This window comes from Mercenaria mercenaria, chromosome 4, assembly GCF_021730395.1.
Source record: "Mercenaria mercenaria strain notata chromosome 4, MADL_Memer_1, whole genome shotgun sequence".
NCBI classification, from domain to species: domain Eukaryota; kingdom Metazoa; phylum Mollusca; class Bivalvia; order Venerida; family Veneridae; genus Mercenaria; species Mercenaria mercenaria.
This window is the reverse complement of record NC_069364.1, coordinates 26,953,146-27,066,255: the sequence shown is the minus strand read 5'-3', so window position 1 is coordinate 27,066,255 and position 113,110 is coordinate 26,953,146. Positions and strand designations below refer to the sequence as shown.

Genomic DNA, 113,110 nt, shown 5'->3' with positions numbered 1-113,110 from the left:
CAGATGTTGGTGTTTTAAATGGCTTTGAAATGTAAACTTGTCTTGTAGAATCTCATTTTTTTCGGGGAGTACAATGAACCCTTAGTCACAGTTTTTATAGAATAATACAGGTTAGTATTTAGTGTGCTTGTCAACATAAATTGCTACGATTATTTCTGAATGGTTTTAAAAGCATTAGTTATATTTGAGATTTCAAAAAAAATCTTAGGGAGGACCCCGATTTCCATAACCGTACCTTGTACAATTACTTCAAGTTTGGAGACTAGTTTGGTGTACTTGTCAACCTAACTTGCTTAGAGGTTTTTGTCTGCAATGGTTTTAAAATGCAATATTTTGCCTTGTAGAAGTTCCCTTATTCTAACTGTTGACCCCTGAACTGCTACCACTACTACAATTACTTAAACTCGTCAGTAAGAATTACCCATATTGTATTGTCTGGAATGTCTTTTAAAAGCACCATTTGCCTTGAGCATTTCCTAAACTTCTTTAAGAGACCCCCCCCCCCCCCAATCCCAAACCGTACCTGTACTCCAATTTGCGAGGCTAGAATAGTGAAGGATACCTTATTCCTATGTCTACTGCAATTTTTCAGGCTAGTAGAGGGCACGTGCAACAAAATATACTCAGATCTTATGTGTCTGATATGGGTTAAAAACCATAATTTGTCTTGCAGAAAGTTCTTCGTGTAGAGCCGAATCTCAGTCCCTCTGTGTACCCTCATTTTACATGTGTATAAGGATAGAGTATAAGGGTTCTTTTAATATTTAATTGATATTTGGGAAGCTTTGGGAAGTGTTCGACTGTCCGCCCTAGGCTTGAGAGGTCACATGTTCGATCCCGGTCAAGGTTAAAATATTTGAAATTTGTATGCTTGTCAAGTTGATTGATACCGACTGTTTGTCTGAAATGGCTTTAAAATGCACAACTTGTAAATGTTCAGAGTTTCTCATGATGATCTACAAACTTTCTGCAAGATTGTTTAGACTGAAATGGTTTTCAAATAAACATGTTCTCTGGTAGAATTTCAAAATATCTGGGAAAGGACCTACCTAAGGCAATTGCGTACCAGTCCCTTTCAGTGTTTTTTCATTGCGTTTAATTCTTAATGGTAATAATCTAGGGTGTTACTTTTTACTATGTGTATGATGTATTTGATCACACTTTCATGTACATTGCTGAATATAAGGACAACATACGCAACACAAAATACGAGTCAAACAAAAACACAAGTGAGAACAGGGGAACCAAATTGGAACGGTCAGTAACCTAATAAAGGAAACTTGGGATGGGGTGCGGGGTGGGTTAAATTCGTTCAGCGCATGGCAAGCTAGAATGTACCCTATTTTCAACAACTTAGACTACACAGTGTCAGAAAAATAACTCCACACTGAGAAATGCTCTAACATTATAGACAAAATATCAGATGATTTAAAGAGGGTCAATCTAAGGTATAATTACACCAAAGTAGAGAACAACTTTTCAGAAGACAGGGCGCCAAGTGCACGTCTAAGTACGCTGCACAGCAATATTCTACTCCGTCCGTCAGTTTTTGTAGGATTTAGGAGAAAAACATCAATGATTCTTACATTTTAATAGTCATCGCATCATCAAATACCAAAGAAGTATTAAATTCACAGAATGGCAACTGGCTGTAATCTCGCGTGAGCTCGTGTCAGAGCGTGATTCGGCGTTATTTTACTAAAAACAAACATCGGCGAGCATGGAGTTACAACTTGTACCTTTAAAACTACATTTAAAATATATGTTAGCTTCTAAAACAAAATTAGTTTAATGTGAAATGGTCTTAAGACACGAAGTACACGTTTTTTTTGCCATCATACGGTGATAATTATTTTACCGATGAATAATTGCTTTCGCATACAAAATGGCGCGTGGAGAAAGCGCCACTTCCGGTAAACGAGATCTCGTTTTTTTGTAACGGGAGGTTGGCGAGATTTGCTCTATATGCCTTCCAAGTTGCCAATCTATTTATTTTTATAGCTATTTGCAAATACATAGAAAAGCGTAGCGACTGAAGAGGAGTAAATGACAAACATGCACTGTACTTATCAATGTATGCGTTGTATCCTCTTTTGATAGTCTTTTACACATTTTACAAACTGTATTTCGTCTTTTCATGCAGTCAAACACGGACTATATTATATCGGGTTATGTGTAAAGTTTGGATCCAGAAAAATGTAGAGAGCTCTATTCAATTTTCATCAATTATTGATTTGAAATAAATAATTTGTCCTACATGATCTGTAAATTAGCGACAACTGATAATGTTTCGTTTATATCCTTCCTTTTTTTTCGAGGCGATGTGAAGTTTTGCGTTGTCAGATTTTATAGAAGCTCCTTCCCTTGATAATTTCAGCTTTATACAGAGGAACTATAAATCATCAAAATTGTATTTAATATACAAAATTTTATGTATTCATGTCCAGGTTCATTTTCTTGAAATTTTATTCTATATTTTTCGGTAGTCTTTATGTCAATAAAATATCTAAACTGGCAAAGGTAAGTACTACAACATAGGGATTTTTCTTTTATGCCGTTCTCACAATTCTGTCCCGCTGGCAGGGTACGTATACTGAAGTTATTTTCTTTTCTCATTCTATGATTATGCTTAAACTATCATTCATCATTTACTTTCACTCTCCAATTGTCTGCTTTCTTAGTTTTTGCTCAATAGTTTCTAGTTGTTGTATTTTTTGCAACACATACATTAATGCTACAGCAACAAATGTGTTGCGATATTCACCTGTGCAATAATCAGAATAACAACACACATGCTTAATTGTGATAGGAAGTGTTTTATGATTGTCAAAAGACAAGTTCCAACAAAAGCTAGCAACAGCTTCTTTGTTCTTCGGTAGCATTCTACAATTTATATTTAAAAAGGTACAACAACATTGTAGCAATTTAAAAGTTTCTCTTATAAGATACTATGCTGACAAGAAAACACATAATCTTAAAACTGTGAAACATACGAATATGGGTGGTTGTCTTGTTTTGCACGCAATATGTTTAAACATTTTTCTTCTCTACCTCTTGTTTTCCTTTTGGTATGTTCCCGAAAGACAGTTTCAATTTTCTGTCTTTTGGTATTCTTCCTGCTTGTTTCTGTACACAGCGCAAGTTTGACACTGGTGTTTTGTTCATCACTAAGCTTTGTTATAATTTCTGTGCGAAAAGTGTCTCCACAAATATGTTCTTGTTGGTTGTTAAATTTATTATCTGCAACAAGCTTTACAGCTATTATCTCGGGTAAATTTCCGCCTTCCTTTTCATCACTGCAAGGTTCCTCTTTCTTTGAATTATCTTAGACACCACCTGCCAATAATTTGATGGTAGTGCTATACAGAAATAAAGGTACATAAAACATACATTATTGCTTTTAGATAACGTTAAGCGGTTATTTAAGTACATCCCACACTTACGCAAATACTTTGAAATCAGATTATTACACAGAATACATTTACTATAACTGATTTAAGCAATTCGATTGTCACAAAAATAAGTTAAACATGTATATAATTGAAACTTTTGTATATAAAAGATGGGCATGCCTATATTTATGCATTCGAGCGTTTGTATCAATGTAAAGAACTTACCATCTACCTTTTTAAGTCGCTGTCACAGTGTTAATATTTTATTTTCCAAAACTCTGTGATGTATATTAAGGATGCTGAAAAATACTGTTAACCCTTAGCTTGCTGGCGGCAAGTGATTCTGCCTTTGCGACCAGTGCAGACCAAGATCAGCCTGCACATCCGTGCAGTCTGATCATGGTCTGCACTGTTCGCTATTCAGTCAGTAAATTTTTAGTAAACACCCCTTCAAATGATAAATGGTACTGCCCAAATTGGAAGATGGACCAGTCCATTATAGAAATTTAGCATGGTAAGGGTTAAATTTGGAGAGATATTGCAATCTTACCAGAGAACAATATAAGTTATTAAGTGAATATAACATAAACACTGATAAGAATACTACTTTCCATTTATAATTGCCAATTAAATACCTTGTGGATAAAGATCTTCAATGTATTTCTCTCCACATAAACAGGAGTTGTTAATTCCAAAACGAATTAAGTGGTCATAATTCATTTGTGCTTTGAGTTATTAATTTATCAACATACATGTAATGTGTTACTTCTAAAATGGTTGAAATGCACTGGTAACCGTTTGGCATATTTTTACCTTACGTAATGTATCAAAACGTATACTGCCAGAAGGAACTGATTTAACTTACTTTAATGCACATATAATGTTCTGACATACAACAATACTGGTTCTAAGCACTTATTGCACACAGGTTCTCTTTGTTAACATAAGTACCATACCTGATATAATCCCACAGATAAGGGCAAATAAAAGAACTCTTAAAATGTCATTACTAAAGTGATTTTCAGAAAATCATGGACTTAAACCGTTCTGGCTTTAACTCATCGAAATGGCTGTATTACATATCGTTTTCAGTTCCCTTTAAAATTTTCACGTCGATCAAATTGTGATATTCAATAACCATTGCAAAATTCAGGATGTCAACGTTTGAAACTATATCATTCCTTATTCTAAAATATTCTAGATTTATGGAAGGTCTTACCTCCCATAAAATATTGTTTGTATGTTTGTATTTCGAGTAACATTATAAAAATATCATATGGCAGCTTGTGTGACATTGATATTGTCAACCCGAGGGCAGAATGTCACCCTAGGCGAAAGCCGAGTGGTGACATTCTGTTTCGAGGTTGACAATATCAATGTCACACAAGCTGCCATATGATGTTTTATTAAACCGAACAAAATACATATCAGCGCGAACAAAATTATGAATATATCTTAGTTAAAAAAATGTTTTAATTCATTTAATTCAACAACATCCAATATCACGTGTACACATTGAATAGTGACATCACTACTATATGTGTACAAGGGAGGCAATCATTTCATGATTTTGCTATAACAATTGAAGCAATTATTTGCCCTTATATGACTTTCAACATATCAGCGCGGTCACATGACCTGACAGTCACTTTCGCTTGGTCACGTGTCAAAAAAAAAAGTTTAAATTGTTTTTAACAGTCAAAATATCTCTTTCTCGGGTAATGGAATTTTATCATTGTAGACAAAAGTGAGGTATGGTAATTAATGTTTTGGTTTTGGAAGAAAAATCCCCCCAAAAAGACTGTTGCATTTGAAGATTTGTTACACGTAATAATAAATCTTGACTCTCTAAAACATTTTACTATTACATGCAAAAGGTTTTCACTTAGTAGTTTGTAGTCATTCAGCGTCTATTTTTTATTACATTGACTTCTCAACAACTCTTCCAAATCCACACCTGTTTTCTCTTATCTCAGCCTGCAAAGTTCTGCAAGATGTTAATGAAAAATGGATACTTTCCAGCTACGATTAGACGAATCACTGAGCGGTTACCTTGATTTAACAGCTTTTTCCTTCAACTTTTCAAAAGAAAAAGCATGCAATGTAGCAAACCAAAACAAAGGGAAAACAATCAGCTATAACGTGGTACTTTAATATGATTTTAAGCATCAAAGTTCTGTTAACATAACGAAATATGTATAACACCTATGTTATTTTCAAATAGATTCAACACACTCATCAGTACTTCAAATGAGCCAACATTTTGTTTGCAGCGTTGTATTCCCTTAAACTACACATCTTCCCTTTTATTCCTTTTATTGCCAGAAAGAAAAGTTACACAGAACTTGTAGGTGTCTGATTTTTTCCTTACTGGATAAAATGAATTATACGCGTATTTCAAGAATGTGTTAATGAAAAAAAAAGAAAAAAAAAAAAAGACTAATTTCCCTTATTCAAACGACTTGCCAGGGAAAATGCTAATTTTCTCGCTTCCATTTTCGATAAAGAATTTTTCACTAGTTGCATTTTAAAACATTATATTATGAGGACATGTGACGAAGTTTGTAAAGCCCTTTCCTTTTATTAAACAATATTTACGTCAAGTTTGGGATGCAGTTTCTCAGACAAGTAATTTGTATTCCCATTGGAACAAATTGTGCACCCATTGTCGGAGATTTGTTTTATACTGCAATGTAGGGGATTTTATGTTGAGTCTTTCTCCAGATACACAAGCCGTCATAATTACTGCATTGTATACGCTGTCTGGATGATATTCTTAATATGGATAATCCTTTTTTCGCTCAGTCGGCGAATTTTATTTATCCACGGGAGCTCCATTTGACTAACATTTCAGATACTGCTGCTTCATTTCTAGATTTAAATCTCCCTATTTGCGACAATTCTAAACATACCAAAATTTATGACATGAGGGATGATTTTAATTTTAGTATTGTAAATTTGCCCCATTTGGATGAGGATTTACCGCAGGCAGCATCTTATCTTATTATAAATATTTTTCAATAAATTCAGTTTGCAAGAGCGAGTAGTCATGTTGAGGATTTCTCTGAACGTATTCAATATATTTCAAATAATCGTCTTCAACAGCGATACCGTTCTTATAAATTACGTACATATTTTGCTAAATTTTAGTATCGTAATACAGATTTGGTTTTAAAGTGTAATTGTTTACAGACACTTCTTCGAGAAGGTATATCAAAACCCGATATTTATAAAGGATGTGGTTTACAATCGTCGTAGTAATATTTTATCATGGCAATTACCAGTCGTTTTAGTAAGTTATTTAAGGTTTTATTAGGACATGTTGTGACGCAACTGTTTTGAGACATACCTCATGTTTGAAGTTTAGCCTATTTACGATTGGACGCTACGCTTTCATATTTGACTATGTGAAGGGTTCAACTATAGGTAGTTCTTCAATCGAACAGGGACTGAGAAATATCGAGTTTTGTCTTCTGGCCTGTTTTATAGGGCTTGTAAGAATGTTTTCGATATTGCTCTGTCTTCTGCAAAGGCATTGAGTACTCGCATTTTAGGTTATTAAGGACTGCTTTTATGTAAATATACAAGACCATTTTGTGTTTTACATAACAGACTTTATATTGTTATTGCGTATGTAAGAGTTTGACCTGGTTGGGATATTCTTTATGCACACTGTCCTGTGAATTTGGAATATGGGTGGGTAAGGGTGAGGTTCGATATACCATAAACCGGTTTAAACTCCCAAGTGGTTATTTTGCCACCGACCGTCCCAAGGCGGTTTCCCACTGTATTACTTAGTTTAATACTAGTGTGAGTGTATGTCTGTTAGTTTTGTGCACGTCCGCGTGCTGGGTGAACGTTTGGGGAGACTGCATTTTAGGGAAGTGGCTTTCTCTTGTTATATTTATCTTAAATGTTTGATTTACTTAAGACCTGTGACATGCTTTTATAAAACACCATTAAAAACAAACTGACAGTGCTTAGCAATTTTCTTCGTTAATAAAAACATTAAGCCATTTAAAGCACCAAATTTTGAATTTCTGTTCTGTTAAAAAGACAAAAAATGTATTTTATGATCTGTATTCTTTGGCATCTCCTTTCACCTAAGACTGAACTTCGTTGTTTCTGCCAACAAATCAGACTACTTCATTCTACAATGCCATGTATCAATAGCTCGACAGTGGGAACATTATAAACACTAATTTACAAATAGTAAGCCTCTTGACTAAGACAGCAAATCAATTTCCGACATATTTGCTTGTAGAAAATTACCAATACAATTCTGATTACAACAAAGTAATATCATTGAATCAATATATTACAATTATACGGATTCATGAAATCAAATCTAATCTGATGGTCGAGAAATACCGTGATTTAATCTATAGCATGGCTGTTCTTTCAAGAAAGGTGTTATGATAGACACATATCAAAGGTTTACTCATTATCCTGCAGATTTGTAAAATAAAGGTTTTGTGTTTGAACTTTTATATAAATGTTTTGACATCTGGTAGCTGAACGTATAATAAATGTGTATAAGTGAAAAACAAATATATCAAAAATGCTCCAAAATGCCTATTCACTTCTTAATGTGTTGATTAAAACACAACAACGAAGTGTGACCTGAAGAAATTGCTCACTCTTTCTTCCACCCCTTCATCTCCATCCCAACCTTGAATCCATTAGTAAAACTATCAGGTATACATTTAAATTACAGGATTATTATAATATATAGAAAGATAGAGGACAATATGTGTGTGCGCGCCCGTCCGTATGTCTGTCCGCCCGTCCAATTTTTGTTGTCGCATATATATGCTTGCCTAAGTGAAATGGATTCCTAGTCTTCGAGTGTGACCCTTGCCCACCCCCCTCAGCCAAGTGTTACATTGACCTTTCAGATAGAGATCTAAAGCTTGCTTGCGATCAACCATGAAGTATTTTCCAAATGTACAACAACGTTGATGGAGGGCCTTTCGGACGAATGCACGCGCGCATATTGCCTTATATCGATATGTTATGAAAAAGCCTGTTGTTTAACAGTTACACATCGTTACAATTCGTGTCACTGATGAAATCACTAATGAGCTGAAGGTTGAGTGTTGGTTTTGGGTCTGGTTGGGGATGGGAGACGTTTAAGAATGAGCGATTTCATTAAGTAACATCTGGTTGGGACTGACTATTCATAACTATTACTATCTTTGGTCTACAATCTAATTAAAACTTGTCATTCCGTAAATCGAAAAGATGACGTTTGGCGGGACGGCGTCCGGCTGGGCGACATTCGGCGGGGTAACGTTTGTCGAGGCGCCATATTCGACAAAGCAACGTTCGGCAGGATGCTGTAACGACGTTTTCGTTCTGTCGCTGCGACATGACGAAATAACGAATTGCATAAATCAATCACAGTGACCATACAGTTCAGTCTAGCTCATGTTTGAAATCGTAGTAGTTACTGAATTTAATCATTAATTATCTTATGATACTCACACTACCTAATTCTGTTCAATGCGCATGCCTATTACATAAAGATTAAGACAAAACGAAAAAAACAAAACAAAGAAAAACACCGGAAAACAAGTTTGATACCAAAATTGTGTTCATATAATTGAAGTACTGCACCCGTGATTGTATCGAATTGTTTATGTAAAATAAAGCAAATCGATTTTCGAAAAGATTAGACATAAGAGACAGCCATTAATGCAAAGGTAAGTTTAAACAAGCTTTTTGATTGATATTTAAATGGTGTAATATATTTTTAGGTTTTTTATTTTTCCATTTCTCATGCAGACGATATCGCTATAGACTGCCATTTTGATTGTTCTGTCATATTATTTCACACAATGGATGTTGTTTCTACATTATCGGGGCACTTGTATTATTGACCTGACGCCGAACAAAGATTAGCCGTCGGATAAAAATATGCTATTTTAGAAGGTTAAAATTTACTTATTACGTATTTACAAAAATATCACCATACAGCCGGGGAGCCAGGCTAATGTCCCATTTTTTAGTATTTCTGCGGTGGTCCAGTATTTATGTTTTTTTTTGTCTTCCATTTATCTACAATTGGAATATATTCTTTCGCATTCCCAATGACTATATTCCTAATGATAATCGAACACTGGAAAACCAAGGTTATGTAAAATTAGAACTTATATCATAAGCTTAAGGTTTACCTGTTTACCTGACGGATATCTAAATTAGCTAACTTGTATAAAATTGAATTTCTTGTAAGAGGATTTAATCTTTTGTGTTATCTCAGGGAACCTTAATTTATAGAAGATTATAAAGGTGAGTTAGAGTATTGGAGTTTTATCATATATACTAACAGTGATCTAATATTATTTTATAGAAATTCAAAAATGATCTCATGCATGAATAGAGTATTCAGTCAGACATTCAAGTGCACTTATGCATGCATATAAAATTGTTTTGAAGTAGTGCCAGTGTTTAAGATATAGGGAGATATATAAAGAAACTTGTGTCATACATTTACGTGACTCGCTTAAAATAGTTATTTGGGCTCAAACAGTCAAACATATATCATCGCCTTGGCTACGGGGGCACTTGAATTACATTAATGAGAATTCCTATAGTTTTTTTCCTTTCATAGAAAATTTTTAAATTCACATATATGATAGGAAAATTTGTTCTGGAAAGAATGAACAAATAAAAAAATAGGTCACCAGGCTTGTTTTTGTGAAAAGTTGTTTTGAACACACCCACTGTTGCTGAAACTGCTAGCGATTTCTCAACATTTTCATAATTTTCTGGGCTTTTTTTGTAAATACCAACCAAAATATACATCAAGACAGCACAATAAGTTTTTTTCTTTTTACAGATTTTATTATTTACTTATTTGATTTCATAGTCATATTTGTAATACTCTATCCTTACAATAATGGGTACAAATGAAAAAAAAATATTGTTTCATATTTACTTTTGTGAACTTTTTTCAGTGAAAAATGCCAATAGTGAAGAATATAATTTTAAATTTTGAAAAAACTCTTTCATAGAATTTTTTCTTGTTTTTCTTATGTATAGATAATTGTATTTTGAGAATAAAAATGGCTAAAAATGTATGGGTCACCAGGCTAATTTTTATGTTAAGACCGCTAGCATAAACACCTGTTCGGAGGGAAAATGGCGCGAAACCGGCCAAACTGATTACATTTATGTCTGCTAGAAGTTAAGAAAAGTTAAAAAATTCTTAATTCTTTCCATAATTGAATACTAAATAATCTGAAAGGTGATAATGTCTTATCAGTACTAAGTCAATTATCTTACATTATATGAACAACACTGTCTTTGTACTAAAATGCGATGTGAAAACACAACCACAAAAATAGCAAGATACCTGTCAGGCATGATACTTGTCAATACAACATAAACAAGTATCAACATTTGATTACTGATAAAACTTATCAAAAATGTTATTTCATTCAAGATTCGTCATATTTAAGACTGTCTGTAACATGTTTCAACAAATTTTGACTTCAGTTCAGTTTTTCATAGAATGTGTCGGCTGCGCAGAAATATGCGCATAAAAAACTATCGGAATTCCCTTTAACTCAGATGTGGTTTAATACGAAAGCCAGATATCAACTCTCTGACTTTAGCGAATTTGATCTTGTGGTCATGTTTTTGACGAATTGGAGTAATCTGATCAATAGTTGTAAAAAGTCACACAATGACTATTTGCGTTAATGGGTCTTTTTTTTCCCCCTTAAATTCGACCAGCGGTTAAAAGGAGGGGATGTCGATTTCTTTTTAATTTTTACCTCTGGAGGCCCCTGTGTGCAACCGAGCGGAAATAAGAAGAGGACAAAAGAAACATCCAAATTCTTTAGCTTCTACCGCACTGTTACAAGGATATATCGTTTGGAGTACGCATACGGACGAACGGACGCCGAATGGCGAGTGATCACGATAGCTGAGCTGAAACAATGTACATTGAATTTTCCACAATTGTAGGCATTGAAAGAAATCTATTCAGCTCTTAGTAAATTAGTAAAATACCAGGTATTTTGAGAGGGACGACTTTTTACATGACGGGTTGACATATATCAAATATCAGATAGAAGAAAGGTTTAATTGAAAAGGCTGCTATAATCATTGTTAATGCAGTACTCCAAATTAAGCTAACCCATTTGTATAATTAAAATTAGTTTAATAGAGTTCTTTACAACAAAAACAATAATACTAATATAAGTGACGATAATAATGGTAAAGAAAACAACTAACTGTAGAAATATAAACTACATGTTTGATTAAATATTTCAGTACTGGATCTCAAACTGCCGTAGAATTATTTTTCTTTTTATTTGAACACTTTCGGAAGTGACAATAATTATTAGTTAGGTAACACAAATACGAATATTTCTGTCATCAATCAACCAAATATGTGTCAGATTTTAATTAAAAGCATGTTTGTACACCACCACCTCTGAACAGGTTAACCGGGCAACTGTTATAAAAAGCAGAATACACACGTTTAGGCAAAATATTAGTTATTTCGCGTAGTGTCAGTGTAAGAACAACGAACGAAGAGGAGAAAGGGTCAGAATAGGTTAATATTGAGATTTATGTATATCTGTAAGGCCACGGATAACGATGTGAACTGAGATATTCCCCAGATTCGAGGTGTATCCCCGACTGGTATAATTTCATACTAAATCCCCCGCTTCAAAGGTTTTACAACCCCTACCTCCCCTCCCTCCAACCCGGACAAAAACACACACACACACACACACACACACATTTCCTGTCTGTATTTATTTTGTAGAAATAGTCTTGTCGGATAACACTAGCATTATTTAAACAAATAATTGACATTTTCTTTACATTACAATCTCCTCTACCAAAGATGTTCAATGAAACGATATTTAATTTGTGGTAATTTTGAGGAGGCATCTCGTTAAATTTTTATCTTCGATTTGTTTACATGTGGTTTTTGTAATTTTTAATAGGATTATACGATAATTACTTTTATTTCACAGTTATGTAACATTAAATTGATGGTTTTGTTTTGGTTTTAGAAATAACACGAGTCAATTTACAAACGAAAGGGATTTTGAACATAGCGGCCATATCATATCTAAAGTATTTCCGGATACATTCTTAGGGAAAATATTCATATCAAAATGTTACACATTTCATTGTTTTTCAGATCTGATAAGCAATGCCATCGAAGAAGGTAAAGAAGTTTGCCAGCGAGCCAGCTGGTAACAAACATGTCAGCGAAATAGGGGGTATTGGGGAAAAATTCGGCAAACAGTTAGAAGAAGAAGATTATGAATATGTAAGTATTTCCTTTGCTGGTAATCGTAGCATTGTTTCATCTAAGTGTATGCCAATCAGGATCAACATCCCTACTAATTTTTGGGATCTTAGCCATAATCATTGCAGGGTTATTACGCTTTTTTTATATTAGAGGTTACAGTTGCTTTGACCTATGATTTTTAAAGCGTTTTGTCTTTATAAGTCTATGTAAAACTTGAATCCTCCATCCAGGGCCTCATTTAAAACCTGGAATAATTTGAACAAACTAGGTAGAGGACATCTAAGCAATGCTACATACCACATATCAAAGACCTAGGCCTTGTTTCAAAATACAATGTAGCGATGTTTTCATATGGCGTACCTTGAACCTTCATTGAAGTTCTAGTATGCATTTCCATGAAAAGCGCAAATACCCCTATCCTTTCCCCAAAAACCACATTATTTTCATAACGTCTTAAAACATGGATTAGCCCGCCCGCTTAGCATAGTAGGTAAGAGCGTTGGTCAACGGATCGCGGGGTCGCGAGTTCGATCCTCGGGCGGGGCGTGTGTTCTCCATGACTATTTGATAAACGACATCGTGTCTGAAATCATTAGTCCTTCACCTCTGATTCATGTGGGGAAGTTGGCAGTTACTTGCGGAGAACAGGTTTGTACTGGTACATAATCCAGGAATACTGGTTAGGTTAACTGCTCGCCGTTACATGACTGAAATACTGTTGAAAAACGGCGTTAAACCCAAAACAAACAAAACAAACAAATGGTCATTGAATTGTCCAAAGACAGGGAAACAATAGCTAAACAAATTATAATCCAGAGAGGGGATTTGAGATAATTCAGACTGCATGAGGCAACATCAGTTCATCAGGAACCTGGAATTTGTGGTTAATACATGCATAAGAATGAATGCGTAACCAAACCTCATTGCCATTTATCAATAAAACTATATGCTAAATATCCATATTGTTCGAAAGCGAAAGAGACAGAGAAGAGCTAGCCTTTATATCTATGCCCCTCAAATAGGCATAAATTATAAACAATCGTCGTTTGAAATGACAGTTATATCCGAATAACAAAGCAAATCAGAGAAACATATGTATACAGAAAAACTAAATGCGATGGCAAGTAAAAGAAAATGGCCAAAAAAGGTGGGAAGTTGATATAGGACCGTAATTTGTGGTACTTAGACATATTTACATAAAAGGACGCTAAAAACATGCAGAAAATGTCAAACTTCTGATGAAAAGGACAAATTTTGTTAAAAGTCAAGACATTTATTTGTAAGAAATGGAACCTAAAATGTAACAATTTTGTAATTATCTGTAAAGAAATTGTGGCTGGAGAAAAGGCTTATCACCACAACACTTGCATATTCATTTTGTGAAATGTAAAGCAAAAACCCACTTACCAGCCACAATACCTTCAGCACATGTACTTTAGATTTAGGTATGATGAAGCGCTGGTTCACTGCATTGCAGCCAGAATATTTACAAGAACATTAACATTATACATCAATTTTATATGTACCATATATGTTAAACCAAACTTGAATATAAATGTATTCGTTTGCTAACGATTTTGACAAACAAACAGATACACAGAAACAGTTCGTCTATAAAAACATTGAACTGCATATATTTTCCTTCAGTGTATTTGAGTGATGCAATATTCGTTTTCAGGCTAAAGATCTCCTTATAGAATTCATGCGTTTGGGAGAAACAGAGCATAGATTCAAAAGATTTCTGGGGAAACTTCTTCCTCGAGCCAATACAAAACACATTCAAGATTGTTATGAGTCAGTGGCAGGTTGGTGCGACAATTATCCGAAAGAGAAATACCTACTGCTGTACCCAAAGCATGAGTCTGAGGAATAGTAGGTACTTTTTGAAATTAATCAGAGAATTAATTAAGCGTAGTTGAAAGTTTGGTTTGTAAAGATTTTCCGTCTGTCACGTATTTATCATCATCTGATATCCCTCTTAAACCATGAGTTTAAACATTAATTCTCCAGATATACTGGAAGTTAAGACAAAATGTTTCTCAAAATATAATTCTTTCCTACTGTTTAGACTGCTAATCGTGTTGATAAAGAGGGTAGGGACGACAAGTATAAACTGGTATTTCTTTTTAAATTATTTCAGACACAAGAGAGCACCTGTTTCTCTTGCATCGGATGGATGGCTTCCTAATATGCAAGACTTCCACACCTCTGTGACACATTAGCTCTATCAACAGTAGCCTTGTCTTGCCAGAGGATCTGTAAATATTGTTTAAACAAATACATGACAATACATTAATTATCTCAAAATTTTGCAAAATATTGTTTTTCTTGTCATCAGTGTGTGATTTATCTTCATAGTACTCTAACGCTGGATGATATCCTTAGATGCATTTGAGTTTTCGCAGGAACCTAGAAATATATGTCAATTATAGAAACACTTGTTTCGTTTTGCTGTCATAACGTTCCTTTAAATTTTATTGATTAGTCAGTTTTACTGACCTAGGTTTGTGACATCATGTAAATAAATTCATTTATTTTTACTGTGTTCCATAATATCCTTAATACTGATAAACAGTTATTTTTAAAAAGATTGTCCTTGATTTTTCAAGAATGTTCTTTTTATTCATAGTTTTACTTGAAAGTTCTGGAACATTCCCTGATTCTTTATATTGAGAAATGTGTGTTATAATATTAGAACATAGAAAATAGAATTTATAGATATTGATGATACTTTCATGTATTTCTTAATAACAAAATATTTGAAGGGTATTTGAAGGATTTACTAAAATTTGTGGATTTAGAAAGTTATCTTTGAAGAGAGGAATTATAATCACTTTTGGATATACTAAAGTTACTTTTGAACTGTGTGAAACATTGTGGAATTTATTCTGATTTGATTTAAATTTGACGTAAACAGACTTTGGACAATGTTTACTTAAAAGATTGGATTTTACGGCTCTGTGACATTTTTGAAGGTATTTCTACTTTTTCTTAAATTCATAAATGACAGTTTGTTATTGTTAATAGTTGCTGGTTGGTCTTTTTGTTACTTTTATTTACTGTAAGAAGAAATTGTTACCCTCTGACGTTACACTATACTTAGGCATTTTACGCAAAAACATTTTGAAAATGTATGTCTGTAGTAGATGTAGCTTTTTCTGCAAAATTAATTCACATCCTATAATTAGTCTGTTGATATAATGCAAGATCCCGTTTCTATGATAGCTATGGTGATATATACCTCACTTTTATAGCATCCGATTTAAACTCTAAAGAATTATACAGAAAGACGTGTAATTTTAAAACAATGTTAATATGCTTATTCATAAAGTATACAATTCTACATAGAATGGTATGTTATGGACACAATGAAACGATGCATTGAAATAAGTGAGGTTACTAAGTAAAAAGTAATCGTATGTCCTTCTCTCGTTATGGTGAGCTATTGTGGTCAGTGATTGTCCGTCGTCCGTCCACATTTTCATTTGAACAATTCTTAACTACCAAGCTGATTTCAATGAAACTTCGGAAGGATGTTCCTTGGATAGTGTTCTTTAAAAATTGTTAAAAGATTTGAATTCTTGTCAGAACTCTTATTGTCATGGTAACCGGAAAGAAAAATTTTCAAATTATTTTTGTCTAAACCCACAGATCCTGGAGCTTTGATATCTTGTATGTAAAATCATCTAGGGTTCCTCTACCAAGGTTGCTAAAATTATTTATGAGGGTCATATATGACCCCGCCCTAGGGGACAGATGGTTTATATAGAATAACATAACCTTCAAAATGTTCTTGTTCAAGACCACAGGCCCCAGGGCTCTGATATTTGGTATGCAGCATCATCGAGTAGTCCTCTACTAGGCTTATTAAAATTATTCTTCTAGGATCTATAAAGGCTCGCCCACTGGGTCACATAGTTTATATAGACGTATTAAGAGAAAACTTTGAAAAACGATTTTGTACAAACAAAACCACACGGCATAGGGCTTTGATATTTGGTAAATAGCATTGTATAGTAGTCCTTTGCCGAATTTGTTCCAATCATCTTCCTTGGGTAAACAATGGCTTCACCCAAAAGGCACACGGTTTACACAGACTTGCATAGGAAACATTTCAAAAATCTTTCAAAAATCTTATCTCAAACTGCAAGTTCCTCTACCAAGTTTGTTAACCGTAGCCCATGGGGTCAAAATAACAATGTCTCAGGTTGTCAAAAGACGAATAAGAAGAAAAAATTGTCTAATACTGTAGTAAATATTTGATGTTCATCATGGGCAACGATCAGAATTCACTTCGAATTAAATGGCCATGACCTTCTGACCTGCTGTCCTGTTTTTGAACTTAAGTAATGGAGTTTATGTTAATATAATATGCATCTTCACAGTTCTTGAAATACAATTTGACTAAAGATAATAGTCTTCATTCATGTCTCAGAGTTCTTTTTAGTATGGACGTTTCGTCCCTGCTCTGCAACAAGCATAATTTCAACATCATTGAAAAAAACGGTTGCATATAATTGTGAACTTTCACCATTTCTATGACGCAGTTATTACTGGAATAGTACAGAATTTCGGATATTCCATTAGTATTGTCTACTGGTATCTATAAAATTACTATTATGTCCCTGGGGTTTAAAGTAACCAACATCCATGAACCGGCTCAGTCGAACCGTGTCTGCAACATTTTTATTTGTGTCGTGTTGTGGTACCTGTGGAGTTTTCATTTGCTGGCGTCTTTTTATGTTATTTATGTGTTGTGTGGATATATATCATATATACTTAAAACATTATCTTTTTAAATACATGAATAATCATCATAAAAGAAAATGCTTAATGCAGTGTTTGTTTTTCACTTCACAGGTTATATTACTATATGGACACTAACGTTTAAAAAATGCAATCATTAAATCGCTTAATACAGTAATAATTTGAGAAACAAAGGATTTTCATTCATACACATGTATCTATCGCCATCTATTTTGTACAAAACACAATCTTATACCTTAAGGTTATGATGACCTGTACAGATATAATCACCAATTTGTAACGCATTTATCTCTGTTCTAAAGATACAATATATATTCTTTATTATAGTCTCATCTGTGTACAAACAATACATGCACATAAAATAATCAGAACATTAAAAACAACAGTACACAGTCATTCAAAACATTAGAATTATAAGAGACTTTGTTATATAACATTTACATATACATATAATTACGATAACGATAAAACCAAGATGTTGTTGCTAATCACTTCTAAAAAAAAAAAAAAAAATAGTAATAAAAGTATGACCTTAAATTGCAATGCAGCACAATACAACTTCCGATAAGACAGCACACTCGACTTCTCTCCGTGCTTGACTCTGAACTGAACCATAGCCATTGAAAGGGATAATGTCTATCCTGGTGTAGACTTTGACCTTTGACATTAAATAACTATTATAAGTCTCACCTTCAAAGTAATTTATAATAACATATATAATAGATTCTATTAATAACATTAACCAATACAATCCAAGTAAAAAGGAACATACCTCTATCAAAATTCATACAGAATTATGGAAATGAAAACTTAGATAGTAAATAACTACCTAAGTTCCAATTCAAAATCTATACTTGATAGTAACCTAGAAACCTGCCTTTAAAAAAAAAAAAAAAAAAAAAAAAAATATATATATATATATATAAATATAGTTATGAGATAGTTAACAACAACTTAATTACTTAATTTTCCGAAGCTTTGGTAAATGTCAATGTCAAAGATGATTATCTTTCTTTTCAAAATATCACTACTTCTAAATACATATGTTATTATGTATTGTAAGAATGAGAATCAACATAATTAGAACGTATTCAAAACTGATATTTGACAAAAATGTAATTATTTACCGGGGATTTCATGTTAAATAATACAAACTTACAATATAACCTGCTCGAGAATACCGATCACCTGTCTGTGGACTATAGTTCTTAATATGTCAAGAAAAGTTTATTGTAACAGCCTAAAACAATGTGACACAACTAGTTCTCCGTATTTTTCTTTTATCATTAAAATACAGCCGATTTACTGACATATTATTTAAATTATTTTTATGTTTACGAACAAGGCTTATGTAATGCTAGTAATAAAATGCTGGTGGCATGAAATCTCTAAAATGCCGCTACAATTAAAAGTAGTAGGTTGGATACTTATTTCATATTGTAATTAATAGCACACTTATCTGACATTGCTTCAAAAGATATTTAGTAATTTTACGCATGCAAAGACTAGTATAAATGCTATTTCATATTATTTAAAGGAATGCCCTTTTTAGAAAATTTCGTAATAATATGTTAATCTGTAGGCGGGTAGACTATCAAAACGTAAACAATACGCCTGTCATTTCCCATCTCTATTCATTCTGAATGATTTGAAAGTGGCTGTTATAATCTACCAAAAGACACCTTAGTTTGAACGCGTATTATATAGCAAGAATGTCCCTTTGCAGAATTCCCCAGTATAAAATACATATTCTCATATTCATTTGATTTGTGCAAACTAATATCGCATTGGATACAAGAAAGATGTCATACAAAGAATTACATTAATAAAGTTATGTCAATAATAAAAGTTGCAACACTTAAATATATCTATCATGCTACTGATTAAGTGATCCAGTGGTAACGCTGTCTTACTTTGAAACCAGAAGTTGTGCTCTTCAAACAAAAATAGCAAAACTTGCAATTAGAGTACCATATAAGGGTGTTTACACATGTCACGGTAAAGAAGGGAAGCTTCTGTATTGAATTCCTTCTTTATCTTTTACTATCCTTCCACTAAAAATACTACCAGTCTTCGGAAGGAGCCGCCCATATGGACTACAAGTGGCGACTGTAAATAAACTTACATGCAAACACGTTCCTTTGTTTGAGAGATAATAGCTCTTTTAAAATATTTCAATAACTTGATCAAATTATAGGCTGGCTGTCGTAACTTACGTGTAGCTGATACTGAGGATAGTGTTTTTACCAGTTGCCATAGAGTACTCTTCTGGTTAGTCTGCTTTTGTTTACATATTTTGTACTGCTGCATATTTGTTGTTTCTTTTTTGTTGTTTAGGAGAAGCGATGCGGGTAATGGTAATTATATTAAGTGTGAATACTTACATATTTAACTATAGATATCATTATGAGTAGAACAAGAAATCGAAAATACTTTTTACATTCAAAATTATTTGCAGAAGATTTATTATACTGCGTAATCAAACACCACTCATTTTATTCGATTTGGGAGAGAAAGGCAAATTATTAGGGATGGGAACGAATACTGAAATCAGTATTCGAATATTTGGTTTGCCATATTCGAATATATTCGAATATTCGGCATATTTTAATGGAATTATTAAATTTTTATTAAGTGATTGGCATGTACACAATACATTCCGCTGTTTAAAACGTGAATCATCGTACGTAATAAGGCCTAAAATGTTTGTTTCGGGTAACTCGACCCTGCCTAGTTAGATCCGCCGATCCTAGTGTTTTATTTCACGACTCTGTAAGTATAATCATGAACATATTTAACTAATTCAAATTTTTAGAAGCACGTGCCGCGCTGTTGTATTACCGCCGTCATTTTGAAAATTTTCAATCGGCGCGTAAAAAGCCGACAAACTTAACGAAGGCAGACTTAACCTCCTTCAACATGATCATATATTATTTCTTGATTTTATTATAAACTACTTCAAAATTTATTTCAAATACGGACGATTGCCCGGGCGCTGTGGATGAAAACCGTTTCAGTGGACGGTATGAAATGTTGAACAAAATTTTGCAAAAAGATCGCCAATATCTACAAGTCTGGTATTGTTTTTGAATTTTTTTTTCTAAAATTTATTAATAAAACAGGCGCCGAAAGAACAAAAGATAAAAGGGTATCACATTTACACCTGGTGCAAACTGTTAATCCGTAACGATGACCCCTCGCTGTCAATTATACATTGCAATTTTCTTGTTAATTGGCCCATTTTTGACATGTATCACATTTACATCTGTTGCAAACTGTTAATCCGTAACGGTAGCCCCTGCCAATTATGCATATCATTTTTCTTGTTAATTGGACATCTTTTGATATACGATAAACAAACACGACAGAACAAACGGTTTTATTCTTAAAAAATAGCACGCTTATATTGCTCCAAATAAATTATACTTAATATACACTAATTTACGAATATTCGAATTTGATTTTCATATTCGAATATTCGGCCGATTTTCGAATATTCGAATATTTGAATATTCGTTCTCATCCCTACAAATTATTGTAACGTTTTATAGAGCAACGCTTTAAATAAAGTCGACATCACCTGTTAAACGGTTTTTCATCCGAAAAGTCATACGTTTATAATTAAGAATCCTGGTCTATTTATCACTTACATTAAATTTTGACTTTCAAGGATATTAATTTGTTTCACCATCGGTGGAGTCAGAGACCTCCACGGACCACGGTCGAGTGTCAAAAGTCACCGATTCCAAAGCTTTTGTTTGTCGTCTGTGTAGGTTGGAAACCACGTTTTGGATGTAGGACTCTTTTATAGGAGGACGCTTTTCATCTGGTTTAATGCTAATTATTTACGCAGATTCACGCCAGTCTATGTCCGGAGGGATTTCTTGGGTCTTCAACACTGCATTATATCCAATTTACCGCCTCCGAATCTGAATCCTTATAGGTTAGGAATATGTGTCCATATAAGATTCTTCAGTGTACACTAATATGTCCCAAATGTCTTGATACTAAAGATGCACAGAGGAAAAATAGCTTCTTTATTCTTTATTATTGCATACTTATTGAGTCTATTGTAACCCGAAACTGATAGAATCGTTTTATGAATTGTGCATATTGTAGGATACAAACACATAGAAATCCAATAAAATACTTTTCGGCTATAGTTATTTACAAAAGTTTGCGTACCCAGTGTAATTCCATCCTTGTAAATTAGGTATGATCGAAGTGCATTCTGCATGCGGGTGATTAAATACAGATTAAATACATTTATATTTGTTTCTTTGTTCCACGCACTGATGAAAATGATTCGGTGTTGGCCACGGCTTAGATATAAAAATGCAAACAGTTAATTTTTCATTTCAAGCATTTTTCAGAATATGGAGTTTCCAATTTATTCGGCTATATGGTTTCCTCTAAAAATAAAGCAAATCATACATATAACTTGACACACTGAAGCTCATATGTGTTTTCCAAACGAGGTTAAACTATAGTACTATAATATGCTGTATAAGAAACAAAGCATGAACAAACAGTTTACATTATTTCATCATTCAATATACTCGACGTACAGAATTAAAAAAGAAAAAAAACAAACAAACAAAAAAACAAACTTTTGTTGCTCTTTCTGTTGTAAAACTACAATTAGGTCAGTATTTGACGTCTATTATGCCAGGAAATATTGCAATGATAGTAAAGCGGATCATTTTCCATTCTTCGCAAACGGCACCTCTATGCCTGCGCTGCTGTTGTTTGTTCCGGCGGCGCCGGCGTTGTTGTCGTCAGCCTACGGCATACTCGTCTCGTTGCGAAAATGATAGCAAAAATGCATCACAATGCGTAACAAATAAGTCAGTAAAGTCGTAACATGATATTTCTTTATAAATTACTCATTATATTGTAAGGTTCAGATTTAATGTATACAATACACTAAACGTGTCTACGTGAATTAACAGGATACTTCTAAATTCATATGATATCTTAATTAAAGTCAATGCTTTTATGGAGAAAAAATTAAAGAAATGATGTTCATTAACTATAGGAAGTACAAAATGTATATCTTATTTAAATGTTTTTGATATTCGATATAAGTCAAATATGTATACCATGTAGTAGGACTGGATTAGGATTTAAAGACAAATCGAGGGGAAAAGAGTTGAATAAAACAACAGCTCGCTGGATCTTCCATTAAGATAGCATACTCACACACAGACACACAAAATATGGAGCTTATAGCAGACAGTAAATGCAATAAACTATGAAAGAAAATGAAAATAAACCATACCCCCAATTTATAGACTTATACAATTATGACTTTGATCTGTAGGATGCCATATTGTCGGCAAGTTAATTTTCATAAGGTACATGTAACTGACTTTTTGTGTAAAATATCTGATTAAACTTCTGGATCATTTTCACATCATAATCCGCAAGGCCACCCTGTCTAAAATTAACAAATTTGTTCTAAATTTTTTCAAATTAAATAATGAAATAACTATCGTGAATAAAGCCACAGAGTTGAAATTGTTTAAAGGATTTTTTTTCTCTATACATTTCCGAGCAAATAATAACATTTATTCAATTAACTCGAACCAGTAACTTTATTGATCTGTCAAAATTCAAAAATGCCTGACATTCTATATGATAACTCTTTTAATTACTGAAACGAACAATTCTTTTCATGTTTTAATTTTCAAGAAATAATAATACGAACATGATTGTATATTAATATATATTTTTTCCAAAATTATAACAGGTTTTATAACTTTCTTCTTTTTTTGACAAAAATGTTTCTAATAATTCCTCAGTACTTACTATACTATAATTCCTTATGTAAAGCACCAACTTGAAATTAATCCGACAAACCTTTCAGCATCTTTATGTAAATTATTGTTTTACTAAAATTACCAAACATTAAATATTAGAGATCACACTAAAACAAACAAAACAGTTTATTCTGCAAATTCGGATGAAATAGTCACACAACTTGTTTTATGATGCTTTGTAACTTATTCCTTTCAAAGTGTCTCCCTGATTAATAAATTTCACATATTTTACACCTAGTCCTGTGCTTTGTAGCGCTAATATTTACCTTTATGCATAAAACCTCAATGATAATATTTTACCCGCCCTCCACAGTCAGTCAACTACACTACACGTTTTCCTTTTTTATCATTAAACTGCTTAAAACACAACCTTATGGTATTAGAAACAGATACCACTGCTATAAATAAGACGTTAAACTATAGATACATGGAATTTGAAAAAACCTAATAATTTGCTCATACAAATAAGGCACTTTTCATAGTTTTCGAAAAAGATCAAAAAGAGTAACTTGTATTTATGTGTGTCTATGTTTAACATATTTTTAGGATATATTAAGAGCTAAATTAATATGCAAATAAAACAGGCAAGAAAGGATGGCATATCGTCAACCTAAGAAATGCTACAACACCGAGGCATGAAGCGAGGGCTTTTATAGTATTGCATATAAACCGGTGTTATTTGTTTTATTATATCAAAAATTACGTCCCAAGACATTTACAAAACAGAAAGATTAACAGTAAGAACCGTCAATAGTAATCTATTTTTAGTGTCCTCACTTTCCTCTCATATTAAAGTATTCGGGATAAGAAAACTGTGAGCTTTCTTAAATTTTCAGAGAGAAATGAGAAAGACATTATAACAATGAGAAATCAACACATGCACTGACATGGTTCTTTTTTATGTTTTTTTTTCTTTTCTTTCTTTCAAAAAATATGTCCAAAGCTTGAACGTAGGCTTGATACCTGCTTTTTAATTTTGTCTTTTGGCAGTTCCTGTGATATGCAGGCTCCATAACCTCAGATCCCCTTTCAAAATTCCAGTTTGTTTAGTTCTACTCATTGTTTTCTCGTTTAGGGCAAACCCATTATTTTAACTGGGAACCATACGCCGCTTTTCATGGAATTACACACTAGTGTAGCATTGAAGGTTCCATGTGCACCGCCGTATGAACACATCTGCGGATGTCTCTAAATTGTTTTTGTACTTTTAGCATGTGTAAATGATGAGTTCTGCTCAACCCGGGGCTAGAGGGCGTGGACGGTAGCATGCATTTCCACTACCGTCCATGAACAGGCTCAATCAAACCGAGCCTGCAACATTTTCGTTTTTGTTGTGTTGAGCGACCTGTGGAGTTTCCACTTTTTCTATTTTATTATCACAGCAGCGTTGTTTGTGCCGTGTGGCGGCCGTAAAAAGTCTCCCCGTACATTCAATCAGGGATGTTATATTTCGATCTTCTCAGATCGTTCAGCACGACTTTTATGTCGTGTTACTGGTACTGTTTAGTTTCTCAGCATGAACATTTCGGCCTGGGTGAATCCAATACTCCCGCTTTCATAGCTTTGAGTATTGTTTAATCACCCCTTGGATATGGTGCCTGCTTTTTAATTTTGTCTTTTGGCAGTTTCTGTGATATGCAGGCTCTATAACCTCAGATCCCCTTTCTAAATTCCAGTTTGTTTAGTTCTGCTCATTGTTTTCTCGTTGAGGGCAAACCCTTTATTTTAACTGGGGGCCATACGCCGCTTTTCATGGAATTACACAGTGTAGCATTAAAGGTTCCATGTGCACCGCCGTATGAACACATCTGCGGATGTCTCTAAATTGTTTTTTTTTTTGTACTTTTAGCATGTGTAAATGTTGAGTTCTGCTCAACCCGGGGCTAGAGGGCGTGGACGGTAGCATGCATTTCCACTACCGTCCATGAACAGGCTCAATCAAACCGATGCCTGCAAAATTTTCGTTTTTGTTGTGTTGAGCGACCTGTGGAGTTTCCACTTTTTCTATTTTGATAGCTACTTTACACCTACGCTACGCTCATGAAAATCAGTCCCTCATGACTTCATCATGAATGTCCAGCAAACAACTGACCCAGTGGCTTATCCTAATCGGAGAACATAGAAGGCATTCAAATGTATTTCCCCTTATTTTATAGTATTAGATGTAAGAAACTGTGATTTTATTTTATAAAGACAGTGTAACTTTTATCCAATAACACAACCTTCCTTTGGCCTTTCCGATTAATCCAATACTCTAAAGGAAGAAGTTTTAGAGTCAAATGTGTAACTGCCTCAGTAAAAGATAAATTTCCTATATTCGTTGAATTCATAATTTTAGGAGCTATCTACGGAATCTTTTTTGTGCCATCGACTTTTCGACTAGACAAATACGCAAAAATTTGAAATTAAGCATCTAATTTCAACTTTTCATGCTATAAATTTACCGCGAAAAGTCGAAATCTTGAAATTTTTGACCCGACAATTGTCGTGCAAACGTCAACTTTTCGACCTAAACTCAAGCGCGAAAAATAGAAATAAAGAGAGCTAATTTCAACTTGCTACACAGTGAAAAAAGGCCCGCTTTGAAATTTTGAAATCAGTTTGAAAACTTTTGAAGCGAGCGGAAGCTGATTTTCAAAAAAAAATGAAGAGGGAAATCCGTTGACCAATAATCAATTTGGTGTGGCCCAATATATAATCTAAAGACTAATTGCAGAATAGAGAACTTTTACCGCATGTAACTCAGTATCTTTAAAGGTGTCTAACTCTGCCCCCTTCGGTTTCAGAGGTATATTCACTTTCAACATCAAGAAATGGCTTATCAAATGAAAAAACAAACAAAAACAACTTTTGTACAATAGATGAAAAACAAGTCTTAAAACAAGTAAACACTTACTAGAAAAAAAAAAAGAAAATTTTAAGGGAAAACAAATTCGGTTCTATTGGGGCTTGAACCTTTGCCCCCTGGAAAATTTAAGTCAAAGTAGGTTTATTGCAGGTATTGAATACTCTTCAAACTACCTTTTGCCTACAGTCTGATTAATACTATTATGTCACAACGAAAGGAGAAAAGACAACATTTGGCGGGGCGACGTTCGACGGGGCAACGTTTGTCGAGGGGACATTCGGCGAGGCGACGTTCGGAGGGGCGCCATAGTGACATTTGGCAGGGCGACAAATGACGAGGCGAAGTTCGGCGGGGCACCAAACGAAATGGCATAACTCAACTACCAGATTCCAGTTCAGTCAAGGTCATGCTTAAAATCGTAATAGTTATCAGTTTAGTTTATCACTAATTATCTTATATTATCAAATGCTCACACATTTTAATTCAGTTCAATGCACATATCTATTTTTCAAAGGTTATCAAAACGAAACTGTAAAAACCACACAGGAAAAGAACAGACCTAAATTAAGTACAAATATTTGAAGTATGATAGAAGAGATGTGCACTCGTGAATGTACTGATTTGTTCATGTTATAACAAATATCGATTTCGAAAGGTTAAGATATCAGGGACAGAGACATTATTGCATAGCTAGGTTTCTAACAAGCTTTCCAATATTTTAAAAAGTACAATGTAGTAATAATTTATTTTCCATTTTTCATGCAGACGATATCGCTGTAGACTGGCTCCTGTACCTTTGATTTTTCTGGCATATTTTCATAAATATTGGAAGTTGTTTCTTCATTACCTGGGAACAGTTATTATTGTCCTGGCTCCGAACAAAGTTTAGCCGTCAGGTATATGCTATTTTAGAAGATTGAAATTTACGTATGAAATAATTGCAGATTTTACCAAAAAAAGTCACCATGTAGCCGTGGAGACAGGCTAATATCGCTTGTTTTGGGAGTGTCTCTGCGGTGGTCCAATCTTTATTTTTTACTTTGTCTTCCCTTTATCTACAACTGGATGATATTCTTCCGCATTCCCAATGACTATGTTCCTCATGATAATCGAACACTGGAAAACAAAGGTTATAAAAAATTAGAACTTAGATAAAAAGCTCAAGGTTTATCTGATTACTTGACGGATATCAAAATTAACAAACATTTATAAAATTGAACTTTTTGTATGAGGAATTAAGCTTTCCTGTAATATCAGCGAACCTCAATCTGTAGAATAATTATAAAGGTGAGTTGACATGTTGGCGTTTTATCACATTGTATTGACAGTGAACTGACATTCAAAATGATCCTAAGTGTGAATAGAGCGTTCAATTTCATAAATTTTTGCACTACAGTAATATTTCGTCGGTCGAACTAGGTTCAAAGCCTCAAAGGATTCTTTTAAAATGGGAAATGAAACACTGATGAGACAATGACGTTAGATGCAATATCTGATAGTTTGTAAGAATAACTCCACATGAGAGAATTGATTTCGAATATCTGTATTTTATGAAAATGTGATATATATTACCTTTCCGCTTGGCGACAATTTTCCACATATCCACACTGCGCAGTAAATTTATCAAGATTGTATGTCAATATGATTTCTAAACTCTGAAAGAAGGTATCTGATATATATTCATTTATATCATTTAAATGTTTTAATTCTGAAAGATATTTCATTCTTGTTGCAAAGACACTTCATTACTTAACATATTAATAGTACTCGTGTTCCTTCAGAAAATTGTTCAATGACAGCATTAATTAACAAGTTTAATATTCATACAAACGATTTGCAACCTACACAATTGCATAGACGATGTAAAAGTCATATATTGGCTCTCTGTAAAAAGTAGGTAAATTCCGATGTTCTATATAATCTAAAAAACGACAATGCACATAAAAAATCTTACATATCAATTATTATTACCTACGTTATTAAGCACCCAAACAAAATGTGTTAGAATACAGAATTTAGCAACAAGCCTGTCAAGGATATTAAGAGAAATTATTTAGTTCAACTTTACCCTCTTTCAATGAGTGTCCATTATTTAATATAGATAACATTTATAGAAAAACGTTTTTTTGTAGAAAAACTTAAGAACTTTCAAAGGTATTTTGTTGAATATTCACACATGATAAAAAGAGACGTTGAGAGGTTATGAAGAGTACAAGAACCATATCGCTATCGTAATTGATTTTTGAATTATCTCCCTTTGTCAAATTTTATTGTTTTGAGCATAACTGTAAAATGGTGACGGAAGGAACCTTAACTTAACTTTACATGTAAAGAGTATTCGCAACAAGATTATATTAAAGACAATTTTCTTGACGTGCAGATAAAACTTGAAGGATTACATAATATGTTTCGGAAAGATTTTTCATCACATTCAGGTTGTATCCTTGTTTATTGTGATTCAAGAATTGCAGCCAAAATGATTATATGACCTTGAAACTGTTTTACCAGAATCTCTGTTTATCAAAATAAAAGATCATAATAAAAACTTATTATTGCAACAGTCTATAGGCCACCACATTCCACTATCGACTTCTGGCATAGATGTGATGTTTTTGTTAACCAGGCCTTAGAAATATCAAATGATATTATTTTAGTTGGCGATATAAATGAAGACCAGTTATATGTAACAAATCGTAAATTCAGAGACGTAATTTTTTCCTAATAAAATGACAAATGTAATTAATAATCCAATTCGAATAACACACAGGACAAACACGTAATTGATAATATTGGATTAACAAATACATGTACTGTAATACAGCTGGATTCTGAAGCCGATTTTGACAAATCAAATAACTCGTTAAACGCCATTGATTGGTCTGCTCTTAACTCTGACTCTCTAGACGTAGCCACATCTTTTTTCGAAGAGACATTGTTAGATCTAGCTAAAACATGCCTTCCTACTAAAGTTGTAAAGATCCGCCCCAAGGACAGGCCTACGTACAAATCACTTATTCGTACTACATCTTGGAAACGTGATCATTTAAAGCGAATTGCTATCCAGTCAGATTGTCATTGTTACAAGAAAATAAGAAGTCGTGTTAATAATGTAAAAAAACACCTACGCGAACACTTTTTTTTGCATACCAGACGTGGATTTCCGGTATTTTTACTGGTGCTTGAAAAATCCATCTTACAACCCCGGGATGTAAGATGATCCCCGTGCTGTAAATGACGTAATGCGAACTACGTATATGTAGGAGATTTATGTAGTAATTCTTATTTTATTTCAAAGAACGGAATAAGAATCCAATACCTTGACAGTTCATTTTTGTTCCTGATAGTATATTTCTCGATTCAAAACACGTTCTTTTATCAAAACATTTATATTGTTACACTGCAACTGATAAAACTAAACCGGAGTTAATTAAACATTGTTATTTGTCTTTGAAACATCATGACGTCTTTCCTGTTTACGGACGTTGGTTTTCCGCGCTTGTTTAAATACGCTGCTATTAGAAATAGTTCTAAAAAGAAAGCCGTTCGATTGATTTCATTTTTTTCTTTTGAAATCGGTATACAAGAAAATGATTCTGTCACTGGTTATAGGAGCATATGGGAATATCCGGCTCTAAGGTAACTGTTTAGGTGGTGACTCACAAGGAGCCTTTTTACCGCCTAAAGAGTTACCCTCGAGGCCGGAAATTCCCATCTGCACCTAAAACCAGTGAAAGAATCTTATAATATAAATTTTCCATGAATGATTTAAGTTCAACAAATCCTAAACAATATTGGAAAACAGTAAAAATGCTAGCCAAGGAAACAAATCCCGACCCTTTAAACGAAAATTATGACACTTCTATTTCTGACAAAGACAAACCTACACATTTGAACGATTACTTCGTGTCAGTATCAACTCTTCACGATTCCAATTATGTTCTACCTGAGTTTGCTTCAAAGTCTAATGCAACTCTTCTCAACTTAACTATTTCTGAGCTACATGTAATTGACGTTTTAGATAACTGAGTTGTCAACAAAGCATGTGGACCAGATGGTATTAGTCATAAAATGCAAAAGGGATGTTCGAAAACAATAGCTTAGCCACTTTGTACTTTATTCAATAGATCGCTCATCTTAAATAGATACCCAGCTTCATGGAATATTGCTAATGTAATGCCGCTTTTAAGAAATGGGGAAAGTCGTTACCATCTAAATATAGACCAGTTTAACTGATCAGTTACGTAGGTAAAATAATGAAACGAGTGATTTTTAAATATTTGTACAACGGTCTAAACTCCAATAATCTGATATATAAAAATTAGTCAGGATTTCTTCCTGGACACTCAACTGTGTACTAACCTGTAGACATATATAACCACATCTGTACAACTCTTGACGAGAAAAAAAGCAGCTTGTATGGTTTTCTGTGATATATCGAAAGCTTTCGACCGAGTTTGGCATAAAGGCTTCATATTTAAACTAGAGAAGTATGGTATTTCAGGATACTTGGTCGACTGGATAACAGATTATCTGGAAAAAAGATCTCAGAAAGTATTTGTAGAACAATCGTTTTTAAATAGTAGGTCATTAACTGCAGGCGTACCTCAAGGATCGTCCTTGGGTCCTCTTTTTTATATCATGTATACGTAAATGATATTGCTTATTCTGCTATAAGTACCTCTAGACTATTCGCTGACGATAGCTCACTTGCTATATCTTCACCAAACTTAGTTAATTTAGAAACTATTTTAAAGTTTTAGAAAAAAATTCCAGTTGGGCGGAATATTGGCTAGTAAAATTCAATCCTTCTGAAACTGAAGTCATGTTGTTCTTCTTTAGAGATGTAGCCTAACCTTCTTTAACCTTTGAAAATACCCCTTTAAGCTTCGTTGATGATCACAAACATCTGGGCCTTACATTTAGTCATGATTCCTCATGGTTAACCCATAAAAACAATATCACTTTTAATTCCTCAGCTCGATGAGAATGTTAAAATTTAAAGTTAAAATATCTACTCTTAACAACATCTATATATCGTATTAAAGAGCTCTGCTTGAGTATTCGTCAGTTATGGGACAGCTCTACTCAATATGAAAAGGACACTATAGAAAAACTTCAATATGAAGCAGCTCGCTTTGTTACTGGTTGGACTCGTTCCGTTTCCGTTCAAAATTTACTTACTGAAATTGGCTGGGTTTCTCTTGCAGATTGTAGAATTATGTATATAAAGGAAACAACAGACTACTTCCGGATTACCTTACAGCCATTTTTCCACAAACAGTTCATAATTCTTACAACTATGAACTTAAAAATAACACTAACTTTGTAACACTGGCTGGACGTCTCGAAATTTACTAAAAATCAGTTATACCCGATTCAGTAAAACTATGGAATAACCTTGACCTTCCGACATGCAAAAATAAACCGAAAAGTAAATTTAAATCTCCAATTGTTCCGTCTTTTTATCTAATAGGAAAACGATTCTATAATGTAATTCAAACACGTAGTAGAAACCGATGTAACAACTTAAACAATGATATATTTTATAACCATTTACGAGACTATCCTGATTGCTCTTGTAGACATGGTATTGAAGATGTGGAACATTTCTTTTTTAAATATGGCCATTATGCCAATGATCGTCGATTGTTATTTATTAATACTCGAAGATTCCATTTCACTTAGTACCCACAAATTACTTCATTGAACTAACTGATGAGGAGAATAAATTTTTGTTTTTAGAGGTACAAACTTATATAAAAAAATACACATCGTTTCTCTAGCATCGATTTGAAAACTCTGGGTTTGACTGGGTGAGGGGATGCAGCAGCAGGTACGATGGGGTTGCACTGATTCGTTTTAAGCTTGACTGTGTATGTTTGTTTGTTGTTTTTTTTTGTTTTTTTTGTTTTTTTGTTGTTTTTTTTTCAATTTTTTTTCCTTGTCTTCTATTTAAATAGTTTTTTATCTTAACTATTCTACTATATATGTACATTCATATCTGACAATTATATTTTGTTCAGCATTTTTTTCTATTCTAATCCAATCAAAAATCCGCCATTTAGGTTAATCTAACATTTATTTGACAGTCAGGGACAGACCAATTTTTAATGTTGGTAAAACTTGTGGTACAACCCTTTTGTTTTATCACACCTTGCAACGTTGCCAAATGTATCTTATTGTACTGTAGTATTATATGTCTTGATGTAATGATGGTTTGCTGTTGTAGATATATTTACACATGTATATGTATATTATTGTCTACATTTACCATCATGTCTTGTGTGATAATTGCAAGAAAATATTGTTTAACTAATTTGTTGAAACCAACCCGGTAGCAATTGCACAAGGTCAGCAAATTAATGAAAGAAAGACATCTGAGGTTCGATTTGAAACTGTGACATATTTCCAAACTCTCCAGTGCGCCATGAAAAGTACAAATTTGATTTTAAAGTGTTTGTTAAACTTGTATTCCGTAGCTGACAAATGCACTTTCAAAATCATTAAAGGATTCCTCGTCATCACTTTTGTCTTATATTTTGACGTGTTGTTACCAATGAAGGAAAACAAAAAAAAAAGAATATAAATATTCAACATAGATACATCAAAAATATACTTTACTTTTGGAATTATTGTATGGTCGCAAATGACATATTGGTAGATGGACTGAGTGACAGACAGATAGACAGACGAACAGGGCTCAAGACGACAAGGGAAGCCGATTCAATACGGGGTTTGCCTGTATCGGCGGACGGCAATCGATGGATATAATTCAGGTGTTCCCTATACCGTTTCTGGAGGCTATCAGTGGCGATAGACATTGCTTATTTCAAACATTCATGCATCTCATTAACTGCATAGAACAACAAATAACGCTAAGTAAACAAATTTTGAAACATTTGAAAAAGAAATTAAATACCAAATTCCTCCTGTCGGACAATTCAACCCTCGTGCCAGGTGGCCTTGCAATGATGAAAATGTTTATCCTTAATCTAATTATTTTTGCAAAACAATTGCTGAAATATCTATTAAAAATTCATATTTTCCGTAGTTTTACCTTTTTTCGTGACTCTCATATGACCTACTTTATATGTTGCTGAACAATATCAAAAAAGGTGAAATCACTCGCTATAAACACCATAAGAGGGCGAAAATGAATATATAGATAGTGGTATAATTGAAGCACAGAGAGTGGGGTGGGCATGCGTACAGGTCTGATTTGGTTACGTTTCGGCGTGCGTTGAAAAGAAAGTCATTTATATTTCAAGAGAATAATTTTCCCTTTGGTACCCACTATATTATTAAAACTCATCAAATGAGTGATTTACTACCAGGAAACGGTGTACAATGTTTTAAAATTGGCTATTTTACATAGAAAAAAATGGGTTGGGTAGTTTTTAGCAATGATTCCTGCCTTACAACAGAGAAGTCAAGAAAAGCATTTAGAAAAAGTAGATTGTTTGACCAAAAGTGTGGCCGTGGGAAGGGGGCGAGGGGAGGGGGCACGCAAGCCAGACTCGGCATACTTAGGGCCTGCGACTCAAAGAAAGTACTTTTAGTTCTAAGAGCATGAAAATCCATACAATTCGATACCAAAATTTTAGTTATAACTTTTTAAATTAGTGATAAACATGCAAAAACGTGTATTGTTTGGCCAAATGGCCATTTTCCTGCATGAAATGGTGGGGTGGTTGTAATTATGTGAGCACTGTAACCTAAAGCATGGACGGATCTTAATAAAAGAGGTATTATTATGACGGCAATATTGATCCTTAATCTAATAATTTTTGCAACACACTTGCCGAAATATGTAGTAAAAATTCATTTTTTTTGTATTTTAGCTATTTCCGCGACCCTCACATGACTTGCATCTAAACTAGCTTCATTTTTATTCCATATTTATGCATCTACCTACCATATGTTGATAAACAACATCAAAACATATAAAAGCATTCGTTTTTAACGGCCCAAGAGGGCGAAAATGAATATATAAATAGTACAAATGAAGCCCAGAGAGGGGGTGGGCATGCTTGCAGGTCCGCTTTGGTAAAGTTTTGGCATGGGTTGAAAAGAAAGTATTTTATATTTCAAGAGAATAAACTTCCCTACAATTTGGTACCCACTGTAATAAAGTATTTTATATTTCAAGAGAATAAACTTCCCTACAATTTGGTACCCACTGTAATATAAACGTATCAAATGATTGACTTACGGCCAGAAAACGGTGCACAATGTTTGAAAATGGCTATTTAATATAGGGAAAATGGTGGGTTGGGTAGGTTTTTAAGCACTGTGAAGGTATTTATTGACTTATTCAATAAGGTGTGTCTCCAAACGTTCGCTATATAGTAGCAAATGTAGCTGGGTCTAAGTGAAAAGAAATGATTCCTAACCAACAACAGAGAAGCCAAGAAATGCATTTACAAAAAGCAGATGATTGACCAAAGTTGGGAGATTGGAATGCCTTAATTCTAAGAGCATGGAATTCCCAACAATTCGATACAAAATTTTTAAAATGTGAGATTGACATGCAAGAAACATGTATTTTTTGCCAAATTGCCATTTTCCCTGATGAAATGGTGGGGTGGTTTCAAATTATCTGGGCAATGTAACCTAAAGCATGAACGGATTTTAATAAATGAGGTATGGTTATAACGACAATTCAAGTGGCCTTGCAATAATGACAATATTGATCATTAATGTAATATTTTTGCAACATAATTGCTAAAATATCTAGTTTGTTTATTTCATTTTTTTTTACCTATTTTCGCGACCCTCAAATGACTTGTAACTAAACTAACATTAATATTTGCTAAACAACATCCAAAAAGGTGGAAGTATTCGCTGTTAACACCTATAGAGGCTTAAATAAATCTATTAGTAGTATAAATGATGCCGTGAGAGGGGGTTGGGCATGCGTGCTGGTCTGCTGTGGTAAAGTTTTGGAGTGCGTCGAAAAGAAAATCATTTATGGTTGAAGAGAATAAATTTCCCTACAATTTAGTACCCTAAATATTATTTAAAGTAATCAAGTAAGTGACTTACGGCCAAAAAACAGTGTACAACTGTTTGAAAAATCGCTATTTCACATTGGGAAAAAGGTGCGTTTGGTAGGTGTTTTGGCAATGTGAAGCTATTTATGGACCGATTTAAATGAAATATGTCTCCAAACGTTATGTATAATGTAACAAATGCAACTGGGTCTAAGATAAATGAAATGAGTCCTACACAACAACAGAGAAGCCAAGAAAATGCATTTAGAAAAAGTAGAATGATGGACCAAAAGGGAGGGCTGGGGATTGGGGTGGGGGCTGGCATGGGTTGGAATTCTCGCCAGCCAGACTCGGCATAGTTTGGGTCTGCTACTCAAAGAAAATAACTTAATTTCTAAGAGCATGACATTCCCTACAATAGCAAAATTGTGATTATAACTTTTAAAATGTGTGATTAACTTTCAAAAAGAACTGTACTTTTTGCCTATTGGCTATTTTCCGGGATGAAATGGTTGGTTAGGTTTAATCCTCTCGGCACTGTAATATAAAGGATAGACGGATTTTAATAAAAGATGTATCATTATGATGGCAATAAAAGTGGCATTGTAATTATGACAATATTGATCCTTAATCTAATCATTTTTGCAAAGCAATTGCTGAAATATTTAGTAAAATATTTATTGTTTTCTTATTTTTACCTATTTGCGACCCTCATATGACCCTCATATGACTTGTGTCTGAATTAACATTATAATTTTGCCTGATTTATTCCCCTACCTACTATATGTTGCTTAGCAACATAAAAAGGTGGCAATAAATGCGGCCTTGTAATGTTTACAATATTGATCCTTAATCTTTTCGCAAACCCTCATATGACTTGTATCTAAATTAACATCATTATTTTGCCATATTAAGCCAAGAAATGCATTTAGAAAATATAGAATTTAGGACCAAAAGTATGTGGGAGTGAGGTGGGTTTGGAATGCTTGCCAGCCAAACTCGGCATAGTTAGGGCCTGCGACTCAAAGATAATTACTTTATTTCTAAGTGCATGCAATACCCTACTATTCGATACCAAAATTATGATTATAACTTTTAAAATGCGTGATTAACTTGCAAAAACTGCATTTTTTGCCTAAAGACTATCTATCTGCATATGAACGTTTAGTGTTTTTAAGCAAGATTAGTTAAGTGCATCGACATACCAAGTCAAATAGGATATAGGATATTTGATACATTTCCTACATTATATTTTATTTCTATTTTTACATTATATGAGCCATATATATATATATATTGATTTGCATCGTATCAGCTTTTTGTTTTGCTTGTATGAAGGCAGGAAAATAGGTAGTTAGAAGAAAATGGTAAGTGGATGTAAAAACATACAATGTGTTACCCTTTTACATACAATTTTGAAAAGTCTAATTGATGATAGATGACCTTTCGTATTACTCAGGTTGACAAATTATTACTGATTTTGCTCAAATGTCTGTCTTGTATCAGCTTACAGGGGCGTTGAACGCTAATATTTTACAAACCTGAAGATAAGATAGAAAACGTGAACCAGCTTAGATTGTTACTAAGGAGTCTAATTGTCTCAAGAGAGAGGAGTCTAAGGCAAAATAATCGTTTTAGACATTTCTGTTATATCAAAGAGTGATCAAAACGAGTACCGGCCTATAAATGAAGAGTTTCAATAGTCAAGCATTTTCTGTCTATTATTCATTCGGAGTAGCTTGGAAGACTTCTGGTATTCAACCATCTGCATTCTTTTGTTTTGATAGACTTCAGAATGTTACTCTAAGACATGATATAAGATGAATTTTCTTAGTAATTCATCTAGTAACTAAGTTATATTTCCAGTGGTGTCGTATTAATGAACTTTGCATACAGCTCAACTTGTACCTTAACATAGATGTATCTAAATCATCCGGTAAGGTATTGTATTACCTAGTATATATTTGGTATTTATGTAGAGGCTGGAAGAGAGGGACACTTTTACTACTGACACAATACAAACGTCACAGTCAACTTTTTTTAAGGATATTTTATTTTATCTGATCAATTTATCTTCTGACCTGCCAATTCATTTATAAGATAATCAGTTACGTAACATAGTGCTGGTAAATGGCTTTAAGAAAGTGAAGCCGTAATAAGTATCGACGTTTCCGTTCGTTTGTGTGTTTCCGTGAGCGATCTCGTCATTCTCCGTGAGCGATCTCGTCATTCTCCGGTTGTTAAGAGAAAAAGCATTTTACTGTCATGACCAAAGGATGCCGAAACAGCGTGCGAGAATACATAATCTCACGGATATTGTCGATTGTCGTCACATGGGCTACAACCATAATGTGGTTTATTCATATGAGACATATATGAAATATACTGCAATGTATTTTTGTCATTCTTTTTATTATTCTGATGTACGTTTAACCCTTAGCCTGCTAAATTTCTAAAATGGACTGGTCCATCATTCAATTTGGGCAATACCATTTATTATTACTAGGGGTGTTCACTGAAAATTTACTGACTGAATAGCAAACAGTGCAGACCATGATCAGACTGCATGGATGTGCAGGCTGATCTTGGTCTGCATTGGTCACAAAGGCAGAATCACTTGTCGCCACTTGTTGTTATTTTAATTTATTAATTTGCCATTTTAGAAGTGTGTTTCCTGAATATATCAAGTATTTTGCTTTAAGAACTAAATGTTTATCTACTTATTTCTAATACAATTTAGAGACGTTTGTTAAATAAGTTAAGGAATAAAATATCCCACATACATAATATAATAAATCATGCCAATGATCGAAGATGAGATGCGATATATTTATATTGCGAGGATGCAGCGTCTGAAAACCAAAACAAATATTTCATTCAAGATACACTTACTTTTTGAATATATTATTTCTATTCTAGCACTTTATCAATGATGATTATATACATCCTTGATAACGCACACCACATGGTTGCATGTTTTCTGTGTGGTTTTCTTTTTCAGCTTGCCACTTTGAAATTTTAGAATGTTAGAATGCAAATTAGAGCATACAGTCATTTTGTATTTTAAATCATAACACGTTTGATTTGCTTTTAATTATCTTTATTTTTTCAGATGAGTGTTGAACTACTTGGATCAGTTTAAGAATATATATGTATATATTAGAGTTTGTGTTGTCTGAAGATAAATGTAAAACGATGGTTGTGTGTGTTTTCATTTCATTAAGCTAAAGTAAAGGCAATCAAGTGATGACGACGTGTGTTAGTCAAATTTACTGCCATCAAAAAGAGTTGCTCTTAAAAACATTCAACCTTTAAATTCCATTTGACCTAGGTAAACAATGGAAACTATGATTATCCACGCCTTAAACCCATTCAACCCTTTTCAGTTGTGTGAGAATATGCAATAGTTGTACTGTCAAACCTTCGCTAAAACCAAGGAGCACTTTGCTCTTTTGACTACTTGTTTTGTTTCGATTTAAATATTATGTTTACTTGCAACATGTATTATTCTATATGTGAAGACTTATTTGAAATAAAGACCGTTTCTAGGATCTCTGAAGAATTTCAAATGCGGACTGCCATTTCGTAATAAAACATGACATTATAGTTTGTGAATGGAAGTATTTTTGGTCGTCTGCTGCAAGGCAGAGGTAAAGAAAATAATGTCAACAAAATTCACACTCAACTTCATCTGAAAGTAAGAATTAGTCGAAATCCGATCTTTTTTAATTTCATATATTTCTCCCAGGTCACACTACATGATAGCTTAAGGTATAACATAAAGTACTTTGATAAGTGCAAAAAGGCATGTAAACATTTACAAAAAAAGTTGAGAAGAACATGGTGAGCAATGTTATAATTGATATATGCATACAATGTATCGGCAGGGAACATCAGTCTATGACCGCCCGCTTAGCTCAGAAGGGAGAGTGCAGATCTACGGATCGCGGGGTCGCGAGTTCGATCACCGAGCGAGGCGTACGTTTTCCGTGACGATTTTATAGAAGACATTGTGTCTGAAATCATTCGCCCTCCACCTCTGATTATTGTGGGGAAGTTGGCAGTTACATGCAAAGAACAGGTTTGTACTTGTACAGAATCCAGGAACACTGGTTAGGTTAACTGCCTGCCGTTACATAACTTAAATACCGTTGAAAATGGCGTTAAACCCAAAACAAACAAACATCTATCCTATAAGTAACATACAGATACTACAAATATAGTATAAATATACTCACTTTAACATCTACATATTAACAATAATCTTCTTTACAATGAGGATAAGCCTTATTGAATTTTACGATATTCGGTTTACATTTGGTCTTGTATAATTTTCGGAGTTAAGAAAATGTCTTCTTCTTAATATAAAATACTGGCATTCAAATAAATAATGAAACTCCAGTACTAGTGTTATGAATTGTATAATCTCAAATTATAATCAGCTGCATTCCAACTGCCATTTTCAAATGGCATCTTATGAAAATTGTTCATCCAATTAAATAAATATGATAATGTAAATTTTAGATAATTGACTAAATCTGTGATCGCTTGAATAGAATAACCTTCACCATACAATTTTAATGTGTGTATTATCATTACAGAAGTGTATTCTATTTCAATACAATTGGTATGAAAAACCTCGTGCTGAATTGTATGAAATCACTGCAGAAATTCAAATTTTGTAAGTTTTGTCGGTGAATTTTGTTCATTGTTGAAGACGTTTGATCGTTATCAATTTTATTTGATTCTATCCTGTATGGTGGCTGATTTCTGCCATTTCGCGTTTTCGCCCCGCGACCCCGCAAAGCGAAAACACGAGAATTAACAAGTTAAAATGGCGAGGGCGCGGGGCGAAAACTCGCTATTTAGCGGGGGCGCGGAGCAAAAACACGATAATTAGCGGGGTCGCAGGGCAAGAGTTAGTAACTGGTATGTCGGGGGCGCGAGACGAAAACACGATAATTAGCGCTGCTCAAACGCCGAGTTTTCGCACCGCGCTCCCGACATTCTAGTTTCTAAATCTCGCCCCTCGACCCCGCTAATTATCGTGTTTTCGCTTCGCGCCCCTGCTAAATAACGAGTTTTCGCCCCGCTACCCCGCCGAGCGAAAACACGAGAATTAACAAGATAAAATGGCGGGGTGCCAGGCGAAAACTCGCTATTTAGCGGGGGCGCGAAGCGAAAACACGATAATTAGCGGTGGGCGCGGGGCGAGATTTAGTAACTGAAATGTCGGGACGCGGTGCGAAAACTCGACGTTTAAGCAGCGCTTATTATCGTGTTTTCGTCTCGCGCCCCCGACATACCAGTTACTAAATCTCGCCCCGCGACCCCGCTAAACAGCGAGTTTTCGCTCCGCGCTCCCGCTAAATAGCGAGTTTTCGCCCCGCGCCCTCGCCATTTTAACTTGTTAATTCTCGTGTTTTCGCTTGGCGGGGTCGCGGGGCGAAACGCGAAATGGCAGAAATCAGCCATGGTGGCTGATTTCTGCCATTTCGCGTTTTCGCCCCGCGACCCCGCAAAGCGAAAACACGAGAATTAACAAGTTAAAATGGCGGGGTCGCGGGGCGAAAACTCGCTATTTAGCGGGGGCGCGGAGCGAAAATACGATAATTAGCGGGGTCGCGGGGCGAAAAGTCGACATTTAGTAACTCAGATGGCGCGGGCGCGGTGCGAAAACTCGACGTTTGAAGAGCGCTAATTATCGTGTTTTCGCCCCGCGCCCACGCCAATTTAGTTACTAAATCTCGACTTTTCTCCCCGCGACTCCGACAATTAGCGATTTTTCGCCCCGCGCCCCCGCCACTGTAATGCTTAAATTTCGCTTTTCGCCCCGTGAGCTCGCTAATTAGCGGTTTGTCGCTCCGCGACCCCGCCATTTTATTTCTCTAATTTCGACCTTTCGCGGCGCGACTTTTTGCATTTTCGTTTTGTAAGTGTTACGCATTGCAATTATCTATGTGGCTGATTTGTGCCATTTCGACTTTTCGCACCGCGATCTCGCCGAGCGAAAACACGAGGATTAAGATGGTTAAAATGGCGGGGACGCGGGGCGAAAACTCGCTGTTTAGCGGGGTCGCGGGGCGAAAAGTCGAGATTTAGTAACTGGAATGTCGAGGGCGCGGTGCGAAAAGACGAAGTTTAAGCAGCGCTAATTATCGTGTTTTCGCCCCGCGCCCCCGACATACCAGTTACTAAATCTCGCCCCGCGCCCCCGCTAAACAGCGGGTTTTCGCTCCGCGCCCCCGCCTTTTTAAGGTTTAAATCTACTTTTCGCCCCGCGACCCAGCTAAATAACGAGTTTTCGTCTTCCGGTGTGTGAATAAGCATATGTAGGGGTTTACAAGATTGTGTTTTCAATATGTCGGATGGATGTTACACATCTTTGAATGCCAGCAGTGCGGTCACGGAAAGTATCCTCTGTTTTAGTCATTCAAAGTAAATGCTTGTTATTGTTTTTATAAAATATAGTCGGTTCTTGTTTATGTTTGTTTGCTTTTAAAGTTTAGTTGATTATGTGTATTAGATTCTATAGTCTGTTTCAAAAAGTTCGTAAAATGGATGACAGTATTGACCGTATAACCGATAGGCCTGATACGGCACGATTAATTTATAGAGCCTACAGAACAGGACTGTCTTACGTTTATTTTGAATATGTATAATTTTTAATTGATATAGATTAAGTGAAATAAGTGCAGTTTCTTCAAATACAGAGAACAGTCATTACGGGTAGAAACTAGAGGCTATTTTTATAGCAATTCCCGTATTGATGTTCTTTTCATAAATACACTGTACATCATTTGGTGCATTTCGACAAAGACATACAGGAGCGTAGGAACAGGGGTGGGGACATGGGGGCACGTGCCCACAAATCCTGGCCAAAATTGACCAAACTTCTTAATTTTACACTGAAAATTACGAAAATTTTAGATGTGCCCCCTGCGTTAGTGATTTTGAAAACATAGGTTGTGCCGCAACCACCTCCAAATGCTTCTTATGGGCCTGCAACGTAATAGACGTACTTATATATTATTGTATAACTTTTGTAGACAAATTATACATGTATATACGTTATTTGTAAACCTGCACTAGGTTTCTCCATTTCTTTTCTAAGTTTACAGCAATGTTTTCCTGAAATATAGCTGTTGTACAAGTATCTGATCAGAGCTTTTAGGAAGATGTTGTGCGGAAGTATACTTTCCCTATCAAAATGCTCCTTAACTTATTTGAAGGAGACGAGTTAATACGAGAATATTTTTTCGCCGGGTACACTTACAGCGAGATTATAACAATTTTGAATCGACGTCATGGCACTACGATCAGGTAAGGTACATATAAGATTCTTTCACTGGTGGTAGGTGCAGATGGGAATATTCGGCTGGAGGGTAACTGTTTTTGGCGGTAACGAGGCTCTTGCCGAGTTACGGCTTAAACAGTTATCCGAGAGCCGGATATTTCCATCTGCACCTACCTACAGTGATTGAATCTTTTTCTTGCATCCCATATTCAACACATAATAGTAAAAATAAACTCAAACAAATAATTTTTATAGCACTTTTTTCTTATACAATGTAGTAGCGTATTAACAAAGCGCGGGTACTTTACGTCAATAAACAGGAAGTACGTCATGACGTTACAAACACGAAAACAACGTAATAGTTCCGGTTTTGTTTTATCATCTGCAGTAAAACATTATGTTTTTCCGTAAAATGACGTTTTTGGAATCTAGAAATATGTTATAAGGCACAACGAGAAACTATCAAGGTATTTGACTTTTATCCCGTTTTACGTAAAACATTATTATTAAAACACAAATCTTCTGTATATATGTAGTTCGTTATACGTCATTTACAGCAAGAGAGTCATCTTACACCCGGGGTGTAAGATGGAGTTTTCCAGCACCGGTGAAATCACCAGATCTCGATATTCGATACTATACTAGTAACTGTCTGAATCTCTTGCTTGAAATTTCAATTTTGCAACAGGTAATTTAAACGATTTAAAAGCCTGTCCTACATACGAAATGGTGCAACTGATCTCATTCATTCATTGCAGCCTCAGACAGCTTAGCAGGCGCCTAAGGTTGCTTGGTCTTAGAAGAAACAATATGCCAGGAAATGAAGGCACAGTTATTGAAGCTATCCGTGTAAGTTAGAAGTTTAATGTGTCTTTTGTGTTTACGTTTATTTATCGTCGCCACTGGGAGTCTTATATGGGTGACTGACTACTCCGCTCATTTTCATTATGGTCAGTTTGTCTCAGTTTATTGCACATAACAATTATATACCCACGACCTTTGTGGTCGAGCGGCGAGAGTCACTTCAAATCTTTGCTATATGTTTGAGCACTGCTACCGACTACTGCTCTTTATGTGAAAAAGTAAGCAATATCTTACGGAAGAGTGGGGTCTGGTTCGGGTATTTCCCAGGGGTAATAGTCTGAAAAACTATTTTAAAACTGGCCCTAAAGGCCAAAAAACACGAAAATTTAATATCATGGAATTGATAATTACAATGTGACGCAGGATAAAGGTACCGTCAAGTATTAAAGGTGGTCAATCACATTTAATTAACATTTAATGACATTTTTTACTTTTTCTATATTCTGGTAGAGAATTATTTAAGGAACAAAAAGACCGGTTACATAGAGTTAGATTCCTATTTGAAATGTTTATTTTATTTTTTTTATAAAATTTTATAATTACTCCCCTTTAATATGAAAGTATATAAAAAGCTGGGTATTTCTTTTTATTTCGATACAATGTCTAGTTTTACATTTGCATTTGATAGACATATCAACTATTGAACAATCTGAACCAGAATGCAAGTTTTAAAGCTGTGTGTAGCTTCTGAATTCATTTATTTCCAATCTATCTTGGTTGCGCAACCAAGATAGGCAAAGGGAGGTAATAATAATTTTTCAAACTTGCGTTTCTAATGAATTCCATCTAAATACATAATTTTCAATGCAAGTATTTTACAAATATATTACAATATGTCTTATAATTATACATTTCCTTAGGCAAAGTAGCAAAAATAACTCTATCTTGGTTGGGCAACCAGGATAGGAAAATGAAATTTTAAAAATACCTCCAGTGAAAATCTAATTTGTATTAAGTGTTAAGTGAATATAAATGAGTGTAAATGATCAAATGCTAAAGTTTCGAACAAATCCGTTACATGGCCAAAATCTGATTATCCACCTTTAATGTCCGTAACCTTACGTTGCATTTGGTGTGCACTTGCATACGTGTATGCATTATATTTCCTTTTGAATGTTTGCATTTACAGTATGTTTAATTGACACTGAAGGGGTTAATGTTGATTCATTTTAGGACGCATTAACTATATTTGTTTATTATTTTTAGACCGTTTAGAAACACGACCGTGCTTCTGTAGTAGGTAAAATGTTTCTTTCAGTCTTTGCATTACAGTAGTATGGAAACTATTTTAACCTTTTGAATTGTTTATGTCTTAGCGTGAAATTGAGGGAAGCGGCTCCTCACTCGGATATAGAGCTATGACTCGACGTCTACTGTCTTCGCACGGCATAGTTGCTTCAAGGTAAGGATTATCTAAAAACAAAAACACAAAAAAAAACTAAAAAGAAAACAAAAACAAAAAACAATGATATCATAAGCGGAAAGCGATGTTTTAATGTCAGCTAGGGAAATTAATGTTACAGGTGCATGCGTACACGTAGTAATTATCAAATAAAGCAGTATTTGACCCTGGTTAGAGGGACAACATGTGATGCAGAGACGTGCCTTCGGTTCTGCTACGTTTGGTAGCTTGGTTATCCATCATGGAGTTTTAGTTTTCCTTTTCGTGCCTAAAACGTGCAAATAAATAAGAACAAAGTAAAATGATGAAAACATGTTTTGGAAAACATGAATTTTCACGACAATTTAAAAAGAATATCAGTTAGAAGCTACTTTTTGTTTAAATTCTGTAGCTTTATGTACATGTTTTTTCTGTTTTGTTTTTTATAAATATGCATTTTTACTAAATCAATGTATCAAAAAATTAGCAAAACGGTATAAAACATTTGTACCCCGGAGGTGTACAGATGAAAACTTCAAACCATCCTTCAAACGTAATAAAAGTAAATGTTTTCATTTAGTCTAGATTAGGCACTGTATGGCAGTTTAAACTAAATGATAATGAATGAATTAATGTTGAACGTACTTTAACCTCAACGTAGCCGTGAGTAGCTATTAATAAGAGTTATGTACGTTGTCGTCCTTTAACGTACGTTCCCCAGTACTAATTAACTATGACAACCACTACGTTAAAGTATGTTGTACTATGTTACCCACTACTCCCAAGTACATTATAGAACGATCAAATAGGCTAAACTTCGTGCACGGTAGATTCAAGTACATTTTAACTCGGAAATTACCGTTGGTGTTTAGCACGTTAACTACGTTATTAACGGCTAAAAAGAAGCAGACACATACAATATGACTGAATAAAAACATTTGTTTTAATACGAAAGGGACCAATAAAAATGTAATTGTAGTGGAATATGAAGGATTTTATATTCAAGAAACGGAGTAATATCGCCCCTTTTGTTGATAAAGCTCTAAAAGACATAATCTGTTCATATTACATTTTCTGAAAATTAATTACCATCCAAAACACTTACAAGTACTGCGACAGGCACATTGCAAAAATGCACCCTGTGTAGAGCTTTCAACTACCCATGTTTGTCTGCATTCTGTTAAATAACACCAGTGTATCAGCGATATCAAAAATCCAGGCATTTCAATACAATTGTATGTGACGATTCTATACAGTTCAATAAACCCTGATAAAGATACGTTAAAATGATATACATTTCCCTCTTTTCAATTGTTTGGCAAAATTCTCATTATATACTGAACATTTTTTGTAAGACAAACAGTGGCTGCGGTTTCAAAGAGAACTTGATCCAGAAGGTGTCCGACTTCGCCAGTTCACACATAGAATCTACATCAATAAAGGACCCAATTACTTGGTGCATATCGATGGATACGATAAGCTGAAGCCGTACGGTTTTCTCATCCATGGGGCAATATGTGGGTAAGTTCCTTAGGCATTTCAGTATATATATGTTTTATAGCAGTATAAGCTTGTGTACAGGTTTATACAGAAGAATCCCGAAATATCTTCATTATGTTGGGCATAAAATGACTTATAAACAAACCTCGTTGGCTCGAACCGATTCTGTTTGGGTACATATTTAACATAATATAAATATAAAGTGTAATATTTCATGTTGATGGTAATATGTAACAGACCATTGAGATTCAAGTTTATATTTTCTGAAATCGTCTCACCCAATTTCTATACTCAACAAAATTTCTAATCGGTCACTTTCTTAAATCTACAAATGCGACTTTTTTAAAGAGTGGTGGCTTAATTCCAGAAATCGTTGATAAAATACAATGTATATAAAAACTGATTGCAATCAAACTGAGAAATTCCGATCTTAAATTGAGTACTTTGCCTTCTTTGCACAATGAAAATGTTTAATACAATTTTCAGCAGTGTGGCCTTCTACTTTTCAATAAAATACTGGTTGACCAATTATAAATTTTGTTGAGGGTATGACACAGTTTCTTTAACTTTTTCCACTTCAGATTTTCTAGAAAAATACTTTGGCTGAAAGTTGCCAGATCTAACAACGATCCAAAAGTAGTAGCGACCTTCTTTCTGGAGTATTTAAATGCTATAAATGGTGAGATACAAGTCATGAAGTACTCGTACTACGGTAGAGTTTAGCCTAAGGTGTCGGCCGATCAACCCGTACGTTGTGGGTTCGAATCTTACCAGGTGGCGACCTCGCCTCATAATAATATAACAGTACCACTGGTGGCTGACGATGTCAAACCGCGAGCCGTTTCGTTACGAAGACAGGTAATGGTTTCGTTGTGAGTATTTGTTTACATCTAGCGTGGCATGCATATGCGGTTTACAAATTTTGATATATTTTGCTTTTTTTCGGTGTGGATCTTTGGATAGTTACAGAAAAATGGTGAGTTAATGTGTATATTATGTTTGGGTATGCGTATATGCGACATTTTGTTTTTTCTTAAATATTTTTGTGTTTATTAGTGTTCAATTACTATGTGTTACATAAAAATCCTTGTTTATTTGCAAAACGGTATAAAAGTAAGATAAAATAATCAAAGAGAGTCACTTGTCGAGATATCAGTGAATATTTGTTCCTGCTACCATAAGATGTCTCTGTTATTACGAAAACATTATTAAAATCGGCAATATACATCATTTTTTTTGTCTGTGTTTCGCACAGAGTGTGTCTAGGTTTTCATACGAAGTACAACAAAATAGTATGTGTTTCGTTGCAAAGTCGATTTTATTTTTTTTCAGAATCTTATGTGCAGCAATTGTGACTCTACATTTGAGAACATAAAAGACACAGTGTGTCATTGTGCTGAGGATCACCCGGCAGAAAAGGTGTCCTACATGTGGAAGTCGATTGACGGGAGAAGTAATCGCCAAAGGACATACAATGTATTGGGGTCTAATGTTACCGCAAAGAAATCAGTTTTGATCCCCAATCTGGTAAAATGATAGTACCTACCAAATCTTCAGCCAGCGACAGCCCAGTTCGAAAACTACACAAAATCAACACACCATCAAAATCAGTTCATCGTCAATTATATTCACAATTAAAAGTCGACCAAGAACATGTCGAAAACTTATCTTCAACTGAGGCAACCGATTCAGTTGCTGATTTATCGGAACTGTTGGACACCACAGTGTTATATTCGGATTCAGAGCCCAACATTGAGGAGTATGAACTAATGGAAAATGCAAATGACATCCCTGATGACGTAATTGCGGACACACAAACTGTACAAATGGTAGTTCAGCAACTTAAAACGTTATTGCCGTCTGTTACCGCTCATTTAGCTGATTGTGGTCGTTTACATGAATGGATGAATTTCTTTCATTTGATTGACTCTGGAGATTTTAGTGTAAAGCACATTGCGGCCCAGTTGTTTCTAGATGTCATAAAGTTTTCAAGCCTAGAAGGTGTGCGGCTAATGAGATACACTCCTGAAGTGAGACAGTTTTGGACATTCGGACAGGCGCTGTTTAAATCTAAGTTTCTGCGATTCATGGGAGGATACAAGGTGTTTTCAGGAACAATTGAGCATGGAGACAGTGACAATAAATCAATGACAAAGTCTGATATTAACATGATAAATTTTGTTTGTCCAAACAAGGATGTATTAAAGGAAGAGAGAAAGAATTACGCGCTGGACTGCAGATTGTCTACAGCCAAACTCGGTGATGATATACGAGTTTATAAGGTCGAAGCATCAAATCGAAGTTGAAATAAATCAATTAAATAATAAAAGCCCTTTACATCAAAAGAGGTATGCTTAGAAAGGGTTAATCTGAGAAATAGCATTTTAATATCAGGTGAATATATCAGTAAGCAAGAAAATGCAAAATAGCTATGAATCTTTGAAAATACAAATTAAAAGTTCTTACAATGACTAAATCATGCACACAAGTATCGCTTTATACACACAAAGACCTGTATAAGATCATGAATTAGCAAAATAGAACGATTTGGACAAACATGATTTCGGATAAAAAATAGAGTGGCATATCAACAAGATTTAAATACATGAAATGGATGAAGTAACTACATAATTATTTGTATTTAAATCAATGCAAAAAGTTACCAAGACGAATGCTTTTAAGTGAAACTTAAACAGATGAGAATGAATCATCTTCCCCTAATGTTAAACACAACAAATTAAACAAATTATATTTAATGTCAGCACACATGTATAATTATCTAATGGCTTCAGAAGAAAACCTAGACATATTCTGTTGATGTCTTCAATAGAAAACACATACACCTTCAGTTGAAAACCCATACCTAATGCAGTGACTTCGAGAGAAAATCCATACTCATTTCTTATAAACACGACCGAGTATTAAAGGCAATTTTTGTAGGAATAGAGGCATAAAATCAAATGAAAAACATGTACAGTCGAAAAATATGTTGAACTCGTTTTCAAAAGCTGAAAGTTTAAGCACAATAACTACATTTAATAACGGATGCTTGTGTTTATCATGAATTTGCTGTATAAAACCACACATTCAAAAAGAAACTGTCTGATTTTATTCAACACACGATCAAACAACTGCAAATTAGTCATACGTTTGCTTTACTAACAATTGGTAAAGATTTACAGCTTACGTTTCACACAAATACTCTTACCTTTATATGTTATGAACAGTTATAAATTCCAGTAACACAGGGGTGTGTGAGGCGTGTATGTAAACAAATACTCACAACGAAACCATTACCTGTCTTCGTAACGAAACGGCTCGCGGTTTGACATCGTCAGCCACCAGTGAGTACTTATACTGTTTAAGCAGGAAGCGCACTGGAAAGTGACTCTATAAGCCACAAGCTTTCTTCACAATCAAGCTATAAACATTTGGCTGGCAGGCTTACTTAAAATGTCTGTCTTAGTCTTTTGCTGTAGTTCATTAAAGTTTGTTCTCTAATTCAGTTTCAATAATGTTAGGTTATACCTGTATTACCTTTATTTTACAATACACAAGATGAAAGTATATGGCTACGGAAGCATTACCATTATTTCAAGTCGTTAACCCGTAACAGATCTGTCACACTGATATGGTTTGAACTGGGTTAAATTATCAGAGGCATTTCTTCAGAACTGTTACTGTACTCTTACTTCCTTTTTATAAATATAACTATCGGTGTCAACAACTGACGTGAACATTTTCCACCCAAATTATTTCCTTGGCAAAGTTGATCAGTTGTCTTACAAGGACCTTAAAAATAGAAATGCATTTCCAGATAATGAATTGAAAAGTATATATATGCATGTATACATTATAAGTGATTGGTCTTCCAAGGTGTATTCGAACTGACGCAGGAACCGAAAATGTATTGGTCCAAGACATGCAAATGGCGTTTCGATGGGAACATTCGGATGACATGAGCGCAGGTAGTCTGACCGCTGATCACAGAATGTATTTCTCTATACACTCAACAAAAGTTATCTATGAGCTATGGAATAACAACTTTTATTTCGTGTCCGAAAAGATCCATCTCTTTGTGAAAATATACGAGATATTGAAGTGAGACAGATTATGTGACTTTTACTTTTTGATACTCCTCATTGTTTTTATTACCGAGTAAAATGTTTGCTTAATTTAGATGAAATTCTCACGTATTGTATGGAAATTAATCTTCTCTGAGACGAAATAAAAGTTATTTTATAGCTTATAGTTCTTGATAATTTTCTGAAATACCTATATGTGGTCTATTTTAACTTTTGTTGAGTGTACACCAATACTATAAAATACCTAATTAACAACGGAAACGTGGCTTGCTCCATGCACTAACATAGAATATATGCATTTACAACATTGCATAACTTATTTTTCAAGTCAATGCAGTTACCAAGTGTAAACAGACGCTTCTGCGTAATACAATATGCGCTTCGCCCCTAGCTTGCAGCAAACAGCTACATGTGTATACTTTTACCGTGAACCATCTCGAAATTTTCAAAACTTCAGTAAACTTCTGTCATACAATAGAATATACAGATGAAACGAAGAGAAACCAGAATAAAGTAATTAGAATGAATCCTAGTATGTTGATCAGATAACTGACTACTTTTAAGACACACCTTGTCGCAAAAACAATGTTTCTAAATTCTTTATTTCCGGCAAGAACCGTTCCCAAAAACAAGTATTAAAGTTTCAGTTAATTCTAAATCTATTTTGCACTACAGCGTATAGAGCGTTGGTGGCTGTCAAACAGACAAGGTGGATGTCAGTACTGGATAGATCTCTTTAAAGATATGGAAAACGCTGGCCTTCTCTCAACAAGTGACGAACTACACATGTGAGCATATAAAGCCAATATCAATTAACTGATATATTACCAGAAACTTTTCAATTGGAATTGGACCATTTCATATTAGGACATAAGCTATCTGTCAAGAAAGATGGCCAGTATAGTTTTAATCAAACGTGCAACTTACTGGACTATGCTACATGTCTTTTAAATTGATTTTGTCCTGCCCTCATAAAAGATGTAGCACTAAATCGGCCTGTCGAAAAAGTTCTTGCGTTTTACGTGCTCTCCGGCATGTCTAATAAAGCTACATGTATATTATCACTTCTGTCTGAAATTTTGAAATCCGTTGCTTTATCAAATTTTTTGCATTGAAACCGTCGCCATGCTACTGGAAATGAAAACGAATTATCAATTTATAAATATTTATCCAGAAACAACGAAGTATATCCTATTTTTCACTATTACAGCACTTCAGTATGGTGTTCATATGAAAGGTATTTATCTAGAAACAATCATTCGATTTTATCTACATCTTGTAAACATCTTGGCCGTCGCACAAACAATTTAGATTGTTTCCATATAAACCATGCATTTTAACCAAACAAATTGCACGAGTTTCTTGGCTTTCATAAAAACCATCTATTTAATTGCTAAAATCCTGTAGTCGACTTGTCCGTTCGTCCGACACATTCATTTCCGATCCGTTGGTATCTTAAGCACCCTTTGACTTAGGACCTTCTTATTTCATAGGGTGATTCATCTTATGGAGTAGAGGAACTGTATTGATTTTGTGGTTGTTGGGTCAAAGGTCAAGGTCACAGGGACCGCGATAGTAAAAACCGTTTCCGATCAATATCTTGAGAACCCTTCGACTTCGAACCTTCTTATTTCACAGATTGGTTGTCTTATGAAGTAGAGGAACCCTACTGATTTGGGGTTTGCTGGGTTAAAGGTCAGATTCTCAGGGCCTTGATGATAAAACCCGTTCTGGTTAGTATCTAGAGAACCATTTGTGCTTAAGCCTCCATATTTCACTTGATGATTGGTCTTATGAGGTAGATAATCCGTTTTGAATATAGAGTAGATGGGTCAAAGATCAAGGTCTCAGGGGTCCTCCCAATAAAATCTGTTTCCAAACAATATGTAGACAATCCTTTGTTGAAACCGAAACCATCTTTCGGGGTGGGTGGGTGTGGGGTGCATTTGTCACCCACTGTGACATTTCTTGTTTTTTATTATTGTTAGGTGAAAATATTGTTAAATCTGTCTTTTAACATATTGACATTGGTGGCAAGAGGTAGAGGCCTTACCACTCTACATCATATATCGTTAAAGTTAGTTTTGCTTATTCTTATTCAAGTTAGTGTAAAGTAAGTAAAACAATAATATTATATTTTCTACCAAATACACAATGACTTTTAGCCACAAATAACAACACTTTTAGACCACTACATGCAGTTACCTACAACACTGGTATATGGAAAATCCATTTACATTTGTATGTTTTAGAAATTGCTCCACTGTATTTTTAAATATATATATATATATATATATATATATATATATATATATATATATATATATATATATATATATATATATATATATATATATATATATATATAAATAAAAAAGAAAAACATCCAATGGGTTTCCTCTATCTGTATTTCTGTCTACCTACCGGTTTCATGTCATAATCATCAGGGCAGACATATAAAAAATGTGTAGTTGCTACGCAACGTCACATGTGTACACATGTGTACGCAACGTTATTTTATGACGTCATCAATATTTGTTTAGTTTTGGCTTAAATATATCAAAAAAGTAACGTTCCTTAGACAACCTAGCTGAAACATTATTATTATGAAATTTATAAAAAGGAAAAATTAAATACTGTGGGTCCATTTTGGAGCATAGATCTAAATGTTCACTTACAGGCAATTGTCTTGTTGATGGGTCTCTTATTTGCTGATCATGAACTGTTCTTCTGTTTCTTAATTTATCACCTGTTTGACCAATATAAAACTCTTTGCACCCATTGCAAATCAAAATACAGAACATTTTGAACAGTACAATCCATGTTTTTTTACATGAAAAATTGTGTTATTTAATTTTAAAGTAGAACCTTCTACAATGTGTTTACATAACCCACAACGTGGCTCATTACATTTTTTAACTGAAGGTGGGGTGACATTTCATTAAATTCTGATTTAACAAGAATACGTTTAAGGTTGGGTAATTGTCTTTTGCACTTAATTAATTTGGTATTATCTATTATTTTCTTCATGGTGGAATCAGAATTTAAAATTTCCATGTTATTTTTTATAATTCCAAATAATTCTCTATTTTTAGGATTAAATGTAGAAATATATGGCGTGATTTTTTCTTCTTTATTTTCCTTTACTGATAATAAAGTACTTTTAGGTATTTGCATAGCTTTTATGATTCCTGTTTTTATAACTTGTACTGGGTATTTATTTTAATCAGATTAGAAGCTAATTCTATTAATCTTGTGTTAAGTAAATTTTTGTCCGAAATAATAGTACACAGTCTACGAGCTAAAGAAAAAGGAATATTAGTTTTAGTGTGCTTAGGGTGACAAGACTTAAAATTTAAGAGTTGTTTAGAATCAGTAACTTTAAGTAAATATCTGTGGAAATTACTGTCCCTTCTTTTATAACTAAAATATCTAGAAATGGCAGACTACCGCACTCTGTTGCTTTTTAAAACTTATATCTTTATGAAGTGAATTCAGCATTTTTTCAAAAAGTTCTAAATCATCAAATGATAGTTTCCAAAATATAAAACAATCATCCAAGTATCTTTTCCACTGTTCCATGATATAATAAGCAAATTGTTCATCCTTTACCTGTTTCGCTTTTTCATATAATTGTTCTTCCAAAAACCAAGGACCAAAGTGGCATATGTAGGTGCAACTTTTGTGCCCATAGCTGTGCCTTTAGTTTGATTAAAAACAAAGAATTAAAAGAAAAATTGTTATTACTTAAAACAATTTTCAAACCATCAGAAATAAAGTGTTTATTGAACCTCTCATGGAGTAAATGAGGGTGTTTATTCAACCAAAATGATATGGCTTCTAGACCTAATTCATGTGGAATGTTAGTATATAAACTAACAACATCGAATGAAACTAAATATAGTGTCTTTTGGCACTGTTTCAGGTAAAAAATTAAGGAATTCTATATTATCCCTTAAATAACTTTGTACTTTATTTAGAAATGGTTTAAGTAAAATATCTAAAAAGCAGCTAAGGCGACTTGTTTCACAGTTAGGGCCAGCTACTATTGGACGAAATTTTAAATCTTGAGGATCTACCACCTCAATGTATTCAGAATTAATATTTTTACAAATGTTTTGAATTAAAGTGCTTTTGTGAATTTTTGGTAAACCATAAATGTGCTAGATCTGCAGTCAAAATCTAATAGGAAATGAATTTCATGTTTAGTAAAGATTTGTAGTTTTATTAACAAGACTTCTTATTTTAGAAAATATTTCTTTTTGATTACCACTTGGTATAGATTTATAATACGACTCATCAGTTAACATTTCCATAATTTTGCTTTTATAAAAATCTATATTCATTAATACAATACCACCTCCTTTATCAGCTTCTTTAATAATAATAGATTTATCTTGCGCTAATGACTGAATTGCTTTTCTTTGGGCTAAAGTAATGTTATGTTTGATTTGTTTATTTTCAGTAGAGATATTTAAACACATTGTTTTGGTTGTTGTTATATATGTATCTAGTTTTTCATTGCGTCCACTTGGAGGCATAAAATTTGACTTATTTTAACTAAAGAATTGTTTGTACATACTTCATTCTCAAAATATTCATTTAATCTAATTTTACGAAAAAATTCCTCCATGTCATTAATTAATTCACCAGAATTATGTTTTTCAGATGTAGGGGTAAATTTAAGACCCATCAACAAGACACTTTTTTCAACATCATTAAGTTTAAGATTAGAAAGATTGTAAATTTTTGTAAAACTTTTATTTGTTTCAGCTAGGTTACCGTCTTTTATGATTGGCTTCTCCAGTTGTGGTCCGCCTCTAGAAAAGAACGATAGTTATCAGGCTTGACCACTTCTTCTTCACAAATTATTTCAGAGTTATTAGATCTGTCTCCTTGTCTTCCACGATATGAATTTCTTTCCCAAGGTCTATTTCTTTGGGGCCTTCTTTGTTGCTGGTTTCGTCTTTCTTCAGGTTGATTATTCTTGTTAAAGTTTGATAATAATTATCGTAGCAGAGCTTCCATATTTACATTTTTGTTTTGCGTGTTTTTAGGAACATTTTGCTTTACAGCTTCTGCGTATGTTTTCCGATCCCTTTGTGTATTTCCTTGGTATGTATCTTTATTCTTAAAAAATGGATTAGCATTTTGATACTTTACTATGAATTCTTCTTCATATGATTTTAACCAACGTTCATTATTTATCCATCTTTTATGACTAATTTCTTCATTTCTGGTAACTTCATTTCGCCAAAGTTCAACTAAATAGTTGGCAACACTGCCTGAACATTTTGAAAGTATGATTTCTTCCATTTCTTTGTCAATCTTTCTTGCGCGCTCATTGCAAGAGGCTTCTCTTAATCTTTCCATTTCTATCTCCATCCTAAAATCATGTAAAACGGCACTTTCTCTCAATCTTTTTTGATCTTCATTTTCATTTTGAAACTCAAATTTTTGAAATTTTCTTGGTATAACTACCCGGGTTTCCTTCTATCCATTCTTCATGAAATTTCAAATTACCGTTGTTTCTTACCATTCCCCAATAAGCATTCTTTCTTGCATTAATTTTCTTATCCCATATGTTAGCCAAACTAGCTTTGATTCTCATTCCTTCCGATTCAAAACAATTAGAATTTACCATCATTTGTGCGCTGTCGCTGACAACTTCCTGCTTTCTACATTGAATTCTTTCATCAATTCCCTTAATGACCTTTGAAATTTCTGACACTGCTGCTTCCGTATTACTAGGCGACAGTCTCGCATTTGTTTCTCTTACTGCATCTTTCAACTCAAGGATGGCTGTTAGAATAAGTGAAAGTTTAGTACTAATTTCTCCAAGATGCTTCGATGAATCATCTTCCATATTGACTGAAGCTGTTGATCCTGACGGTGAGCTCTCCGAGCTACTATCATCTGTCTTGGCCCGTTTAGGACCCATTGTAATGATCCTTGTCCAAGAAAAATATGATAGAAAATATTAAAAGTTACACATTTTTTATATGTCTGCCCTGATGATTATGACATGAAACCGGTAGGTGGACAGAAATACAGATAGAGGAAACCCATTGGATGTTTTTCTTTTTTATTTATTATATACTTGTCCAGGAGTAACTTTTAATATTTTCTATCATATTTGTCTTGGACAAGGATCATTACAATGGGTCCTAAACGGGCCAAGACAGATGATAGTAGCTCGGAGAGCTCACCGTCAGGATCAACAGCTTCAGTCAATATGGAAGATGATTCATCGAAACATCTTGGAGAAATTAGTACTAAACTTTCACTAATTCTAACAGCCATCCTTGAGTTGAAAGATGCAGTAAGAGAAACAAATGCGAGACTGTCGCCTAGTAATACGGAAGCAGCAGTGTCAGAAATTTCAAAGGTCATTAAGGGAATTGATGAAAGAATTCAATGTAGAAAGCAGGAAGTTGTCAGCGACAGCGCACAAATGATGGTAAATTCTAATTGTTTTGAATCGGAAGGAATGAGAATCAAAGCTAGTTTGGCTAACATATGGGATAAGAAAATTAATGCAAGAAAGAATGCTTATTGGGGAATGGTAAGAAACAACGGTAATTTGAAATTTCATGAGAAATGGATAGAAGGAAACCCTGTAGTTATACCAAGAAAATTTCAAAAATTTGAGTTTCAAAATGAAAATGAAGATCAAAAAAGATTGAGAGAAAGTGCCGTTTTACATGATTTTAGGATGGAGATAGAAATGGAAATATTAAGAGAAGCCTCTTGCAATGAGCGCGCAAGAAAGATTGACAAAGAAATGGAAGAAATCATACTTTCAAAATGTTCAGGCAGTGTTGCCAACTATTTAGTTGAACTTTGGCGAAATGAAGTTACCAGAAATGAAGAAATTAGTCATAAAAGATGGATAAATAATGAACGTTGGTTAAAATCATATGAAGAAGAATTCATAGTAAAGTATCAAAATGCTAATCCATTTTTTAAGAATAAAGATACATACCAAGGAAATACACAAAGGGATCGGAAAACATACGCAGAAGCTGTAAAGCAAAATGTTCCTAAAAACACGCAAAACAAAATGTAAATATGGAAGCTCTGCTACGACAATTATTATCAAACTTTAACAAGAATAATCAACCTGAAGAAAGACGAAACCCAGCAACAAAGAAGGCCCCAAAGAAATAGACCTTGGGAAAGAAATTCATATCGTGGAAGACAAGGAGACAGATCTAATAACTCTGAAATAATTTGTGAAGAAGAAGTGGTCAAGCCTGATAACTATCGTTCTTTTCTAGAGGCGGACCACAACTGGAGAAGCCAATCATAAAAGACGGTAACCTAGCTGAAACAAATAAAAGTTTTACAAAAATTTACAATCTTTCTAATCTTAAACTTAATGATGTTGAAAAAAGTGTCTTGTTGATGGGTCTTAAATTTACCCCTACATCTGAAAAACATAATTCTGGTGAATTAATTAATGACATGGAGGAATTTTTTCGTAAAATTAGATTAAATGAATATTTTGAGAATGAAGTATGTACAAACAATTCTTTAGTTAAAAATAAGTCAAATTTTATGCCTCCAAGTGGACGCAATGAAAAACTAGATACATATATAACAACAACCAAAACAATGTGTTTAAATATCTCTACTGAAAATAAACAAATCAAACATAACATTACTTTAGCCCAAAGAAAAGCAATTCAGTCATTAGCGCAAGATAAATCTATTATTATTAAAGAAGCTGATAAAGGAGGTGGTATTGTATTAATGAATATAGATTTTTATAAAAGCAAAATTATGGAAATGTTAACTGATGAGTCGTATTATAAATCTATACCAAGTGGTAATCAAAAAGAAATATTTTCTAAAATAAGAAGTCTTGTTAATAAAACTACAAATCTTACTAAACATGAAATTCATTTCCTATTAGATTTTGACTGCAGATCTAGCACATTTTATGGTTTACCAAAAATTCACAAAAGCACTTTAATTCAAAACATTTGTAAAAATATTAATTCTGAATACATTGAGGTGGTAGATCCTCAAGATTTAAAATTTCGTCCAATAGTAGCTGGCCCTAACTGTGAAACAAGTCGCCTTAGCTGCTTTTTAGATATTTTACTTAAACCATTTCTAAATAAAGTACAAAGTTATTTAAGGGATAATATAGAATTCCTTAATTTTTTACCTGAAACAGTGCCAAAAGACACTATATTAGTTTCATTCGATGTTGTTAGTTTATATACTAACATTCCACATGAATTAGGTCTAGAAGCCATATCATTTTGGTTGAATAAACACCCTCATTTACTCCATGAGAGGTTCAATAAACACTTTATTCTTGATGGTTTGAAAATTGTTTTAAGTAATAACAATTTTTCTTTTAATTCTTTGTTTTTTAATCAAACTAAAGGCACAGCTATGGGCACAAAAGTTGCACCTACATATGCCACTTTGGTCCTTGGTTTTTTGGAAGAACAATTATATGAAAAAGCGAAACAGGTAAAGGATGAACAATTTGCTTATTATATCATGGAACAGTGGAAAAGATACTTGGATGATTGTTTTATATTTTGGAAACTATCATTTGATGATTTAGAACTTTTGAAAAAATGCTGAATTCACTTCATAAAGATATAAGTTTTAAAAAGCAACAGAGTGCCGGTAGTCTGCCATTTCTAGATATTTTAGTTATAAAAGAAGGGACAGTAATTTCCACAGATATTTACTTTAAAGTTACTGATTCTAAACAACTCTTAAATTTTAAGTCTTGTCACCCTAAGCACACTAAAACTAATATTCCTTTTTCTTTAGCTCGTAGACTGTGTACTATTATTTCGGACAAAAATTTACTTAACACAAGATTAATAGAATTAGCTTCTAATCTGATTAAAAATAAATACCCAGTACAAGTTATAAAAACAGGAATCATAAAAGCTATGCAAATACCTAAAAGTACTTTATTATCAGTAAAGGAAAATAAAGAAGAAAAAATCACGCCATATATTTCTACATTTAATCCTAAAAATAGAGAATTATTTGGAATTATAAAAAATAACATGGAAATTTTAAATTCTGATTCCACCATGAAGAAAATAATAGATAATACCAAATTAATTAAGTGCAAAAGACAATTACCCAACCTTAAACGTATTCTTGTTAAATCAGAATTTAATGAAAATGTCACCCCACCTTCAGTTAAAAAATGTAATGAGCCACGTTGTGGGTTATGTAAACACATTGTAGAAGGTTCTACTTTAAAATTAAATAACACAATTTTTCATGTAAAAGAAAACATGGATTGTACTGTTCAAAATGTTCTGTATGTTTTGATTTGCAATGGGTGCAAAGAGTTTTATATGGTCAAAACAGGTGATAAAAAAGAAAAAGAACAGTTCATGATCGCAAAAAAGAGACCCATCAAAAGACAATTGCCTGTAAGTGAAATTTGATTATGCTCCAAAGGCCCCACGTATTTTAATTTTTCCTTTTAAAAATTTTCTAAAAATAATGTTTAGCTAGGTTTTTAAAAGGAACTTTATTTTTTGATATTTTAAGCCAAAACAAAACAAATTTTGATGGTCAAAAAAAAACGTTGCGTCCCTGTGTAAAAATTTGGGGCTTGGTAGCAATAAAATTTTTTTTTAATGTTGCCCTGATGTTTATGACATGAACGGTAGGTAGACAGAAATACAGTAGAGGAAACCTTTGGGTGTTTTTTTTTTTTTTATTTAATATTTGCCAGGAGTAACTTTTAATATTTTTTATATTTTAAATATATAATATATAAAAAAATCCCCCCTGTTTTAACGACCCCCTTTAAAAGAGCCCACCTGGTCAAAGACCTTTTTTGTTTCCCTTTAACATTTCAGTGTATTTTTCCCTTTTGGAAAAGACCCCCTTTCCAAAAAAGCCCAAAATTTGGGGGTTTTCCCCAAGGGTGGTCTTTATAGACGGGTTTGACTGTTTTAAAAATTTTATATGCATCTGTACATTTTCAGTTTTCTGGCGTACCCTTATTAAATTGCATTTTATTTATCAGAGAATGCTGCGTTTTGCTTCAGGGGCAAAATACGAAAGGCTTGCGAGTGCGAAGGATAAAATCAACATGCAAACGGAAAAAGGACCTAAAAGCTCTCAAGCGGGAAACCAGACCTATTACAATGCCGGGTTTTTTGGAAAAAATTGGTGGGCCCTTACTTTTTTTTTAAAAGTGAAAAGTTTAAAGGGTGATATGGATACAAATGTGGATACATTTTGATTATTAGGGATTCGTTTCATCTTGCGTCTGTATTGGGAAAATAGTCGTATGGAAATTTTTTTTGTTTTGGTTTAACCCCTTTTTTAACAGATTTCGTTTTGTAACGGCGGCAGTTACCAAAACCCGGGTTCCTGGATTCTGTCCCCAGTACAAACTTTGTTTGCAAAAAAATGGGGCCAATTCCCACATGAATCGGAGGTGGAGGACAAATGATGCAAACACGATGTCTTTTTTCAAGTCGTCATGGAGAAAATAGCAACCCCAGGGGACGAACTCCGCCCCTAGATCCAAAGATTGCGCGGTCTCTATTGAACAAGCGGGGGGTAATCGATGGAAAAACGATTAAAACATTTTTTTCTTTATAAGCGCAGTCTTCTTTTTTTTATGGTACAGTGGTCATTGAACGTGGTACTTTGAAATTCCCTGATGTATTTAATGTTTTCAAAGAAATTGGCGCTTTTAAATGCACTGCAGTGCATTGTTTTTTTTGTTGATCATTTTTCTTCTTGTGCTGGCTCCCACAGTGACTGTTATTGACGTAGTAAGATTGATAATTCACATAAAAGAATTTGAAAATCACTATACATGCATGACCCGCCTGCTGTTTTGAGCCTAAATGAGCACTTGGGAAATTCTGAAAAAACCCTCGATGTAAACTTTTGCTAACGTGATTTTTCATTTACAAAACCTCATGTGCGTGTGCCCGTGCCGTCACTCGCAGTGTTGGCGAAATGTCAAAAGATTGATCCTGATGAAAATAAGTATCAATAAAAAACGAAATCTTTCCCAAGTTTCCGCAGACCCAAACGTTTTTAAATATCCGACTAAGAAGAGTGTTTGATACAGTTTTTTAAATTTTTTTCCCTTTCAGGGGGTGTTGATTACAAGGTTACTTTAAACCCAGAGAGACTTTGATCAAGTGTCATCAAAATTTTGTTATACGGGGCCTTACGGTGATAGCGAAAAGAAGCACATTTTGAAGGGGAAATGGAAAAAAACCCTTTGCGATGCCGTTACAGCTGATGAGAATAGAAGTATTTGGTGCTTAACCCGCTGTTTAAAACCCAAACAACAAAAAATCATTGTACTCTAGTCACCCAGCATCACTCTAACCCAAATCAAAAAACATTTGTTTTAATTGGCAAAAGGTTAATTTCCCCCAAAAAAGTCCTTTCAAAGCAATAAAACGTTTTTTTGTTATTTGTTTGGCTGTCTGTCCCCTCTGTACAGTTCTTGCTGCCATAAAAGGCTGGTAAATTTTTTTTTGGTTGTATTTATTTCGAATAAATGATCTCGCAATAACTGTACTAAATAAGACAAATCCCATTCCACCCCGTTTCTCAATGATGAAAAAAGTGTTGGCTAACGTTTCTTCCCCGAAAAATTTTTTAAAGTTCTTTTTAAAATTTCCAAACATTCTAGATGTGGTTTCGGATGATGGATGGATGGAAAACCCCCAAAACTATACCCTCCCCCTTTGCTGGGGGTAACCCACGAATTCATACCCCACGAAATTCCCGTTTTGCCCCAAAACCACGAAATTTAATGTTTCACAGTAGTTAATTTAAAACGGTGGCTTTTGGGCAATGAAATTTTTTTCCCGTTATCTATTTATTTACGGTCTTTTTATTACGAATACTAAATAGATAACCAGTTTAATTTTTGTGTTTATAATGTGTTAAACAGAATTAATTCGCGAATTTTAGTGGTTATTTCGGAGAATATGCCATGTACTTGCAACCGCTATAAATTATGCAAACTATGTTAATATGGTTACAGAAAAAAAAAGTCCATAACTCTGCAGATTTATTTTTCGAAAAAAACCTATCAGCAGCATCCAAAAAGGGTTTGGGACTGTCATTGCAGAAGTTTTTATTTTAAAAAGCGTTCCAAAAGGGTTGCGTTCGGCGCGCACAAATGCTTGCAGCTATGATGGCATGGTAAAAAAAGAAAACAAAGTCCCCTAACTAACACAATTTTTTTAAAAAAACCGGCACAACTGTGTTGGTATGATCATTTGTGAAGTTTTATTTAAAATTTTGTCAAAGGGGGTTTTAGAGATATGGTGCGAAAAACAAATTTCGTTACGGACGGACTAACGGCAGACAGACAACCTGAAAACAGTATATCCCTTTAAACTTCGTTTGTGAGGGGGTGGGGCAGGGGTACAATTAACGTTAAAATTTAAATACAAACAGTCTGAACTAAATTAAGGTATTAGGTCATAATAGTAATTTTTCAAAAAGGGGCCCTTTTTTGGTATATTTGAAAAAGGGAAACCGTGTTTTGCACTATTTTTCAAAAATTTTAAAAAAATTTTTCGTGCCGTTTTTTATAAATTTTTAATAACTTAGGTTTCCTCAAACTGAAGTAGAGCAAATTTCAAAGTGATAGCCACATCCAAAACGTTTGCAGAGAACTCATTTTTTCCATTAATTTCAATGAAGAAAAATAAGATTGGTAAAAATTTAAAACACAAAAAAAAAATGTCAATATCATTTTTTTATGGTGCTCAAGTAAAGGATTTAAGGAAGAATTCAACTTTTAAAATTGAAAAAAAAGTCGAATGATGTGTTTCTGTTTTGGATTTTGTTTCTCCCCTTTAAAAATAAACCTTTGGGGAAAAGTAAAACTACCCAAATTTCTTCCAAAATTTATAATCTAAGGTGAAAGCAAAATAGAGAACTTTCACCGTGTGTAACTCATATTTTTAAAGATGGTAAACCCACCCCTTTTTTAAATAGTAAATTACTTTGGAAAGCAAGAAATCGCTTATTTAAGTTTCTTTTTTTTTTTTGTCAAAAATCAATAAAAAAGCTTGAAAAAAGTAAAAAATTACAAGTAAAAAAGGAAAATAAGGGAAAAAAAAATTTTGGCCCGTAGGGTTTAACCCACGCACCCCCAAGAACGCAGTAAAAAATAGGTTTTATAGTGGAATTTAATCTCTTCAAAAAGGAGGTTCCTATTATGGGTCTATACCTTAAAAAAGTTTTAAGGGCCCAAATTGGACATTAAAATAAATGTTAGAAATTGTTTCCTTTTAATAATTAGGATCTATTCTGAAATGTACTACTCCCAAAGTTAGGGTACTCCTCTTAAAATGTAACTGAAATTGAACGCATTAAAAATTTTTTTAAAACGGAAATTTTTCCGGCATCCATCATCAGTTTCCCTCCTTTGATTATCCATTCCTCGTGGGGCCCTAGATAGAATGCAATGTTCCTGAGGGTACCCAACTGTTCATCTGTTTGGTGTAGAAATAATTAAAATTTTTGGCAGAAGCCGCAGGCGGGGTGGTGCTCCCCTAATGAACGACAAAGTTCCCCCAAAAGTAAGTGGGGACTTCATTGAAAAGGGGAAAAAAAAATCACAATACGTATTTTGGAAAGTAGTTTTAACAGTTAAAACAAGAATAATAATAATTTCAAAAAAACTTGGTGCGATGTTCCGTCGACAATCGCTTCTTCTAATAAATTTGACTCAAAAGGGGATATGTGAAGCCGGAGTTAAAAAGGCGAACAAAATTTGGGGGTGACGATTTGCAAAGAAAATGAGTACGCACATTTTTTCCCTCGCGACTTTCGCTTGCACCCCAATTCGCGCAACATATGTATCAGACAGAAGTCATTGACCCCAAAGGGGGTTCTTGGTGGTGATTTTGCCATTTCGCGTTTTCCCCCGGACCCCACCCAAGGGAAAAAACGAGAAATTTTAAAATTAAAAGGGCGGGGCGTGGGCAAAACTCGCTATTTAGCGTGGGCGCGGGCGAAAAACCCATAAATTTGCGGGGGGGCGAGGCGAGGTTGTAACTGGGAGTCGGGGCGCGAGACGAAAAAAACGATTAAATTTGCGTGCTTAAAGCCCGGGTTTTGCCCGCTTTTCCCCCCATTCGTTTAAATCCGCCCCCCCGACCCCCAATTATCGTGTTTTCGCTTCGGCCCCTGCTAAAAATCAAGTTTTCGCCCCGCTACCTGTTGGGAATTTTGCCACAAACATTGTCAGCAAGTTTTGGGGAAGATCGGATGAAAAACTGTTCGACTTGACAGCGGACATGCTTGGCGCGACTTCCGCCCCTTTAGAGGCGGGCGAAAAAAACCCAAATTGCGCTGCATAAAAGTCGAGTTTTGCACCCCGTCCCCACATTTTGTACTAAAATTGCCCGCGGAAACCGCTAATTAGTAGGGGGGGAAGCGAAAACACGTAATTTGCGGTTTTTTCGGAGGGGAATTTAGGAAAATGGAACGGGGGGGTGCGAAAATCGGCGTTTTTGAGCGCTAAATTTTTGTTTTTTTTGCCACCCCCCCCCCCCCCCCCCCCCCCCCCCCCCCCCCCCCGACATACCCGTTACTAACTCTCGCCCCGCGACCCCGCTAATCACGTGTTTTCGCTCCGCCCCCACGCTAAATAGCGATTTTTTCTCCCCGCGACCCTGCCATTTTAACTTGTAAATTCAGTGTTTTCGCTCTATGTCAAAGGGAAAAATTTAAATATACTATTGTATTTTTTCCTGTGAAATAAACATATACATGATCCCAATTGTTTTTTCCTGGTGCTCGCAGAAAACACCGGCATCCATTTTACTCAAAACTACTTACAAAAACTAGTAAAAATTAAAAGGGAAAGGGTTGATGACACAGGGATATAAGCCAGCAATACAGGTCATATACCATATTTCGTCTCTGGGGTTGCATAGCGCACATTTCAAAATACACGTGCACTTATATAGAGGATATTTCAGGACGTCTTGTCATACTGAATTTATTAATTAAATGAATTGCATAAAATAATAAAATGCGAGGCTCTATCGAGCATTTATAAATTTTATTCATTCATAACAAGTTTAATTAATCCAGTGTGGGAAGACACAAACGTAATATACTTTTTATCACAAGTAACTTTTTTCTGCTGAAACATCAAAACTTCTTCTTTCTTTAACCTTTTAAAAGCCCAAAGTTAATTCGACCAACGTCTCCTATACTTAAGGGGGAGTGCGACCTTTAAATTTTTTTAGATAGATCTATGAAAAATTAACGGAAAAAAAATTTGAGGATATTTCTGATTTATTCCAGTTTTCCGTTTGGCTCTTATTTAAGCCACATTTGTTTGGTGTACTGTCAAACTTGGCCACTAACGGCACTTTTTGGGCGTCATTTCTTGGCGTCATTTTCATTGTTTCTGTACGGTTTTCAGCATATCCCTGTTTTAGCTGGAGCGGACGCGAATGAAATTTATATATTTTTAAAAAAAATCAAAATTTCGTTTTCTGTGATATAAATTTCGTAAATGATTTATAACGTTCCTTAAGATTATGACGCATTAAAGCATCAGACTTATACAAAACGTAACGTAGAGGTGGTATTTTTAAAGTTACGCTAAAGTTTCGGACGATTTCGGAAAACTTAGAACCAGTTTTCAAAACTTTATCGTAAAAATATACGTTCAATGAAGACATAACTGAAATATATTAAAAAAAACATCACATACACAGAAAATCGAATTATATATAAAAATGAAGTAAACGCAAGTTATTTGGTGGTATTTAAGTTACGCCGATAGTTTCGGACGATTTCGGAAAAAATTGTACTAAGGAGCTTTTGTCGGCAAAATTTTTCGTTAAGTTATACTTTAGTGTTAGCATATACTGAAATATAAGAAAAAAAACAATTCGAATATAATAAAAAATGAAGTCCCTGCTAGTTATGAGCTGTGAACTTTCGGGATTTTTTTAAAATTTTATTATGATTAACTTAGTTAGCTTTTCAGTTTAATGTGTAATTATGATTAAATTACTCCTGTCAGAAAGCGCATCATATGAAGAAAAATGAATTAAACTTTATAAAAATTTTCGATTTAATCGTGGGATTTACGGTGTTCCTTTAGGGCCAGCGCCTACTCCCTGTAAATGGGAAGCCCAAAGGTGCGATGGTATTATGGCTAAGCGCGACAGTACAATGGCGAAAACAACGACAGTACGATAGTGACAGTCTGTTGAACTACCTTGGGAAATCAACTGTTGTGCTTCAACATCGTAGTGTCGCGGTCCGCGAGTCACCATCGAGTTTCACCATCCTAGTGTTGAGTTTACCATATCGAAGTGTCGCGTTTTCGCCAACACACTGCGCAAGTGTATTTTTTATGATGCAAACCCCTGACAACAAATATTTTAACGTTTCATGGCTTGCAATAGAGCTGTTTAAAAAAATTTTTCTTAAAAACAATTAATAACAATTACACGTATTATTATTCATTTTCTAGCTGAGAGGTTAATTTTGAATATAATTTTGTTTAGAAATAACATCCGGTCGGGTGGTATTCGTTTGAATTACACGCTACAGGCTGACATTTATTTTTCAATCCTCATGAAAACAATAAACCGACGGAGACTATTCTTGAACTGTACAACGCAAATAATGTATATAAACAGAAAAAGAGGGTGAAGTGCGACAGTGCGATTGCAAAGCTCGACAGTTCGATGGTGAAACTGCGATGGAGAAGCATGACAGAGCTATGGTAACACTCCGATGGAGAAGCATGACAGAACGATTGGCAAAGTATGACAGTACGATAGTGAAGCGCGACAGTGCGATGGCGAAGCACGACAGTGCAATGGTGACACAAAGCGTGACAGTGCGGTGGTGACATTTCGATCGCGAAGCGCGACTGTAAGATGGTAAAAGCACGACAGTAACAATGGCGAAGCAGTACTGCAAGCACTTCACTATCGCACTCTCACAATTCGCCATCATTTTTTGTTTGGTTGTTTTTTTGATATAAACGTTTTTTTCGGCGACGCCGTCTAAATTCGTTTTCGTTACCTATGCCACGTGACTTCAGTTTGCAAAATCAAACTACTTGATAACGCATTATAGATAATTTTTTCAAAATGGAAGATTTATGCAACACTCTGCCTGTTTGGACAAGAGGGGTCAATTTCTTCACTCTGTTGATGTGCTACGCTGAGTGAGATGTAGACAAAGCGTTTATCCTAAACGACGCTGTTCACGTTTAAAGCTAACTTTGGCTCAGTATGTTTAGCAAGAAAAATTGATATATCTCAAAATGAAAAGTAATTTAATAAATATGAAAAAAAAGCTGTTCAAATCCCAACATATATCAAATTAAAGAAAGAGCTGAATACGGTCTGCGTATTACATGAAAAAGTGTGTGATAAGATCTTTTTTTGTAAGACAATGCTTTTAAAAGATTTCCTTGTTACAATTGTCGTCTGTATATGAAAAGGTTTCTTGCTTTTGTGACTTATTCAGATTGCGTATTAAAATGAGTACTTGTTTGCTTTGATATATTTGTTATAAATTATTTAACTGATTTATTATATATGAATATTTTTCTTTAGTATGGTATGCAAATATTGAACTCAGTTGAAATCTTTTTTATTATATATATACTATATAATGACTGAATCTCATTACACTGAAACGAAGGTACGCTGCATACAGTTTATCTATGGATATGACTATATAGGGTCAAACTTTGCTTATGAAACAGGAATTGAAATAATTACAATTATATGTTTTGCTTACCTTCACTTTTTTATAGTGTGACGTCATTGTCCAAAGATTCATGAATAGCAAATATGCATTTGTTAAAGCGGGATCATTGGCCTATTTAGAAATAAATAAAAATAATAAATAAAAATCCTTTATTGATTTTTTCTCATGTATTCTAATCAAACTTGTTTTGTAGCATCTTTATTGGGCCCGCAGCCCAACTTTGTTCAGCTGGACATTTTACCCCTTTAGGGTTACTAAGCTAAAACTAGAAATCCCTTTTAAATACAGCGTCTCATGAACAGCTTGGTGGATCTTTGTCTACTTGGTCTGGGGCATCATTATAAGGTCCTCTTTCAAATTTATTTATATACGAACTTGGGCCCTATTAAGGACCACTATAGCTAAAAGTAGATATGCCTTTCTTCGCATTAACCACTAAAATGTAAGGGAAATTTTTATCAAACTCGATGTGTAACAATATCGTAAGGTCTCCTGCTATTTTGTTCCCAAATGGGGATAGGGACCAATTTAGCTAAAAATATAAACACGTTTAATGACATCTTCTCATGAACCGCTTCATGAATCTTCATCAAACTACTGCTGTAATTATCCGTCTAAGGATAAACGAACCATTTAAATTGTTAAAGTGCGGTGTTTAGTTTTGCAATTTGAAAAATGTTAGATGAAAGATGAATGTTAGATGAAAAATTCATAAACTTCTTTCTTTATTACAATTCGCCGACCATCATTTTTAAAGATATTTCTTGTTTCCCATTACATATCAGCTGAGCTGCAAATTTCTAACTGAGTGTCAATCGCGATTCTCTGCGACATTATTTATGAACTTAAACACATCTTCTACTGTAACTCGAAATAGCTGAGTGTTGCTTTTCGATCAAACCTTGCCGCTTGTTACACTTTAAAGAGTGCAAATGCAGTTCGACATCACAAAAGCATGGTATGTCTCCTGCAAAACCCTTGACTACAACCAAAGTCGGTATTGTTTTATAATTGCCCTCTTTTTAGTTTTCTTTCTAATATGCAAAGGAAGAAACATTAATTAAGTCAGCAATCGAGTACGAGTTACAAACAGAAAATCAGTGATGAAAAATATAGAGTATTAAAATTCTTTAAACTAAAAAAGAATAAGTAGACAAACTCCGTTTAACAGTAAAATTTAACTTGTGGGTAATTCTTAACCTTTCCTACATACAACAACAATTCGACATCTAAGGCGCACGGTTATGATATTTTACATTGAAAAATCGCCCAGGGATGTACGGTCTCGCTGTCCTTTAGAAAATTTGAAACGGTAACAGTGAGTCAATTATAACACATATTCACATTAAATCCCAATAATGAAGATAATACAAACTTTTAATGATGTTTTAATAGAAGTATTTTCCATTAAAATTACGTATCAATATCGAATGCTAATAAAGATTATTAAAATTTGAAGCAAAAACCAAAAGTTCGCAACTCAAAACCAGCCGGGGCTTTTTTTTTCTACTATTATTCTATTTACTGTATATGTGTTATTTCTTAATTTCAGAATATGCTTTCATTAAACGTATATTTTTACGATAATGTCGACAACATCTTCCATAGTACAAGTTTTCCGAAATCGCCGAAATTTTAGCGCAATTTTAAAAAATACCACCAAATAACTCGCATTTCAGCTCGGGGGTGGGAAACAAATCGTGGTGCTGAAAAAACGAATTCGGTGACATACACTTTTTGTTAATCAAACGCAAGTAAATATATTTGCGCATTTATGATTGAAATTTAAACAAAATTCCTCGCCCTGAAAAAATGTTATTCTCGAAAACGACAATTTTTCGCTAAACTCTACGTTACGCTTTGTATAAGTCTGATGCTTTAATGCGTCATAATCTTAAGGACGTCATAGATCATTCACGAAATTTATCAAAAGAAAAGAAATTTTAAATCTTTTAAAAATGTATAAATTTCATTCGCGTCCGCTTCCAGCTAAAACAGGGGTATGCTGTAAAACCCTACAGAAACAATGAAAAAGACGCCAAGAAATGACGCCCAAAAGTGCCGTTAGTGGGCCCAAATTTGACAGTACAACCCCCTTAAAAAAGACGTCAACGTCAAAGCTTTATTACGTTAGTGTATTATCAATTCATGTAGTGGCTTTATTTCATACCCGTGACATCAAACATGTGAAAAAATATATGTGCAATGTAAATATGTAGGTACCCTGCTTATAAGGACGTGCCGTGTGTATAAATTTAATCGTGCATGTCCATATAAAGCGTGCACATGTATTATACGTGTACTATAATTGCAAGCTTACGTATAGATATACGCTTGCATTAAATTTCCAAATATACAAGCATCAAGAATCAAGCGTGCCGCATAAAATTACATGCGTACAATGGTAAATATGTAGATGTACGCGTAAATATAATATATCCAGAATTTCTCATGCACGCGTTAAATTACACGTGTACGTGCGTATATGTAAGTGCAGCTAGAATGTGCATGCACGCTTAAATATACGTCCACGTGTATATTTTTAAACGCATGCTTTTAAAATATGTGGGTGTTCACGCGTGCATGTAAAAAATATACACCGGACGTATACATTTACACGTGTACACATGTTTTTATACGGCACATATAATATGAAATATGTGCATTTAATCATCGACCCAGAATGTTTATTTTTCTCTGACTTTTTTCTGACTTTCTAAAATTCATTTTTCACTGACTAAATTATCAAGATATCCCTGACAATTCACTGATCTAAAAAACAGCATTTCGTCTGACTTTTCAAGGGAAGTGACAACCCTGTAGCAGGGTATTGGTTGGCTAAGGAAATGTATCATCTGGGAGTTTGTCAACAAGCTGCCACAAAGTAAGGGCCATGACTCCTGGGAAAATCATTTAAAGAAGGTTTAGTCCATTAGTATTAACCTAGGTTTGTAAGTGTACATTCAATGCATGTGTACGTTCAATGTGAGAGAATTAAACCATTCTAATAACACTCTGATAAGCTTTCATGGGCATTGTTGTAAATAAGGGTTTTAAAGAACTTGACAGATCATACGGAGAACAAGTGATATAGTCATTTACTACTATAAAATAACATTTTTAAAGACATTTGAAAAAGGCAAACGCAGTAACGAACCCATTTTGTGAAAAAAGGGATTATGAAACAGACTCTGATCCAGGGCACGGTTTTCCAGAGGGTCCGTGTCCACCCCCTCCCCCCGGTCGGCTGAGAGGTGAACTACATTTTTGTATATTCATCAAAGTTTCAGTCAAAATTTAAAATTAATTATGCACCAAAAGCCACCATTTCATACCTTTTATTTCAGTCTTTTTAGTTGGAGGTACCCCTCCACTCTATGCACCTTGCCGATTTTTAGCTATGCCCCAATTCAAATATTTTTAATACGGGTCCGGAAAGCATCCCTTAGAAAATGAGTCTTCCTGCACGTTTCAAAGTCAATATTTGCTTCCCAAAACGTGTTTTACTACATCGCGTTCATTTTATATCTATGCTTCTATGAGTGATACCTCTGTAAATGCAGATCGCTTATCAATAAATATAGTCTTAATTCTCAATAAATAAGAAGAACTTTATTGTTGCCTTTTAAAGTTTTCCCAAACAACTACCCTTTACGTCAATTTCAACATAGTCACATCTTCCCCTCAGTTACAAGTATTCAACATGTCATTCTACATCTTTTTTTATCTTCTGCAAAGTTTGCAAATTCACACCTACATTTATATTTCCTATAGGACTCTCCATATACCCAAATGGTACGTATAAAATTTCCTGTAGGGCCCCATAGTAAACCTGTTTTTTCTTCTTCAATTTTTAATATTTTAGAAAAGCGTTTCTATCAATAGAAGTGAAAATAACAAAGCAAATTTGTTTTAAATGTTTAGACTCGGTTGATTTCCAGTTAAATAAAGAAGGAAATCAAGCTCTGTATATTCTGCGATAAACAATGGTTGACGCGCAGACCGGGAAGAGAGCATTATGACGTCAATTTTAACATCAAATTTGCCCCATGACGTACTATACATTTCTCCCGGGTAAAAAAAGTCAAGCATAATTTTAAATAAAATATGTCAATGAGCATGTTGGAATGACAACAGTCAAGGCCTTTTTGATTTATCGTCTGATTTACCACGATTCATCGTTCAGATGCTTCGTATTTAACCGCTCGGGCTAACGCCCCCCCGTGGTTCAATTCCTACGCATCTGAACTCTGAACCGTGGTTTAAAACAGACGATAAACCACTCGAAGGGCCCTTTATTATTTGTTAAATGAAAATTCTCTTTCTTTGAACGATTTTCTTATTCAAAAGACTGTTTCTAATTTATATAAATCAGGAGTCGCTACTTTTTACTTTCCCTGACTTCCAAAAATTACTATTTTGCAGGACTTTTCAGATCTGTGCCAACAATGCAAGGGCGTACCTTGTTTTTAAAATGAATGTGTAGGGCCCAGTATTAGGTGAGTCTGGGGGGGGGGGGGGGGGGGGGAGGGTATCCCCCCTCCCCGGGAAAAAATTTAGCACTAGTGTCGAAGGTGCGATTTGGCGATATTTAGTCCAAATAATATGTTTCTAGGCCATTAAAATCAAATACAATTTACTTGGATTTATCATTTATAAACCATTCCATATGTTACTTTAGATTCCAATAAAAAAAGCCAGTCAAATGACAATCACTGCCTGAATTGTCTTTTCTTTAACATATTCGTTTTCTAGTTTTCCAGTTACCCCACCTCCCTCCCATCCAATTTATTATATTTTTGGCATTTTTATGGGAAAGATTGTAGGCCGTTATACCAGCTACGCCCATGCAATGTGTTCAAATTGCATGGCTCGACTTTAAATACATGGATTAATTTTGATATGCCCCTGTATTCTCCAGTACTGTGTGCCAAATACCACTGCATCAATATTCATTTAATATTTTATTTTTCAAGATCATGTATACTAATGTTTTTAATTTTCTAATAGATGCCTGTCACCATAAGAATGCGACATGTGAATCTAACATTAAATGTAAAAAGTCAGGTCCTAAGCGTGTCGAACGGTACAGTCGGTGAAATGGGGCCAAAAACAAAACTTACTCGATTTCTTTTAAAGATTTTTTAACGTCTCCCAGTCCAATTTCGTCCAAATATCGTCCATACTGATTTTGAAAACACAAAACAAGAAACTGACTATAGATCTTTAGTCTAGAACTTTCCCTTTATATGTAGATCTAGGTTTAACACAATGAAAAAACTAGACAGAAATTGTTATTACTTAAAGCGTACGATACACATACTGTACAGGATATGAAATCTTGAAGTTGCTATATTTTCCTTATTTTCTCTAAAATAAATAAATAAAAATTTCGTAGAATGCCTACCTTTCTAAAATCCACCTATGTCTATACCCTGTCTATGCATCCCTCTCCCGTCATATCGATGTGTAATGATGACAGGGCGAAAACACGATGATTAGCGCTGCTTAAACTTCGTCTTTTCGCACCGCGCCCTCGACATTCCCGTTACTAAATCTCGACTTTTCGCCCCGCGACCCCGCTAAACAGCGAGTTTTCGCCCCGCGTCCCCGCCATTTTAACCATCTTAATCCTCGTGTTTCCGCTCGACGAGTCGCGGTGCGAAAAGTCGAAATGGCACAAACAGCCACATAGATTAATTGCAATGCTAACACTTACAAAACGAAAATGCAAAAGTCGCGCTGCGAAAGATCGAAATTAGAGAAATAAAATGGGGGGGTCGCGGAGCGACAAACCGCTTATTAGCGAGCTCGCGGGGCGAAAAGCGAAATTTAAGCATTACAGTGGCGAGGGCGCGGAGCGAAAACTCGCTAATTGTCGGAGTCCGGGGCGAACAGTCGAGATTATAACTAAATTTGGGGAGGGCGCGGGGCGAAAACACGATAATTAGCGCTCTTCAAACGTCGATTTTCGCACCGCGCCCGCGCCATCAGAGTTTACTAAATGTCGACTTTTCGCCCCGCGACCCCGCTAATTATCGGGGTTTTCGCTCCGCGCCCCCCCGCTAAATAGCGTGTTTTCGCCCCGCGCCCCCGCCATTTTAACTTGTTAATTCTCGTGTTTTCGCTTGGCGGGGTCGCGGGGTCGCGGGGCGAAAACGCGAAATGGCAGAAATCAGCCACCATAGTAACGTCATTATACAATTTAAATATCTGATATATAATGCCCTGATTTCATATATGAACAATTTCCACATATTATCTAAGTAATTATGAAATAAATATATTTGTGAGTATAGTGTGCTAGGTTTAGATACCACATACTTATAAATGTGCAAGTAGAAACGGTATGAATGCCACTAAATACCTGAGCGTTTGTCTGGAACAAACGGCTGTTACTATATAGATCATAATAAATTGTGATTGCAACACACACAGTTAGTTTATATGCTTAGCGAAAACAAAGATGTTTGATGTTTTTAGATTTAAATCAAAATCTAATGAAGAAATGCTTATGTAAAAGATGAGCTTAGTACATCTTTAAAGGAAAGTGGAATGAATCGAAAGTTGATAAATAGAGAATATTACGTCTTTTCTTATTCAGATTAATAAAAGCAGTTGAATGAAATAATAAGCTGCGAGACTCTGTCAGCATTTAATCAATTCCATTTAACGAGTTTAATAAATTCAATATGAAAAGACACAAATGTGATATTCTTTTTACTACATGTAAGCTTATCATACATCACAAAATTTCTTCTTTCTTTCAAAGACCAAGTCAATTCAACCAATGTCTCTTATACTTAAAACGTTTACGTCAACGTCAAAGCTTTATTACACTAGTATAATAGCAAAATTATGTAACGGATTATTTCACTTCCAAAAACTGCTTTTACAAGTGGAATATTTCACGATTCCTTCTGTATGAGTGAACAGGGAATTCTACAGGGAAAGATGATACTCAGCCCTTTTACTTACAGGAAAAGTAACTGCGGGTAATCACGATATTTTTGGGAAATACATACCTATTTCATTGCGCCTTTTCTACGTTGGTTGATTCTTAGTCATTCCGCAAGAATGACAATTTGAATATGTCGTATACAGTCGCGTTCTCACCTTGTCACAGAAACTATGTACTCGACACTTACACGTACGAAACCATCCACACATCTACTGCAACTGTTCGTGGTTATAACTACCGAATAGCATTTACAAGTTGGAGTCTGTGTACTAAATATTCAACATTAGGAAATACAGAACTGAAATACTTTTTACACGGGTTATATATTTGAGTAGACGACTCAAGAGTTGTATCCCAGCAGAGTCAGATAGCTAATAATAATATACAGTAACCTAATCAGGGTGTCTATATTAAACAAAAAACATTGTGAAAGGTCTTCATGCTTTCTTTACTGTTTACAAATTGTGATTTCTAGAAAGACACTTGCGATAGCAAGACTTCCTTTAAAGGAGTGTTATGAAAATTCTTCAAAAGTGATATGTTATTTTTGCTAAATAACTAAAGAATGCTTTGGTCTAAGATCACATTTGATATTGAGGTTAAGGTTAGGGTTAGATGACCAGAACATTCGAGAGTGAAATCAGAAGCCCAAACAATTGCAAATATTTCACAACCAAGTCGTTATACCTATCATGAAAAGTGTTCTCGCAAAGTGTCTGCAACAGACTGGACTAAAATTGCCAATAGATTCTAAAAAGACAGTTACAATCGCAACCATGGACTCCAACACCAATACTGTTCCATAAAATGTTGAGACCCTATGAAACCTATTAATCCTTACAACCGGAAATGAAACACTAAAGATAAGGAAAGACAGCGGCTTATTTGCAGGAACACATACTAATTAGTACTGTAAATTAATATGGATGCCCAAAACTACTGTGCAATTCAACGCGATGCGATTATGGGACGCCAAATTGGTACAGAATAATGTTCATGTAGTGAAGAAAATGAGTTTTGTTCAATTACAGGCAACAACATTATCGATATTGTCATGTATACAACACCTTTAGATAGTTAAAAGCACAAACCAGAAGCTACAACACTATTGGAATATCATGGTATTTGTAAATTGTGATGGTATAGCACATACAAAACTACAAATCAAATATATTCAACAACAAAATACTCAGTCTGTAAAAATAAAGTAGGTGAGATAAGATATATTTTGATTATTACACATCATGTAATTGCGTATTTATTTCATTATTATTATTACATTAACAACAAATATTCCAGGATGAAAAAAAGTTAATAATATTAAATTTTGCTGTGTAAATTAAGTTAATTTTAAGATACAAAAGTTATATTTTCTGACTTGGTCGCCATTTTGAAGACGTCATAGATCGGTCCAATCGCGGGACTCAGACTGGCAACATGTCTTTTTGTGACCTCCAGACATTGCTTATTAAAAACTGTTTAGTAGCCATTATTCTTTTTCCCCGATGGCACGGGATTCCCGTTCTGCAAAAGCTAATACGGTGAAGGTGACATACGGATTAGTTAGCAACACATTTCATGTGCATATTTCAGCCAATAAAGACACCTTAATTCATCTTAACATTTCAAACTTATGTTTTAAAGCTTTAACACTTATACGTCCAGGGTATTTCAATACTTTTTAATATATCATTTATGCGAAGTGTAGGTATTTATTACAAAATAAATATTTGGATAAATCTCACACCAGAAGTAGAATGTTTCGTGTACTAACGTGTTCAAGAACACAATTAAATCCGTGTTAAAGACCACCTGTGAAAAGAGACCACATTGTTCTGAAGAACAGGAGATCCATTTACCTTTTAAACTTTTACATTGTATAGTAACCTGTGAAGAAAGACCACCTGTGAAATAAGACCACATTTTTGCTCTCCCTTGGATGGTCTTTATAAACAGATTGACTGTACAGTCGACATCGTACTTGCGACCACCTCTATTAAGCGATTTTTGTATTAAACGACCAGTCAAAATCCCTCCCGAACGTTTTCAATATATAAATTCATTCCATTAAACGACTTTTTTATTAAACGACTAGCGACCACATAAATGTAGTCCCGACAGGTAAAATATTCGACAAAAGTATCTATTAAGCGACCGGGTACCAAAATTCTACTGGGCATTTCTTCATATGTGTAATTAGCGAGTACGTTTTGCACGTGACTGAATGCAATTAACCTTTGTATCAGTCGAACTGACAAACAATCTAGCCATAAATTTCACGGTTTGTGGACTTGGAAAAGTGTTCACGATGTTAAAACAGATTTTAAAACCAGACATGTATGTTCATAATAAATACAGTTACATTAACAGTTAAAAGTAACTTTCCTTTTCATTGGACTGAAATTCATTAAGAGACCATTCCATTAAGAGACCACTTCTTAGCAGTCCCTTGGGTGGTCTCTTAATACAATGTCGACTGTATTTCTTTTAGTTTCAATCTGCCGACGTTTATCAAAGCCTTAAACTATCAATATCTGCAATCCTAATAATAAATTATGGTAGCTTACTTAACTTTGTAGTATTTAAGAAATAGCCCGACTGTATTGCAACGTTATCGGAGAATGTGATTATCTAAAGTAATATTACTTCGTTTCATTTGAGCTTCGGCTATAGATTGTTGCTTTTTATAACGAAGAAAAATGCTGGAATATTTTGTACTGTCAATTTTCATTCACCTCTCATTTGGATCCTGCCCTATCGGTAGATGTAACTGGTTTCCGTGGGAGTCTTGGTCAAGTTGCAGCCGAACATGCAGTGGTGGTTTACAAAGTAGATTAAGATGGATCTGTTGTGAAAGCAGTTTGGCGAACGATATAGATGCATGTCTTGATAACTGTAGGATAAGCCACTCTACATATGTCAATGATGGTCGTGAAATTGCAGTTTGCAATCCGTACTGTTATAATGGAGGTACTTTTGTACAAAGAGGATATTGCACTTGCCCTGACGTATATTATGGAACTTGTTGCGAACAACGTAAGTCCTTTTGTTGTCATGATTTCTATAAAACACTGTCTAGGGCCAATGTATGCGTTTAACATTTCAATAGTATTTTACTGAATTGTTTAGTATGCATGTTACTGGGGAAAAAATACTGAAATAAAAATTCAGAGAAAGTGACACTTTTCCCTTTGTTATACAGGTTATTTCTTTTTTTCTTGAAAATCACATTTGGTACATTGTAACTGTTTTTAAAATTACTTTGTCTTGTTATGGGTGTCATTTGTGTCAAGCTATTCAAAATCCAACATCCCTCTAATAAGTTACACGCCGAACATGATTATGCGAACACACAGACAGACGCCTGCACATGCACCCGGACAGGGTAAACAATATATGTCTCGCATCCATTTTAATGGTAGGGACATATAAAATTACTTCCATTAGCGTGGTCTTGAAAGTTCATAACATTTCAACCAGCGAGCCCGACCGCTTAGCTCAGTAGGTAGAGCGTTGGTCTACAGATCGCGGGGTCGTGAGTTCGATCCTCGGGCGGGGCGTATGTTCTTCGTGACTATTTGATAAACAACATTGTGTCTGAAATCATTAGTCCTCCACCTCTGAATCAAGTGGGGAAGTTGGCAGTTACTTGCGGAGAACAGGTTTGTACTGGTTCAGAATCTAGGAACACTGTTCAGGTTAACTGACTGAAATACTGTTGAAAAACGGCGTTAAACCCAAAACAAACAAACAAAAACAACCAGCGAAACTTCAAAATAACTGCAGCCTAACATAAGTAACTTGAATCATACTTACATAGCTTTCTATTAGCTTAATATCTATAAAACATCTCTAAAATGTCATTTGTTTAAACTGAATAACTATTTGAATTAATCTCAGCAGATCACAGAGGAATTATACAAAATGAGTGTATGTGCATCAACAGAAGAATCAAGATATTAAAACTGGAATAAAAATGAAATAAGATAAACTATAGCAAACAGTAACATCTATAAAGAAACTAAATAATTTAAATAGGCCATAAATCAATTTAATAATTTTTTAATCAATCAAATATCAATTTATTATTATAAGGTCACAGATACTTTTTCTCTTGTTATAAGAAACTTCAGAGAGGACCTTACTAGAATGCTTGATGACGATTCTTCAGGTAGTTCATGAGAAGTGGTCGTTTAAAAGGTCCGTTTAATTTGTAAAGCGAAACAATTGGTATAAATTTAAGAGAAGAACTTTCAAGGATGCTACACAACAAACATCTTGAAAGGTAGTAGCTTAAAGGTCTTCTGACAACCACTTAAATCAATCAAAGGAAACCTTTTGAAATTTCTTGAAAGAAGACGTGACAAAGATGATAAAAACCAGTTTTGGTGATGATCCTTCAAGCAGTTTCTTGAAATGCCTACTGGGTCAATGCTTATTTGAGTCATTACTTTTCTTCGATTCATATTACTATTAGATATGATATTACTTACATATCTTGCCTTTTATTTCTGCAACGTATATCATGTATTCGCCAGATCAGAATAATATCTATTTAAAATGTTCAGTAACATTTTAACATTGCAGAGATTAAGAGTGAGCGTGAGTGTACAGTAGATTTAATTGATTTATTCTTTCACCAGCCGTTCCAAAGCAACGCCCTGCTGTGTCACTTTGTTCTTTTGATTTTTCATACGTTGCATGTGTTACGTCAGCTTTACATTTCGGAAAGCAAAAACAGCCTGCATAATCTACATGTAATCTTGTGGTTTTTTTGGGGGGGACGTTGGGGTGGTTTCATAATTGTAACATTATCGTATACTGTTATCTGCAATATTTTGTTTTTATCGCAATATCTATTATAATAATTATTATCAAAAGAGAATTATTAAGGAGATGACATGAAACATGCTAAATAAGTACTACTTTTTTGTTATGTTAATTTATACACAATCTACGCAATCATTCGGTACCTCATTATTCATTGATCGTATATCGGGTTTACTTAATCAACGTTCAATGTGCATTATTTCATCACGAGTGGGAACCTGGGTAGAACCACCGACCTTCCGTAAGCCAGCTGTATGACTTCCTTACATGAAGGATTCAACACCTTGAGTGAGACTCGAAACCACTTTGGAGAGGGACAAGTGATTTGAAATCAGCGGCCTTAACTACTCGGTTACGGAGGCCCCTAAAATATTATTCTGTTGTTTCAGTTTGTCCAAGTATTGAGAACTGCAAGAGGGGATACTGCACTTCTTCATCGAATGTAAACTGTCACGAATGTTTCTACGACAAAACATTTTACAAAAGAACTTATTCAGATACAAAATGTGAACGTAAGTAATATGCATTTGAATGCCTGTTAGTATATGAAAACACTAATCAACTCTTTTTAATGATTAAACGCAACCAATAAAAATGAAAACTTCCAATGGTTGTCATATGGAAATGAAGTATGCTGTATCCACTTCCTTAAATTGTCTTTGAAGTTAGCTTTTTAGATAATACATACCGTGAACGCCTTGAGAGGTGCCCTCTGGAAACCGGAAATAATCTGTTAGTTTATGAGTCCGGAATGTGTTCCTTCTATTGACAAAATAACGCACTAAATTTTGACGTTTCCATTTGATCCAATGCTTGTCATTTTCAGGAAGGTTCCAATGTAATACGTAAATTATGTGCATATGGTGGTTGGTATAAGTATTTCAATATAAAATCCTAATCATAAGATAGAGCTTCTATTATACAAATGGGAGAAAGTACTTTAAACAGTTTCAAATTTAGCATCTGCATTTTGCGTCCTACGTATATGACTTTGTTCATAATATTACAATGAATTTCAAATACTTTCCATGGCAAGATGATCATGAATAAAAGTTCTGAATATATCATACACAGACATGCGGTAACACATGCATACTGGCTGTTGTTTTCACACAATTGATTGTCCTTATCATCATTTACCATCATGTTTAATACATGTGTGTATTAAAGGTATGTGCTCATGGAACAGTCACTACTGCTGGCCAGGCGAATGCTCCGAGGAACTCACACGAGAATGTACCTGTGCGAGAGGCTTTAAAAGGATAAGAAATACTAGAGAAACTTCCTGCCAACCGGCGAAGGTCCCTTCCATTCTTACATGTAACTCGGTAGCTGTTGGTCCTAAAGGCGAGAAAAAAAGGGCTCTGAGCAATGGAAATTCCACGACATGTCAATATCTAACCGATATGTATGGCAAATTTCAGCTGTCATTATTTGAGTTCGTTATGGCTGCAGAATATACAGTTGACATAACAGGTTACACAAAACCTAGTTTTATCATGGAATCAAACTTTGGCATTACTGATACTACAATAAATGTGATCAAAGTATCAGTCAGAGGTAAGATACAGGAGTGTATACTACTATTAAGTTATTTGTGTAGTACTAATATCTTGTTGCGCTTAGCAGTACAAATGAGGGTGCACATTTACTTAATAAGACTAGTTTCGATGCTGCCGAATGGTTCGTTCTGGTTCAACATTTACATATATACCCAAATCTCTGTTTGATATAAAAATCTGTCGACGTATCGATGCAATCCAAATATTATATCAGCTTAACCTTTCAGGAAAGAAAATCAGCCAGTGTAAGCCACATGCAATATTATGCGTTTTAATTGGCTTTGACAAATGTTACATTATCTTATATTGTTGCCTGTAATGTTTTATTTTCATTGCACAAACTATTACAGTTATTAAAAGGGAATTATTAAGAAGCTGACATGAAAAAGGCTTCATACTTCTAAAAGAAACTATATGTGACGTACGATTTTGTTATGTTGATAATTTCATAATAAATACAGTTATTTGATACCTCATTATTTATTGATCGTATTTCGGTTTTACTTATTCAACGCTCAATATACAGTTATATACTAATCGAAACTTATAACAACTCCTCGACATTTTTGTGATATCATTGATAATTCTAACAATACATATATTAAATGTCCTAAACATTTAGACAAATGCGTTGTCCATAACACACTAAACTTTTAACAAAATCCAAAAGGGTACAGAGTGGTTGACATTGACACTGCATGTGTAAAGACCATCTTAACGAAAAGGGAATAGTGAATTTGGTTGACAAGTGATCTCTTCAATGGGAAAAGAAAGTAGTGGCTGGCCTTTATGAGGTGGCTTTTATTCGGAGATGGTCTTTAGCACAGGTTTGACTTATCAGTATTTCCACCTGGGGTCTTTAAACGCAAAACGCTTGGAAATCGATTTTGCAAACTCGATTGCAAAAGTGTGCACTCCTTTTTATTCTGTTTTAATGATTAAAACCAGTAAATATAAATAAATCGTTTTCACATGTTAAATTTACGACAACCTTATCAGTTACGATAAAACAGCATTTATTTTGTCAAGTCGTTTATCTTTCATTTCAAATGAATACTATGCATTTCATATAGATATTGTATCAGAAGGATATCTCGACAATTAAATGTAGTGCTTCCTTGTAAGCATTCAATTTTCAACCTCTCTAAAATATCTACAATCAAACGTACTTACTACCTCTTTTAAACTTGATAAAATTGTTAATTTTTGGTTCTTGATAACACTGTTTGTAATAATTTATTCTCATGGTTGGAGACAGCTATTTGTACACCATTCATTTAAAAAGAAAGTAAGCAAACAAATCGTGATATAACTCCATATTTAACTTGTTTTAAAACCCACCAAGCTACTATATCATATTTCATTTTGATATTTAAGAAGCAGAGGAGAAATATCAAGAAATGGCTAAAGTATGGGATCGTCTCAATTGCCCTAAAAACTGTTTTTCGATTTGTTTAGATAAAGGGATTTAAGAGGTGACTACAAATCAGTTAGAGAAAATTGGCCTTTTGGAATCCTGTTTTCCTAATCTGTCTTTCATTAGAGCTATTTTTTTTTTCTCTTTTTCCACGGATTTACGCGAATATAGATTGTCAATAAATTGTCCAAAAATTGGTATTGTCTTCCTATAATATATGAAAATAAAAAATGTACATAAAATAACGACAAAGTTTACAGAACTTTTTTCTTTAGTATTTCCCGTACAACCGTAACAGACATCTTTAAAGTTTATTGTATAGTCAATATTTTTAGTTCTGACGAAGTTTACTGAGTTTATTTCAAAACAAAAATTATACGTGTTGATACTCCCGAAACAAATGCTCAGTTTATTAGCTTAAGAATATGCAGTAAATGTTCTCTATAATCAAAAACATGTTGAGCAAGTTCGCAATACATTACTACGAAAGACCGGTGGTGACAAGAATTCATGATTTCTGAGTATGAATTCGTGAAGTAGAAACCATGAAGTATTCCAATGAAATCGAGAATTCTTGACGTGGTATACTTGAAATCATGAAATCGTGAATAATTGAATTTTTGACATAAAATAAAGAAATCGTGAATTTATGAAGTTGTGAATTATTGAAAAATTGAATAATTAAAATGTTGTAATTGTGAAATTCTGAATTATTGAAATTCTGAATAATAGAAATCGAGAATTCTTGAAATTGTGAATTATTGAAAAATTGAAATATTGAATTAGGAAATCATGAAATCGTGAATAACTGAATTCTTGAATTTTTGACATGAAATATGGAAATCGTGAATTTATGAAGCTGTGAATTATTTAATAATTGAAATCTTGAATAACTGAAATGTTGAATTTGTGAAATTTTGAATTATTGAAATCCTGAATAATTGAAATCGAGAATTCTTGAAATAGAGAATTATTGAAATATATTGAATTATTGAAAAATTGAAAAATTTGAATTTGGAAATTGCGAATAATTGAACTTCAGGAATTCACGAATTCATGAACTCAAGATTTCACGACTTTTGCGTGAAACTTGTAAAATGTGAATTATTGAACTTCAAGAATTCACGAATTCATGAACTCAAGATTTCACGACTTTTGCGTGAAACTTGTAAAATGTGAATTATTGAACTTCAAGATTTCACGATTTAAAGAATTCACAAATTCAATATTTCATAATTTTTGCGTGAAATTTGGAAATCGTGAATTTGTGAAATCGCGAATTATTGAACTTCAGGGTTTTACGATTAAATGAATTCACGAATTCAATATATCACAATTTTTGCGTGAAATTTGGAAATCGTGAATTTGTGAAATCGCGAATTATTGAACTTCAAGGTTTTAAGATTTAAAGAACTCACGAATTCAATATTTCACAATTTCTGCGTGAAATTTAGAAATCATGAATTTGCGAATTATTGAACTTCAAGAATTGAAGAATTCACGATTTTTGCGTGAAATTTGGAAATCGTGAATTATTGAACTTCAAGATTTCACGATTTCGAGAATTCACGAATTCAATATTTCACAATTTTTTGCGTGAAATTTGGAAATCTTGAATTTGTGAATTATTGAACTTCAAGAATTCAATAATTCACGATTTCAAGAATTCACGACTTCTGTGTGAAATTTGGAAGTTGTGAATTTGTGAAATCGTGAATTCTTGAACTTCAAGAATTCACGACTTGAAGAATTCACAAATTCAAGAATAAACGATTTTTATTTGAAATTTGGAAATAAATTTGTGAATTATTGAACTTCAAGAATTCATGAAAGCTCGATTTCAAAAATTTACGCATTTTGCTTAAAATTTGGAAATTGTGAATTCTTGAATTATTGATGTTCAATAATTCACAAATTCACAAATTCCAAATTTCACGCAAAAAATCGTAAATTCCTGAAATCGTGAATTCTTTAAATCGTGAAATTTTGAAGTTTTATAATACACGATTTCCAAGTATCACGCAAACATCGTGAATTCTTGAAATCGCGAATTCATTAATTTTTGAAGTTCAATAGTTCACAAATTCACGATTTCCAAAAGTCACGCAAAAATTGTGAAATATTGAATTCGTGAATTCTTGAAATCATGAAATCTTGAAATTCAAGAATTCACGATTTCACAAATTCACGATTTCCAAATTTCACGCAAAAATTGAGAATTCCTGAAATCGGGAGTTCTTGAAATCGTGAAGTTCAATAATTCACGATTTCCAAATATCACGCAAAAATCGTGAATACTTGAAATCGTGAATTCATGAAGTTCAACAGTTCACAAATTCACAATTTCTAAATTTCACTCAAAAATCCTGAATTCTCGAAATCTTGAATTCTTAAAATTCAATAATTCACATTTTCCAAGTTTCACGCAAAAGTCGTGAGTTCTTGATTTCATGAATCCGTGAATTCTTAAATTCCTGAAGTTCAATAATTCGCGATTTCTAAATTCGCGATTTCTAAATTCAATATTTCAATATTTCAATAATTCAAAATTTCAATAATTCACAATTTCAAGAATTCTCGATTTCAATTAATCAGGATTTCAATAATTCAGAATTTCACAAATTCAAGATTTCAATTATTCAATAATTCAAGATTTCAATTATTCAATAATTCACAATTTCAAAAAAATCTCGATTTCAATTATTCAAGATTTCAATATTTCAGAATTTCGCTAATTCAATATTTCAATTATTCAATATTTCACAACTTCATGAATTCACGATTTCCGTATTTCATGTCAAAAATTCAAGAATTCAATTATTCACGATTTCATGATTTCACAAATACCACTTCAAGAATTTTCGATTTCATTTAAATACTTCATGATTTCTGCTTCACGAATTCATACTCAGAAATCGTGAATTCTTGAAATTGAAATGTCACCACCGGTCTTTCGTACATTACGCCTTGTTGTTTATTATGACTAATTCCCTTCATAGAACAGTTGAGGTCGTTTTTCTAACATGTTACAAAAATGATATTTGAAAGTTATAACGCAAGTGAACATGGCAATACACGTTTGTTTTTATTTCTCCTATTTCTCCTTATTTCTTCTAGAGTTAATTAAAATTCAAGACAATGGCACATGTTTTATCACCCAATCGTGATCACTATCATGAAAAATCTTATTCCTCCCTCAGATTGCTTACATTAAACAAGATTGAAACAATTACATAGATATTGACATGTATATGTCACCTTCAAACAGTTTAAAAGACAACTAAAAAGCTACTTCAGTACTGGAATATCATGGTATTAGACATGGAACACAATATGCAACACAATGAATCTCTGTTGAAAAAAAATGTGAGGGGAGAGACATATTTTAATTATCTTACAACCTTTATTTATTGACTTCAATATTGTTATGACAGTGACAAAACAATCTTCCAGAGTATAAAAAAATATAATGTTTAATTTTGCGGTTAATTGTAAGATAGGCAAAGTTATATTTACAAAATTAGACACCATTTTGTCCAAGTCATAAACTGATCACGTCGCGGAATTCTAACCAGCGATATGTATTTTGTGACCTTCAGACATTGCTTAACAGTTTGGTATATGACATCATCAAGGGCGTAGCTGGTATATGACATCATCAAGGGCGTAGCTGGACCGGAATGAAAAATACGCACCATCGCTAGGGAGCATGCTCTCCTGTGATTTTATTTAGCTATACAACAGGTGTGTTTTTGATGTCTCGCCCTATGAAACATTTTATTTACAAAAATAATATATGTACAGATACCGATTATTCTTACATGTATCTGGCAGGATTGTAACTCATTTGATGTTTATATAAAATCTTCCAATGAAAAACCGTAAATCGCCATGACTAGAGTAGGAGTTCAGCATTAATATGGGAGGGTGACAACAGTACTATTTATTTCAGAAAATATGTTTATGTTATATTCGTATATTCGTGCCTATAAAAATGTTCATAATATCTTCTCTTTTTGACTTTTCGATAACATTAACGATAAACTGAATGTGTTTGTATATACATATTAATAACTAAGTAGTGTATCACAGTGTAAACAAACGCGATCTCATCTAGGATTTCCTTGTACACTATATAGTACATATATTACACCAACATTGTCGCAATAAAATTGTTAAATATTAGTCAGAAAAGGGAAGATTTTCAATCCTTGTTTTTTCCATATAAATGTATTTAAAATGCACTAAGAAACGACTTGAACATGTTAATATACTAATTTGTTCAATTATGCACATTAATACTAAATTTCGAGAAAGATTAGAGATAAAGAATATTGACATTAATGCATGCCGTCTAACAAAATGCAATTGACTACACACAGTTTTCAAATACTCAAAACATTCATGCGATATCTATATATTAATAATAAATTTTCTCATAATAATATTTCAGAAACAAGGTTGCTAAGATATTAATATATTAAAAGTCAATTCAATCGCCCAATAATACTTATATAATGTACTCGTTATAATAAGTTCATTTTTCAATATTATTCTTTTTGAAAGTGATGCCACTCTCAAATCATGACTTTATTTTGATATCATAATTTATTCACTTTATTGATTGGATACACTTATGTGAAATGCAAAAAAAACGGGAAAGATAAAGATAGATAAACTTTTTTACACATTACAAATACTTCAACTGTCCGGTTTTGTTTCGTTTACAGGTCATTTACGAGTGTCATTCAATATATAATGCAAACAATCACATAAATTCTTAATTACAATATTAATTGTTCAACCCTTGTCATAAACCTTCAAAGAAAATTCCTTGTGGTCAATGACAGACTTCCGCCTTTTCGGCAGGTCTTCTATTCCCGTTGCTAGGCAACTACAGCATACACCCTAACCTACTCGGCCACGGCAGTTTCAATCTCATTTAAGTCAGCAAATTGAATTCCCCTCATATTCTGTTTAAGCCTCGGGAATAAGTCGTAGTCACAGGGGCTAATGTCAGGTGATTATGATGGATTATCAAGCGTTTCCCACTCAAAATCCGCAGTCTTTGATGTTACGCTCTGAGAGGTGTGTGGGGTTGCGTTGTCATGAAGTATGATTGGTCCGGCTTTTAAAAGTTTTGGGCACTTTTTACGCATTGCTGGTCTCAAGCATTTTTAATATACTCCATGTAGTATGCACCGTTGACAGTTTGATCGACCGGAACCTTATGACTTGTCACAACTCCACGAATATTATACGCGAATATCATCAGTTGCTTGATATTCCATTGAACCCGACGGAACTTTGCTGGCCTGGGAGAGTTCGGAGTATGCCACTACTGATTGTCGTCTCATTTCCGGCTCGTAAGATCCACGTCTTATCTATTGCTATAATTTTGAAATTTAGAAAGTTCCATCCTTCTACATTTAAGCGCGAAAGCAAGTTTGTAGCGATTGTTAAGCGACGTTTTGCCTGTTCTGACGCCAGAAGAGGGGGCACCCACCGTGCGGAAACCCTGTGCATTTTTAAGCTTTTTCGTTAACTCGAATGAACAGAGCCAACACTAATGTCCACTTCCTGGGCTATTTCTTCAAATGTAAGTCTTCTGTCTGTTTCCAACAGTTCTCCCGCCTGTTCTATATTGTATCTGTCCGTTGCACTGATATTCCGTCCAGCATGCTGCTGGTCTGTTTTACTGTAATTCTGCCGTTCTTAAATTCAATAACCCTTCCCGCTACTTGAGAATATGAAGGAGAGCATTCGCTGCAAGCTTCTTGTAAGGCAATAAAAAATTCCCTGGCACTCTTGTTTCGGCGGCACTCGATTTATATGTAACTACGTTGGTCTTGTGAAGTTACCGCGTCCATGTTGTTTTGAGTGACGTCAATGGAAGGTGCGCTCTGATGACGTCATGGACGTTAATTTCCCTGAAAAAAGGAACTGACGTAAATGACCCCTCATCCAAGCTTTAGTGAAGGATGAAGGGCATTATTGGAGTATGGCCGGAGGCCGAGCATGTATACACTAGCATATCTGACATCGATTATGTTCGGCTTTTTTAAAAAAACAAAAATCAAACACAACCGGAAGTGATAACCGGAAGTTCTGAACAGGTGGCCATCATAATTTAAAGCCCTTGTTTTGTTGCACAAGACGCAGTCGTCAAGGGTGGGCTGACATTACAATATAAGAATATAAATATAAATATTTAAAAATTTGGCGGGGTCTATACATGCTCGGCCTCTAGCCATACTCCAATAATGCCCTTCGTCCTTCACTAAAGCTTGGATGAGGGGTCATTATTTTCCGTAAGGCCTTCTACTTCGAATGTGAACACTAGCATCTTTAAAGGCAACTAAACAACACGTGCGCATGAAATACACTTGTATTCTATGTCCTTTTTTCAAACAAACAGTAAAGTAAAGCTGAAAAACTCCCAGTAATGTAATAAGTAGTCACTTAAATACTGACTTGGTAAATGATATTTTACTATTTTTAACTGAATGTCTATAATAAAATTTCTTAAAATTTTTATCTGAACTCCAATCGGCAGTCTCTAGAATTTTCTTCAAAGAACATCCTTTGTCAAAAGCTGTTGATACAGCAGCATATCTAAAGGAATGAGCTTGAAATTTATTAGAGTCTATTCCATCAACCACCTAGCAATAGTGCTAGATGTAACTGCCTTAAAAGTTGTGTCGTAGGGTGGATTTGTACATTTTGGTCCCTGTTAGCATCTTTATGTTTAATAGGTCTTTTTGTGAAATGTATATTTCAATATGTCAATTGTAAGTCTCCGTATTCTAAAAGAACCCGTTTTATAGCAGGAATAGTGTATTCTAAATAGTTTAATTAGTAAAATATGTAGTCGTATTTAGAGCTTTAGATAGTCTCTCCGTCACTTATCCCATTTTGTTCGATTAACTTTTGCACTCGTCAATAACCAATCACACCACTCTCCGCTTTCTCCGCCATCATTCAAAACGTAAACAATGCCATTTTGTGCCCCATCAAATGAAATCCATTATTTGTGATTGTATATTTATATAACTACAGGTAAACATGTGTTATAGTTACCTTTATATGTGTTTCATTGCATTGTATTGGTCGATTGATGTAATTGTATGTATTTTGTTCATTATTGGTTAGATTTGTGTGTACGAATGCGTATATATAATTACAGGATCATATCATACAGGATCGTATCTGTTAATCCTTACTACCAACCCCAGGGTCCCAAATACAACCCAAAGCTCTACCCATACAAAATACGGCGACAGTTACATAAGATATAAACAACTGTTTAGTAAGTCTTACAGATTCAGTAACTTTTATATACTGTAGCAAAGTACGCATAGCACACATGCGCTCGTCACTATAGTGTTCAACTTTCAGCGAAAAATTATTCCCCTGCTTGGAACATTTAAGAAAACATGGAAAAAGAAATACAACATAATTCTGTTCCTTCAACATATGATTTAAACTCATGGACACTAAAGTCTGCGCCCTTGGGGCTGTAGCTAAAGCAATAAGTGCTATCACTTTAAAAGTCAGCATTTTCAAGGACAAGCCCTCCAACGGATACAATGAAGATAGAAATTTTATAACACATGAAACATCCCAAGTAACAGAATATTTAGGTCTTGGTGGCTTCTGGAAGAAAATTCCTTTCATAAATCCTTTCCTGGATATAAATTCACACTCCTTACACCAAAACGGCAAGGTCTGTAAAAGCATAGCTTTGTGAGTATTAATAACCGAGTAAGACTTATCCAGTTGATGAAGAAAGAAAAAAAACTATAATACTATAGCTTCAGTCGTCTTAAATGGATTGCAAAACCTGAAATTGTTCCAAACAAGCCACTTTTCCCATGCATATTGGTATTGCTTCCTAGTGCCTGAACACCAGGATCTAGTAATGATATCTGTAACCGATCTCGAAATTCTTTGACCACACAGTTCTTTCCTGATACTGTCACAGCGACCATCCTTAGATTTCTGTTTAATGGGTGATGTTCTCCATTGTGCGGTAGGTAAAGCAGGTCCTTGTGTCGTGGTAATCTGACAGGGAAAGACGAAATATTATTGAGATATAGTGGGAACCACGGTTGTGATTTCCAAAATGGAATGACTAGAATGAAATCGAAAACTTCATCTTGAATTATCTTGTTTATAACTCTTCCTACCAAATTAAATGGAGGAAAAATATAAGGATGATATTCACCCCAATGTAATGAGAAAGCATTGTAATATAATGCACCTGGTTCTAGAACCATGAAACAAAATCGTCAACCTGTTTGTTTAACCTTGAAGCGAACAAATCTACATTCGGATGAAAAAACTGTCTACATAACCTAGCAAACATTTCTGGTTTTAACATCCACTCTGTTGAATCAGAAAAATTTCTCGAGTAAAAATCGGCAACAATATTTTGTTTCCCAGGTATATGACAAGCAGAAATATATATTTTTCTTTCCAAAGACCATTGCCATATATCTTTAGCAAGATGATCTGTGGATTTTGATGACATGCCACCCATATCACTGATATATGAGATAGCACAGATATTGTCTGACTGAATGTGCAAATGAACATTTTGTTTTCCCTTATATAAAGACTGTTAAGCATAAAAAATTGCTAATAACTCTAAATAGTTAATATTATGCCTTGCTTCCTCAGATGTCCACCTACCACTTGCATGATTTTTACTTGATATATCTACAACTCCCCAGCCATAGGTGCTTGCATCAGTTCGGCAAGTACTTTCAATAGCAAAAGGTCTGATTCTTTTCCCATTTTTCCTAATTCATTTTCACACCACTAGTTTAATTCACTTAAACCTTCGGTTGATAAAGACACCAAGTTATCATAATTCATTGTTTGTCCTAAACCAAATAACTTATATATCTCTTTCTAAATTTCTATAGAACATTGGAGCTTCTAAAACAGCATAAAAAGCATTTATAACTAACCCTATGAAAGAAGCTAAACTCCGCACTTAAACTGTTCTTTTTTCAAACAAGGCTTTAGCATTTGTGTAAATTTTGTTAGCCTTTTCTTCTGTAAGAAATATTCTGTACTGAGTCAATTATAAAGCCAAAAAATACAATTCTTTTGTGTAGGAACAAGAACAGATTTCTTGCGATTGACTTCATATCCCAGATTCTCCAAAGTCTGTAAAATAGTCATAGTATTAGCCTGACAAACAGCCTTTTCTTGATTCATATTTAATGAGTCTTCAATATAATACGACCCCGCCCGCTTAGCTCAGTAGGTAAGAGCGTTGGTCTACGGATCGCAGGGTCGTGAGTTCGATCCTCGGGCGGGGCGTATGTTCTCCGTGACTATTTGATAAACGACATTGTGTCTGAAATCATTAGTCCTCCACCTCTGATTCATGTGGGGAAGTTGGCAGTTACATGCGGAGAACAGGTTTGTACTGGTACAGAATCCAGGAAAACTGGTTAGGTTATCTGCCCGCCGTTACATGACTGAAATACTGTTGAAAAACGGCGTTAAACCCAAAACAAACAAACAAACATCTAATATTTTATTGTCTAAACCATGCATTAACTGGTTTTAGGACTTCAGTAAATATCATGGGTGCTGAAGAAATTCAAAATGGTAAACAAACAAATTGATAAAGGGTGTTATTCCATGAAATTTTCAAATATTTTTGAAAATCTTTGTGCATGGGAATAGAGAAATAACTATTTTTCAAATCAACAGAAGTTAAAAAATCATTTTCTTGTAACAAATCCAAAACCACTTTAAATGTTTCTTGTTTAAAAAAATCATAATGTACAAATTTATTCAAATACCTTAGATTTATAACTGGCCTAAATTTGCCATCGGGTTTTGGTACAATGAAAATAATTGATATGAATTCTCCATTTTCATGTGTGGACTGAATAATAGCATCTTTTTCTAGTAAGGTCAAAACTTCTTAAATGACAATATCCCATTGTTCCTTATTAAAAGGAATTTCTTTCTGATTTTTTTCTTGATATGGCTGTTTGTCAAAATCAGTACAATAACCAGACACAGTTTTAAGAACCCATTATCTTCAGTGATAGTTTTCCAAAAATCTAAGTGAAATCTCAGATTACCGACCATACTTACTTTATTTGTTAATTCTGGTCGTTTGGGGCAGTGGCAGCTGCAGTCTTTTTTGGAATTCTGTAACCACTCAGTTTAGCTGGATGCCTGTACTGTCCTCTTGGAGGATAAGGCTGATTTCTAGGAGAATTTCCAAAGTTACCACTGTAACTGTTACCAGTTCCACTAAAGTCAGCCCTACGAGGGAATCTTCCACTGCCTCGGCGCCTATATGGTTGGCCTCTGTAATAATAATCTTTCCCTAGATTGATAGAGGATTCACAAGATTTAACAGTCTTAGCAATATCGTCGCCAAATAACTGAGTTGAAACTGGTGTGGAAATACTACACAAACTTTGGTATTTCTTTTGTAAAGAAAGTCTTATCATGTAACGTCTACGTACTGAAAGGTTGTACTGTACTTGACCAATTAGTGTTAATGCATCAGAAAATAATCCCTTTGTCTCAATATTTTGAAGAATTTGAGGTTTAAAATCCTCACACAACTTCATTATCGGATTCATACATGCTGACAGAATATTCTGAGTGTCAACCATGGATCTATCTTGAGCCTGACATCTTTTATCCATTATTTTCAAATTTCTGGATTTACGGTAGGAGGGCGTATCATTTCACAGTTCTCTGGCACCTTATATTTTGCCATCAAAGAATCAATGTCACAAGAAGAAGTGCAAGCCACATTTATCATATCATTTTAGCTAGTGATGACGAAATAGGTTTACCTTTTTCTGGGGTCTTTAAACGTGGAAAATTCCAATCTTATCATAAACAATTTCACCTTCTTCAACAAAGGCATTAACCATATCTTTGTTAGAAAAACCTTGCTGGATATGTGGACTTTCTCCATCTGAAATATCATCTCTGTTTACCTCAACATGTATATTTGGTACATGAGGCCATGAAGGATCAAACCCTTGAGCTTCTGGCTCAGGATCATAATCAGCTGGCTGTACAATGCCCAAGACTTCTCTCAAATTATTAATGTCTGAAGCAGAAAACTTTGTAATGTCCAATACAACTTGACTATTACTGCTACTAGGTAAAATTTCAGCAGAGTAAGTTTCATTGTTATTTTGGTCTAAAAACCTTCTCTGTGTTTTTCGACTTTTTCTTGTCTTTTGGTTTAGAATTTTTGGCATTTTGTTTTAACGGAATATTCTCTTTCGGGGTGTCCTTTTTAGATTTATTTCCAGTCTTTTTAATATCAACAGACATGGGTTTTTTCCTTGTCGAAGAGAATTCTTCCTCGGAAGACATTTCTATAAATTCCATTCTATTATTTTCGTCTTCATTTCCATCTAAGGACGAGACGTCGTCTTGTCCGGAGCTCATTCTTGATAAATAAAGTTAATAACTCTGGGACTACGTCCTCAGATGCTCCTCTTCGATGATATATACTTACCACTGAAAAAAATAACGAAATATTCACAATAATTCAGAACACGCTTTGATTCTTCAACGCCAGAACAAATATGATGGCCACCTGTCCAGAACGTCCGGTTATCACTTCCGGTTGTGTTTGATTTTTTTTTTAAAGCGGAACATAATCGATGTCAAAACGATATGCTAGTGTATACATGCGAAGCCAAAGGCCTTACGGAAAATAATGATTATTAGGCCTAGTTTCGTTAAATTATCAAGACTGGTTTCAGAGATAATTGATAGTTCGTATTATATATTGAATGACCCTCGTATTTCTACTTTTATGTTGATGTATATCGAATATGTTTTTGACTGGACTTCTTTTAGTATAATAGGCAACATGTCAGATGCCAGTTCTCAAAGTATATCTCATAGGCAGCTAATAGTCTTGCTACAGTTGGCAGAGTAAGATTATTTCATTATATTTCTACGAACTGTTAAAGGTGCCCGTTCAACAGTAAGTACCCACAAGCAGCTAACAGATACAAGACATAGTGAAAAGACATTTCAACATCAACACGACGAAGGACATATTTCCGTAGCATCACCTTCCTACAATCTTTTGGACGGTCAGGCGTATGTATCTTTTTTTATTTTAATTTGATTAGTTGCTGTATAATATCTTCCTCATGTATTGTCTGGCTGTCTGTATGTCACAAAGTTTGTACACGTAACCTTCCGACACCACCAAGTGGATTTACACCTAATTTTATGAGAGTGATCATTTCCAAGCATGTTCTGTTTCGGTTATTTTTAGTGGAGCTATGGCCCTTGATTGATAAAATTTTATGATGTTTTTGGTCACGTCTCTGATTAAATTGCGCGGGTTTTCACCAAACCTGACAGGAGAAACTAGTACCAAGCCTTGTTTTGCATATTGTAGGCATTTTCATTTTCGTTATTGTTCTTGTTTTTTGCTATCTTTTTAAAAATTTATCTTATCTGCGCAATTGCTCCTCTACCACAAGGAGGAATTATACCAAACTTGACAAAAGCCATAATGGCCAAGCCTCATTATGCATATCGTCGGCATGTGCTAGTTTTATGATTTTCAGCATAGGTATGGTCCTTGATTAAAAACACAAACTATTATGTTTTGGCCATTTCTCTTATATCATTAGGCAGATGTTCACCAAAGTTTATGGGAGTGATCAGTGCCAAGTATTATTGTGTGTATTGTCGGCATGTTCCCATTATTTGATATTAATTCATTCTGCCCGCGCGACGCATTAATGCGTCGACCAATTGTTATCTGAATACCGCGTGCCGCTTCTAGGCGGTGTAGTTATCTACATCTGGAAACCGCACGCCGCGTACATGCGTCTTTACAGTAATAGCTCTGAATTCCGCATGACGCATTCAGTCGTCACATTTCATTGGTCTTAAATAAAATCTTTTAGTTCTTTCTAACAATTGGACCAATCAATTTTTTTGTTGCGTAACATTTTTAAAACATAAATAAAACCGGATGTTGTGAAAAAAATAAATGCTTTCGTTGAAAAAAGCTGTAAAAGCGAACGTCGTTCGAGTTATAATTTGTGATTTCTCGAAGCCTGAAAATTACGGATGATTCTTTATATGATCGAAACATTAAAAAAATGAATAAATAAATAAATAGATACCAACAAATATTCATTGAGAAATGACAGTTGAAATAATGCAACCCAAAAGTATATACTTTTTCGTTCGTCGCTATGCGGCAAATAATGCCATCTGCGGGATCAAACATTTTTACGACTAATTGAGTTTATTCTCATTATTATCATTCTTACGTTTTATAACAATAAAATTATCATTAAACATTGTGCCAGAATTTCATTTAAATCTGTCAAAATTTAACAGAGATAAATATAAAAACATAGCTATGGAGCTATAAAGGGCGTTGAGTATATTCTTTATAAGTACGGTTCTAAACATTTGAGTGCGGAAAAAATTGAATTATAAATGATCGGGTACTGCTATAAAAAATACACTTCAGTAAAGACAGACGTACATAATTACCGCACAAAAATAACGTGAAAGTATCATACCGAAATGCAAAACAAAAATTTCATTAGAATTATTTTACACGTTCATACCGCGTGAACATTGTCACATCTTTGCGTCGTGACCGTGAACGCACACAACACTGCCTGAACAAAACTGGTAGAATTGTGGATTATATCATTGAAAAGAAAAGAACTAAATATTTTCTTTTACATGTAAGCTTAAACTATCTTCAACTCATGCACACCAGATCTTTGATTCTTACGTATGCGATATAACAATGCTCATGTGCGTATAAAAAAGTAAAAACATCTTCGTTGGTATCTATCTATTTGTTTATTTATTTATTTATTTATTCATCTATTTATTGTGTTGTTAAACTTCGAGACTGACTCTTGATCTATAGAATAAAGTGTTAATAATAACTCAATTATTTCGACAGCTAGTTTGTGATACTTTAGAAACTCCACAAAATTGTTTCAAAATTCAAATTTTCATAAAGTACGTGTACATGTTTTCTGAAAATTAGCCCAAAATAATATCATTTTCAGCACAATAGTTTCTGTCTAAAATAGCTAAAATATTCATTTTATTACATCTTCATACTAAACACATACGCTATTTTTTATGAGAAATAACTTTTGTATGCGTTTTGATTGCTTGGATGCGTATAAATGAGTAAAACCAGTGTTAGAAAATGACAATAATATGTATTTATAAAATTATTTTTAAGAATTGTTCATATTTGTTGTTTAAATATGTGCATGATAAAATTTAGCATTTTATACATGTTGTTTAGACAAAACAATATCTGATGAGAGAATACGGTCATTTGTTTTGTGTCTTTAATTCAACAGTCTGTTGAAATGACTGTACTACAAAGCTGCATGAAATTAACTTTGTTGCGTAGCTACTTCAGTTTACTTACAAAGAGTGCAAATTCCATACTTATTAGCACATATTTGATGTCATATGTCACTAATTAACAACAATATCCGAAGCAAAAAACTACGAAATCAATGTTATCTCTAAAAACATCTCTCGGTATTCAGGGTAGATTGGCTTATCAGCCTCCTAGGTGGCTGAAAGATAAATATCAGCAGGGTAGAAGTGGAGATAACGCTTTAGAGCAGAATGAGTTAAGCGGATATATGGCCCTTGATTTGTTGTTTTTTACGAGGTTTACACTACTGCTACTGCTATGCCACTGGGCTGAAGTTCACCAAACCCCACGAATGATCAATATGAAGCGTCGTTGTGTAGATCATCGACATGTTCCAGTTTAATTATTTTCATCGGAATTATGAGCGTTAATTTGACAAATTTTATGATGTTTGTGCTACTACTTTTATATCGCTGGTTGGAACTCCACCAGCTTTTACAGGAGTAATCAGTGCTAAGCCTGACTGTGTATAGCGTTGGAACGTTGCAGTTCAGTGATGTTCACTGGAGTTATGGTTCTTTTTACAATATGTATGTGTTAAATGGTAGAAGTAATACTTTATTCGTGAAAAAAAGCTTTAGTTCATTTAGTAAGTTTAGCAGCTAAACAATTATAGCTCAATGTTTAAACTACAACATGCAATAGAATAAAACAACGCCTAAGATGTGTCAGCTTTTTTCCTCATATAAGTAGCATTATAATTAATCGCTCCATGCCAATAATTTATCATTAATTGTGAATCAAGGTTTTATTCTGTTAGCAATCTAGTACCTCGAGCTAATCCTTGGAATGTTGTTTGTCTGACGTCAGACAGCTTGTTTAGTACATTGGTGCACTAATACCTCAGACTGACCCGTTTATATGTTTAACTTTATACACACATGTATTTTTCCAGTAATGTCAGATCTTTAATCAGCGGGGGTTAGCTCTCAGTGGATGATTTTGCCACAGGCATATCTTGAGCGGTACTCCACTGTGTTCTTTTGTTTGTTTTGTCCTACTTGTATGTTTGCTTTGCTTTTACTTTATGCGCGTGCATGTCGGATTGAATCAAATTTATGTATTACCTTTTACAATCTAATATTTCGTCACCTAATTTAGCGCTTATCCACACAGGAATTAATTTTGTTTACACTATCGTGTTAACCTGGATGAAAATACGGTAAGACTGGTATGCGCCGACGGCGTTCAAACTCCCAGTCTTATTTATGTAGGCTCCTAACCGTTTAAAGGCGATGCCTCTATTTCTAAGTTGTGTTTTGCCATTTTTTTAATGAATAATGTTTTGTTTGTTGGTAGTGTTACTTTCTTTCTATCTTACTTTATATGACTTCTTTCTACTTTTAATGGCTAATGCTATTTCTTTCTCTTCCCTCTCAACCTTTTTGTACCCTACCTCTATCTTTGATATTTATCATATAAAAAAATTTTACTTGCTGACGGATGCTATTATCTTTCCACTGAAGTTGCTATCTGTGGTCTGTCTACCTTGTAGTGTGGCTCTTGTTATGTTTGCTGTGCTCAATGATCCCAAGTAATATATTGTTACTTTTTTCATTGTTCTACGTCTTTGTTTTTCAAAAATAATATAACATGCTAAATTAATGCAAAAGATTAACATTTATCTGAATTTCAATGTATTAGTAAAAGAAATTTGTGTTTATATCTGTTCAACCTTACTCATACCAGAAAAAATAGACATTCCACTTTAAAAAATTTCATTTTGAAAAAAAATGGGAATAGTTAAATTGGCAAAGTTGTAACATAGTTCACTGTGTGCAGGAAATCGGTCGAAGCTCAAAAGTTGAGAGTGTGCCACTGTAGTTTCAAGATGGCTCCCGACAGTATTCGTTTAAGTGTTTTGTTTTGTTCTTACTTATATTTTTTTTACTTCGTCCAGGTATCGTGTATGCATATCGTTGCTACATCCAAACATACACTGTAGTAATATTTTGGTTTAGAAAAGCTGCGTTCTCGGCGGCTATTCTGAATCTTTGTGCATATTTTGTTAAAATTGTCCACGTAGCTGGGCTACAAAGCCTGTCATTCCAAACAGTTGTATAGACATATAATAGGAAACATAATTTTGCCTACCAGAATGGTGAATACTTGCATAAATGAAATGCCTACTAAACATGTGGTATCTATAGAGTAGTTAATACTTTTTTTGCAGATTCATACAAAATATTTTTTGCAGATTCATACAAAATATACTTTTACCATTCTAGCAAAAATACTTCGCCGTCTTATCATTGTAGATATTGATTTAACCTTGGATCAGTAGTTTTCACAACGTAGCGCTAACAATTAGAACGTTAGTGGAATTTCAATTGAATGCAATCGATAAATATTATTATATAAGCGCTTCCTTTTTTGCTTTACAGATTATGCCTTGAATTTGAAGCGCTAGCTGGCGGTTACTTAAAAAGCAAGAATTTAATAACACATACCGTATCTGCAGCTGTGCCGTATCAAAAGGTCCGTGGTACGCGGGAAATATGTTATAGATTTGACAATACGGCTCCTATACACTGCAAAGACATCGGAAAGTGCAATCAGGACCCTGTTCAACTTCAAAGTCGTATTACACGTTCTGCTGTTACAAGTGTTTCCTTTAATGGATGGGAGGATCCAGAACCGTCTGGTGGCTCGTCTGTCCATGCCTCTTCTATTGAAAGTTATCAGATAACTGTAAACGAAGTGCCACCCTCGACCGGTAATCTAAAAGTTGACTATTTGACGAATGTATATACGAACAAAGTTGAATTCGATGAGAAAAACATGTTGCTTAATCTCACTTCTGACAAACCGCGACTCTACTGTATCACACTAGAAGTAAAGGATAAAGCAGACAACGTTAGACAAGCAAGACAGTTCCTTCTTTATGACAACACCTCATTTATTGAAACAAGGGAAAGCAAGCCATTCAAAATAACATCAGCTTCAATACAAACCAAGTTTAAATGGCAAACTCACCACCATGACATCTGTCTTTCCTGGAAGGACCATTTTTTAAATCGCTACTACTTAGATAATGCTTTGTTGAATCCGATTGAACCGGCACCCCACGGCCTTATCACTGGCATCTATGAACAAAACAGTGGTGTGCTGCCAGTCTCAGGAACTAAGAATGTGAATGGAATCGTAAAGTTTATGATTTCTTGGAGCCTAAATGGAGGACATCCTACTTCCGAGATAGTTGTGCCAGAGTTTCAAAATCAATCATATTGCAATGATTTCGATGTCAAAGACGGCCAAACTTATACAATAGCTGTCCGTTCCATTGATATTGCCGGCAACACGTATAAGGAAAACAGAACTGTGTCTATTGACCGATCCGTGCCACATATCAACAATATATGGCTCAGGAAGGACGGATATAAAACTCTTTTCGTACATCATGAAACAGATTTATCAACTATGCAGCTATATTTTGAGGCTCTTGATCTACACAGTGGGATAAGGATGGTGCAATGGGCGTTTGGAATAACTGACCCGGGAACTGAACTTTCAACGGGATCAATAAGTGTAGTAGTTCCCAACGAAGTATGTGGTTGTGCTTTAAACATTTACATGTACCTTTATCTCATCGGAATTTAGAATGTAAAGCTTAAATACTAAACTTGCATTTATCAATAAAAGAATTTATTACCAAAGAACATTGCCATGGAAACACAACCGCCTATCTGTAATTATATAACTTTAAAATGTTTATATAGGTTAACAAGTAAACATTTGCCATCCCGTAACAATGTAGACATACTGCGTACATAAGAACACGTTCAGTTACATTCTATTCATTTCAAAGCATTTAAATATAAATATATTTTAGAAATCCTGTCCCACCAATGCTGTAGAATGTTACTGTCCGGATGCTGGAGTCTGCGAATTCTTCAATTATACAGTTCCGCTGAATAAACTTGTTGCAGTCAATAAACACGAGGGCGACCATAACCGCAATTACTATTTCACGATTAAGGTTACAAACCATGCACACTTGTATAATATCGAACATGTAGATATCCTTGTAGACGATTCTCCTCCTGAGGCTGGGGTAGTTTATGAAGGTAAATTCGTGACTATAAGTTATGTTCTATGGAGTTTTACATATGTGCTTTATATTATTAAAATGATTTCAAAAATATGTTTGCAAACAATCTGTGAACATACCAATTTTCTTGAAGATGAGATGAATATTATATTTAATCCACTTTCGAAATGATTTATTCTAAGAGGAAAAAAACAATAAGTTAACGATGTAGGAATTTGTATTCATAACAGTCAAAAATTGCATATTTTCAGGTCCAGAACATAGCAATGACATTGATTATACAAGCGATGAGACTTTTCTAATTAATTGGCATGGATTTACTGATCACGAAAGTGGAATTAAGACGTACAGAATAGGTCTAGCTGCTCGGTGCCTTGGCCAGACTGAACTTTACAATTTTACAAGTATTCCAGATATTGAATTTTATGTAGACGTCCCATATACTGAATCGTCGCTGCGCATTCCTGCTAATTTTACTGGAAAGCGTTACATATCTATGGTAGCACTCAACAATGCTATGAGCCCTTCAAAAGCAATATGTTCTGACGGGATTAAAAGGGATCTTTCTCCACCAGAAATCAGAAATCTTACGTTAGAACATGGATCATGGTCAGAAACAATTGTTTGTCATGAGGGGCGTGCTTGGCTGTTTCATTCTTCAGTGTCAAAGATCCTTCTTCATAATGTATCGAGCTGCATTGATATTTGCAACGAATCGCCACAAAATCATTTTCTTGCATCAGCTCTTCCGACAAATAATGTTCAAAATATAGATTCAGAAACATCAGATTTCATGTGCCGCAGAATGCGTAAATATCGGAACGACACCATAATCTACTTGCCGACGGATCACATAAACCTCGTATGGGATGTGGAAGAAAATGGTAGTCAAGTTGATGATAACTTTATAGGAATTGGTATCGACCCATCGGAAGTAAACTCTCCAAGTATTCACAACTATCAATCCACAGCGAAAAGAACTTCTTTCACGTGCCGACATGAAGGAATTGGATCAGACGAATTGTTTTTCATCTTTCTTAAGGTTGTCAACAAAGCCAGCATAGAAAGCGTTACAGTTCTTGGTCCCGTCTTGATAGACGAGACTCCACCTGTTTGTACGAGTGTTCCAAAAGTTGATGTTCTTGAGGAAAATATACTTGTGGGATGGGCAAACGACACTTTCTATGACATCGAACAGAAGGAGCTAATAAGCTCAATATATTTTGAGATAGGTACTTGATAAAACTTATATAAACAGATTCATTTATCATTTATGACTGTTTAAACATTAGTAAAATACGATCTACATAGTTCTTTGCTTTCAAGCTCCATTGTCAGATATCGACTGTTTTAATATTAGGGAATTATTTTTTTCAATCGGTAAATAGTGTACCGTTTTAACTTTCATAAAACATCGATTAGTTTTTATTTGAAAATATTAGTTGAACTAAAATATTCATTCATTTTGAATGTTCAAATAAGTACTTTCTTAAATATGCTCAGCTTACGACTGTACGCGTAAAGGTAATTATTTAGCATGTGGGTGATAGAAGGTAGCACACAATTGATATTTTACTTTATCTTTATTAAAAATCAATAATTTAGAATTTGTTGTCAAATTTAATTTGATTTCTATCATTTTATTTAAGGCTGTGATAGCATGTCGGTCACACCTTTATTACAGTGGGACCTCGAAACGTCGATGCCGTGCCCTCAGTTCAGCGGTGGATGTTTCAAATACCCCATTAGAAGGCTACAAATACACGACAATGACATTGGTTTACCATTTTACATTACTATGCATGTGTATAATAATGCTGGGCATGCCCTGACTGTGACAACCGATATATTTAGAATACCTTCACGATATCCACCAGGTCATGCTATTGTTACTGATAGCGATCCAGAATGTAGATATAAAACAGAAGACACCAACGTGCATTTCACATCAAATACACTGTGTTTTAAATGGACTGGATTCAAACATCACGAATCAGTTAAAGTCGAAGTTGGCGTAGGTTCCAACAATTCGACAGATGATATAGTTCCGTACTCAATTCATAAACGCACTGAGAACTTTCACTGTATACATTCTTCCAACATTAAATTTCAACAGACTTATTTTGCATTTGTAAAAGCTTCGTGTTCCGGTGGTGTTACCATGTCAGCGTCAAATGGTGTAACTGTGTTAGACAAGAGTATGCTTATGAAATCATTAACTGTACGCTTAGGAGAGAAATGCTCAACAACCGATGTTATAATGCCTGTGGTTAGAAATCTAACACATGCAAATCTGTCTGTTACATTTTCGGCTGAAGTTGGCAAACGATACGAGCTCTTCATCCCCACAAATATCATTGATTCTGTCTACACAAATGACGGCATCATCTTCACGAATATGACTGACAATTTTTCACTTTCTATTGTGCCTTTTATTAAAAATCCGGTAGTGTACATTAGTTCAAGCGGAGGTGTTATCAATGAAGAAAGTCAAATACATATTCATAAGTGTCCATCGACATTGTATGTTGGTGAAAATGACATTATCTCTGCACATTGGTTCTACACGGAAAATAAGGATTACGGTTTAATCTTTGAAGTTGCTATTGTTAACGCGAAAAACATGACAAGAAATAACTCTCAGATACACCTAACACAATATGAATCTTCCACAATCCTTACGACACACACATTCTATGATGTAAATCTGGAAGCAAAAGAGTGTTATAATGTGGTTGTAAAGCAATGTTCTTATACACAGTGTCTCGAGCCAGTCTTTTCTAGGATGTTTTGCGTTGCCAGTTCTTCAGAAGCACGAAATCTACACGTTTCAAGTCTCAAAAACGTTGTTGGTGCGTCATGTTTCTTGATAAAACTGGAGTGGAGTGCCTTTCGGAGTGACAGCAGGGTATTGTTCTATCAATGGGTCGTAAGTCAGGATAATGCAGCAAATCACATTCTCATCGAATGGCAAACAATAAGAGCAAATGACACGGAAAAATATCAGGTAGATGTTGAATCTGCTGAATTACTAAGCATGTAGAACACGTATTGTATTTATTTCTTGAATCAAACGTAGATAAAAGGAAATAATATATTTTCCCATGGATGTTTTACATTCGTGTGATTAAATACAATAGAAAGTTTATGAAAATATGATTATGAGGTTGTCGTTGTTTTATCGATTTTTGTACATTTTATATTAACCAGGTACAGTCATGTATTGAAATACCCGTGCATCTACACTCAACCATGTTTGGCTGTGTAAGGGCTCTCGACGAGGCTGGTAATGAGGGGTTTGCATGTCAAAGTATTAGCAACGGACCAAAAAGAGAATATACACCTGATACAGTTTACGACTTTGATTCAAATTCGAAGGCTTGGAAAAGTATAAAAATGGTAATTGAGAATAGGTTAATTTCATTAATTCATTCACAAAAGAAATAGTATAACTGTGATTGATAATATCCATACTGACATTTTTAAGTGCTTATTTATTGATATTTTTTCGCCTCGTTAGTACTGTACTGTAGAACATATAAGAACACATTTGCGCAAAACTACATTATAAGCATTTGTTTCTCAGCAACATATCGGAGATCGGAACACTCTTATTGTATTTGGTCGTAAACATATCTGCATAGATGTATCAATACGGAGTGCATGTAATATGAAATTGCCTGATATAAAAACATAATTTCAAATTTCTGTATTTCTGTTCGAATTAAACTTCTGTATTTCTATTTAACTATTTGCATTTTAAGGCACTTCCAAGCGCAGATATTGGACATCTTTATACCGTTCTACACAACAACGAATTAGACTTTGGGACACCAGAAACGCAAGTTATGGGTGTAATGCTATATGCGACAGAGCGAAATGTCACGTGGTATCTTATGTTAAAAAATCAAGCTCCCGGAAGTTGTGAACTAAACAAATATTGCATTATGTCAAAAACAAACAATGCCGGCTATGTCTCTTTTGATCAAAATCTTATAACACTGAATACATTTTACTACGTATGTGCATATTCCAGTGTGACAGTAATAGAAAGGGAGGTGTTTTCAGAAACTCTATACGAAATAAATTCATGTAGCAATGGCTTTGTGCTTGATAGCAAAGCTCCACGCTCTGGACGCGTAGAAGCTCGTAACACAAATGGATTTCTTACAAATCTTTTTTCCATTGAACTTGCCTGGATTGGATTCGTAGACGAAATACATGCTACAAAATTCGGCTATGTGGACAGCATACGAACTTACAGTTATGCCATTGGTATGGATAAAACAATCTTATGTTGATCAAACCTCCGAATGAATTGATATATTTTAAGTGTGCACATTTTAATTTTACTGGCTGCAATATCTTATGAATCTAACATTTGTTACCATTAGTATATAAAGGATGCACAATACTGTCTAATGTAAGGCAGCTGCTTTAACTTTAAGGGTGTCGACCTTATGGGGTAGATATAAGGCATTTTACAATAATAAAGTAGCTGCATTATCGTTTAGTGAACCCACCACATGGGGTAGATATAAGGCATTTTACATTAAAGTAGCTGCTTCGTTTAGTGAATCCACCACATGGGGTAGATATAAGGCATTTTACATTAAAGTAGCTGCAATATCGTTTAGTGAATCCACCACATGGGGTAGATATAAGGCATTTTACATTAAAGTAGCTGCTTCGTTTAGTGAATCCACCACATGGGGTAGATATAAGGCATTTTACATTAAAGTAGCTGCTTCGTTTAGTGAACCCACCACATGGGGTAGATATAAGGCATTTTACATTAAAGTAGCTGCTTCGTTTAGTGAATCCACCACATGGGGTAGATATAAGGCATTTTACATTAAACTAGCTGCAGTATCGTTTAGTGAATCCACCATATGGGGTAGATATAAGGCATTTTACATTAAACTAGCTGCAGTATCGTTTAGTGAATCCACCACATGGCGTAGATATAAGGCATTTTACATTAAACTAGCTGCAGTATCGTTTAGTGAATCCACCACATGGGGTAGATATAAGGCATTTTACATTAAACTAGCTGCAGTATCGTTTAGTGAATCCACCACATGGGGTAGATATAAGGCATTTTACATTAAACTAGCTGCAGTATCGTTTAGTGAATCCACCACATGGGGTAGATATAAGGTATTTTACATTAAAGTAGCCGCAGTAACGTTTAGTGAGTCGACCAAATGAGGAATATATATGGCATTTTACATTGAAGTAGCTGTATTATCTTATAGGGAGTCGACCATATGCGGACGATATAAGGAATTTTACAAATGTTGGACTCAAGAGGGGTGTTGTTATTAATGGCATAGACTTACCTGATGGATCAGTTATCTACTTTACCGTCAGAGGTATGTTGGTGTATAAAATGTGGTTTTAAAGACAATTTGTTGTTTCGTTTTCATGCATGCGACTAGAGTTAATTTTATGTACCGAAATGATTAACAAAATTCAGCTGGAAACAAGTCGATAGATAATAAAAAGAAAAAATCCTGATACATGATCTGATGACATAATATTTGTTAAATTTGTTAAATATTTGTGATTTTTGTCGGGTTTATAACATCTGATTTCGTATTGAGACGATAAGGATTAAATTTCCTACTCACAGAACTAATTAAATAAGACAATGAACCTTCTAATTTATAATTACAGATCTCAGCAATTTTGTATGTTGCCAATGCGATCCTTGTCTCGCTTTAGTAAAAACGTGCTTGAGCGGCATGTGAATTCCACTGTTAATGCATGTTGCTTCTGAATGTGATACACCCAAAGTATCCGAGTTCTATGCAAACATTATTGATGATGAAATCTATCAAAATTATAAAAGAATGTGACACTGTTTTAAGACTATTCTTTGCTTCGTCAGCCACAGACCACGCTGGCAATTCTGCAACATCAGTATCAAGCGAATATATTGTTGACACTTCATCGCCTACCCGTGGCCGAGTACAAACCCAAGGTTCCGATATGTACCACGACAAAATTTTATACGTAACCGAGGACGAGATAGTGGTTCATTTATCAGGATTTAAGGAAGAGGAAAGTGGGATAGATTATTTCGAAATTGGGCTTGGATCTAAACCTTACCTTATGGACATCCTGTCAAAAACTGTTTATTATGATCACGTAATTGCTCTGAATTTGATTGGTTTACGCATAATAGATGGACATATATACTACATATCGGCAAAGGTAAGGAGTAAGATTATACTGGCAAATATTAAATTTATGAAAACATTAACCGGTCCAGTAGACGACAACTAGGCAGAGTCACGGTATAATTCCATTCCGTAAGTGTTAGGTTATTTTCCGTGTGTGGAAAATATATAAGTTTTGACCCGGACCGAAAGATAAGTCTTTCTCTCCCCCCCCCCCCCCCTCCAAATAAAACAAAAAAAAAACGTACCAAGAACGAAAATTCCCGGGAACAAAACATTACAACAGTGTTTGTATAGATTTGAAAATAACAGACATTAACACAAAACTACATAAGCAAAGTAAACAAATAAGACAGCAAGGACAAAGCAAACATATAAAGGAACACAGTAGCCCACTACCTTGGACAAGTCAGTGCCAAATACACTTTCATTGGTTTAAACCGGTCCTCACCAAATCTCACTCTTATGTCATAATACTAAGTTATTGTATGGCAAAAATGTGTAAGTAATCTTTATCAGTTTGTTTTCGCATAAACATTTTTATGAATACTTGAAATGCATAGAATATCGGTTCATTATTAACTTTATAATAACTTATTTTACCTAAATTTAGGCTGTCAACAGAGCTGGACTAGCATCAGAATATGCAACTTTGGAATTAATAGCTGACAAGTCGCCTCCGACAGGTGGTCACGTCTTAGACGGACTCTGGAAGGATGTGGTTAGTTTTCTTTCATCTTTTAAATGATAAACACATACTGATTCCTGTCCATTTATCAATTTCAAAAACGGTCCATTCTTTTTTGTAAAGATAATATATTGTTTTATTTTAGTTTGAAGTTTAGCAAGTATTTCACATAATGCATGTTTACATCACAAATACTTAATTTCAAAATGAGTTAGTATGTTTATGTAACTCTCGAAAACTACCATGTTATGACCACAGAAAGATGACAATTATCAAACAGATCTTAGTCATGTCAATGTGCACTGGAAGGGTTTTATTGATCCCCACAGTGGAATAGCTTACTATCGAGTTGGGCTTGGAACAAAGGCTTACTTAGATGACATTGAACCATTTTTTGAGGTTGGTTTAGTTGAAGGTAAGAATGAACCCAAGGTAAGAAAGAATTGCAATTCTACAGATCAACGGCAATTATTTACCTCTCTGCTGCCAATGAATTCATCTTAGATCGAAATTGGTGTGAATGTTTTGGGTCAGAAGTTGAAAAAAAATGGCTCATTATATTACCAGTTGCCCAGTATTCAATTTCGCGGATAAACCCAAACATGAACTCCAAATTAATTCCCCTATAAACATTAAGAATTTTTAAGTAAAGCATTAATTCTAATCAATCGAGACATAAATCAACAAATGTTACATCAGATGTTTCTTTAAAGAGGTAGGACATTTTCATGAATAGAATCTTCATAGTATCTTTTAAGCTTTTGTAAAAGAAAATTTTTGTTGATATATCATTTATAAAAAACTACTGTTAAATTACAGCTGCATTTACGTAAGTGTAGTGCTTTAATTTTATGGTAGCAAAATAAATGTTATTTTTGTAGCCCTGGAAATCAGTTTCTTCATTGTTATACGACCTGTTCATCTTCATTGAAGATTGAAACATTAGAAAAATGGTCTGTTATTGAATTTAATAACTGAATTTTATTTCGCTAAAGACGCATTATTTAATTTGCATCTTTTTAACATTTAATATATCTAAAATACATTTTGTAATATACCATTTCTTGAAGCAATTGAACACTTAACATTTACTGTGATTTTCCTTAGACATCACTTGGCATACAGAATTCATTATTGGACATAAGTACTATACAACAGTCGAAGCATGTAATGGTGCAGATCTCTGTGTAACTCGAGCATCTGATGGCATTGTAATTGACAATTCACCGCCAATACAAGGACTAGTGCAGACCGGATCAGATGACTTTCATCGAAAATTTCAGTCACATACGTAGGTGTTTTATCGTATCCATTACAATACAGATATTGAGTTAAATCACTAGAAATGTTCATTATTCTTAGATCTTAACTTGAAATCCGCAGAGTTTTATTTGAATTTGAAATTAAAACCATTTACTCACACCAATGTTATATTAACCTACCGCAGGTCCTCAGTACATGTCAGATGGACAGGTTTTGATGACCCACAGTCTGGCATTGATCACTATGATATGTGTATTGGAACCAAACCCGGCAGCTGTGACATTTTACCAGACATGAACTGCTTGTTACAGTCTAATGTTATCAAAACCGGTCTTAATCTTCCGCCACAAACTGAATTGTATGCAACGGTCACAGCTTACAACAAAGTTCGTTTGAATGTCACTCAAACGTCTGATAGCTTTTATGTAGATGCAACACCACCTGTTATGTCAATCAAACCAAATTTCGTGCTTGAAAACAACAATATCGCCGGAAAGAAAGGACAATGGGATAAATCAGTTGTGAAAATTTACTGGAAATTTGATGATGACGAAAGTCCAATTGCATATCATGATGTCTCACTTGTGACACATCACGAAGGACACACTCCGGTGGAGCATGTACAACTTAGACCAGTGAATGAATTCACAATACATCTAGATGGCAAATCATGGCTTCATGATGGTGACACGTATTTTGTGATCATTACAAGCTGCAATCTAGCTGGTCTATGTTCTTCAGCAAGAAGTGTTGACCTAATTATTGATTCATCTCCGCCACACCTCGGCGGATTCAAATCACCAATGGTATGGAAAAACCTGAATACTTCCTTAGGAGAATGGAAATCAAATATAACACTGTCATGGTATGGGTTCCAGGACTAGGAATCAGGTATTGAAAGGTATTTTGTCACAGTCAGTAAAACATACAGTGGCCTTGAACTAACCAATGGCGTATCTACAGTTAACGTTTATGGTTCTGAAATTGATAACATACATTCTTTCCTTCTAAATGAAAGATTAGAAAGAGATGATAAACTGTTTTTGACATTATGGGCAGAAAACTCTGTCGGTTTGAACAGTTCATTAGCACGCGTTTCGGTAACCGTTCTATCATCATCAAGTACGTTAGATACTGCTGAGCTAAAAGGATCACTTGAACTCGAAAAACACTCATGTGATATTCAGTACTGCAATAAAGATTGCACTTGTGCAGTAATTGGAAGACCGTGTGTGAAAACTGAGTCTAGCATTAGTTGTAAAGAAGTAAATGAGTCTGTTTCCGGTCATACTATTCCTTACGTTGAAGTGTTTAATGGAATGAATGAAATATCTCCTAATTTTACCGCTTCCTCTGCTTGCTTAACTGGAAGTTGGAAAGTAAACAATGAAATAAGTAACAAAACCATTACACGTTTTGAATGGAGTATGGGTTTACAAGACCAGCCCGTTGGTGAAGGGGTATTTGACTTAAAAAACGAAATGCCTTGGAACGATGTCGGTTTGCAGAAGCATATTGTGCATTGTTTACCTTTAAACAGAAGTCATATTGCACGTGAAACTTATGTCATTTATGTTAGAGCTTGGTTTTCCAGAAATGAGTTCACAATTTATCGATCAGCTCCAATCACAGTGGACCAAACGGCGCCATCTATTGGAGGAGGTCGAGCTGTAAATGACTCTAATGAATTATGCAATGTCGATTTTGACGTAATAGATTGGATGGATACAATTACTGCATGTTGGACCGACGTCTTCTTTGAGCAGAAAGGGCGTTTCATATATTATGTGATATCATTAGGAACATATCCGCTTGGTGAGGCTCTGAATTTATTTGCATAATGCATACGTTTCATTAAATCTATCATAAATCAAAGTTAATTAGAGTGTTGCACATTTCATTAACTCTCCTTACCAGATCAGATCAAGTCTGCTTTCAGTTTTGCTTGGTTTCCTTCTTTAATTCCTAAGATACTTAAGAGATTCAATTAAATAACATGGAGAAGATATATGTCTGAAAATCCTCCATATTATATCTGATTTGTCTTCATTTTTGCTAATTTTACTGCTTTTTTATGATCAGCGGATATGGCATTGATTAAAAAAACAACAACGTAAAGCTTATTAATTGCTGCTGACAATGATGTCTGAATGTGACAGTGTTGTGATTAATTATCTATTTCAGGAGACGACATACTGAGACGAAAAAACGTTGGGCTGAATACCAGTATTACTTTGACAAATATTTCATTGTCGCATGGTACAAAGTATTTTTTCTCCGTAACGGCATACAATAACGTAGGCTTGCATACAACTATTTTATCGGATGGTTTCGTAATTGACATGGACGTTCCCGTAACTGGCGTCGTTTACAACACACGGAAGCATAGAAACTCTGCCTATCAGTCTTCTACTTCATCAATCGGTATATCATGGCACGGATTTCAGGACGCGTTTTCGGGGATACAAAATTATTACGCAGCCATTTCGGATACGCCGTATGCTAACGAAAGCATGAACACCACGGCAACTGGTTTAAATACAAATTATATATTTCAAAATTTAGCATTAGAGCATGGAAAAACATACTACGGTCTTGTTAAAGCTGTAGATAAAGTTGGACATGTAAGCGCTGTAGTTGTTTCAAACGGTATAACGATTGATACTACTCCGCCTGCTGGATACAGATGTGAGAAATATTCAGATATCGAACACATATCTAGAGGCACTATTAGAAATGATGAAACAGCAATTAATCTGCAGTATGCGTCTTCTTTGAAAAAATTATATTAAGTAATAGGAAATTTGTTTTCTGGTAATGACAATCAATTAAAACTTAAAATTAATATAGGCCGATTTCACATGTATCTTCCTGCTGTAAAAGATTACAATCGGAGTTTCCATTTTGAACACAGCGTCTTCGCCCCATATGCTGGACTTCTGAACATATCGTTGGAATTAGAAAGTGATGATCGAAGAAAAATCACGGGGTGCATGACGTTGTTTGAATGCAGTAAGATTATCGAAGACAGCAACGTAGCTATACAACTGACACAAATTTCCCGTACCGAGATAGCAGTACACGTGCTTGTAAAGGATGAAGACAGCTCGCTGAGCAAGGTGTGTACATTAGTTACGCAAAAATAACTACATGTATACTTAACAACTTGTTCATTAAATTTTTAATGGAATGACTCACAGTTTGTTAGTTCTCGCATACTATCAATCATATAATAGTCCGTTCATTAAATATCTATGGAGCGCCAAATGCGCATGTTGGCGTAGCGTTTGTAAACAAAGGCGACTGATAGAGTGGTCTGACCATACCGATATCACTGTTTCAGTTGAAACGAATTTAGGAAACTGTATATTAAATGTTCTTTTTCGAAATATGTTTGCGGTGGGTATAACCTGTAATGGAATTTTTATCACTAAAATCTCAAAAAGTATGTAACACTTTATTGTATATAGTAAGTATATAAGTAGGTATTGCCTCCTGTCACTATATATATTAGGGCACACTCTTTGAAGAATGTAGCATACAGAATTTAATAAAGCATTATATTCCGACTTCAAGGATAAATATTTTGTCATTTGTCTCCTTGTTAGTATTTAGCTGATTCAATTGAAATATAGACTAAATAAAACAAAACTTTTTATTTGTTTTGGGCAAAGTTGATCAAACACAG

At 34.4% G+C, this 113,110-nt stretch overlaps 3 protein-coding genes across 4 annotated transcripts; all 3 read left to right on the top strand.

Annotated features, from left to right (window-relative positions):
- The first annotated feature begins 8,947 nt into the window (after positions 1-8,947).
- Positions 8,948-17,509, top strand: LOC123551185 (barrier-to-autointegration factor-like). Of its 2 annotated transcripts, none has more exons than XM_053540827.1 (4): positions 8,948-9,097; positions 12,562-12,693; positions 14,354-14,547; positions 14,816-17,509. In XM_053540827.1, coding segments are annotated over exons 2-4 (315 nt in total). In that variant the 5' UTR covers positions 8,948-9,097; positions 12,562-12,573; the 3' UTR covers positions 14,817-17,509. The 2 variants fall into 2 exon arrangements, with proteins under 2 accessions (XP_053396802.1, XP_053396801.1); XM_053540826.1 differs by lacking the exon at positions 8,948-9,097 and adding an exon at positions 9,526-9,683.
- Positions 17,510-42,315: 24,806 nt separating this feature from the next.
- Positions 42,316-55,082, top strand: LOC123523442 (uncharacterized). The gene is made up of 7 exons (XM_053542098.1): positions 42,316-42,428; positions 43,161-43,251; positions 44,583-44,669; positions 46,005-46,168; positions 46,729-46,826; positions 50,008-50,115; positions 55,006-55,082. Exons 1-7 carry the CDS (start codon positions 42,316-42,318, stop codon positions 55,080-55,082), a joined length of 738 nt encoding a protein of 245 aa, XP_053398073.1.
- A 22,472-nt stretch (positions 55,083-77,554) lies between these two features.
- Positions 77,555-112,273, top strand: LOC123551182 (uncharacterized). Its single transcript, XM_053540817.1, has 17 exons — positions 77,555-77,989; positions 80,173-80,295; positions 80,954-81,343; positions 94,750-94,882; positions 99,620-100,781; positions 101,068-101,302; positions 101,538-102,518; positions 102,936-104,293; positions 104,497-104,685; positions 105,051-105,561; positions 106,545-106,661; positions 107,180-107,505; positions 108,085-108,192; positions 108,418-108,574; positions 109,267-109,450; positions 109,607-111,237; positions 111,607-112,273. Exons 1-16 carry the CDS (start codon positions 77,653-77,655, stop codon positions 110,304-110,306), a joined length of 7,011 nt encoding a protein of 2,336 aa, XP_053396792.1. The 5' UTR covers positions 77,555-77,652; the 3' UTR covers positions 110,307-111,237; positions 111,607-112,273.
- The last annotated feature ends 837 nt before the right edge of the window (positions 112,274-113,110 follow it).

Coding starts and splice junctions, on each gene's coding strand:
- LOC123523442 (XM_053542098.1), top strand. CDS start 42,316: ATGCTCCTTAACTTATTTGAAGGAGACGAGTTAATACGAGAATATTTT. Junction 43,252..44,582: donor CAGTTATTGAAGCTATCCGT/GTAAGTTAGAAG, acceptor TTTATGTCTTAG/CGTGAAATTGAGGGAAGCGG. Junction 46,169..46,728: donor ATCCATGGGGCAATATGTGG/GTAAGTTCCTTA, acceptor TTTCCACTTCAG/ATTTTCTAGAAAAATACTTT.
- LOC123551182 (XM_053540817.1), top strand. CDS start 77,653: ATGCTGGAATATTTTGTACTGTCAATTTTCATTCACCTCTCATTTGGA. Junction 81,344..94,749: donor GATCAAAGTATCAGTCAGAG/GTAAGATACAGG, acceptor GAACTGTTAAAG/GTGCCCGTTCAACAGTAAGT. Junction 102,519..102,935: donor CTCAATATATTTTGAGATAG/GTACTTGATAAA, acceptor ATTTTATTTAAG/GCTGTGATAGCATGTCGGTC.
- LOC123551185 (XM_053540827.1), top strand. CDS start 12,574: ATGCCATCGAAGAAGGTAAAGAAGTTTGCCAGCGAGCCAGCTGGTAAC. Junction 12,694..14,353: donor AAGAAGAAGATTATGAATAT/GTAAGTATTTCC, acceptor ATTCGTTTTCAG/GCTAAAGATCTCCTTATAGA.